The following is a 131,154-nucleotide window of genomic DNA, read 5'->3' on the forward strand; positions in this document are numbered from 1 at the left end:
TCTGTTGGGACAGACACTGAAACAATTTATCGTTCATATCTGTAATAACTTACCCTTTTCAAATGCTACCATTTTGAATCAAACAATGAACAATGAGTCGTCTTATGTCTACCTCAACCCCTCTGTTTACAGGGAACATTTTTAGGTCAGCCTTTGTAAACACTGTCAGGTTCTGTTGGTGATCTTACTGAACCGTTTTGCTACCATGTGAGGTCAATACTATAAACAAAACCAGAAATTGAATATCTCTACTATGTTGTAGAAAATTTGTCTGTTGACAGTACAACTTCCAACAGTCTGGTCCCCAGAAATTTTTTTTTTAACTTGGCATAGCTGCATCTACCTCCAACCCAGTTATGGGAAGCAAGGACCAACATTCTACTGTATCAACCACTACTAAAACACTACTATAACACTACTATAACAATAACGTAATGCTACTATAACACTACTATACCACTACCGTAATGCTATTATAACACTACTATATCCCTAATGTAATGCCACTATAACACTAACGTAATGCTACTATAACACTACCGTAATGCTACTATAACATTACCATAACACTACTATAACACTACCGTAACACTACTATAACACTACCGTAACGCTGTTTGACATTTAATCAGTGCAAAGTCTCATTTATTACCCAAGGTGCTTTTCATGAATTAATTTAAAATGCAATGTATAGTATATTATGACAATCAAATATTTGTCAATAGCTGAATAACAACTGTTGGCAGTGTAACATTGTAAGGAAGGAGGTATGTATGTAGATTATGCATATATTTGTAGAGATTAAACGAGTTCAGTATCTGTCCAGTTTTAGTTGAAATCACTAAATGATACAAAGCAGAATTAATCATAATAAGAATTATAAAATCAAACTTTTGTTGCTTGTAAATCAAAATCATACAAATTGTTTATGTTCTCTTTGCTTGATCATTATTTAACTCTTTATCCAACATTAATTTAACATTAAGTAAACCCTTCAATCAAACCTTTTGGAAAGAAAGAGTCAACTTGAAACAGTTCTTGTTTTTGCAGTTCTCGTTCATTACAATTTTCATTACATAATAAATATAATTATCGTCTATAATAATGTCAAATAAAGGTTTAAACTGAGCCTATTTTTCACCACAAATTACATTTTTATTTACCATCCAATCAAAAGTTATCAATTCAAAAATAATGGAGAGACCACCGAAAAGGCTTCAAATTGTAAGGTGATCCAAATTAATATGCTAACGAACGGATTTACTAGCCGAGAAAAGTGCGACAGCTCATTTATATTAATATATCTACTGATATTCTTTGTACAACATAATTTATTCATTCATTCCATCATTCCTGCTACAATTGATTATATGACGTTAGTCAAAGCAGGCATGTGAAGATCAAATCGTTTAATTGTAGTTTTAGTCAGTGAGTTGGTTGAGGGATGGGTTCCAATTACAAGATGTCTCTAGCTGTATCCGAAAGATACACACATACATACACGCACACATACATACATGTCACCCCATAAACAATTCACACAAGGTTCAAATGATTCCTCATTCACGAATCTGGGTACCTATATAATCAGCAACCATTGTGCACTTTACGCAAGGTTCCATGTTTTCTCATTCATGTTTTTCAAGGACATTGTTCGGTACCAATGCTCTGAAATATTCCTACTCACCCAAGTAGATACAATGAGTTGGTCGTACGACACTACTGGTAACTAGTCTTATCCAAGGCCTCTTAATAAATTACCCACGAGGGACGGCGAAAAACAATGGTTGGGACATAGTGCCGGTCAGAATCCAAATCTCACTTCGCCTTCCGTATTGGAGAGTATTGTGCGAAGGGTAGTCTATTAGGGTACTTAACTCTAAGATTGTAACCGCCCCTGGGCTGAACTAAAATCTTTCTCTGGGGGAGGTGGAGGGTTCTATTAAGAACCCCTGGTCTAATCTGTTGATGACAACTCTTAACTTCCATTAAAGTCTCACATACAAATCAGACTTGTGCTAACTACATCTGTTATAAGGGTGGTATGGAACATTCATCCATTGGACAAAATAAACTGTATTTCTTGAGGTGATAAATCTAGTGTTTGCATTGAAGAAACACACTGGTCTCAGAATGATGTGGCTTTATGTGGTAGGACAATATTAAGTTACAAACACAACTATGCCTTCTGCTAAATGGTTTCTTCCAATCAGTCATCAAAGGATGATGCAACAAGTAGTTTCTGAAGGATGGTCAAAGAAGAATGTTTCGAAAATATTAAAATTCTACAAAACAACAGTTAACAGAGCTGTGTCTTTATTTTAGACTTGCTCCAAGTCTTCTGTGCACACACACACACCAATGTAACCAACAAAGTACCAACAACCCCACATGAATTTGAGAAACCATACCATGAAGTAACAAAGCTTCTTTATATATATATATATGTGTGCCATACATGATTTGAGACTTTTAATGTTACTTTCCTTGTATAATAAAGAATACAAATGCTCTTTTCTCTTCCTTATCTTTTCTAGCAGTTAAACTTAATGAATAATTTACATCTTAAATAAAATCTCGAAAGAAAATTGCATAATTATATTTTCACACTCAATTTTCATTTACTTTTTTTGTTTTCATTCATTTTGAAAGTTTTACCATAACCCTCCAAAAATTAAAACAAAAAAGGAAAGCATTGCTTTGAAGCTTTGAATTTGTGTTTCAAACTAAGATTTTGGCAGTGGTAACAGCTTTTAGGTCATATGTTGTATACAAAATCTGCTGGAATAAAACCTGTAAGCCCCTTATAACCACTTCATATGTACATTTACAAATAATGAAAGACATACATGTCACACAAACGCAAACAATTCAGGGTATACCTCTAAGTTTGTGGGGGGGGGGTGGAGGCGGGTGAGGGGGTGGACAGTTGTTTTTTTTCTTTTACAATTATTTAAATTCTTATATTTTCATTTTCATTGTCATTTATTAACAATGATAAATAGAGAATTTTATGTATAATAATAACATGTAGAAAACATAAGTTAGTTCGGGTAATATAGCAAGGGCAAATTTTCTCCTCCTAGCTTTGACCTCTTTGTCCTCCAGGAAGTCATCCTCAGTGCCTCTCTCTTTCTCTTTCCTCTTTTCATTCTACATCGTTTAATACTATTGAGCATCCTATCCTTTACACAGGCATAATACAATCTAGCAATGTGGTAGGCTGTTCTAGGCAGGAAGGAAAACTGTAGACATTGTGTATTTTGGGTAAACTTTCACGCTGTATGTATACCACTCATATGTGTGTTTTTAAAAACAAAAAGATACCCTATCCAATCTAGCCAGTTTGTCAGATTCACACAGGAACCTTTTTATCATATTTCTTTGGTTTTCCATTTAGTTTGCACAGAATTACAAAGTTTAAACCTGATGACAAATCACAGTTTTGTTATCTTTGTAAAACTTTGAGCAGATGTGGTTCACCACAATCAATTTCTCCATGTGGCTAAAGAGATCACGGAGGTCACACAAATTATATTTACACTTTTCTTGTCTGATTTGCAATCATGAAACGCAAATTTTGAAGAAAAAACATATTATTAAGTTTCCCAACGAGATGTTTAACTGTTTATCATCTTCTCATAATGTTAACATCCAAAGTTTAGCAGAATTCAGTTGTATTAAATTTCAAATGACACTCAAAGCAACTGACTCAAATCAAGGAAAGGGGCATTCTACGATCTGAATACAATTTAATTTGCAGTAACCCTTACCTATGTCAATCACACTGCACCAAGTGATTATCTGTGATTATTTTTAACACTGTTAAAGGATTATGATGCATTTAGATTTGAAGTCTCCTATCTTATGATTATATGCTATGTAACACCTGGAGAGAGATAGAGAGGGGGAGCAAATCAACGACAAGGCAGTTGTGTAAATTTACATGTCGTACGATTGGAATCTTAGTGATTACATTTATGATTCACTCGGACTGAACAGTGGAAGTAGAAAAGTTTATTACTAAACCACTAAGATAAAGGTGACCATATGTTTTTTTCAGGGAGATCATATTGATGTTGACACCAGCGGGGTAGGGTTAAGGGGGAGTGCTGATGCTCAACAGTTAATTAAATCATAGATCCATTGAGGTCTTCTGAAGGTTACATTCTGATGGGAATAGAGCTTGAAGCAATTATTATGGCAAACCAAGGACACCTTAATTGGTTTAGATTCTTTCTACAATATTGGCAGTCATGGTCAATGACTTAAGAAGATGGATGATGTAAGAGGATGACGATGACGCTGAGAGCCAGACAGTATCACCATCATCTGTTGTCCTGTCTCCTTCCCACACAGACCAGGTGTTTCAGTCAAGATGATACAATCATACAGGAATCACAATAGCATTACTCATTTTAGTCTTTAAGATAAAGAGAACATCTCAAAATCATTGCAATACATTTATAAATTGTTGAACAAAACCTCTTGATAAGAGGATGACCAGGGAGTGGACGAAGAGGGGGGGAGGGGGAAGTGGGGGGGTTACAAGGGAATTCTTTATACATCCTCGTTGAAATCCAAGAGATTGAGAGGAGAAGAAGGAAGGGACGTTCTTTATGTAAATACTAGTTCCACAGCAAAATATATCCATCGTTCATAATAGAGAACTCTTTGGTTTGAGACCAGATATAGATTTCAAAAACAAATCCAGCAAGCTTCCAGACTCTTGAACTGAGTCTTCATTAATGATAATGAGCATCTGGAAACCTCCGGTATTTCATTTTGATCACCATCGATTCCTCAGTCATAAATAGCTGAATTCTTCCATCTTCTTTACAGAAGCGAATCATCATTCATCTTTCGTCAGTGTCTGCCGACTCCAATCTCAACCTTTGTCTGGTAACTTGAAAATCAAAGGTTGCTGCTTCTTGTGACTTTCGCCCGCCTCTTCTTTATGTCTTTCACCCTTCCTTCCATAGAATTTCGACTTCTGTACCCTAGCTTCAATGTAATCCTACCATCACATCCTTTATTTCATGTGAACATTAGCTCTGGCAGATGTAAAAAAATAAAAGAAGAAGAGAAAAGAAGAAGAAGATGAAATCATTTAGAGGTGTGTAATTGTTATGCAAAACAATAACAAACAGTATATACCAGGGGTCCTGACAATAGTATTTTGATATAAAAGATAGAAACACCATCTTGTATGTGTTTGTCTGATTTACAGATTGAGAGACAAGTAGCATTTGATTTTTTTACTTAACAAAACTTGTTGAATAGTTTGGACATGGTTGTGGCTTCACACGTTTGCTTTCTGCAGACAATTGAAAATATAATGAAGAACCTTAGGCTTTCCACTGACAGTTGCATCAAAGACTCTGCACAGTCACCATGGAATATTAATATTTCAGATCACATAACCACATGTCTGTTGCACACATACATGCATCCATAGCAATGATGGATTATTGATAAGCACATTCTGGACGTAATATTTATAACATTTACAGTTTACCAAACAGAATCATCTCTGCCAGAAGCCATTGAATAATCAATACAACTGACAGACTCATGTAATTTATATCTGGGGATCTGTAAATAAGTCCATTTTGACAGATGGAGCACTTTAAGCTAGAGTTGGATTAAGAATAACAGATAATGTCAAAACAAGGGATTACTGAGATGGATGTATTTATACCGAGATGGATGTTTAAGTGCTGGATTGAGTGACAATAACATATTAACCACACCTTACTGGGTGTCATCATCAAATGCTTAAAGAATACAGAGCAAATTCAGCACGATATTTTGATCTTATCGACACATTAAACGGGACATGTTCACTTTGATTGATGTACATTAATATCATTTTCAGAATGAAATATGCCAAGATTATTACGAAGTAGAACATATTACAGAACATATGACAATTAAAAAAAGAAAAAAAAACAGTATTCATTTGATTTACTTTAAGGTGAAGTTTGGTTTGGATTCCTGGAATGCATGGTACATATATGAGATTCATTCTTGGGGTACAAGGCTTTCCCTTATTAATCCAGCTCACCATAGTGGTTTGGGGTACAAGGGTACAACAAGGGTACAACAAGGGTACAACAAGTGTACAACAAGGGTACAACAAGGGTACAAGTGGTTTGGGGTACACTTTTTGGGGTACAAAGCTTTCCCTTAGTAATCCAGCTCACCATAGTGTTTTGGGGTACAAGGGTACAACAAGGGTCCCAACAAGGGTACAGGTGGTTTGGGGTACAATTCTTGGGGTACAAGGCTTTCCATTAGTAATCCAGCTCACCATAGTGGTTTGGAATTTTAGCATCAATTCTATGAAATCAGACCATTTTAGACAAGAATTTTCAAATTAATTCAGAGGAGGTTACATCCTAAAGGTTACTTACCAAATGTTTCTCCTTCAAAATTCAAAATCATTCTAGATACTTTACTTTGAAAGTCAAAATACTTTAAAGGAAAATTAATTCAATCGTTGCATTCTTGGCTCAGACTGTGGAAACTAGTTTTGAAAACTGTGGATTGAAGACAACCATCTGGTCCCAACAAGAATCTGCATAATGTTACTGTCACGTAAGTGAAGTTGTTGCTTGAGCACTGGCCATGTCCCCACCCCACCCCACCCCAAAGAAAATGAATTTTTGCATCCACTTCATCCAGGAACAATTGACAGGTTTCTTAGCAGAAATGATCTTTCAATGTGTTAACGACCACCAAAAGAGTAAAAATTATTGATTGTTTTACCACACAACAACACTTGTAAATCAGTTTATCTTTCAGGTCTTCTCTTGGGAGCAACATAGATTTCAGGTGTGTGTTTTAGATCATAATAGAAGAGCCCTCTTATACATGCTTGTTATACTACAATAAAAGGTAAATACAGAGTTTGAATTTATAGCTCTGTGGAACGGTTGATACTTTACATTGGCTTTGTGACTACAGACCTACCTGTGTATCCTGCAGAGGTACTAAAGTTGGAGTTGGACGAATATTCAGATTTTGGGAGAGATGTTCATCAGGTCTGTCCTGTAATATTGATACTTCTGGGGGGCAAAAAAACAAACAATTGACTTAAGTTGCAGTTGTTTCTAGAAATTATGACCTAACATTGTCTACAGTTTCATTGTTAAATGCTGATTGTTTTTAACGACAATAATACAAAATGACTTTTACTTAATGAATGCTTAACATCTTTCACACAAAATGACATCCATAACGAACAGAAATACATCTCAATGAATTGGATTAATCCTCAACATGTTTCTGATATCTTCGCATAAATTCCCAAACTATCTATGGGGGTCAGCAAATTAACTGAAAATAAGCATTGGACAATACAATTAATCTCAAATTGTTAATTGTATTGGGATTTGGTTACAATATCTATATTATTCCTGAAGGCCTAGAAGAACTAGTGGTTGTCACTGTTCAACAGCACCATACCTGCAGCATCGGTGGTTGGAAGACTGTCGTCTATTGCACTCGCCATCAGCTGTTGTCCCGCTAGATCCAAACCTTTGTTCAGATCAGCTCTGCCATCCAGTACGTGATTGGTGACGGCCAGGAGTTTGATATTTTCGTTGATCCTGATCCCAGGTGGGGACCCCCTGCTGGATGAATGTCCTCCGACGTTACCGTTGAGCCTGTCCTCTCCGGTCTCCTCCTGTTCCGATAAACCCTGAGATGATGATGAAGTTGGAGATATCACATTCTGCTCCGCCCTCAGAGGATCCTCCTCGGAGGCAGAGCTGCTGAGCCCGCTCTGGTGTTCTCTGAAAGTACTTGGGTTTTGTTTCAGTTCAGCCGATGCTGACAATACTTCTAGTGGGTCAGAGTTGCTCGGTGGACTAGCCACTTTGTCTAAATTGGAAGATGATGCGATAGTGTCCGTGGCGTCACTGCCACCGAGGAGGTCAGAACTAGCCGACAGAGGATCGATATCCGATGTCACAATAGGGCTGGTAACATCGCCACTCTCTACGCCGGCATCGTCCGTCCTAACATTATCAACGCTACCTGCACTCACTTCTGGCAACGACCGAGAATCACTCCCTGGCGGGATATCACTGAAAGAAGTATCGGGCAATGAGGAGCGCTCGGCGGTGACTGCCAGGGTATCGATACCGTCCCTGGTATCACCATTAGCTGCTGCCACCACCGGAGTACTGCTACTATCGATATGATTATTGCTGATGACGTCTCCCTCTGTCTCCACCCTCGTGGAATCTGGCAGTTCATCTGGCATTGACGATGAAGGATGATTCGTTCCACTATGGACAGGGCTTGCTGGACTTACGACAATATTGGATGATGTCTCCCCCGTCTTTTCAGGGGGTTGCTGAGTTTCCTCCAATGACTGGCGATTATCGTAGAGCGATCTGTCGATATCCTCCAGGAACTGTTGCTGTAGCTCTGCGTGACCATTTAACTGGTGGTTATCAAATTAAAAATATATCAGGGGTATTGGTAAATAGGCCAAAATATGATATGGTTTATGTAAAGTATCAGAATTGTTGGCTTTCAGGTGGGAATCAGTTTAGAGGAAGTGTAAATATCTTTCTGGCACATGTCAGAGACTTTCCAACAGCTTTCATATTTCCTCACATTTACAACTCAACTGTTCAAGAGCGCTGTCAAAATATCCTCATGAGCAAGTTATTATCCAGGAGAAATATGGGATAAACCGGTAGAAAGACAACCAAAACACCTATTAAGCGACAGAACTAGTTACAATGTTACCTACTTGTCACGTAGATACAATGTATCTCATTCCATTAGGGTAATAGGACTACACATACACTATAACCAACATTGCTTGCAATCTCCCTACATGAATGAAATGTTATCTACATAACCTTACATTATACCTACATGATCAGTGAAACAACTCTGCAATAAACTATCTCACATGAAAGATTCCTGAAAGAGCAAAAACAATTTTAAAACAAAAATATATATCTTAATAATTCTTAACATCCAAAACTAAATGGTATTGACAGGTTTCAATTGGCCTCGCTCTCGACAGAGTGAAGAATTACTCTGTGTCAATTCTCTTTATCGACATGCCACGCGACATTTTACTCACATTTTCTTTTTTGATATTTTTGTCCAAGTCCAGTCTGAGTAGGACCTTGTTGAGGTTCAGTGACCTAGAAAGAGCCATTAGGCCTCCAGTCCTGATCTCATTCTCTCGGAGATCCAGACGAATCAATCGGCAGTTATCGGCCAGGTACTCGGCGAGGGCGATGGCACCTGCGAAACGAGACGGACAGAAGAAACAAAACGAAAGGAAGACTTATTAACCGGTAGCAGGGGAAAAAATATATCGGTTTATGAAAGGGGAAAAGAAAGGAAGATTATCAACCGGAAGAAGGGGAAAAAATATATCGGTTTATGAAAGGGGAAAAGTATTAAACAGAACAGAGAACAATAAAACAAGACATTAATACCGATACCTAATTAAGAGCCTGCCAGAGAAGGGGTAATGTGGGTAGGGATTTATCTTTTTATGTTTCTACTAATTCAATACCAAATCCTTAACCCTATGTTCAATTCATCATTCTGTCATATTTATTGAGTGATGATATCGTATCATAAAACCAGTATTCTCGTTACTCACTCTTGTAATAGAACAAGATATCAGAACGAATGGGGGAGGTTCTCAGTTCTGTGTCGCATAATTCAAGTTCTATGTTCCAGTGTAAACAACAGATTAGTCAAAGTATTGTGAGTTTACATAAGAGGCAATGACAGATCAGGTATTACAAACAAACCATTTCAGGTTTTTATCATCTTTTCCTACAAACTCTCCTTTTTATTTTACTACATAAGAAGGAGTCTCATTTTTTTCCACTTAATTTTGGTAGATTAAGAAATCTAAAGTACACAAAAAAAGGGTCCATTTTACAAACATGTCAAATAGCGGTCTGTGGGTCTCAGTGAAAAAGCAGTACTAACTAAAATCAATAGTGTTATCTAACAAAGTTCATTTAAATCCAATGTACAGACATCCAAGGTTTGGGCTGTGCTGCTGATCATATTTCACCATGTGCCTCCTACTGTTGCATGTTTTCATAGACCCATTATAAACAAGTTGTAAGACATTCTCCTTCTATTCCCCCCGGCTGACCCCCTCCAGGGTAACTGCCATCTTCCTGCTCCCTCTGATTCCTTCCATAGCAGTGATGTACATCTAACAACGGTAGGCTGTATCTAAGGTCAAGTTAAATCGTGACTTTACGAAGAAGCAGAAGCTAATGCAATCCCAGTCATCGATCAAATAAATTGATTGCCACCATTATTCCCCATAGGAAGCCTTCTGTGAACTTGTTCACTGTCTCAAAGACAGTGTTCATATTGAATTATCACAATGACATCCAGGCATGTGGAAAATTAATATTTTTCCCTTTTCTCTTTTTCTACTAAGTAGCTGTTTGATTTTTGTGGATACTACAATATTTGGACGGAGAAGTCTGCAGAGGTATTACTTTCTTCATCTAGGCAGAGCTCAAATATAAAACTGATTCCTGCCATGTGATTATATAGATTTGTATGTGTATCTATGTCTGTGTTAGTATGTTTGTGTACAGGTGCATGTGTTTAAGGTCATACAGTAATGGAAGCTGCACAAAAATACAATTCAAATGGCAAGACCTTTCCTTTACAATGAAATTATCGCCTGGACAAAGACAAAACACTCTTAGAGTAAAGATTATGCAGCACTTTGCAGAATATCCAATGAAAAACACTGTTCATGACAAATAAAACATAATGAACAGTTTCTACTAGTTTCAGCATCTATGGAATTCATGAGGTGGATAGGGCAGGGGGGAGGGGGGGGGGAGAGGCATTCAAAACACATTACTATGTTTTCATAGAGATGGAGTTTTAGAGGCAGGACTGATTTGATTTAGTTTGAAGCAAACTGTCTCAACTTGTTGGTTGTGACCTAGTTTTTGGTAGTCGTAAAGACTGACGGTCTTAAAAGTGACCCTGCGATCAGAACGACTGATAAGCACATACATATCGACTCTCTTCTGTTCATGGCCGGAGCTCATTTAAATCACATGCAAAATGACTTTCCCTCTGATAGGTTCAATGACCATCACTCATGAAAAGGCTACATGTTGATTTTTGCGGAATAAAGCTGATGCGACATAAAACTAGCAAGATCTTAATCAGCGTTAGTCTTAAGCACACACTAAGTGCTTCACTTTCCAACATATTCCATGTTGAGTTAAGGTCCTATTCAGTCTGGCAGTGTCCGGCCTGCTTTGGTGGAGTGCGGTAACGTCACACATCCCCTAACTTTACATACTGTGTTAGACATATTATGTAGCTGCACGGATTGACACTAAAGTTACTGTGTTTGTGAGTCAAATTTTCAACCTCTTTTTTCCGACACAATTTTAATCAACACAGCACCAACGAAAGCAGCTAAAATTTGCAAAGTGAAAAGACATATCAGTTTTCTACTCCAGGAAGCTTTGGTAAAACTTCTTCATCCATTTTACCGGAATGATACCATGAAATTTGACAATTGTGCTCAGAGTCAAAAAAATATTTCCTTGCTTTGACTCAAGACCTACACACGGGGTATAAATCTCATTATGGGGGTATCTCGTCACAGTAACTGTGAAATCACATAGCTGAAGGATAAAGCTAAACAACAGGGCAAAACCGAAGAGGTCATCATTTCCTATGACGTTTCAAAACAGGTCTGTTTGCTTCGCATTGCAAAGTTACCGTATACCACTCTACTTGGATAATCTTTCTAGGTTGTCTGAATGACGAGGTTGGTCTTCCAGCTAGAGTTCAATGTTTGCGGTAATTTTAGGAGGTAGAATGAGAAGGAAGGTCCAGGTGCTCCGATGAGCGGAGATAAATGAGAAGTATCATAAACATCTGACGATGGCCTTAGAATAAACTGCTCAATCTATCAGGTTACCATGGAAATTAGGTCTAGTTGTCGAGGGAGGAACCTGAAAGAGGATATTAAACCAGACCTCAATTCTTGCAGACTTTATTACAAAATGCCCCTTTTTTTCTCTTGTATTAAATTACCTTCATCGTTTATTCGACATGAAAACATTCCCATTCTCTGTAAGAATTTATTCTTCATGAGACCTTCCTTTAGTTTCATGATACCGTCAATGCCAAGGTTATTCTGTCCGATATTCAAAGTTTCAAGAGTTGTAATCATCGGCTGCAGCAAAGAAAAAACAAAACAAACAAGAAGGAATCATGATCAAAACAGTTGATTAGAATAAGCACTTCTTTTAATATATTTAGTTATTTAGTTATACATTTAATTATTTATCTTCCTCTGATGTGTCCTCCTTTCCAATTCAAGCCTTTGAGGACTTGTCCAGAATTCAAATTGAGTATCTATCTTTTGTCAATCCAGTGAAACTTAGAGACATTCCAAAAACAAAACAAAAACAACATTTTGTGCAAGATTAGATATTTGTACTTTATGTCAGAAGTACGTAGATTTTAATTTGATACAGGTGTCTTCAGGGCAAACACTAACTGCAAACACAAGTGAGTACGTACTTCTATATTCAAGCATACTTCAAATACATCCGAGAAAACAGAGGGCATTGTACTTCAAGACACAGAAAGAGCTACAAAACAGCTAGAAAGGCAAAACCAAATCTGTGAACTTGAACGGAGGAAGTGGAAGGGAGGGAGGTGGGGGGGGGGATCTGATAGTGTCATATCATCATTGAACAGAAACAAACAACTGACTGGTTTTAGATATCCCATTTTTTGATCAATGCAGCATTCCACTGCCTAGATGTACAACATGTCTATTAAATGAGAGTCAAGTGGTATTTGTTGCTGTTCAAGACCAAGTTACAATCAGCCTAAGCTGAGGAGTGAGTACATTTAGTATCAAATATTAAGCACTCACCAGCGTTTTGCCGAGGTGGCCAGCACCAACGTGAGTGACGTGATTGTTCCAGAGGACCAGCGTGTTGAGTTGACCTCTCATCTGACCTGCCAGTCCATCGCTAATATGAGACACCCCTACATCCTGCAGACAAAAGTGAAGCAAAAATGGGGGTAAAGATTAATGTACTTTGTGGATACACTTTAAGCCCCACTCCCCCCCCCCCCCCCTCGAAAAAAATATATAGCAATGAGTAAATGATCTGGAGGAACCTTTACCTTATATGAGAAATAGCTGGTCCAAAGGACAGAAAGCAAGCTTGATGCAAAGACACACCATATGATAGTGAAGGGCTCCCCCACCCCCTCGATCAATTTGTATGTTTGTTTAAATTAAAAAAGATTAGCACGATTAAAGCTAAATAATTGTTTGGCAATATTTCATATTTTAGTTTAGTCATAACTTGTTTCTACATGATTGAAAGATGCTACATGGATGTGAGAGGTATTACTTTGGAGGTTGGGAGGTATGAAAGAGCAAAGGGGGAGTGGCAAGGAGAGGGGTGGGGAAGGAGGAAAAGTCTCGAGAGATGAGAGGAGTGTATGAAGAGGTTGAGATGTACTGTACCTGCATGTTGTTATTCCTTAGATCAAGTAATTTGAGTCCTGTGTTGTGTTTCAGCATGCCACCTATATGGAAAGCATCTGAGGGCATCAGTCTGTTATCGGCGAGGAACAGCTCTCGTATACCGTGGTTCATACGCAAGGCCGACACTGTCAATCAAGAAGGCAAAAATAACGGACACTTAAGAGAGTTGTTCACACACAATATCAAGACGACGATAGATTGTAATTGTCTCAAGATAATTAAATATGTTGACCAAACATCTGGAGAGCATTAAAAGAAATATTACAAGTGTCTGAGGTCCCAAATGTAGACCACTGTAATCCCTGATTTACGCATTTTGACGGACAAAGCGGGAATTATATTCCGCTCAATGAAATGTCATGACACTGCACACAAAACACATACTGTACATACATTTATGTTTTCCTGGCCTCTAGATAATAGTGCAACTATAATTTGGGAAGAGGAGGAAGGGAACCGCTTAAAGTTTGTCCCATTTCTAGAATGGGGGTGGGGGAGGGAGGATGTGTACTTTTGTGGACCTGCTAGAAGAGAGGGCAAAGAACTCTCCTTACAGTACTTGATAATTGTGAATAAAGCAAAATTGCAACATTTTGTCACATATTCAGCAGATTAATAACATAAATAAGATAAATAGTAAGACAAATAACATGATAAATAAGAAGATAAATAACAAGAATGGTAAGACTGCTATACTGTAGTCGATAATCAATTCACTCATTTGTTCATGGATATTCTGTCAAGAGACAAATATATCCACAAATATGTCCACAAATATATCCACCAAATGACCAAGGACATTACTCTTATGAATTGAAACATTAAAAACTTAGTAGATAAAAAGAAAGTTAAAGCACCCAAAGAAAAGGGGTTTCCTTTAAGTATCGTATTTCTGTTTAAATTACATTTTGATAGCCATAGGCACCTAAATGTAATATAAAATTCTCAATTCCTGCTTGTCATTAATTCTTTTCTTGACAATCTTTCAAAACAAATCCTGAAACAATAAAGCCATGAGCCTCCTATAGCTTTGCCATCCAGGAAGCTGATGAGTTGAAGCCTGCAAGGGTTACACAACCTTCACAGAACCAATTACTGTTTTGAAAAACAATACATATATAAATATAAAGCAATATGCTGACAGTCTTCCACTATTTGATGATCCAAGTTTTTTCTTTTCATTTCCTTCTTATACAGTAACAGCAGGAGGTAAAAAAAATTTTTGACGTAAAATTTCAACGTTATTCTTAAGTATGACATCCTAAGTCATATTTCTTTTCCTAATTAAGAATGACTACTAATTGGGGAACCAAGGAGAAATTCATTTTTAGATCTGTGAGACACAAAGTACAAAAGAATTTCACTGAAAAGTTGCAGCTTTCTCAGTTTGCTCTGCAAGTTTTGTTCCAAACGTACTGAGTATTAATAAGAGTAAGATTAAAATTGTTCAAACTTATAGACACTACGATTTTGAAGGTGAAAGTTCAAGAGTAGGATATTCAAGAAATTGATTCAATCTTGAACGTTTTTTTTTCTGTCCGGAACTGAACTTAGCCATAGTACAATATAGCATATAAACACAGATGAGGTCGTTAATTGGTGATTCTAGTTACAAAATATAACTATCTCAAAGAACATTACAAAGAACATCAAATTAATAAACTATTTAGCCCAGTGAATCACATTGTTTATATATATCACGCCATAATGTGTTTAACATATGAACATGGACTTAACTCTGAAAAGTTCAATTTTTTTTTTCTCGCAAACTTTAAGGTTTTATTTTTTTACTTTACAATTCATTTTCGAAATTTAATCAATGCCTTTACAATTTCAAGATTCAAGAATTTTTGAAGTTTGCATATTGAATTCAAGACTGGTGACGAAACTCTTGTCAAAGCAACAGTAAGAATGTGAACATCCCCTGCCCCCCCTTCCCCTGCCCTCCCCCCACCTCTGGATACATCCTACTCCATAACCATGCTGTTACAAGTCTAATTATGCTACCATTTACAGAGGGTCTCAATGCTGACACTTAGCAGACCTTCCCCCAGTCTGCAGGACCTGTCACATCCAGTTTATCAGACAACTGAGGCAACCTCAAGCTTCATAAAGAAAACACACAAGAAAATATACAAACCACTGTACATGGCTAACTGCACATTATTATCCATTTAATGTACTGTGCCACAAGAAAAAAAAAGAAAGACGAAAAAAAAAAAATCATTTCTCTGGGGATGAAAAGTTGTAATATTTATGTACAGATAAAAACTGACCGAGGAAAGGTTACATAGAGAAGTATATCAAACAGGCTACTATATACAGTATAATGAGATGGTGTACAATGTGCCTGGTACACAGAACCGCTAGACTCTAGCCTTCTTCAGCTTAGCCAATAGCGGAGAGGTATTTTCTTATACCTAGATCCAGTCTGTGATTTGCAACATTTTTAACAAGCAGACAAATGGGAGGGAAGGTCGGCGATTACTGAAACAGTAGTGGCAACGGCCTCTACGCGCATGAGACCTTAATCAATAACGAGGATTTGTGCATCCTCACGAACAATGCATTGATATAATTGGACACAATTGCCAACAGCTACTGAGGCAAGATAAAATGCAAAGCGGGGGGATTCGAGCAAATATCCAGCATAGAATACTCTTAGAAGACGATGAATGGAATTATGCAATTTCACATCAGATCCACGCAAGTATTTTTAAATAGGAAAATAACTGTCAAGGCAAGATCTGTGTGCAATGCACAGCGTCTTTATACACTAAAAAGTTCAGAATTGATGATGTCAAGCATGTCTTCTAGGTTGTATTTCTGTTCTAGTTCTGGAATTTCTCCAACAAACGTCTTTTTTTTACAGTAAGTAACCGTTATAGGTTACAATCATTCAGGCTATACTGTATACTACTTGGCCCAAATTTGTGACAAATTTTTCTAACATATTTCAAGTCTTGAGCCATTGTTTGTGAAATTTGAAATGTACAATTAATTATAAGGAAGACTCTGGGACACAATTAAAACTTGAAATTTAGAATTAAAATCTTTTAAAGGAAGAGATTCTATAAAGCACTAACTCCAATAAGTGCCAAAGAAACATTGATGGAAATCAACTTGATACTAACGCATTTCCAAAATTTAACTGCTATGAATATTTATGAGCAACACACTTCCCTGTGTCCTCACTATTATCACTGTTCATAGCTTTTGTACACATTGCTCTACTTTCTAATATTAACTCTGCATGGATCCTACCTAACCCACTTCAACCCACTTCAAGAGTCCAAAGTACTGAGTAAATAAAGAAAGCCATAGTTGCGAGAAATGATACGTAATATGTGTGTCCATTTTTTGAACTGTTATATAACGCAATTGGAAATATCCTTCCATAAAACACAATCATGTTTAAATTGAAAAAAAAAAAAAAATATCTAGAAGCAGACAACCCAGATAGCATTTTATAGTCCTTCAAGTTTGGCGCCATACCTACAAAATCATTAAGTGGCATTCAGGGGTTTGTTTCATCGACAGATCTGGCATTCAAGCTTTCTTCATTTCTCATATGATTTTAAAATGTAGAAGAGAGTTGGCTTCTTTGATTTCATGTCAAAGAGTGTTCTATTTGTTAACTTCTCCTCTGTTTAATAGCTACATCCATCCTTGGTACATCAAGGCAGTATTTACTCCTTTGATATGCTATCAGGTACATTATGTGACACATGGAGAGTAAACGAAACCATCAATTTGTCTGTAATTGAACGTTGGCGAGACATCCGAACCGAACGCCTCTTTAATAGATAATGACAGAAGAGTACTGTTGGTGACTGATTTTGAATCCAAGAAAGAGTCATTTCTTGATGAAGCAGCAGCTTGCATGTTCAGGGTCACTTCATCCTTTGAAATGTTTTGTGTTGGGTATTCCTTATTGCTGTCTTTTATGTTTCTTATATGATATTGTGATATTTACCTTTCCTTTATAACCCAATACTGTAACCATTTCAACGCATTGAATCCCTAAAGATTTGTTATTTCTCCCCAAATTGCAAGTGCATCGTAACGATCCAAATTAGCTGAAGGTTGATGATTACATCCCACAACAAGAAAACAAAGACAAAAGGTGCCATAGGGCAGGCTTCAAAGCAGTACTACTAATCACATTCAAGCCTGAGACAAGATTCCCTGAAGGACTGTATATGGAATATCAAACAAATGGATCTCTCATTCTGAATTATTCCGCATAGGAATGTTGACTGTAAGAATTAATGACATACCCTATGGAGATAACAGTGTTGAAAAACAGAAAAATGTACAAACGGGAGAAAAAAATAAAAAAGGAAGGAAGGAAGAAAAACAAACTAGAATTTTGAAATTAAGTTGTTTTACTGTAAGTCCGTCCAATATACCGGACAATAGGTTAAATAATTGGTTTGAAAGTATTTTCAGAGATAAGGAGAAACTTTGGTCCTTGTAAATTCCATTAAGATTTTTGGCAGTCACATCTTCATGGATTTTCCCATGCATCCTCAAAATCTTTGAAAAAATGATAATGCATTCAGCAATTTTAAAGATAATATGACCGTTTCAGGGATTTTGGATATTTCAGTATTGCACAAAATCAATAAAACAATATACCTTTGCTTAAAGACATCATATTTTGATATAGATCTAGATTTAAAATAGTCTGATGCAGAGATTTTTCAAGGTAGGACCGAAGTTGATCAAAGAAATGTTTCAGTAAAATAAGGAGAATTATACTGTGGATGTAGCAAGATGGAGGGTATACAGTATGCTGGGAAACATAAACCTTGATAGTGTTTTAATTAAGAATGTACTGTAGTCGACAATTGGTAGAAGGGAATAAGGGAGGGGATGAGGGAGGGGGAGGGGAAGGAGGGTCATAGAGACTAAATCTTGATATTTAATAATACATTGACGGAATCCCAAAACTTAATGGTTTGGGTATTTTTGAACTATGATAGTTGCTGCCTTCAGAAGCTTCACCAAACCTTTAAAATCAACGAGACTCCAATGGCGATACTGTAAATCTTTCTTTCAAAATTTGTAAACTTTTTTTTTTCTTTTCTTTTAGATTTCAAAATAGCTTTGGATACAAATGAGTGGAGATTTCTGCACTCAACACTGAGCTTTTTCAACTTTGGTATTTACTAAAAATTGGATACATCTTTTCTATAATAAATAGTACAGCTTCTGTTTGCAACAATGGTTACTCTTCAGGGCTTTCCAAATTCAAAAGAGGTGTCGGACATTGTTGTCCTTTAAAGCCCCTTTTTATTCATCCTTTTGCTGAAATTTTGTCTTTTTCTAATTCAAACAATGTCATAAACTCATAATGGGTTTAAAGTTGGGCATAATCAAGTTAAGATTTTACAATACCCGATGATACCTGTTGTGTTCCTTGACTAGAGTGAAATATTTTTACTGTACATGAAACTCTCAACTTACTCAATGGCTTCAGCTTGACATCTGGCCTTACTATTAACACATCTAAGTCGGATCTTTTTCCCCTGGGCCTTTTTGTTAACAAGTTGCCTTCTTTTTCCTTATAGTCAAAATATAGATATTACTTTGGTTCTATCCATTTTCTTGGGATTTTTTCTTAGGGAGTGATCTATTTAGAATCAATGATATTTAGAAGCTTTCGAGACTAACAAGCTGCCTCCGCTTAGGACCTCAGCTCATGGTCGAGTAGAGATCTTACTTCTATAGGCCATATTACTTTTGCTCTTTCGCAGCTGGTTTTCATTTTTTGGTTCTACTAAATCCTCCCGTTTCATTTATTAAAGAGTTGGAAAGTGTTTTCTTTTTATTTCACTTGGTACGGTAAGCCCGATAAAGTAAAGCGTCCTGTTTTGATAAATGACATTAACACAACCGGTTTAAAGGCCATCCATGTTAAGAGCTTTATAAATAGTTTCAAATGTACATGGATTTGGAGCTATTGTTATAATTCAAAAGGGTCGTGGAAGACATTCCTTGACTTTAATCTTGCCAAGTATGGTAAAGATGTTTTGTTTCATTGTAATTGCGCCGCCCTCGATATTCGTATAACTAACCTATTTGTTAGGCAAGTTGTTCGTTTATGGTGCGATGCAACATATAGTACACCTACAATAGCCCAGCTGATTTTAAGCGTCAATCGATTTGGAATAACTCTTGCATAAAGATTAATAAAGGAGATTGTTTTTTGATCAACATTCACACGGTGGAGGTATTTTATATGTTTATGATCATTTTGATCAGGAGTGTACCATATACATTTGACAGGTTCAAAGCCAATCACCCCTTCACTCGTTATTGGGGATTGGTTAACGCTATTCCGAGATCCTGTATGATACACGGTGGCCTTAGAGGAAACCGTGACACCTATTTAGACTTATTAGACAACTCGTATTTTAATAAAGCTCTGAAGCATATAGATTATTTTCTCAAGCTGTTTCTCGTCATTATCTGGAAAAAGTAGCCAAAACTCCCACGCTTATTAGAAAGTGGAATACTCTGTTTAACGACTTTAACCCCGATGATTGGGAGTAGATTTTTAAGATGCCATGGTTGTCAGTAAATGAAGTGAAGATCCGTTACTTTCAGTTTAGGTTTTTAACCAGGATTTTACCAACCAATAGACTTGTAAATTTGATGGGAAGAAAAATTAATCACCTCTCTGTTCATTCTGTAATACTGAAAATGAGACCTAGGAACACCTAATTTGGAATTGCACCTTCACTTCTACTTTTATTCTTGACGTTGAAATGAAATAACTTACCAAGCAGTTCTGTTATACAAAGCAAGGTATTTGTTTCGGGTATAAAAATTCACTTTGTCATCCTTATAATTTCCTTATCCTTATCCTTATCATTATTTCATTTTCTGCTGTTAACAGAAAAATGAAAAACCAGCCTTTAATGTCTTCTTTTACAAATTAAAATTTAATCTACAATTGTTAAATGGTATTTGTTTGAACCCAATACCAGCAAAAGAGACAAAGGTTGTTAATACCCTATTGATACGATTTACTTTACATTGGTTTGTGGAACTCATTTTACCTCAATCTGTTCTTTTCAAGGCATTATCGTCTTTGTATTGATATGCAGTGTTATTTCTTATCGAAGCTTTAGAAAAGGGAAAAAAAAGTTTTCAAATTCCTGTTCGTAGAATCATCCAAATAGTCTTCATGGAAAAAAATTGGCTTTTTTCCTTTGGATCGATAGTTATCTGTGAGTCCTCAACTAATGAGTACAAAGTGCCAACATAATGGAGCAAAATGGAGCGGAAAGGAAGAGAAATGTGTTTACGAACACAATATGTAAAAACATGAGTTGCTATAAACTACAACATGACTCATCGAATAAAAGCACATCCGTAGAAACCACCTGTCAGTCAAACTAACCACATACGCAAATAAATAGTCAGAATTCAGAACACGTTATGCACTCAACACCCCTTTCTTACCATTAAAAAATGATCTCAGATAATCAAATAGTAAATGTTGAAGTGATTATAACAAATAAAATCCATACTGCCAGTTAATATATGGTTTTGGTAATACTTCACAGATAACACTATACAGTACGCTATGTCTATTCCATAGTTCAAGTGCATACAGAGATACAGAACATGGAGCAGGTAAAGTGCAATACTTGACTACTTCAAGTACAAACACGATTCATGTTGCTGACTTCCTCCGCCCGCACCCCCCCCCCCCATGAATACATATTAACTGATCAATCTTTGCTTCCTTTCCCATTTCTTGTGAATATCATATGTCCCATGTAATCTCAATATTTTGAACAGCATAGGGAATAAACAGAAAACATGTCCCGAGGGCGAAATGTGGTAACAATTGGCATGAGATACGTTTCTAAATGCTACCCAGTGGAATAAATTAGAAGGAAACTTTTAACCTGCACGCGCGTCATACTCAAACATGCATTATATTCCTCTTTGATTAAGTTTTCCAAAAACGAGATGCTTCGATTGATAACTATCTGTATGAAGACTGGACAGCTCAAGAAAGGTCAGTTCTTCTCTCGCAAAACATCTACTTTAGAATTGAACTCGACGTCAACCCTCTCCACTAATTCAGTCATAAAAAAAATATGTATCACTTGCTCTAAACAAGAAGACTATCACCTATTTTATTGATGTCAACATTGTCCAATATATCTTTCGTTTCTTGGCTGAAAATATACAGTTAGTATGTCAAGTATTAATTCCAATAACCGGAAGACATTATTTACGATGAGACTTTTGAAGCGTTTCAATAGAGGGCGCCGTCATACCGGTCCTTGTATGCATCATCTCCCGATCGACGTGACGTATTAGCATGACAAGGCTCGCCGGCATGCGTACACGTTGTCGGGTGAACGTGCAAACATACAGACACGTGCCGCGTTTGACTAGTTTGAGGTTCAAATGGTACAGTTTCAAAAGAAAACATGCTGCTTGAGGTGAGCGTAAAATGGTTAGTTTGGTTTACAATACTTTGAATGTAAGTTTCAAAATATTTACAAACTAAGTTGTGGATGCTAATAGTGATCATTCTAAACCTCACGGCACAAGCTTCGAAGACAGAATAGGACCGATATGGCAGTCCCTCAGCAAATTTTAAGAGCAAAAACCACTAAGAGATTACAAAAGGTTTGTAAAGATTATGCAGAACATGTGCGCTGATGACATCACAATTAACTGGAGCTACTAACTTACAATGATTTTTATGTCAAAAATGTACAGTAAGTTAACCTATAAAAACGTAAAAAATAAACATAGATCTAGGTAGCAGGAAGCGCAAGTGACAAATCCTGACACTTATAAAAAAATATACAGAGACAGATTTTTTAAATAAATAACTGAAAGTAGAGAACCACAAACACAGGTTTAATAAGTACAGTATGACATATGATATTGAATGAAAGGGGGGAAGGGAGGGAAACACGGCTAAATTTGCACAACTAGTACCTTTATACAAAAACGTCTTTTACAATAGCGGGAAAACCCGGCCAGAAGATGCCCACAAAACTGGGAGGAAACTGATCATGAGGGTGAGGAGCGGGTCAGACTGGTAGAATCCCGAATCCCCAAATTACAGCAGGATGGTTATCAACTCCCAAAATACACAAATATCTAGTTAGATAGTTACAATCAGCCAGTTAGATACTTTGGATGGTAGAATGAGGAGGTAAGTAGAATGAAGGTGACAGGTCAACACAGGGTCACCAGGTCACTCTAGACATAGTGAAGTCAGAGTGTGTAAGTTGTAAGCAGACAGGTAAGTGAAGAAACAAAGTAAACTACACAAGATACGGAGATGAATTAACTCTATACCAACAAGCACGGATATTTGGTTTCTTTACACTGATAACTGTTTCCTTGCGGAGATCCGTAACTTATGTTCCATAATCACGAATATCAAGGGAAGTTTGAAGGGTCTGTCTCGATCATTTTACCGTGTGTCTGTTTTCATATTCACTCATGAATGTTAATTCACACATGCACACTAAATGATACAGGACCACTTCTCCTCTTGAGCAATCTAGAGCAAAAATTCAAAGTATGAAGAGAACAACAATTCCTTCATTACATCTGATATAAATCCTTTCATTCCATCCCCCCCCCTCCACCTCCCAACCCCATTCTTTGTAAGATAGAAAAGACTTGAAATTTAGGCTGTATAAAATGAGCTCTTTTTAATATTTTACAAGCAAAATGCTTAAATTGGAAGAAAAACTATACCTGACAGAAACTTCATTCTTCTACAGCATTTAGTGTTTTGATGGTTTGGTTGCAATATAACTATGATACAAAAGGTGCTATTACTGCTCAGCAAGTGTTTTGATGGTTTGGTTGCAATAGGTGCTGTTCATGCTCAACAAGTGTTTTGATGGTCTGGTTGCAGCAGGTGCTGTTCATGCTCAGTTAAGTGTTTTGATGGTTTGGTTGCAACAGGTGCCATTAATGCTCAGCAATTGTTTTGATGGTTTGGTTGCAGCAGGTGCTATTCATGCTCAGCAAGTGTTTTGATGGTTTGGTTGCAACAGGTGCCATTAATGCTCAGCAATTGTTTTGATGGTTTGGTTGCAGCAGGTGCTATTCATGCTCAGCAAGTGTTTTGATGGTTTGGTTACATGAGGTGTTATCAATGCTCAGCAAGTGTTTTGAGGGTTTGGTTACATGAGGTGTTATCAATGCTCAGCAAGTGTTTTGAGGGTTTGGTTACATGAGGTGTTATTAATGCTCAGCAAGTGTTTTGATGGTTTGGTTGCAACAGGTGCCATTAATGCTCAGCAATTGTTTTGATGGTTTTGGTTGCAGCAGGTACTATTAATGCTCAGTTAAGTGTTTTGATGGTTTTGTTACATCAGGTACTATTAATTCTCAGCTGATCAAGTCATGTTCCCTTTTTATTCATAAAGTGAAGTGTCAAGCACATGCATGCATAGTATCCAATATTAATTGCTACACATAGTTTATTTGAAATCCCTAAATGCTGTCTTTGATCATGCAAGGCAGTATTATAGCTGTCAAAATAGACTGCATGTACAGTACACCCTCAATCTCAACAATCTTGCCCTCCACCCAGTTATTCACTTGAATTTTGTTTAGGTTTGACCAAGAGTTGAATTTTGTTCAACTTTATCCAATAAATACAATAGCATTCTATATGTAAATGTCTCTGATTGGCTACTTGAAAGGTCAACAAACTCTCTGATCTACTTGCTTGGGTTCAACGTAGGCAGACTAGTTTAGGGATGGGGGGGGGGGTGGGGGAGGGGAGATGATAACAACAAATGTGCAGGGATTCCCTGTTATTTTACAGTAATTGCTAAGGCTGTAACCAGGCTAGCTAATCTCACCTCTTGTTGCAATCAGATAGTTATACTTTATAGAGTTCATGCATACCATCGTAATATAAATATGACAGAATATATTACTGCATATGAAGCTGGTGGAAAATTGGACCATGATTTACATGAAAAGCAACCCAGCCCTGGTTTGTCAATTTTTAACCGTCTTGGATTCCATTCCTTTCGACTCAGTGCCACTACAGTGGTGCCATACCAAGCTACATACAGTTAAAATATGTGCAACAGAGTTACATGTATAAACAACGCTACTGTAAATCGTTTCAGCATGCACTCATAGGCAATAAATTATATGTAATCTACACTATATCATGTCCAGATCCCAGAATATTTCATTACCTGATTAAACTTATCTATTTCATTAATCTGCTTTTGGGAGAGGGAAAATAGTGGTGCAGGGAAGAGGTTGAGGGGGGGGGGGATTGGCGGAGGAGTTTTGGTTGTTGCAAGAATAAAAAGATCAACTTCAAGTACAATATTTGTTTTTATGAACCTGTACTTTTTTGCCTCATGCCTCCCGCGGTGAAGTAGTTAGTTCTTAAATCTGTCAATCAATATCAAACTTTGAGATGTACGATACCTTATTCACGCCTCACTTCGTTTGAGTTTACCTACCATCAGGATGAGATGTTTATAAATTAAGAATGAAAAACCATCAACCATCCATCACAAATCTCTCTCTCTCTATCATTTTCCCTCTGCCAGTTTATGTTATAGTCTTCAGGTTTAATATATTACAAAGGTTCTACGAGGTGTGAGACTTCTCTAAAATAGTCAATCGAAAAATGTCAAAACGTGTAACGTGGAGTTAATGACTTACATTTGTAGACAAAAAGGATAAATTGAAAAGTAATTGCTTTTTGTATCTTTCTTGTCATTACTCTAAAAATGTCAGAAAGTTGTTATAGTATTACTAAAATAAAAGAAAATGTCAACGAAAAAAATAGGGTGAAGAAAAGGAGCATGAAGAGTGATATTTGAGAACAGGTCGTCCTATTTTTTTAAATAATCCTGGCAATATTTTGGTTTTCTACTTGACTTTTGGCACAAATGGGGGCATGCAGTTCACCAGCAAAAATGAAACTATCATAGGAATTGTTCATTGCTGTTTAGTATTTTATTACAAAAGGGTTGCCTAGTTTACATTCCCAAGGGAGATGATGTTAATGGCATAGTATTATTTCTGACTTAAATTTTACTCGAATTGTACAATTTGAATTTTTACAATATTCTTTAATTAATACCACTGAGGTATATATTGGCATTTGGTTACTAGCTTTCGTGTATCAACTTTACCCAAACTAACCAAGTATTGTCCACAAATATGGATTCAATTGATCAAACTAAGTATAAACATCATAGCTTATTTTCTCATTAAATTTAAACTGCCAGTTTTCGTAACATTATTAGTAAAATAATATCAAATGAAGATACCACTGGACCAATATGTCACTGATACCACAATCTGTCCTCCAGATGTGTAGCAAGTGGTATAACAGATAAATAGTAAATAAATAAAGATCAACACACCAGAAAAACTCCACTCACGACCAGTTTCTGTCTTTTCATGTGGATTCATCCGCGGCAGGTAGGAATCGAACCCCAGATCTTGTGTCACAGAACAAAGTCTGTACCACTCGCCCACAGTGATTCTACTGGTGTGTGAATGCGTATAAACTGGCATTGTATCACTGTCAATGAGCGTGTATTATAGGGCTGTGAGTTTTCGTTTAAAGACCTAAACGTTTAAACGGCCGATTTTTCGTTCGTTTAAACGTTTAAACGTTCGCGAATATCGCGAGAAAACGCCGAGTATAAAGGCGTGGGGTCCAGGGGACCGCCCTAGGGCCCTGGTGGGGCGAAGACCCCGGAAAAGGAAAAGAAATTTTTTGCGTGTCTGGCGATAAAAAAATTCGCCGTTGAGGATGCAAAATACTGACAACTTTTTGAATTTAAATTGTCACGAAGCAGATGAAAAATTTTAAATGACAAGTTAGAGTAGCTGTATTTTGTTAAAAAATGAAAAGAGATTTAATCTGTTTTACAATCTTTAAAAAGTTTAACTTACAGAACCTCCGATATTATGAAACAAAAAACGTTTGGCAAAGCCCCGTTCCTAGAATGCCTAACAATGAATAGCGCGCACTAAACGTACATCAGATTACAACTGCAGTACGGTTTAACCTAACTTAAATACTACGGTAGGATACTTTATATGTGCTCAGAATTTTCCCATATATCTTGCCAAACAACTGCGCGCTCATCCCGTCTAACACCTGTTTGTTAACATTTTTGGCACGTTTCCAAGAAACGTTTCATAGAGTATTCCCCATGATACATGAGGCACAGTTGATACACGCAGCCAAGATATCAAGCTATGGTCATCTTTATGAAAGTAAACCTTGTAATAAAATATGTTTTAGGCCACACGGCATGATTAACTAATGCTTAACATTATTTCCATGTTCTTGTAGAAAACGTCAAGTTCGCAAAATACAATTGGTTGTGTTTTTGTAGTTACGTGAGATCCGTAACAGACGAGGTGGTTAGGCTATTTGCTATACACTTAACTGTGGTAGGATATTATTTTTTCGTATTTTTGAAAATTCTAGAAAATACTTTCTCCCCCCCCCCCCGCTTAACACTAGATGTGGTATTACGGTTTATTCATAAATGGGTGTACTAGAGCCTTGTATACATGACATTAGTAGTATTTAGCACGATTTGCCAGTTTCGCGTGAATTTTTCGAAAGTGTTTTGCTGGATCTTTCGTAAAATTTGAAAGGTGTACCAACTTACTTTCGTACACAATTGGTAATTTTTCTACTGATTTTCAGAGTTTTTTTACGATCTCCAATCGATACATTTCCTTTGATCATGTATTTGAACAACTATTACAAAGTCGAGTATTCGACCCGGTATTGTCTGGTCGGAGAGTTCAAAGTGATGGACAGGGATTGTAATCATTTCGATTGAACATGCATTGACTGGATTATCTGCGCCGCCGCTGTCGGCTCGATATAAAGTACACTTGTGCCGCGAATCAGGAAGTTTTCACAAAAGGATAACAGCGTTCAAGTTTAAGCCATTCATATCGGGGGGGGGGACAAAAGTAGGATTACGTTCGCGGTTTATGATTCAACTGATCGTAAGTTGTTTTGTTATTTCGCGTAGTAGACAAAATAAACACGGGAATTGATACGCGATTTTTGCCAATAATTTAATTTTCAGTTGATATCATAGTTTCGTTTAAAAGTTCATAAGGTTTTATTAAACGTTTAAACGATGTTTCGTTCGTTTACACGTTTAAACGTGTAAACGGCACAGCACTAGTGTATTACCCAAGTGTTATGATTGTACAGAGTGCACCCCTGGTGCTTGAATCTGACAATTTGCAAAGAAAAATTCTTCAATATTGAACATTTCAAAAGTTTGTACGTTCACTGGTCACCGGCGGTGGTTTTTATATGACCCTAAACAGGTTATCACATTTCTAGAATTACCAGCCAACCACCAGGCTCCAATATATGTAATGACGAATTCAAGTTTTAGTTACGTTACTGAGCTCACATAAAATCAGACACAATACTGTACCGACAAATTTTCATGTTTATTTTCAGTTTCATTTCAACAGTTAAGAAAACGATTTGCATCGCTCTGGGATTGGGCATTCCACTCAAACTCTTCTTGCATTAAGGACTCCTGTGACAACTTTGGCAATGTAAACTCCGAAATGTGTTAATTTTGAAATTGACAGTGAAGATTAACTGTTCATGACAACCTGATGTAGTTGTTCGCTGATGTTTCTTGACAGATAAAACAAAGAAGTCACTTACTGAGTAAGACCAGAGGCCTGCCAGCCAAGTTGCACGCCTCCAGATGTAGCGCGAGCAGACAAGTATCGGCACGTATCGCTCGACATAAAATTGGAACGCTGTGTTCTGACCAAGATGTTCGAGATATATCTAAACTCTGAAGGCATGAACTCTGTGGGGAAGAGGAGAGGCACAATGTAACAATTATGAATTTGTTGTTTAATCTAGACCACACGATATCAAGATACATTGGTAATATCGGTAAGGGAGAGATGAAATGGTTATGTGAAGGTAGAGCTGGGATGGCAAGGAGACCATAAAAACCAATCAATCTTGGAAGAGAGAGTGATTGCTGTATTAAGTGAGGGGATGATCACCAGTGAAGCCAGCAGGCTTAGTGACTACTTGCCTTATGCTGTAAGTTTAGGAATCGCCTTGATTGATAGAGCAACTGAGAAAAATGTGTCCTAAAGTCAAAGTACTGTACCAGAATATCAGCAAAGAGTTCCAGATAACTTGACCATTGCAAAGGGTACTACTCTTCTGAAAATTTGATGATCGATAACAGTTATTAGAGTATGTGAAAAACCCTCTCAGCCACTTAAAAGAGGGAAGGTCAAATCCTGTGACAGTAGTAACATAGAAGAGCCATTCATCAAAGAAATGGTTTGAGTTTTAGGGATTTACATATGTTTTCAGCACTTTAACCTCTATTGACCTTCGACCTCCACAGAAAATATTAAGTTTCTGCTCAATAAGGGGCATCAAAATACTACTAATCATGAAGTTCATCCACCATATTGCTTTTGAGTTATAGAGTTTATTAGAAGGTTATCAGACTTTGACCTCTGTCGACCACAAATGACCTTTGATCTCCACAGTAAAAAATAAGGTTCTTCTATTCAATAAGGTGCGTCCTTGTAGTACATATGGACTTCATCCAACCTCTACATTGTGAGTTTAACATGCTCACAAGATTTTCGGACTTTGACCTCTGATGACCACAAATGACCTTCCACCTCAATAGAAAAATATGAGTTTCTTCTAGTCAATATGGATGCATCAATATACCAAATATACAGTTCATTCACGTTATGGTTGTGAGTCATCCTCTTTACAAGTTTTTTAGACTTAAACCTCAAATGACCTTTGAACTGGGCAGGAAACAATATGGTTCTTCTACGCTATAATGTGCATCCACAGACCAGATATGAAGTTAACTCACTAATTACTATTGAGTAATGGTGTTTACAAGCCAAGGTGTCACATACTGTACACACACGCCATCACCATCTCATAGATTCCTTTCGCCGCCCGCAAGGAATAAAAATGCTGCATTAATAGGACAAAATCATGATTTTCAGGACCCATGATACTTTAAGATGGATCCCAAATAGCCGCAAATTTGTTCTTCCCTTTCAAGCTTTCCGTCCTGATACTACTGCCAGCAACTTGAACGGGTCCGCAAGGTGGTGAGGTGGGAGGGGGGGTGGTGTGATACTGTACAATGTTACCAATGTGGAGTTGGGGGCACAGCAGGCAGTGTGAGACAATGTTACCAATGGTAACCCGAGGAGCGAATGGACGGGAGAACGGTAAGGAAAGAATCAAGTCAATTTTAAGTGAATATAGGTATTGTACAGACAATCAGTTCTTCTTTCCCTTTCAAGTATTTCCATCCTGATATCATCTGTTAAAATTCCAGAGATCCTGCTAAAGTTCTTAAATCTCCAGATTTCTTTGCCAGAAAACTATATACAACTGAAATCCAATCATGGCTTCAATTCTGAGAGATACAAATGAAAATAAATCAAAATTCCGCTTCCGTTCCTCCTGCTATCGTTTTTGTTTCTTTCTTTTCCTCCCCTCCATGGTAGGAAATACACAAGCTCATCTTACATCTAAAGTGGTAAGGGAACTGTCTTTGTAATCTAAGCGAGTCTACTCATCTTACAGCCGTTACCTTTCGTATCATCTTCGAGGCAGCCTGCCAGCCTCTCATCCCGATCCCTTTCACGGAAGACATACTGATTTTCACCGCAGTTTCATAAAACTCGATCATTTCGAACAATGCTACAGCAGCCTGTGGAAATCACGTGAAAGAAAGATAATTGCTGAGGGAAAAACTGGAAAGACGCATTAACAGCATACGTGTGTGTTTGTAGTGTTTGACTATCCAACCTGTGTCTTAATGTACAGTAAGATGCATTGTAACTTATCTTTTCCATTTCCAATATATAAATGTTATCCCAAGAGAGTTGAAAATAATTTCTAATTTGTTTTGGTTCATTTCAAAAATGTATAAACAATATTTGGGTTGATAAAATATATTTGATCAATTCTCATCTTACTTCTCTCTGAATCTTGGTGAAACTATGTAGGAATAAAATTTAAGACACTATAATCTATTTATTAAAAAACGAAAAAGGAAGGGTAGAACATTCCAAAGATGCAACTCCATGAGTTAAATCTGATGATTGGTATATCCCGAATCTTACTGTCCGCATTCTACCAATAACCACCGGTCAGCGATCAATGGCTTCATTAATCCTAAATCATTCATATCTGAATGAAACTTGCAGGTTTATGATTTCTTAAAGAAACTAGAACGATGCAGCAGTCAAAACAAGTCAAAAGATGTGGATCTATACCTCATCCTCCATATTACAGCCCTCGATATCCAGGGAAGAAAATTGTACTCTTCGAAATATCTCCTCTAGCGATTCCGCTGTCTTTGAATCTATCCTTTCACCTTTTAGAGAAAACACAGAGAAAAAGGGAAAAATACTATTATTCCCTACTACTGTACATGCAAGATATGATCACTGTGGCTGTGGAAAAGCTCACCACAGTATTCATTAGAATTGGCAACATAATCAGGCACGTGGCCAGGATTTCTAGGCACATGCCTCCATTCTTGTCAATTATGGCAGTCCCAAAATGGATGGGGTCTGGGAAGGAGGGTGGGGGTAGGGAGGGAGGGGGTTTGGAGGCATGCTCACCAGAATAAATTGTGATATTAGGAACAATTTTATGCATCTAAAGATAAATTCTCACCGCTTGGTCATCATGGCTTCAAAATATTTCCACGTTAGCTTTCTTTGAAGATTGCTTCCCAACATGATAGCAGGCTAAGTGCATGGATATGCACGCCTCCATGCATGCATGCTACCATAACAATTAGAAAGACTGTACAAGTTTGCAAGATTATGGATGTTTTAGTTACGTGTTGAAGGTCATCGATATATTGACGGCAAAGTTTAGCTAGAAATTTCAAAAGTACATTCCCGGAGGTTTTGATTCTTCTTTCCTTTATTACAGACATTCAGGAAGTGTTAAAATAGACCATTAACCATCTCAGTGCGGAAAGCTACATTTGTAACGGCAGTAAAATGTTTGTAGGAATTTGATAATGGGTGACCATTATCTGGATTTCTGGCATATTTTGGGAGTAATACTAGTGACCTCTGAAAGATCTTATCACCAATGGCATGAACACACAATCTCCTTCGGCCATTCTAACAGCAGAACTGACTATCGTTGTATGTCAATGGATACGGCAACTAACTGTTACTGTTAGGTTTCCCAACGATACTGTAACCAGAAATTAGCCAGCAGGTAGGGATTCCTTGCCTTATACCTTTGTACTGTACATGGAATCACCTGATTGATAGAACAACTGAAGAAAATGTGTCCTGAAGTAAAAGTACCAGAACATCATACCAGATATTACTTGGTCATTAACTTAGGTATTACCCTTCTGAATGTTGATGACCAATGATAACAGTCATTAGTAAAAGTGGAGATCCTGTTAGTCATTTCAAGAGGAAAGGTCAAATCCTATGATAGTTATAGTGACACAGAAATGCCATTCTTCATAGAAGTAATTGCACGCTTATAAGGTTCGCATACTTTGACCAAGTGCTGTTGAATTCAAATGACCTTCCACACATATTTGGGCACATATTTTGGTCAATATGTCACTAAATGTACTTGTTGTAATACCAAGCACTAAATAAGGGCAACTGTAACAGGTTAAGGCCAATGGTTTTGTGTACAATTAGAGTCTCAGTACTGCTTGCCAAATTTGAACTTCGACCTTTCCAGCTTACTGCACTGAAAGTTCAGTCAAAATGACATCGTTCTATGCAATTTTCAAATTCATTATTTTTATTGAGTTATCTGTCCTTAAATTTTTTAGCTGAATAAAATTCAAGTTTTGACACCTGGTGACCTTAAATGAACTCTGACCTACATCAAATTGTGTACTAACTATACAATACACAAGGCTATCATATTATGCATATATAAGCTCATTTCTTGATCTGGTTCTGGAGATATAGTGCTTTTGATAATATCACATTTTGCCCTCTGCTGACCCCAAATGACATTTGACCGCCAACAAAAAGAATAGGTTTCACTGAACTAATTACAGGAAATCCACAAGCCAAATATAAGAACTGCACAGGCAACCTTTCTTGAGATATCATGTTTACAACTTTTCACACTTTTTCCTCTGTTTCACAAATGACCTTTGAAATTCATGGAAAACACTACAGATCATTTACTGACCAAAGGCAAGCTACACACCACGTTTGAACTTCCGGCAACTTTTACTTCTTGAGATATTGTGTGAACAATGTTTTCAGACATTGACTTGTGCTGACCTCAAATGACCTTTGACCCATACCAACAACAACCCCAAACCAGTTCTACCAAGAGGGAACCTTCAAACCAAATATGAATGTACCCCAGATATACTTCTGAAGTAAAGAGCATTTACGAGCAAGTGTCACATACACACACACCATAACCATAGCATAGATTCCTTCTGCCTATATAGCAACGAATCAAAACCCAGCATAGATTATAACCTACTGTATGCTGACTACAGTATACTGTACTAGTCTAACAAGGCTTGCACATCAAATATAAGTTAATTCTTGTTTAAAAGGGTCTTATCACTATGCATCATATACTCCAAAATGCATTGATGCATAGTGTACAGCAAGGATGGCTGCATTACAACACAAAGGAATGCTAAATGTTAGGCAGAAAGTCAAGGGTTTGGGGACTATTTGCCATGTTGAAAGATGTTAATTAATGCAGCATTTCAAGATTTCCAACTTATGACCACGGGAGACATTCCGTGATCATCAAGGAACTTGCATCCATGAGTACCTCAAATGACCTTTGACCTCAAAAAAACAAAAAAACAGGCTTTTTATCAAATTTATCTGCATCCACATATTTAGGATTAATTAATGAAGTTGATCAAAAATTTACTATTCAACTTATTGTGCTAAAATTGTCAATTTTTGACCTCTGGTGACCTCAACTGCCCTTTAACCTGCAGAAAAGCACAGTAATTCTGGACTGGATCTACACACAACGTATGAAATTCAACTGCGGTGTACGTTTTGAGTTATGTTTACAATCCAATTTACTGTACAACATACACACATACAGTAGGCATATACACTTCATTGCCATGTACATCATAGATTCCTTGGCCTTTGGCAAGCAATAAAAGAAATTTATGTAACAACCTAAATGGCATTAATATTAATTTCTAACTATTTTCATTTCAGTGAAGAAATGGACAAGAAAGGCCTATATCTGTAATATCACCAGAATATAGGAAAAAGCAACCTACAGTATTATTTCAATGTCATCTGACGTGGCCACCAGACAAACAAACACACAGACCTTAAGAGAGGTGCTACTGTTTGACAACCTTACTTTTCATAGCTCTGACTGTTATCTCCGGATTTTAATTATGAGTTTGCACAAGATAGAACGCTAGGACGAGCTGATGAGGAAATTAGTTCAATTATTAGTAATGAGAGAGAGAAAGAGAGAGGTAGGAATCCTTGAGACTGATATAGCCACTGTCAAAACTGTACTTAATTATGACTGCAGTGAAGTGTACTTTGCACTGTACTATGTGTAGAGATCTGCCTATCCCTTGTACAAGTCCAATTATTGAGAGGAAATGAGTTAGTTAATGGGAGAAATTGAAGACAAAATTACCATCATAAAGGAGATAATTGTATACACATATTGTACAGTAGCATGAAGGTCTTACAGTATTATGTAAAATAGGTTGTGATAGATTGTGTGATAAATCATAATGAAATATTATTACCATATAATACCCGTCTGTACAAAGCAGTATCTCATTTAATACATCACAAGAAATGTATATACAGTAGGTCTGCAAGCTTGTGATTTTATGTCTAAAATCCTTACATACATAGTCATTGAATTGCTGTGTTCAATACAGGTCTGTGAGCTGGACTATTAACAGGGATACACTATACACTTTAGTGTTAACATTTTGTATAGCAGTTTTGAAGGTTCTGAATTTGGTCTCTTTATTATGAAGCACTATGGTCCCTGTGTGCAGGTGCTATATATATACTGTATCTTTACACTTATGTATTGTGCGATGTCGTTGATAATGAAATTCTAGGCATAGTAGAACGTGGTGCTAAGGTTGTGAGGAGACAGGTAAGCGAGGAGCACAGTAAATTCAACTGAACTTTTGTGCTAAACATGTAGGTCTACCAGTTAGATTATAAACTATATGTCAATATTAACTGAATGTCTTCGATCTGAAAATGGATTACATTCACTTAGTACACATTGGCTTATATGTACCTGGAATACTCTGCATGAATATTGCTATCAATCAATTTCCTATGTGTTCGGTAAATGGTAATCTAATGCGTCATGCATGCTACAGGGCGACTAATGTCCTAATGAAAGTTTCAAGAAGTAGAATGTTGTTTTATATATATAACCCATAGGCTGATATAATTAATAAATGGTGAGAGTCGATGACCATCAAGCAGATTGTTGAATGATGGATGACATATAACACAACTGATTTAAATGTATGACTAAAACATAAATTACCATTTCACAGAGATGTTTGTAGCTCATGTGAGGATGACTCAGAGGTAAATATATAGCATGCCTTTTGACCCAGACTGTTGGATGCCAATGTAGTATAACTGATCAATTTGTGGCCAACCTGCATATTAACAGCCATGAGCATGCACATACCCTCCTAACAATCTGGGAACTGCAGCACTTCACTAGTTTGTATGACCACTGGTAATATTAAACAAGCTCTAGATAATGTTGCTAAATGTCTCTTCTTCCCACAGTACAGTTGGTACAATATAGTATAACTGATCAATTTGAATCCAACCTGCATATTAACAGCCATGAGCATGCATATACCCTCCTAACAATATGGGAACTGCAGCAGTCACTGGTAATATTAAAGTAGCTCTAGATAATCATGCTGTATGTCTCATCTTCCCACAGTACATTTGGTACAATTTTCTTCTGTTCCATGCCCTGCTTCAAAGCACTGATACTGACAGGATGAGCAGTATTTAATAGCAATAGCAGGAATTGGTCGGTGCCTAGTAAGTGGGTATAACTGTTATGATGATGGGAAGGCAAGGGGGCGGTGGGAAGAAAATTTATTCAAATGTTTTCAGATTGGGACAGTGGGAATTTATGTGTGATATATTAACTGGCTTCCAATTGTGATGTCAAGTAGAGTATATTGAATAGAGAAAGTATAAGTATACTCTGGGAGGGATGGGATAGGATACTAGGTAACTGTTAGATAAGTAGATCATATACATTTACGTAGAGAAAGTATATATTAATACTGTAGGAGGGATGAACTGTAGGAGGGATAGGAGACGGTAGGTTACTGACAAACTAGATCATATGTTCTTTTTACATAGAGAAAGTATAAGTATATTGTAGGAGGATGTACAGTAGGAGGGATAGGATACTGTAGGTAACTGTTAGATAAGTATATCATATGTACATTACATAGAGAAAGTATCAGTATATTGTAGGAGGGATGTAGGAGGGATAGGATACTGTAGGTAACTGTTAGATAAGTATATCATATGTACATTACATAGAGAAAGTATCAGTATATTGTAGGAGGGATGGAGGAGGGATAGGATACTGTAGGTAACTGTTAGATAAGTATATCATATATGAACATTACATAGAGAAAGTATCAGTATATTGTAGGAGGGATGGAGGAGGGATAGGATACTGTAGGTAACTGTTAGATAAGTATATCATATGTACATTACATAGAGAAAGTATCAGATTGTAGGAGGGATGGAGGAGGGATAGGATACTGTAGGTAACTGCTAGATATTAAAGTAGATCATACATAAATTACATAGAGAAAGTATAAAAATGTTTTAGGCTAGGCTTTAGTGTTGTCTTTGAAAGGTTCTAAAAGGCTATATTTTCAAAAGCAGATTATGTGTAGTGCTAGCTTGAAGTCAAGTAATTGCAACTTAGTTTTTGAGCGTGATTAATCGAACTTCCAAACTGTAATCGCTACTATTGGCGATTAATCGATTACGACTATCAACACTAACATTTACATAGAGAAAGTACTGCATATATATTTACATAGGCGTAGGAGGCAGGGGGGGCTGGGGGGCTGCAGCCCCCCCCCAAGGAAATATTTTTACGAAAATTTGGGCAATATGAGGAGAATTTTTCGGGCACCTACTGAAAGAAAAATATTTTTATTATTTTAACGACATCCCAAAAACTTCTAACCAATATGGAACGGTAATAACACGGCATTTGATTGTATGTAATTGGCATGCGATGCAATCAACAATGCATGCCTATTTGATACGTATATTAAGATGTTGAATGCGTGCGGGCAAGTCGTTACAGCCCCCCCAAATCAAACTGGGCTCCTACACCTATGTATATTTATACTGTAGGAGGGATGGAGGAGGGATAGGATACTGTAGGTAACTGTTAGATAAGTATATCATTTGTACATTTACATATCTAGCTGCATTTACAGAACTTCCCATGAAAGAATGCAATCATAAGTAGGTCACATTTTTCTACTTTAATTTCATCAATGTTTAACAAAATACCTTGACATCACAGAAAGAAAAAAAAATCAAACACTAACCTTGAAAAGTAAAACTGTCAGCTCTCACTGTCAAATCTGTCATTTTCTGGAGAGAAAAACAAAGAACAATTAAAATACACATATATCAATAAAACTAATTACGGAGCACATCATGTCAAGTTCAATAAACGCTGTGAAGCACTGTGTAAAAATGTTAATGATTTTTTGTACCCCAGGTATATCGTACAACATTTGTTGCATGGAGAGCGATGAAAGACGGGTGAAGTAACAGATTACTTTGTACTATTAACATCCCAGATATTCACTCTCTACTGTTGAGTTTTCTTTCTTTCTTTCTTCTCTCCATCGCTTGTCTACTAATCCCCTTAAAGCCCAGTCACATCTCACCGGATTGCAATAACGGAGAGATAACGAAGACAAAAAATGGCACTCCGTTGATGTACGTTAGTATCCGTTTAGTATGCGGTTCTCCTCCGTCCATCTACGTTTCATTACCGGAAGGGTCCGGTTTGTCCGGTGTCGATTTTGAACATGCATAAAACTTGGAACGGACATCCACCGAAAAATGTCTCCGTTATTTATTCGTTACTAATCCGTTACGCTTCCGTTTTATCAGTTTCTCATGCGTTTTGTTCGTTCTGTATGCGTTTGGCATACTGTATTTCTCCGTTCGTCTCTGATTATTGCTATTGCTCACCGGATCATTAACGGACAAAGAACGGATGAAACGTAGAAGTGCAGTACATATACCGTATATTCGACGGATGCTAACGTAGAAATAACGGAAGTGCAAAGGAATAGAACTGACAATGAACAGATAGGTAACGGACGTTACACGGAAGAAACGTAAGAACTCAGGCCAGGAAAGTATAACAGACAGACATAGAACGGAGATGCAGCGTACCACCACCTTGTCCACTCCAAGCGTCCCACGCCTCATTCTGCTCCTATAACCTCTACCGTCAACACATACATCATGGACCCTTCAGAAAGATTCAAGCTTTAGACCACAGTGTCAGCTTTACAAGCACAGATGCTTATCAATGAAGCCAACATCAAGACCAATGAACAAGTCAAGAAGAGAAGGAAAAGACGTGCTCGGCTGAAATGCTGGTCTAGGGCCTTGCTAGGTTCACAGAGAAGACGGCAGTGTGGTCTTTATGACCAACTAGTGCAGGAGCTGCGAATGGAAGACCAAAATCTTTCATCAACTTCATGAGGATACCCCCTGATTTCAAGGCACTCCGGAGGCCCAGGTTTTAGGCCGTTTCTTCTCCGTTGCTAGTCCGGTATGTCCGTTACTTTTCCGGTACTCCTACGTTTTGTATGTTCTTTATCCGTTAATTTTCCGTTGTAAATTCGTTACTATCCGTTGGTGTTCGTTAGTTTGTTCGTTGTTATTCCGTTGTTCATTCGTTGTTCGTCCGTTGCTGTCCGTCCCTTGTACGTTTGTAATCCGTTTTCGCCGTTGAACGTCCGGTACGTTGCAACCCCCAGATGCATGCGCGACAACTTTTGCCAACGGAAATAACCGGATGACTGTTTTTCGCGCGTACTCTTGTCCGTTTGTGCAATCCGGTGAGATGTGACTGGACCTTTACATCCATCTCTTTGTGTTCACCATGCTCATTAACCTGTCTGTATTCTGTGCATATTTTTGTCCCTTCTGTTACTGTTACTTGTCATTTAGCCTTTGACGAAGATCTTGCTAGGATCGAAACGTCATACCAACTCACTTTTACACATTCTCTTACACAGGCTCTCTAGTGGATAAGCAGTTTGCTAACAGTTTTATTTTATTTTGAGTTTTGGTAGAGGAAGAATGTGTGCATGTGAGTTGGAAATATCTTGAATGTTTACAGGCCTAGAATTTCAAAATTTCAGCGCCCCTTTAAAGATATTTAAGTGCTTAAAAATTCTACTGCAGATGAGCTCAAATGAAGTTCACACTGGCAGTTATCTTTAAATACCGGATACATCAGTTACTGGACCGGCTTGTGGGAGCAGCTCAATAATATTTGATGATCAATGTTAAGCAGTAATTATATTGGACTTATGTAAATACTGTAGGTACAGAACTTATGCGATTTATTTTACCCATGATAGTTTAATATCCTACTTACATTAATATCTATACTGGCAGAAACATGCAAATGTCTGGGTTTTTTCCTTCTGTCAAACATTGAATTGCACTGGCATTTAGCCATTAAATAACCTTGAAGTTTGAGGCCATGAGGCATACTTTTCTCTAATGTTTAAAATTTATCCACACCATCTATTCTCCTTAAACTTTTCTGTTGTATAAAATAATCAAACAGCAAACAAAATTATTTATAAATTATGACTCAACCTGTGGACACATTGCTGGTACGCTCCAAGTACTGTATGTACATTTGGTATTTATAACAATGATGGAATACAAATTATGCTTAATAATGATTTCAGAGTAGTTAAACATACTGTACATGTGTAAAGGCATATATACCAACTTTACATTAATGTGTAAGCATACATGATGGGTGGTGATCTTTGTCAGCTGATTCTCACAGCACTGGAGCATTGGAATTGAACCAGTAAACGAAATACTTGCAGTTCTACCATTTCTAAGTTTTATCTGTTAGATGTTCTCTGCTTCAGAACGGTTGATATTCACATCTACTGTATACTGTAGATGATGTTAGAGAAGCCGTGATTGACTTAGAGGAAACTGAAACCTCTGTCTTCATGTAACAATATACGCAGGAAGTTTGTATGTTTACATCTAGACATCCTATTCTGATATCAGTAGCGACTTACATTTCAATTGGAGTTTATCATACTTGTAGCAAGGAGAAAACATTCACATTGTAGAAAAGTAAAAAAAATTTAAAAAAACCAAGAGGAAGAGGAAGAAAAAAAAAGTTAAAGATGATTAGAACTTGTACTTGAAAATGTCTGATTGATAAATATACGTTCCTCTCCTGTAAATTTGTACCACTTCAGTTTCAGTACCTGCCGAAGGTAGTGGTCCGACGTGTACTGAATGTCATTCGTCGTGAATATTGCAGAAACGTCGGAATCTCGACGCATTAAGTTGCCACGTTTTTAATACACCTCAACGGAGACTGAGCAATTTCGGGGCTCTCTAGATGATAAACAGATGATTAGCAAGTATGATTGAAATCAAAGAGGCCTATACACTTCAGCTCGTCGGTTGTCTTGTCGAGTCCTTAGGGCTGATTCGCACCGACGAGATCCTTTGTACATGTGTACGGTTGTAGTATCGTACAGTAGGTATAGTATATATACGAGTCAATTGTGAGCTCTAGCCGATGTTAACTCTGGAGATGAGTGAGTCAGTCAGTGATATAAAACTGAGCTAATGGGAGAAAGATCTAAGCCAGTGCAGTAGTGTGAGAGTCAATAGGAAAATGACAGCATCAACTAGAAGACATAGTAGTACAAAGTGATCTTGGAATCACCTGGGATATATGGGGTACAGTAGATGACAACAGTCTACGTGCTTTATGAATAATCAGATCAAAAACTTCAAAATAGCTTTTTCATTTAAAACCCAAGAGACTACTACATGTGACCCCTTTAAATAAATTAATGATAAAAAATTTAAAAAAAAATTAATGACAGAATATTTACGTAAGGTAAATTCATAATTTTAGGAAACACAGGATTAGCATTTCATCCATTAGTATAAAGATAGATTTAGGATTCAAACTTAGGGCAAGTGAAAAGGTGTGGGGGGGGGGTGGGGAGAGGAGGAGGGGAGGAACCTACATAGGAAGCTTGAACTATACCGGCCTTCAACATATTGTAGGTTGTTCATTTGGTAAAACTTAATGCTCTGAGTATTCACACACTGTTTTGAATTTCACTGCCCATGCTTGCTCTTCCTTTTGAATGTACCAGACTGAAGACTTGTTAAACCTAACAAGAAAACTCTCGGGAGACCTATGTCAGATGCTGACTAAAACCGTGGGGTATCGTCTGCATTACCGGAAGCCTATAATTACAGTGAACAAGCTACAATTAACAACACTGTTTTAAACTGGCCAACCTATAGGCAACGCAGTTGTTCACAAAAAAACTACAATTTGACCACTTAATATTAAATGAAAGAGAGGAAACTTCATGCAGAACAACTCGATAAAAGGTAGATCATTCAAAGTCTCGTTAAACCAAAATATTAAGGGCAGAGGAACATCTCTATTATAAAGCTTTGATACAGTATTTACAAGCTCAACAACAATTAGGTTTGTTTATGATCAACATATGAACTTTCCCATTTAACCCAACAACAATTTGGCTGTATTTTAGCACCGCACCTCTTTAAACAACTTTCAGAGCCACTTTGGAGTAAATTGCAGATTGCTGTATTTCTGTAACATTCCTCAACCGACTGAGATTATAAAACTTACTGGTTTATATATTTACGAGTGACCCGTTTACCTGTCTCCCCACAACCTTAGCACCGCATTCTACCGTGTCTAGTATGTCCTGGTAATCTTTTAACACTGTGCACCCTCAGTGACCGGTCAGACCGGTCAGTGACCTCCTTCTTATTCTACCACCCAAAGTGTCTCACATGTTTTTCGTATTGGGAAAAGGTTGTGGGGAGACAGGTAAGCGGGGAACGAAGTAAATATAGCCGGTCCAATGTTGGTGTATAATCACTAACAACCATTTTTTTTTGCAGGGATTCTTAGTGACTCTAAATTCCAGAAAATTGACATCATTGCCAAAACAGGATCTGTATGTATGCAAACAGGCACTGACAATTTGTAAGACCTACTATGTGCATATAGTATGGTGTATATACTTTGACATAGATTAAGATCATTGCATTTGAAGTGTGAATCCTTTACCCATATACACATTCACACTAGGGAAATAAACATGGCCAAATCTATCCATGTGACTGTGGGTGAGGCTAAAATGGGGAAATACCTCTTTAAGTGTATGATAAAGGAAGTTCAAATTGTGCTTCACATATATGAGGATCGAATCTGTTAGTACTGAAGCACAAGAAGGGGAGGGGATTGTGGGGGGGTCCTCTCAAGTATCCCTACCATAAAGCTAAAGACAATGGGTAGGTCACATGCTTCCATATAAACTATGCGCAATACCCTAACATCAATGATTTCATTTTGTGAAACCTGCACGTACCAGATAGTTTGAAGACTCATGAAGATTGGAACAACTAAAACGAAGCTTTAATTTTCAAACAAATTACTGTATATCCAGCCAGTGTTGAGAGTGTATTGTGATGTATTATATATATATATATCTGTGCTAGATCATCTGCTGACAGAGTTATGTCAGCCAATACAGCAGCCTGGCCGATATTTAGCCATAAAGGTCAGTCAGTCAGTGTGAGTCCTTATGGTTCTATGCGTAATGGGCAATTGTTTACATTCACGTCCCTTCAACTGACAACATATGGACGGGGTTTTTACCAATCGAGTGCTTTGAGCACTCTGACCATTAAAAAAATCTCTGTTCTAGCCTATCAACATCAACAAATATTTCCATCTCCTTGAAGACCAGAGCAAAGAGCTGCAATATTTTCTTATTAAGGAGAGACCCAATTCAGCTCATTCTTCTTTCAATTTACTGTGCGTGTACATAGTTGAAAGGTGTGCGGTATTTGTATCTGTACAGTGCTGCTACAACCTATACAGTCGCATAGATATTATTATATATTACTATATTATTATACAAATTTCATGTGTGTACAGTACCGTGTAAATTTTCAAGAGTTTAGAGTATTATAACAGATGTAAAATCAGCAAATTTAAAAAGATTTTTGGAAATTTTGAAATCAAACAAATTTGTCACATTAAAACTGTCCCATGTTTCTCTAATTTGTTGTACTACAGTTATGTTAGTGACTACAGTATGTTTCCCTATAAACCCATTTAATGAAACCAGAAAACGGTTGAATGTTCCTATCATAATGTGCAGCTACTGTATATACTGAACCGTAACATCATCACATAAACAGTCAAATTAACTCCAAATGAGGAAAACATTGTTTAACAAGTATATATGTACCAAAAGTTGACAAATTTTGTTATCTGCAAAAGAATACACAACTACAGTATTGACATGAAAGCACGACATTATATTAAACATGTTAATTTATGTACATGTTACTACAAACAGCCATCTATATTAGGTACAGTGCATAACTGTATACATATTAAAGCAATCAAGTACACTTTAATATATTAGACGTCTGCTGTTTTAACTTGGACTTCCATTACAGACCAGGTTAAGTGGATTCAATCTGGGTCAAGCCAAGGACTCGTCTAACTGAATGCAAAAGCAGCAGCAGCATCGTGCCCGACGGCTGGCTTTAAAAGCTAATTGATTCTGTTTAAAAGACTCTCACTGCGTGCACTGAATCGTTTAGTACCTCGATTCGAGGAACTCTCTTCTTCTAAAGACGACTAAATTATGAGAACGAATAGGAATGACATGAAGGAACATGGCCAATCCTGACACTACATCTGATGTACAGTAGTACAGTATGATGCAATGGACTAACGAGTGAGAATGGACAATGCAGAGGTCATACTAATTAACAACATATATAGGAATATGATACTTTCCAGGCTGGTGACGTTACAGTGCACTAAACAGGGTTATATTATACGTTGTATGCACATAATATTTATCAGCACTTGTAATTATTCATGTGATGGACTGTTCCATCTCACTTGTATACAAAGCCTGCTCATAAAATTCTATCATAACTTAAAAAAACTATACATCCATGTGAAACCGAAAGTGACCATAAATACAGTATCTGTCTCTGCAAATGATATGAAACCAATCTGATACAACAGTGATACAATGCTTATACATTTGGAATGTGAATTACATGTACAGAGAGGTAGGTCTGTTGAAGCGTCGATGTATTACAGTAAATGTTGCTATACGAACTGTCAAGGCTCCATTGTCCGTCAGTGTCCAGCGTCTTAATATTAATTTTGGGTATATTGTGTACATACAGTAGGCAAGGCACTATAGCCATGGCGTGGATGGAAATTTCTACAGTATTTTCAAAAACAGCAAATGAGTTGGCTTTCCTATGGATAGAGGCATCTAGGTATCCTATGGTCGTATTGGAATATGGTGCATCATGTACAGTATTGTATGTCACGTTCTCCTTCACAGAAACATCATGTGGGGAGACATGAATGTGCAAAACAATAATTGTTATAAACTGCAGTAGGTACTGTTGATGAAAGTGCATACATTATAAGAGACAGTCAAGCGATGAATGACCTAATTGCAAATTGTCCCATCATTCTACTTAACCTGTTTCTCTGTGTTGAGTGTAATCTGCAACTGAAGAGATCCTGCTACCAGGATCGAAACAAATACTCTCTACCTTTTTTAAGAGGAATTTATTTTTCTCACCTTGTTTTGCTCTCTCACTCTGTAATTTTAGTATTCGACCAGTTCCATAGCAGTCTCTTCAGTGTCCATTAAGTTTTTAAAGCTGTAATAATAGCATTGTGTCACTGCACACACACATCTACATACCCACACATTCTGATTACATGAGACAGCCTTGAAGATTTACACGGTTCATGTTCAATTATATATACTGAACTTGCCTTCATTTTCTTCTATTTAAAACCAAATCAGGAAGAATTTTGTCCCTGTCTATTCAGAATGTTGGTTTTATTGCACAAGAGTTTTGAATCTTGTGAATCTATTCCTTTTAGATGCACATGTTTTTCTTTTTTTGAGACTGTTTAAACTGCTTCATGCACCAGACAAGTATTTTGACGGCTTAAGTGGGGATGATTTCTGTCTTCCATATACAGTATTCTGACAGTCTATATGTATTCTAGCTGTAGTAATGGCACTCCATATATACAGTATTCTGACAGTCTCTATGTATTCTAGCTGTAGTAATGACACTCCATAGATACAGTATTCTGACAGTCTATATGTATTCTAGTTGTAGTAATGGCACTCCATAGATACAGTATTCTGACAGTCTATATGTATTCTAGCTGTAGTAATGGCACTCCATAGATACAGTATTCTGACAGTCTATATGTATTCTAGTTGTAGTAATGGCACTCCATAGATACAGTATTCTGACAGTCTATATGTATTCTAGCTGTAGTAATTGACACTTCATAGATACAGTATTCTGACAGTCTATATGTATTCTAGTTGTAGTAATGGCACTCCATAGATACAGTATTCTGACAGTCTATATGTATTCTAGCTGTAGTAATTGACACTTCATAGATACAGTATTCTGACAGTCTATATGTATTCTAGCTGTAGTAATTGACACTTCATAGATACAGTATTCTGACAGTCTATATGTATTCTAGCTGTAGTAATTGACACTTCATAGATACAGTATTCTGACAGTCTATATGTATTCTAGCTGTAGTAATTGACACTTCATAGATACAGTATTCTGACAGTCTATATGTATTCTAGCTGTAGTAATTGACACTTCATAGATACAGTATTCTGACAGTCTATATGTATTCTAGCTGTAGTAATTGACACTTCATAGATACAGTATTCTGACAGTCTATATGTATTCTAGCTGTAGTAATTGACACTTCATAGATACAGTATTCTGACAGTCTATATGTATTCTAGCTGTAGTACTGGCACTCCATAGATACAGTATTCTGACCGTCTATATAGCTGTAGTAATGGTATTCCATAGATACAGTATTCTGAGTCTATATGTATTCTAGCTATAGTACTGGCACTCCATAGTATTCTGACAGTACAGTACGGAAACTGCCCTCAATGCAGTTCATAATTTTATTACATCCAAGCTTGATGAAGACTGCTTTGTCCTTTAAGTTCTTTTAGACTTATCATCAGCTTTTGATACAGTTAATCATTCCATTTTGTTGGAAAGACTGCAGTCAAAGTATCGATTAGGTGGTACTGTTCTATCCTGGTTCAATTCTTATATTACTGAGTGTTATCAACAGGTGAAAATTGAAGATGTTCTCTCGTCTCCTCGTCCATTAGTTACTGGTGTTCCACAGGGCTCTGTACTTGGACCTGTTCTTTTTTCTTTATACTGTATCTTGCGGAGCTGAGTGATATTATTCGGCACCATGGTGTTCATTTCCATCATTATGCGGATGATACTCAATTACTTCTTGCTTTCGATAAGGATGATGTGCCAAATGCTTTTCATAAAATGGAAACCTGTATAAGTGCTGTAAACACTTGGCTTACAACTAATCAGTTGAAACTAAACTGTGATAAAACAGAGTTTATTGTTTTTCGATCGCGTTTCTCTGAAGTTACACCTAATTTTCCACCACTTACTGTTGGTAAAGACTCTATTAATATCTCCTCAACTGTTAGAAACCTTGGTGCATATTTTGACCAGACCATGTCACTTGAAAATCACGTTACTAATCTCTGTCGTTCTGCAAATTGGCAACTTAGGAAAATCAGTTTGATGAGGAATTACCTCGATAATAAGACTTGTGAGATACTGGTCCATGCGTTTGTGACATCAAAGCTTGATTTTCTTAATTCACTTTTATTTGGCCTTCCTGATTCGACCATCAAGAAACTCCAAAAGATCCAAAACACCGCTGCCCGTATTGTGAAAAGGAAAGGAAGAAAGTGTCGCACCACCCCACTTCTGAAGGAACTTCATTGGCTACCTATCAGCTACAGAATCCAGTATAAAATACTTCTTCTCACCTTCTGTGCTCATCATCTTGAACGGCCTGTGTACCTGTCACAACTTCTCTTGCCATATACTCCAACTCGCACACTTCGTTCCTCCAACAAACTGTTTTTAACTGTTCCAAAACCACGATTGAAGAACTATGGTTACAGAAGCTTCCAATACTCTGGGTCTTATCTCTGGAACAAGTTACCAGATCACATTCGAACATGCTATAAACTTTCTACTTTCAAAAGTCTACTTAAGACCCATTTTTTCACTTGTTCTTTTGTAAATTAATTTACTTTCTCTGTAAAGCGCTTTGAGCAGTAACTTTTGTTTACTGATTTGGCGCTACATAAGTCTCATTTATTATTATTATTATTATATTATATGTATTCTAGCTGTAGTAATGGCACTCCATAGATACAGTATTCTGAGTCTATATGTATTCTAGCTATAGTACTGGCACTCCATAGTATTCTGACAGTCTATATGTATTCTAGTTGTAGTAATGGCACTCCATAGATACAGTATTCTGACAGTCTATATGTATTCTAGTTGTAGTAATGGCACTCCATAGATACAGTATTCTGACAGTCTATATGTATTCTAGTTGTAGTAATGGCACTCCATAGATACAGTATTCTGACAGTCTATATGTATTCTAGCTGTAGTAATGGCACTCCATAGATACAGTATTCTGACAGTCTATATGTATTCTAGCTGTAGTACTACTGGCACTACTGCAGGACTTACTGTACCACCTGTCTTAGAATTAATGAAAACAATCTACCTCACAAAAGGGGCTATTAACATCCAAAGTGCTGACCATGTGTGGCAAAATAGAGTTACACTGCTACAGTACTACTGCAATCAATAGTGTAAGTATGTAGTATTTGAATACTTTAAAAGTTGGAATACCACATATGCTGTAGTTAAAACAAGCTTTTCAATGTCCTTGGGACGAGAGATACTGTACTGGGATACATTATGCAAGATTATTCAATTTGATTAAGTTCAATTTAATACTGTAAGTATCTGCAAATAAAGCATATATCCAAAGTTCTACAGTAACTTTAACTGATTGAATCTGTTTGCCAATAGGAATCCCAATAGGAATCAAATTGACTGTATCCATGGATAACAGCTATTAGACATCTATTAGACAGTTATTAGACAATTGACAATGCATCAAAGTGATCAATTAACATGTAATTAAAGATCGTTAACATGAAATATTTGCCAGCTAGCTGCAATTAAAATTGTTAACAGCAACTACTTAGCATTCTGTCTGTCAATTTCATGTTCCTTGTCCTATGAGTTAAAAAAGACGTGAAAGTAAAATAATGTGTGATTTTAATTTACTACTGTATAAACTTTTAGTTCCCTACATCCTTCAGGCATGTCTCAAGGGCTCTTTGGTTGTATTAAAGAAGTTGTCGTACTTTCTCCATATTGAGTGGTTAAAGAAAACCAGGAATAACACTATCACTGATACCTGCTTTTATACAATTTATACTATGCTAAGAATTTAGAGTAAATATATATAATGTAAAATCTTTGGCATTTTTTAGCCCAATCTTGATGGGTTGAATATTAGCTACTGTACGCTATATAGACACAGGCTTATGGCAAAGATCGTGAAGCAATATGATCCATTTCAAGGAGAAGCACCAAGCAATGCTGTGATCGGCAAGAAATACAAAATAAATAAAAATGTCATCAAGAAGCAGCATTTTGTGTTTATCCTGGTGCGGTATAAATAAATACTTCTTGTTGATACTGGAATCAACTTAATGTAACTTCAGCAAATTTCATTTCCAACTAAAAGTGTTCTCCCAAAACTAAATGGAAAGAGAAAATGTGGAATTGTTTAAATCAATATTTGTACAGACTAAGATGTCAACATTGACAAAACTTTAATACTGCAGGCAGCCAAACTTTGTCTCTTAGTAAAAATATTTTAAATTATAATCCTTCATTATTTTCTAATCATATTTCTGAGGGAGCTTGATATCCAATTAAATTGGTTAACTATACATTCATACTGTGAATGTCAAAATTGGGCTAGTATGTTCAAAAACATTACAAAAAATTAACAATCTTTTCAAACTTGGGTGAACATGAGCATATTAATTCCTACACATGCATGAAAGCACTGGTACTTAGTTAAAATCATCTATGAACATATTGCCTGAGGATACTCTCCACGACGGACACTTTCGTTATCATTCTGAATTACGTACAGGGTAGTGAAAGAATCTAACGTCTACGTCCTAATGGATCTCCAAGAAATAAAACACATTGTATGCCTTTGGTAATGCAAAACCAGGAGTCATTAGGCTGAAACACTGTGCAAGACACTGCCAGGAGATATATATTGTATCGCAGAAGTGACTTGCTGCTATATGAGTTACATGCAGTGTACGTGTGTGTCGATCTTATTGTTATCTGATATACATCGTCTGGGTTCTGACTGACAGATCTGTGCGATTTAACATCTTACAGTAATCGTAACATTTCTGTCACTGCGAGGGCGACACTCATTCCATTCGTGCAAAGAGAATACCTTTGGGACATTGATCTACAAATGTATACCGTTGTATGCATATACAGGTCTAGCATTTTGCTACAGACATCATGTTACTTTAAATAGATCAATTTATGCATACAGAAGTAAAAGGAGGTAAACTTAGCAATCTTAAAATTCTGTATAGAAATAACTCCATTCCTTTGGATAATGTAAGACTACATTTTGTCATGATCCATTTGCATTAGATGATCTTTAGTTTATTACACATTTAGTTTTCCTTGTTATGTTCTCATGCGCTAAGCCTAATACAGTAAAGTGCTAGTATCAGTACAGTATATGTATATTAGACTTCTACTACGTACCAGCTTTAATATGCATGAATATATACTATAGTACAGTAGCCTGAACTCAGGTACTTGACACCTTCTGGCTTGATGTGCATTTAAATTTTTACCAACAGGGCTTGTGGTTGCACAAAAGAACACAATATGCATTGTATTAAAGACATTTCATTGTGCAGTGACCTACTGTAATGTACAGTTTATATGCATGTAGTATGTACAGTAGTTGAGCTAGCACTGTAATATCATCAATATTAAAAAGCAGAAAGCTGTGAGAGGTTTAAACATGTAATAGTGCATATGCGGTAAAAACTACATATCCTTCTAGATTCGACGGGCACCTTTTCTAGAAGTAAACAATAACAACAACATGTCCATTTTTATCTTCTTTAGTGGTGCATTTTCACTTGCTCATCATTTGTGAAAGCGCCAACATTTTGAGGGGAATCCATATCATTATGAGGCGATGAATAGGCTTTTATATAAACCGGCAGTACCAGAACTGCATGAGATGAATAGGCCATAATAATGGTAATTTCATCTGTATCTTCAGTATATATGCATAAATAGTCTTTAATAATTTCAACCCTTTTAATTATGCGTTCTAAGTACATACTCATACAGGTTACTCCAAAACTACTTTACCCTGGTGAAATGGATGTATCTACAATCTATGAACTTTGACTTGTCTCCCTCACATCAATTGCTCTGTACAGTAGCTCTACCGTTTCTGCAGCGAACTGGCAAAGTTATCTATCGACCTTCCACATCAGCACACAGTCACAGCCAGCTAACCTACCTACTCATTCAACTATCAGCACCACCCAAAGTATCCAGTTCCGATTTCAAAAAGAGATCAGAATTAGAGAAGTCTACTGACATATATTTTTCATCCAATAAATAGTTAAATTTTTGTACTGCATGCTACCTGTCACAGGTTTCCAATGATTCAACTACTGTATCACTGTTACATAATTCCATTCCAAATCTTGAAATTATCTCCCATGTTTCCCAATTACTTTCCATATATTCCTTTAGGGACAACTTGAAGAATTCCAAGCTTCTGATGTTTGTTTGTTTGATTATACATCATGTATTATTTTTTCTTCTGTTTTGATTTACAAACTGTATAAAACCTGTGAATTTTTTATGGGACGTACTATAAAGGCACAGGTATGTTGCATCAAACTTGGCTGTGAATTTTCTGTGGTGTGATAACATGCCTTGCTTGACATAGCTTAGAATTACTGAGGCGTGACTTTTGAAATGTTATGTGATATTTTATGAATATAACTGAGTATATGTCTTGATTTAACTTCATCACGAACAAATCAGTTAAATCAATAAAATGGAATAATCTCTTTACAATAATGTGTTTTGATGCAGCATTGAAGTATTACAAACTTTCAGAACTAGCAAGCATGCCAAAGGTATCAAATTTCATGGGAAGAACAAAGAAAAGTCATTTCCATACTTTGCTATTTGCAAGAATATTCGCAATAGTGTGGACCGTCAGGGGGAGACGAGGCCGGGGGGAGAGGGTATTATGGTAGGAGTAAAACCCCCTGCTTCTAATTTCAACCATTGGGTGAAAGAACTATCAGGGTGGTAGACTGAATGTGGTCAGTCACTGGGCAGGAAATAGGTCTGGTTCACACTACAATAATATTACAATTTGACCATGAGTAAGGTAGAGAAAGAGTGCAATAGTAGGCAAAGACAGGTACTGTAAGTGAGGAGTGACAGAAATACTGCAGTAGTACTGTAAGTTCTATTAAAGTTTGTGTTGATCACCTACTGTACACTGACTCACTGAGTAGTCCTATATCCTGGGAAAAGTAAAGACAACGCCATGTACTGTATTGTCATAATTAACTGCCTTCTCAACAGTCTGCCGAACATGCTGCCAATGGAGATTTTCTGGCATGTTGTTGGCATTTCAATATAGCATTTAACAGCACTGCATACTTTGGTAACACTTTTTCTGACACTATTTTAATGCACTTGCATTATTAACGACTGACGTCACATATTTGAATTGGGGCGATTGGCGAGACGAGACAAACTTATCCAACTTTTGCAATTATACCCACTGTGGCATTTTGGTCTGACTCAAAAACAGACAGCGAACATCTCAATTGAAATTGATACACTAAGGACAAGAAACATGCTGCCCAAAGGAAAAGCAAACAACAACAAAAAAACGAAAAATAGAACCCAACAAACAAACAGTAATTTAGATTTTCTTTAAGGAAAAAAATAATATTTGATGACTTGTAACATCCATTCCATGAAACCCCTATTAAGCAATTTATCTCCCTCAAAGTGTAGGATAGTTGTGAATTTGAAGTCTAATTGAGCTGTAACTATGAGCAAAAAGCGACTGCACCACTGTAATGAATGCACTTGCCTTCAGGCTTGGGCACTAAAGAATACATCAAAGAAAATAACACATCCATCAAACCTTGTATGTATATAATCTAGATTATACAGAAAGTCCAAACTGTAAATGCCTTGGCCCCCTTGTTACAGATATTAAGTCTCAACGGGAGAAAAAAAAAGGTGTTTAACTGAATCATAGAGTCAGTTCATCGCTCAACCTTTTAGAAATTCCTTGAAAGTTGTGACAAAGACACAGACCTGCACTGTTAAAGTAAAATCAACCTTTTTCATTTTATGACTTAAACAATGAACAAAGTAATTCTGAAGAAAAAAAGGTCTCTTTTTTTTTTTGCAACTGGTAATTTTGGCGACCACAGCATTGACTTACTTTTTTGTCTTTTGAAGCTACAGTACAGTGAATGATCGTGGAAACTAAATAATTCGCCAATTTTTTGGGTTTATTCTTTTACTTTATGCACTTCCTACAAGGCATACACTACATGAGACATTGAGAAAGCATACCACTGAACTTTAGACTGTGGCAGATGTTATGATGACAACTGTTACTGAGTATTTGAAATACAAAATATCCTGAAATTATTTTTTTCTTTTTCTTTTTGGTTGGAGGGGGGGGATTTAATGAAAATTCAATAAACCTCTGATGCAATCTAAATCTTTCCAAATCAATCCCAAAGAATAAAGTTTAGGAGCAAAATATTTAATTGAAAACTAATTGATGGAAAGTATGAAGACACTACTGTATGTAAAGAAGCTATGTAAAGTACCACTGAACATTGTACAACAGGCACAACTACGTACAGTAGTATGGTAATATATTCAAACTCAGGAAGACATTCTTCTCAGTCCTTAAGTTCTTTCTTTTGCTTGCAAAATTCACCGACCTCAAAATCACTATGCAAGATATATTATTAGCTACATTCATAAATTTTAATGTACATGTACGTAACGCCTGGAAAGGGAGAACATCCATATAAAAAACATTAAAAACAGTCCCCAAAATCCCTCCCTTAACACGAAAAGGATACTTGAATGATTGTAAAGCTCTTTAGCAATCCAAGGAAGAAAACTTCCGAATTCTCAGGTACCGTTATGGACGAATTCCAAAGGAAGAAAATCCACTCGAAAATAACTTGTCAGACACTTTGAATGGTAGAATGAGAAGGAAGGGCAATGACCGGAGGAGCCGGTCATAGAGGGCGCACAGTGTTAAAAGGTTACCAGGACATTCTCGACACGGTAGAACGTGGTGCTAAGGTTGTGAGGTGACAGATGAGCGAGGAGCGTAATATAACCCCCTGGAAATGGGAAGCATTTACAAATCTCCCAGGAAGCGTAGACTTACCTGCAATTGCTGAATTATTGTTGGTGACGGTTTGACTTGATTCAATGCACAAGCTGCATGGTAGGCTGCGACCAATTCCTCTGTACTTACATCACCAACTGTGAAATAAGAAACACAGTATTGAAGGTACAATATTAACATACATATATATTCTGTATACCAACTTTAGTATTGAATACAAAGCTGTTTAGGGATGAAGAAAGAAGAACACACCATCTACTGTACAACTTGTTTAATTGGTTTTCATAATACAGAAGACGTGAGCACAGATTTTCATAATAGTTATATCATTTTAAGCAAAATAATCTAAGAAACTCAATGAAAAGGTTAAATTATTGAAACACAGAAAACCGAATGTTTTTTATTCAAAAACAAAAGGGATCTGAGGTTTTTCCCCATCCTGTCAATTGTATAGCTAATAGGCCTACTATACTGTACACCCATACCCATACACAAAGGGTACCTACACACCCACGTCTACCCTGTTTTTCTTTGTTTATCTAAAATATGTGTGAATGATATAAATATAACTGAATATGTCGAAAAACCTGTTGTTGTAGTTGCTTATCAAAGCATTCTTGGGATTTCAATATCAAAGGGTACCATGTCACTATACTGTACAGTAGGTCTACATGGTAGAGCGTTAGTGCAGATGTTGTGTGGAGACATGTATGTTAGAGAGTAAAGTAAATTAATATGATATCCAATAATCCAAAGAGGCAGAACAATTAAGACGGCATCCATATATGCTGTAGATAATTAGTGTATTATTCATTTAATTACATGGTAGAGTGATAGTGCAGATGTTTTGAGGAGACACGTATGTTAGAGAGTAATGTAAAATAATATGATATCCCTGAGACAGAACAACTAGTGTACCATTCTTTTAATTTGCTCTGTTAGTTTTATATTCATCAACAGTATACTCCTCTGAGTTACAATATTACCAAATTAACACTAAGTGTATATTTTATGCACATTTTGTATTTTACATAACAATCAATACTCTGAATTGTGAAAAGATTATTTATCATAATTTAGTACAATATGCAGCAGAGTTAAATTCATGAATATTAACCAAAAGTAATTTAATTAGTCTCTGCAAGACAAACTTTATTTTCTATTTGCATGTTGAGAAACTTTTGCTAATTACCACTACCGTAAATATCACGGGGCTACTATGAATTTATAATTTCGGTAAGTTACATCATCACCAATAAATAATACTGTAGTATTCAATTGAATTCAGGCAGCCTATTGTACTACAAAACACAAGCCACTTTTTGGCTATGCTTTAGGGCAACATTTATACAGTAGAATGATTTTAATTGTATCGATATATTCACACGGATGTAACATGTGCAATCGGTCTGTGGATAATTATTTACAGTACACTGCAACTGAATATGTACACGACTAACTTCATATATTTTGTCCGGAAATATTTTACCTTATTTAGTATTCGCACTGTAAAAAACTTGTTCCGGCAAACGTGCTATGTACACATATGTGAAGATGTTTACTGTTTAAATATAAATCTGTAAACAGATACATAGCATTATGTATGCAGAAATTTTACAATATCCTTTAAAAATTCAAAATTGACCAGGTACGGATAGTTATGAGTGATTAGTTTACCTGTCTCCTCACAACCTCAGCACTCTCGCTCTCACTGTGTCTAGAGTTAACTGGTAACCTTTTAACACTGTGCACCCTCTATGACAGAACCTCCAGTCAACGACCTCCCTTCTCATTCTACAATCCAAAATGTTAAGAACATTGGTTTTCGACTTAAATTTGTATCTGCTCCAATCTTACGGATCCCGATCGGAATCCCGATATGTATCCTTTTAATTTGTCATGCAAACCTTATAAGCACTTTAGAAATCATGCTCTACTTTTTTATTTATTTTTTAACTTCTAAGTCCAAAGCAGTCCTTACCACTTAAGCAGGTAGCGGTAGGGCAGTTGATGGAGACTTGTGCAGTTGTTAAATGCGGCTAATGGCTCTGACTAAAAATTAATGAAGGCCAAAAGTGCTGAATCATTTTTAATCATTGTTAATTTTTACCGTATAAATACAAACTCTGTTATCATGTAATCTCTTTGACCAGTACAGTGCATATGTTCAGAATCGAATCAAAAATATTTTATGTTGTAAAACACCCATGCTGCATTATGATATCCTATCATGATCCAACGTTGATCAAGTAGCCCATCCCATCAACTTCCTATTTCATTTCATGCATATCTTGATACCATCCAACAACCAATCCCACTAATGGGTATGGCCACGTGGTACCCATTACCCACAGTGTAACTGCAAGCACCCTTTCTTCTTACATTAGATGGACGATTCCAATATATGTACACCATGTCTCTCTATTATACGTGCATGATATGTATCTTGCACTCTCCAATGCTAGATACAGTACCTCCCTTCTGTAGATCTGGATTTTGTGACAAATTTAAATTTGGTTTTAGACATTTTCATTGAAATGTAGCTCGGGGCATCGTTGGGTTAAAACGGAATAAATTAGGTTAGTGGTCCACTCAACGGGCAGCTGGATTGCTGTCAGGTGTTTGGATTTATCTAGAGCATGCAAATCACTACCTAGCTAAAATCTGATCACTACCCAAACTCAATCACCTGAAAAACAAAACTGTCTGGAAACATTTTGATCAGCATATGATATCGTCCTTTCGATTCTCCCGGGAAATTTGGGATATATAGCATTCTGAGAAATATCACAAAATGGAAAAGACAAGAAAGCGCCTTAAAAACTATTGAACCTTCCTCCACGCATTGGGAGCCTGTTTCCGTCGGTCGGGTATCTATATGCGACTGAAGATGCACTTACATTCAGGATGGATTCATAGTTGAATGGGCTTGACATGACAGCTTGCCATGGATGTAAGAGACTGCAAATCGGAAGTACAGTATTATATATACTGTATGTACAGTCAAATCGGACACAGTGTTACAATGTAACCATGTAAGTAGGAACAGTATGTACACAAGGTTAATATGTGTGCAAGAGTAGGGGGAAGAAAACTTGATAAGAGCAAACTTTTTTGTATATTATGCACAGAAAACTTTTCAGAAATTTGTAGATTGCATTTCCCTCAACTTTCAGGTTAAGTTTGTCTGAACACATCAGCAAACTGAAACTGGTTGCGAACATTTTTGGTTTCTTAACAGTGTAACGAGATGCCTTTCAAAAATATTAAAACTGGTTATCCACCTTAAACTAAAGGTTTAATTTGTCTACCAACTAATTTCATATGATTAGTTTCTTGAGTATCTCCTAGAGTACAGTACTGTAGCTGTTGGGATAAATCTGATAAATCCTTCTACACTGAAAAACAAAATAACATTTATCAAACTGAGACACACCCTCCTACAGACATCCCCTGTGGTATAACCATGAGAAGGTTAATCTGTGAGTGTTAAAAATTTGACTCTATGAATTTAAGTTTACCCAACATTTCATGTCTGGACACTTTCATCTCACCGCATATTTAAACAGAATCAGAAAACTTTTTTTTTTGGCACTCAGGTTCAAACTTCAAGAAGCACTGCATTATTGTCAGCAGCATCAAAGAATTTGTGTTCACCAACAAATTGATGAAGTGATAAGATTTATAGTATGAAGACAGAAATTTGAGGCATACGATGCTGTGTATAGTGTACAGTGATGTACTGTACAATTCCACAGTTGCCTTTCAGTTTTGCCACATCATGAAACTGACACAGTAATGAAATCTGAGTATTAAATATAGCATCATGATTTGCAGATGCACCACTTAATATGTAATGAATAATTTGATTAATAAAGTGCAGACATATCCACCGATAACGGTGCTCGAGGCGCATCACAATATTACCATGGTCAATGATAACCTGTCAAACACAGACAATTCCTGCACATGGCAGCAGCTAAACATCGCCCAACAGTTGACTTTATTTCACAGTTCCCCATTAATACACCTGGGTGAAGAGAGGCAATGGACTTAGTACGCCTTGCCCAAGTCAGGAGAGTCAAGACATGTACTGTAAGCAAAATTAATTCATGATTTGTGGGTCATCAGAACTTATTTCTTAAAGTTGAGCAAACAGTTTTTGCTGAAGGCTGCATATCTAAAAGTACTATTGGTGAAGAAATGTATCTGACTAAACTAGATAAGTATTAAATTCTTTCATTAGTACAGATAGTGACAGGCTGACAGCTGCTCCAGTGGCTGATAGCTGCTCCAGTGGCTGACAGCTGCTCTAGTGGCTTAGAGCTGCTCCAAGGGCTGACAGCTGCTCCAGTGGCTGACAGCTGCTCCAGGGGCTGACAGCTGCTCCAGTGGACTCAGCATGAGTTACACATGTATGCAACAGCTAGAGCAACCACTGCTTTATATTGCAGAATAGAAAATCTACAAGATTTCACAGCTTAGTATTGTACAGTTCTGCTTAGACTGTTGAATGCAGATTACATACATGACTTAAATTGCATGTTGGGATGAACTGTGTGTCATTCTGACAAAGCCATCCATGGTTACATAACAATTTCACATGTCATGGTCCTTTGAACTCATTTTCTCAACCTACAATTTAAACCTAAATTAGTAAGAGATCCACAATAGATCATTACAACCACTTGATTAATCAATATTTAGAAACTTATTAACATTGTGTATATTCTTTGTGTATATATTGAAAGATTGCTTTGTTTAATAGGCAGACTACACTACAAACAAAATAAATTTTACATTCATACTCTAGGCTTACAATATAAAATATATACTTGACTAGTTGCATACCTTCTTCTTAAATATAATGATTCAGTAAAAAATGTTACCAGGCAAATTTGGCTTTGCTAAGTTTCCAATCTTCACAACACATCTGTATAAGGTTTAAAATATCCTCAAGGTCTCGGCTCCTCTGAATGTGAAACTCTTCTGGCACAGTAATTACAAGTTCTATGTACATTAAGTGTTGAGATAGCATTATAATACATATATGTGCGATAAACTGTACAACATTCTTGTGCAAGTGTGTGCATGAAAGACCACAATGTAAATATTTTGTATTTATAATTTTGGTTCAGATACTTGAAATCGGTTGAGTGCAGCAAGGTACAATATGGTTTGAAGACCATATTAAATTTTACTGAGATTATTCTAATCTGCTCCATGTGTGTACTTAAATACTGTGCCATAGTGCTGTATGCAGTTAGTGCCATATTGAGCAATAATTCAGCCACAGATACACACAAATTATACAGTACAGTTCTGTATGTACAGTACTGTACATACAGACTAAGACTATACACTGACTATACTATTGTCCACTGTAGTCATGAGCTTCAAATATTCAGAAAATTGTCAGATTTCTCACAGACTTTTTCAATGAAGTTAATTGTGATCATTTGTAACTATTTCACTGTAATAGTTTTAAGTACTGCATTCACGACCTACTTTACAATCAAAGCTGTTTACAGTATTCCAAGCTGAGCAAAGCCAAGTTGTTGACTCATCTAATCAGGTACAGTATGTACAGTACAGTACAGTGGAGTACCAATGATATGTGATGTGCGTGGTGAGCTTGGATTTCATGTTATTTCTAAACATCACATAAAGACCCAGGGCTCATCACATAAAGACCCAGGGATAAATCTTTAAGACAATAGTTCAGACTGTTTTTTGCATTTATCATAGATAACAAGAAAATATACAAAATGAAAAAAACATAACAGCTGGTACTGTATGTGCCTACTCACCATGCAATACAAAGACAAACATTAAGAGAATTTCAAATTTGAAATCATCCCGACCCGACATAATTTTAAACAGTATGACTGTGGTTGTGATTTCACACGCAGATACGGCAAACTCTGTGTGCTGCTTGACTTATTTACTAATATAAGCCTTAAAAAGGCCCCCAAAGCATCATTTGCTTGTTATTGCAAACTCCTTAGACTGATTAAAACTTGTTTTGTTTTGATCCATTCATTCTTGCTTTACAATTAAGTTGGTTTATTCATAGATCATGGAGTAAATCACTTGACGTATTCGTAAGGTGAGTGAGCCTCTCAATCATATGATGAATATTCATAGGCTTTTAGCACTGATGATTCTCTTCATTGTGTTCATTATAATCTGTCTCACATCTTTATTAGTGTGATTAACATTCATGTTGGTAAATGTAATGGTTGAGACAACTTTTTCCTTCTGTCCCCCCCCCCCAAACAGGACCCAGAAAAAGGGGCCTTCCCAATAATTTGGGCAGTGCAGAGTTTTATTGACTTCCCAGTGGTCTTGAGTTCTGTAACGTCGGTACTAACGTTATGTACAAGTACTGTACTGTTTCTTTTCAAACATCCAGAACTTCTCAACACTACATACATCCATTCAAATTTAAAACTTAACCCTTCATAAGTATTATAACTTAACCATTTTTTGGAGGACATTAGTTAGTAGTCAGCACCAGCCTCACATTGTCTTGTTTAATTTATTAGTCATGTGACACACAGTTTAAATCATGTGGCAAAACTTTGTACAGACCTATACCTTTAACTATTATAATTCTCTTCTCTCATACTCAGCTCTCATACTAAGAATGGTACTTAGAACGTACTGTATACATTATTGCAAGCGTAACACATGTGTACAGTATATGACAATCCAATGTACAGTACTGTGATTTATTCTGTCAGAATAAAAGCAGTTTCACGCAGTCTTGTCTTTACAGTAATGCTACACACTGCATAGCTCTATCATTGAAAACAACATTTTATTTCTGCTGTGAGGTATATATAACGATCTGGAACAGTTGATTTTCATTAGATACCTAAGACAAAGAACCAGAATTAATGCTCTTAGTACTACATATGAGAAAATTCTAATAAGAGACAACTAGTTTGACTGTGTGCCAAGAGAAATACACTTTTCACTTGCACAACTACACTAGACAAACTTACCTGTCTCCAAAAGGTATGGTATATTTTTTTTCTTCATTCAAAGCATATGTAATGCAGACAGTAAGTTTAAACATTCATACACAATTTCCAAACAAAGGTAAAAGAACACTTTCAGTATACATATTCAAGCCACATGAGGATCCAGGGTGTAAAAACAGAGGGGGGGGGGGGGGTTGTGGCCCTACGATCATTGAAGGTGACTCCCTTGGGGGAGTCTGGGGGTCAATTAAACAAAAAAGTAAAATTAAGACATGAATGGGTACATTCTGGTTATGAAGTAGGTCTTTAATGAGGTCTTCAGGAGAGGTTTTGCTGATAACTACTTTTACTTTTATTTTTTGTATGGTCAACAGAAGAAAGGGCCAGGCGAGGGGGGGGGGGGAGGGGGAGGTGGAAGCGGCAGATCAGCATCTGCAAGATATTCACAGTGCTCAGTGATTTCTTCTTACTCCCATTTCTTGTAAGCTCTACTTAGTACCTGACAGGTTTAATCATGAATGTTGCTTTTGACATTTTTCATTCGACAATGAAACTTGACAGCTGGTGCTATAAAAGTCACATTTAAATGTGAGCTGAAACTGTGAGCTAATTTCTCTAAAATTTCAGGATTTAATGGGTACAGCGTTATATTAAATGTCATTGTTGTAATCTGTAAAGGATTCAATGGGTACAGTGTAATATTAACTGTCATTGTTGTAATTTGTAAAGCTACGGTAGGACATCGGGTTTGATTTCATGTCAATATGTTCCCATACACCTGGATAAACTGTACATATAGCTACATTATGAACATCAGTACTGAATATTGTATGTATTGTATGTATGTATTTTAGATCCTCCTGCAAGCAGGAACTCGCAAAGAAGCTATCATTGGCTTATCAAAGCCGCAAGATGACCGAGGGCAGTCTCTTAGATTCATATTCAACGTCCATCATTATGTAATTGTCAATATTATCAACAACTCTGTAACTGGGCGACATACATAGATCTAGGAGTGTCTCGAACTTGGGATCTTATGATTGGAAGGCACCGGTGTTAACCACTGAGCTAACACTCCTTGGACTGATACTGTACAACAATACTTCCATTGTGCTGCATAGCATTTAAGCATTCCACGGTTTCATAAATTTGGGACATCCTGGAATGGTGAATCAATTTAATTATACCTGGCATGCGTCCAAAAACCAGGAGCAGAGATATTGCAGAAGAGAAGGGGGGATGAATTAATACTGTAAACTGTTGCTCTCATTTTCCGTGTACAGTACTGTAGATATACCAAATGGCAGTAGTACATGCATAAGTCTGTATCTATGTTTTTTATTCATTTATCTACAGTACGTCATGTTACATTTCAATCATGTTTTGTATTTCTTTGAATATATTTAAGTCTAATTTTATACTCCACAATTGGATGCATCCATAATGTGATTGTACCATAGGTATTGATGTTTATAATCTTCACATCCCCTTTTAGACAATCTAGTAACCCTATCCAATCCAAGGTCAAATCAATAGACTTAAAAATAAAGAAAAAACAAAACATTATTTGTCAATGTGCAACTATGACGTCACACCTGTTTGCATCAAGTTCACTTTTGTAGAATATCAGGTAACTTCAACTGTCAATATATATCTCAAAACAGTACATAGGAATTGAATGCAAAGTTCACCACAATGCTTAGATTATGTTCCTTTTTAACATATCAAAAAGAAATTTTGACCTGGACTTTTCGTTTAATATCTTATCAGCTTTAGTTTGGAAAACTCAACATGAACAGGTATATGCACTCTTTTCTGGATATGTAGCTTCTTTCTGGCTGGCTGTCAGAATCGGTAGCATAGTGTTTGTCAGTTCATAGCTAAAACTGCACAACTTGCACAAATGTTATTAACCAATCACATGAAATACGTTTGCACACACGTGAATTAAACAAGTACTGGTCGTTAACAGAACACAGCCATTCAGAGACCATACAGTACACACTCATCGGTACAGTAGTTCTTTGTGCCAGAGTCAGTTGACAAGTTATCAAAATTAGGGACCAACAATTATTGGGTTATTTTGTCTTTTTTCAGTTTTCTTCTGCTGGGCAATGTGCAGTCAGCTTATTAAAACTTGATCAATATTAACTGGTAAAGTCAAAAAATAATTTAAAAAAACATGTTTCTCTCGCATCCTCACAATTCCATATATCACGGTTCACTGTTTTTTTCCCCCTTTCTTTTCCTTTCTAAACACACACTTCCTAATAGAATGCAGTTAATGTTGTTTGTTTTGGCCATACCATGAAGAACTGTGTATATAATAAGTCATGCTGTCCTACACTTCCATCCATGGAAAACATTCTATAAGCATTGCGCTTCTTTTTTCTCCTTTTCCATGTATTTGTATAGCTTAAATAATTAAATTATCGTGATAAATTTATTTTTCTTTTTTTTTCTTTCTTCATAGGTATGTCTCTCTAGATTGTATTGTATATCAAAATATTTGTTTATACTTTGTTAAACATTCATGTACTGTACAAAATTGCTGGAAATAAATTGTTGTCATTATCATTTGTCAATTTCTTTGTGATCGTCACTACTCTGTAAAATGTGATGGATTAATAGTTGAACTAAGCTGTCAACTACCAGAATTTCTTGTTTACAAATCATATAAGCTTCATTAACTGTCATATCTCATCACATGACAGACAATGTCTTTGATACCAAGTGAAGTTGGTGAACAGCAAATATTTGGTTGTTTTGAAGAAGATAAAAATAAAATCTGGTTATTTTGAATGAAACTTAGCCTTGAGGTACAGAATTAGTTAATCACTGTCAATGTTTCCTTGCCATTCATTGCCATGTTACTCTTCCTTTGAACCTTCGTAACTTAATAATTGGAAAATTACAACTTCATACACAAAAGCAGGTTATTGAGTTTTTTTCTTTTCCCATTGTTAATACAGTAACTTTTTGCAAAACATATGGTAATTTTGTTTAAATACACTGGGTTAAAAATCTGACATGTTATCCCCAGCTTACAGAAATTGACATTTGACAATTTAATGAAAATAAAAATGCATTCAGCATCGCTGCACAGTACTGTACAATGGCCAGTGTTTTTTTTTTTGTGTGTGCTCTTGATGGAATAAAAAGAAAAGTTGCTTTGTTTTCAGTGAATTGTTTTTTTTTTCAAATGCTTAATGACATGTAACAGGCTTTTCTGTCTGATAAAAAAAAATCTTATGGAAGAAAGGATGTTGAGATAGAAACATGAATGAACAATAAAATGTCTTCAAAAAAAGCTACTCCACATAACTCTGTAAATAACATGTTTTTGCAATACTATTTTCCACCCATCATGCCCACTTCAAGGTACATAAAAAAGAAACAATTTCATTGAACTATATATCATAATAAATGATTCAAGAAAATTGTATCAAATATTGTATATTGTGTGAACATCAAAGATATGAACTTAATACTTCAACAGCAGAGTTCTTTCAAACTGCATACACAGAAAAGAAATCCATTTTCCCCTGGGAAATTTACCACAGGTTTAAATTTACCCTTTCAGTGGACCTTGTACACAGCGACTGTAATTACTGCAGCAATGCCCATTCAGTGTGTCTTGTGTCATGTTCACAGTTACCATTCAGGTATCTGCTCTATGAAAGAGTGTTGCCAGCACACGCAATATCTGTCCATTTTGGGTACTGAATCATACAACAGCAATAACAGGAAGGATTTATAGGCTTTGTGTTGTACCAAAACTAAATGTAAGTACACAGAATTTTGATGCATATCAACTTGGTATGGAATAAAAAGCGGTTGGCACTAGTGTTACAGAATACGTACATGTATATTTTTTCCTTCTAATTTACTAACAAGATTCCACAAATGAGAGTTAAAAAGTGGTTACTGTTTGTGCAATCGATAATAACTTACGACAGCCATATCATTTTCATACTCTATGTATGACTGCATGACTTATACTGTAGTGCGATTTGACCTTCATCATGGCTGTTTCAAGATCGGTATCAAGCGATATAGTATAGGGGTTGGAATATTGGCTATCAGCTTAAACGGATATCAGCACAACACTTGATCCCTAAGTAATGCATTTTCATGAAGTGTAAGTCCCTTGCAATATTCGCACAATGAATAAGATCAGTTATAGCAGTGCTCTGTTAAAGCCCCTTTAGGGGAGGTTCAACCAATTATTTAACAACCAGCAGTACTGTTTTGACACCACAAATATGCAAGGTATGTAAGGTGACCAGACTTCCCCAATTTCTGAAACAGTCCAGGATTTCATGTACCATCCCTAGATTAAAAATGTCCACAGAAATGTACCTGCATTTTACGTGCTGTCCTGGGGATATCCCCTAATTTATAAAACGTCCCTGAATAATTAAAATATTACTTGTTTGCCTCCGGTTGGTAAATAGACAGTGAGATCCTAGGCTGCAGTGATTGTACAACTACAAATGTAATGTTCATTTGTTGCTCATATGAAGATCATGGTGCAGATAAAGACAACCCAGTTCATTTTTGAATGTAGTTGTTTAATAAAGTAAGATCATACATTTGTACTCAGTAATGAATAATATAAACCTTCCAGTAAGCTTCATGTTTTTTTTGTACATTTTTTATCTCAGAAAAAATGAGGTGTCCCAAACATAGGCATTTAGCCAACATCCTTGAAACGATCACTCGGCACAAACACTGAAAGACCCCTAAAAGTGCCATCCCTCTCTTTAAAATGACAATAACTGTGGTACAAACCTTTGATATCAACATAAATGGAAAGTGAGGGGGAGGGGCCAGGGTCAACATCAATATCATGTCCCTGGATTTCCTGAAAAAATATGGTCATCTTAACTCACAGAGACATTTTACACTCTTGACTTGCTTAATAGCAGACCTATGCTTACTATTGAAAACATTTGACAACTTCACCATGTTAAAATGTGGGGTTAAATATCAGGCATATGCCTAACTGATGATTTCTGAAAGCACAGTAGGCCTAGGCCTATTCATCATGTGGAGCAGTTGAGCGAAAATGAAAACGACAGATCATAATGAAGAAGCACATACTATTTTTCCATGGATTTGGTGGTGGTATCCTCTCACTAATAATTTTGCCATCCTCTGGAAAGCGTACTCTTCTACGACCTTTCCTTTTAACTTTCACAATATGTGGGCTTGATCGTGGATCCTCAGTGTTACTGTTAATGACGTTAGTGCTGTCTTGTTTGACAGGGTTAGGCTGGTGTTCAATTGCGTCTTCTTCTTCTTCGGCCTTGCGGTTCTCACTAGTAATCACGGATTTACATTCCACATTTGGGTCATGCTGGGGGTCGTCCATGTTGAATACTTTGATAGAAAATTTCAAAAAATAGGCTTAATTATCTCTTACTAGTAAATCCAAACAAGAAAGTACTGTTATGAAGAAAGAGTTGACATTTTACTTACCACTGCAGTACAGGGACAATTCTTCACCTGACTTAGCAGTTGCGTTGAAATCATCAATGTATGGATGCCTTTATCATACAGTACAGAGTGCTGGTTAAGTTTGCATTTATCTTATTCTACACAGGGAAGACTCTAGATCATAGATGGCATGTTATTTGTTTGGTTGTGTCAACGTTTTAGTGTTAGTCTCAAGCTGTTGACCAAATACTTATGCATCCATATTAAATTTAATAAACATTGTTAAAATAGAAGCAAACACATGACATCACTGTTAAAATTAAAGAGGTTCTACAACATGGTACACTTAGTGAAAGTTATGATTAACCGGTTCAATTGCAACTCAAAAGTCGCACTTGAAATAGGAAACTGCTTGCTAAGAGGTTGTTCTTTTGACTATTTTTCCAAGATTCTTCATAAGATCACTATATATAATTGGATATGGAAGCTAATCGTCGCAAACTCATAAAAATCGCGATAATCTGACATGTACTTTGAAATCTTCTGTAGTTTATTTGTAGTGGCGCCCTTTCAAAATGAATGAAGAAAAGTTTTATATTATTGAAAACGCCTCCCGAAATACAAGCTCTATGTAACTGCATCGTTTTTGGTTTCGATGATGTTGGCAATTGGAAATTAGCTTATGGGTATCCTAAGAACCAAAGAACATCTCACGAACAAATTCCGTATTTAGTGGTTAGGCTTCAGCGTTTCTGGAACATAGATGCTCTTTCAACCTTAAATTTTCAGTGCGTGAAAGAACGCTTACATTTAGGCACTGTTATAGAGAATAGCGACATTTTCGCACACCAATATGCAGCTAAAATACAAGATAAATAGTTGGGGAAATGTACGAATCGCGCTAATCTAGTAGCGGTTCAAAGAAGCAGTGAGGGACTGTATAGGTCTAGGATGCGCGCACACCTAATAGTTTAAATTCCATACTGAACAGAAACATAATTTTCCAATGTGCAATTACGTAGCACCATGTATCTGCCAGAGTGCCTAACCTTTGTTCATAGAAAATATTGATGTTGTAGATCTGTACTATGTAGATTTGAACAGCAGTCATAGTGACGTGTGAGTTTTGCGTTTTGGCGAGTACATTTTAGTCACGGTCGCCAAATAGCAAGTTCTTTTAAAATGTTTCAGTATTGAGGCATGAAAACATTTGAAACATGATTTCTCATAGTAGAAATCAAGGATACTTTTCATAAATGGTATATGGAATTGCTATATTAAGTACAAGAATCCTGTTGCCTGTGAGGTTAAATCTAATTTGAGGTCACCAGTGGTTAAACTTAGAAAACCCTTTGACATGATATCTAACGTTGGGAATCGTGGATACTTCTCACACTATGGTGTGTGGATGCATCGCATTGAGTACAAGACCCCTATTGTTTATGGTGGAGGTGTGTATTGCCAGGTACAGTCGACTGACATGTGTTTACCATGCCATAGTGTAATTGTGCATCAAAATATTGTGACAGCTATTTCTGATTAACTTCAAGCAGAAGTCTAGTGCAATCAAGTCATCGAAACCGCAATGCATTTTGCATTCTGGTTTTAAGTTACTTTCTTGTTAGTGTTGCAAATGATTATTTGAAGTGATACCCAAAGGATTATTTTACTGTAATCGTCTGATAGTGCATGAATATTGCTGTCGTCTGCGCATGCACTTGTCGTCACTTCAAGTAATAGGTCAAGTAAAGAACTTAATGTCATAATTTTTAAAGTAACAGTAACAGTCTACGGTGTCGTTTAAATTATGTAAGGCATGTGAAAGTTCTTGCCAGTCCCTCCAGAACTCATTGCCACAAGATATTAAACATTATAGCACTGAAGTTTCATATTTGATATTTGAGAAATTACTGACTATTACCACAGTTCCTTACTCTTTTGCCTTTCTGTTGCTATTATTTTTTTTGCTTTGTTTTGTTATGGTTTGTTTTTGTTCTTAGTTTATATATATATGAAAATCGGAACGTCCCCATATGAATACGTATGTGTATTGTATATCGTATCATCGGCGCGGCGGAATCGGTGGCATATGTCTCATTTTGCGTTCCATTGTGTCATTCTCTAAGTCCACGCAGTACACTTACACTCCAACATGCTTCTATGGCTAACTTCGTAATTAACGGTCGACTGTGTGTTTCAGTTCCAACTTGAATATCCGAGTCGGGTCGTTGGATTCTCAAAGAGCGTCACTCTATTATTTTCTTACTTTGTACTTTTATTTGTATAGTAGTGTTTTCAAGGTGACCCGGGGCGTAACCATACTTCGTGGAGTGGGGGGGGGGGGCTTTATCACCCTCGGAAAAATCAATGGGGGGAAGACCCAAATGAAAGAAATCACTAGTGTACAGTTTATAGATATATACGGTACAACCTAACCTAAAAATTCAAAACTCTTTCAAATCTTGCACACTTTAGCACCGTTGTGCCACAAATTTCAAAAAGGGAAGGGGGTCACCCCTTCCTTACCTTCCCATGGACGACTTAGCATCTCATGCCCTCAGTACAAACTAGGTGGTTGCCCCCCTGACGGTGACTAAATATTATTTTTATCCGCTGTCGTGATGGGCATATATAAAGGGTACTGTATAGGCAAACATTTATTCTTGTGTGTGTGTTTGCGATTAAGATCATTATAAAGATTGTTAGGATCGCTTATTAACATTATTAATTTCTAGTAGAGTCAATTCGATTATTTCATCATTGTAGATGCTACTATTAACTTTTCATTTCTATTCTTAAGTTTTTCTTTCTTTTTTCTTTTTGGGGAGTCTCCTACTTTGTTAAGCCTTACAGGCTTTATAGGAGACTTCCCGTCACACTGTAAATTGTGATGAAACAAATAAATATACAAATATACAAACAGAGAACTATTGGTTGCATTATATATCCTTGTGGATCGATGAAATATCAGAACACATTTTCTGCTAATTTGAGTCATCGTGTAACAGTTATAAACAGAAATGGGACGTATAGTCTAATCACTAGTATTGATAGTTTGATTGGAATATTTTTCAATAGGGTAGAGCCCAAGTCTTAAAAGTTCTTAACATTGACTCCACTCCTCTGAGTGCTGAAAACTAATGAACTTAGTTTTCGAACTTTTTCCTGAATGTTTAGACCCTCAATCCAAATTGTTTCCTGAGACATCGACGAGTGTTAAATTGTTAACATAAAAAATGCCTCGATGAGGGAAACGAGCTTTGAGGATTGCCATTGAAAGAACGCTTCTCAAATTTGAGTGCGAGTGACCATTATTAGACTCACTAGCAGATTGGGGGACAATGCAGATGATGTTGTTTACCATAGGCTGAGAATAAGTTTAACGAACATGCAGGACATCGGTGTTAGCAAGCGTATACCCGTAAGACGGGCCAGTAAAGCCATCAGGAAATTGTATAGGCCTACTGATAAAATAACGAGGAACGTATAGTGAATACAGAAAAAGAAAAGCAAAGACATGATAAGGTAGAAACAATTAAATCAAGAAACAGCTTACAGTCAACACGTTTTCCTGCTGAATTGTTATTGTTAAAGGTTTAGTGTATACGCCTCAGTTTCATTGTTTGATTACGTTGGTCAAGGGACCCCACCCACCCGCTTATTGAGCGCTCATCGGCTCAGAGTGAGTGTTTGCTGGTATAGGTATAATGTAGTAAACTTATTGTAATGTCCGATAGACATTTACCCTTACATATCTGTATTACACATGTGGAACAATTAAAATTCAAAATGTCCGTATGTTAGACTGTTCCTGATTACATTCTTTAGTCAAGGAGGCTACCTTAAATGTACTATTTCTCGACAATTGTACTTCACAATAAGATTACAATGACACCTTCTTATGTGTTCGATACCGAACTAATTTTAAGTATAGTAAGTTCAAACTTTACAATATTGAAAATAAATCTTTATTTGCACATCATAAATTATGTTCGCCTATTATTGATAAAAATGAGCAAGGTTCAGTATGGCCTATATACGGTATACAAAGCAAATTTTGAAGGAAAATGTAGAGAGATCTTTTAGAAACAAATCATCTTTTTTGATGATTAATTTGAAAGTGTCTAAATGGTTTGTATCATATGACTAATTATTTCAGTTTTGAATATAATATTTCCGCGTAGACGTGTGTATTCCAGAAAGAAAAAGAAAGAAGTAGGTATTCAAATATTATTAAAAGTTATCGCGTCCTCATATATACTTGTAACATATATGCAAAGCAGTGATAAAGCCATATGACGAGAAAAAAATATCAATATGGAAACTTTATAAGAAAATTCTAAGAATAGATATATTTACATCAAAGTATATTTACAATGCTTGTGGTGATAATAATAATATTAATAAAAAAATTGTAATAATCTAAAGAGACAGCAGAAAACCTCCCCGTTTATACCGTATTGTGTTGAGTTTATATATTGCCTGTTGAATTACTTGAATATATATGAACATTTCTGTCTCAATAGATACATCTTACTGAGAGTACAAAGGCCGCACACATGAGTTTGAAATAGATTAAGACTGGCCAGTAAAGCCATCAGGAAATTGTATAGGCCTACTGATAAAATAACGAGGAACGTATAGTGAATACAGAAAAAGAAAAGCAAAGACATGATAAGATAGAAACAATTAAATCAAGAAACAGCTTACAGTTAACACGTTTTCCTGCTGAATTGTTATTGTTAAAGGTTTAGTGTATACGCCTCAGTTTCATTGTTTGATTACGTTGGTCAAGGGACCCCACCCACCCGCTTATTTAGCGCCCATCGGCTCAGCTTGAGTGTTTGCTGGTATATGTATAATGTAGTAACTTATTGCAATGACCGATACACATTTACCCTTAACTATCTGTATGACACATGTGGAACAATTAAAATTCAAAATGTGCGTACGTTAGATGTGTGTGTTAGATACCGAACTAATTTTAAGTGTAGTAAGTTAAAAATTTAGTTAGTGATCCATTCGAGAAACGAAAAGTGAGAAAAAAGAAAGAAAGAAAAGAGATCGCCTCCCACACACTAAGTTCATATTATTATATATCACATGAAAAATGTAAAATCAGAAATTGTTTCAAACTTTTGACTGACATGAAACTTCATCTAGCCTATATACTGAATATACTGTCGCAGGAATGCAGTGACGATAAATCGATCAAAATAATAACAAAATCGATGAATTAAAGAAGCACATTTTAACTTTAAAAAGACCGCTAAGCATGCATATAAGCATAATGTATCTGTGTGCACCCAGTTGGGACAATTTTTTCTATACTGTAGTGTCATGTCCCGTTTCAGAGCACTCGTATTGTCAGTAGTCGCGAGTTCCTGCTTGCAGGAGGATCTAATATACATACATACATACATACATACAGTATATACAAGCAGAATGAACCATGTTTCTATCAGATCAAGGTTAGAGACTGTTTGTACTGTCAATACCAGTGCTTTGAAGCATGATATTGGAGGACAGTTTAGAGAGGTATTAGCATTAGGGAATTGTCCCAACTGGCTGGTGGATGCCTTGCCACAGGGTTTGAATATCTTCCGTACATGTGTACACCTGTATAGTAACAGATGATTCGAGGGCCAGGTCGGCATCGGAGACAATAGTCAACGGGCCCTCAGTCTTTTTGCACACAATGCTCCGCATAATATTATGAAAATGTACTAGCACTAATCACATATTTAACATATGTCCTATTATATTTTTTATATAGGGCTTTACTTGTACACATCCCCAGTATAACTCCCTTATTCTTGTGCGAGGTACTATTAGGCTTCGTAGGGTTCATAGCACCATGCATAAGAGCAATGGTATAGCGTAATTTTTGGTTCCTGGATTATTGATTAGGCAAAGAATATACTGCACTCGAAAGTGATTGATCCAGGCTTTCAAGGGTGACTTAGTGGTGAGTTTTATTGATTCTGTCGCACATGAGAGTGAGACAATAGGAGAGAGAATCCATGAGAGGGGAGGAGGGCGGTCTATACGGGCAGATTCCAGTTGTGCAAGAAAGATAGTTCTATATTTGGGTATATGAGTATAGGCCTTATAGTAATCTGCAATTGATACAATTGGTACCGAGTAAATTTGACACTGATTTTGATGTAGTAAAGGACATATATAGGGGTAAACTTGCCGCATGTTGGAAGTTTTTCAAAGTATCGCAACACTTTTTGTTTCGCCGAATGCTGGTATAGGCCAATACAATACCCTCTGTGTTTACTCTCTTTATTGTGTGGACTACCAGATATCGATCGGTGATGGGAAGCAAGCCAGTGCTACAGTTAAGCCAAGATTATATAATAGGTCTAGGCATCTTGAATAAATATCAGTCGTTGGTTTGAGAGGTATAACAGGGAGCATAACTTGAGACCAATCGTGTAATTCAATGTACAGGTTACATATTGTATATATAGTGGATACGTGCAAGCTACCGTACAGATGCTTGAATAGTTAGCCTACATTTGAGAGGTCTTCGTTCCTCTGGGATAAGTACACCATATGCGTATGGGTTTGATTGTATATATTTAGATCATGACTTTGTGAAGTGTTTAAGACTCGGGGCGGTGCATTCACAACAAACATTGGTAGACTATCGCCAGCAATAGTAAACCTAGTTGAATGGAGAAAAAATACCACATTCTAAGCTCCTGATATGATTCTATGCATCCAAGTATTGTCACATATGTGTATGGGCAGCTAAACCGGTTGGATCTTATATTTTCACTTATATTTTATCTTATAATCTGGATCTTATATTTTGGGCCTATATACTTTCAATTACTACTCTTGAGTCCGGCTTTTCAGTGACAGGAGGTAAGTCGCAGCGATTGGAATGGAAACATGAATGTATCCTACTTACACACACATACTTAACGTTAAACTGCACAAATGTGCCTAAATATTGTATACACCAGTGATACTTAACTATAAAGAAAACCTTCGCTTCAGAACGCACAATAACGCGAGCAGATGCTATACGAAAGAGTCTATAGGCCTAAGAATGCTCAAAGTAACATGAATACTGCATGGCATGCTTCTAGGTATAGTATAGCGTTAACATCACACTTACTGCATTTTTGTTTCCCAATGTATTATTGGTTCGTGTATTGATGAATCATCGATTACGTTAAGGTTGATCATAGTTTTGGAATAATGAGACCCACGGGCCTATAAAGTTTGCACACAAAATGAGGGAAGTGCCCTACAAAGTTTCCAGATTGTAAGAAATTTTCCGCATATCTTACAAGGATATCTGCAAATTAATTCGCGATATATACAATTCATTTTTCGGTGATATTTATGTGACGTAACGACCTACCGAAGCTTCTCGTAAGAATACATGCGACGTATAGAGTTCTATGATCTTCGTTTGTAAACATCAACATAAAAAATTCTTAATTTGTTACAAGACAAATGTTTGAAGTTACTCATTTTATTATTCTTCATTAAGCTATCTGCTTTTTTTCTTCAGATTTGGCGTGGATGCTTTCAGACTTCACTAGTGTCACCAGTCAATGTAGAGGTAGAGGAAATATCAACATAAAGTAAAGAAAACAGAACGAAAGCTGAATAATGCAAAAGGCCTAAATACGAATTCCAGAAAACACAGTACGATATTTTACAAGACACTACAAGTATTGACAACAGGCATTAAAATTGACTGAAATAGAAAAATTGAGAAAAAAAATAGCAGTTACTATGACTACAATTTCAGGGAGGGAAAACACTGATTATGTCCTTACTAATCATTGACAATGGTTCCCAAACTGATAACCAACAACAATGTGATGTCCTAGGCACAACCCGTAAAGGTTATCACAATGTTGTCGATGATGAGCCATTCAAATGTTAACGATATTGAGGATGATTCGGAGAGCAAGATTGACCAACTTAATGGAAACTCAATTGATAAATTGAAGCATAATTCATTATCCACGGAGAACGTCACAGGCGCTGCGGTTATGGATGAACTGTCGAGAGACTATGGGAAACCCAGTGACGAGCGTTCTAGCGGTATCAACCATACTAATGACGATGATGGTATTGACGAAGATTTAGAGAGGATGATAGAGCAACTAAATGGTCAGCCAATTGGTAAAAAGACGAAAAATTCATCATCTACGGAGAAGTTCAAAGACAATGTCGTAAACAATGTCGGTATCGAGGTGACGGTATCGAGAGACTATCGGAAACCCAAGCACGAGTATTCTTTAAAGGGTATCGACCAAACAAACGATGATGCTATTGAAGAGGATCTGAAACCCAAGCACGAGTATTCCAAGGTTATCGACCATACAAACGATGATGCCATTGAAGAGGATCTGAAGAACATGATAGAGCAACTAAATGGTTATCCAGAGGTTGATAAAGAGAAGGATAATTTATCATCATCAACCACCGAGATGATAACAGCCGATGACGTGAACGATACCGATATCGATCGGATCTTTAGAGACTATCGAAAACTCTTGATTAATCAAGAAAATTCTGAAGAAACAATTGACTTTTCGGACGCTGATTTCTCAACAGGTGGTCACAAGAAACCCACTAGCCACAAGTTGGAGAAAATTGATGATGAAAAAATGGAAGACTATGTAAGGAGACTCACAAAAAAGAAACCACCAGGTCCAAAGGATTGTTTATGTCCAATATGTGGGAAGCTTTTTGGCCGAATTCACTACAAAAAACACATGAGGTTTGCACACTGTACATCCTTAAAGCCTGACGTAAAGTGCAAAGAGTGCGGTAAGGGCTTCACTCACAAATATAAACTCCAACAGCACTCTAAAATTCATGCGGAAGCATGTTTAAAATGTTCCTACCCAAACTGCGAGAAAGTTTTTCGAGTTCGACGTAACCGGAGGAAACACGAGCAACAGATTCATGAGGGTCATAAGAAATTTATGTCGACATGTGGAGTTTGTAGCAAGAAGTTTGAAACAAGAGACGAGATGCTGGCTCATAAAAGTTGGCACAAACCGGAAGATTTCCCTAAATGTAGAATATGCTTCGAAAGACTTAGCAGTCGCGCCCTTAGAGAACTTCACGAGAGACGACATCGAAATGAAACGTTCACTTGTAATTTTTGTGATAAAAAATTCGAACATCAAGCTGCTTTAACAGTCCATCGTAGAATTCACACAGGTGAGCTCCCATATAAATGTCCAAAGTGCAGCCTGGCTTTTTCTCAACAATATTCAAGGATTCGTCATATAAAGACCCACAGGGATGGAGAAAAACTTCTTAACTGTGATCAATGTGACAATCTTTACAGAAGTAAAAGGGACCTCAATAGACATCAAAGATTGCATACAAAGTCCGGCAAAGAAGCTAAAGAAGTTTTGATAAAATGTCCAACATGCACGCTTGAATATCGAACTATCAGAGGCCTCCGAGCTCATCATCTAGAGAGTCATGAAGCCCCATTGTGTGAGGAGGGTTTAGTTTATCAGCCAGTGGTTAATAATACTCGTCCAAGCTCTGCTCCTTCAGTGACATTAGGCTCTAAAAAAGACTCATGTGACGGAAGTACGCCGACAAAAGCTGACGGTGGATATTTGGATTGTGAAACCGAGAGCCCCACAGGAGACCCTACAAAAGACCAAGGAAGTAACTTGGAGAGGTCAATACCTTTAAGTTTTCAGAAAAAGGTCCAGTGTCGTGACTCTGGGCGAAGTTGCGTAGAGGGAAAGGGACAACCAAACCTGTCTACAAACCGTAAGCAAAAGGAAGTTTCTTTTTCAGATTCCAATATTGCACGAATGGAGGAACAAACAGATGGTGGTAGATTCACATATGATGAGAGTTGTCGTTTCATGCAATTCGCTACAGAGGCCGGTGCAATGGGAATGCCTAAGCGTCGGTCTACTCGCAATAAAGTCATTCCAACGTACTTCCCTAGGGAAGAGACTTCAGAAGATGAATCACTTTCGTCTTTCAGTGACGATGAATCTATCTATGAACCTTCGGACGGGGAAGATGAAGAGAAAGAAGATGAAATGAATGTGGTAGATGAAGAGCTGGAGAAGGAAGTTCGACAGGAAGAGGAAGAGGATAAGGAAGAGAAAGGGAAAGAGGTAGGAGAAGACGAACAAAATGAAGAAGAGAATGCGAACATGTTGGACACCGACGATAAAGAAATAATCACCGCTGATATCGCAAGCGAATGGGATATCTCGAACATTAAAATTTCACCGCAATACCCATCAAATGTGAATTCAGTTTCATGTTCTAATAGTGGCGCAGATTTGGAGACGACGGTTGATCGTCATCCAGATGAAGAGTTTGCAGATGAAAACCAATCTCAAACAACCAGTGATCAGAGTACCTTCGAGTTTACAGAAAAAGCACCGGCTTCCCTTTCACCTTCATGCTTGGAAAGACAAAGAGAGGACAGGACTATCGGTACCTTAGCAAACCGTAAATATTTTCGGCAGCGAAACAGACGTGCCACATGGCGTGTTAGAGGTCGTTGTCGTACTGCCAAGCTGCTTCTCCGACGAATTAAGTTAGCAGAATGTGTTAGCGGGGTTATCGTGGTCAAAACAGAGGGTGGCGGTTCCATGGACCAAATCATACCAAGGCCAAGTACAAAGTTTCATTCTCTTAAATGTGAGGCAATGAAGGCTTCTGATAATTAAGGCATTTCAATAACAAACGGAATCATGATTGTAGGTTGCTATATTGTCATTACTATAAGAAAACGATTTTTATTTCATTTCAAAGTTTACTGACAAAGACTTCCATTCCATTAGATGGTACGTTCAATCAAAAGTTTTGAATCTACATATATATCATAATTTTTCTAAGACGAACGACATAGTCGAAATATTAAAGCAAACTGTGAGTGCAAGCAATTATTACTATTTTCGGTAATGTGTGTCATTATCTTATTTCTCAACGAGGCCCTTCGTCCGAGAAGCTTAGTATTCGGTGCTAAGTTTATTGTAATCTAAAATAAGATTGCTTAACGCTCGGTAGCTATGATGCAATTACCGGCGGAACGTAAAAAGCTGTTTAAGCACTTCCGAACAATACTCTCCATACCATTCAATTTACATATACATGTATCTGGGCTTTATAGATGCATTTATTGTTCTCCTGATATTTCCCTGAAGTGGGTGTGACTTTGTAAAACAGGAAACCTCAGGGGCTACCCTGACTATGCAAATTATTAGTAAAAATGTTAACAGATACGCAATTGAATGAATGAATAAACGACTGAACGAAGGGTTTTTGCACAAACACTATCCTGCGGGCAGCACAAGACGTACACGTTGGTGTTTTAATTAAAGAAGTACTCATCGCAATAATTAAAGAGAAAATGTTTCGTCTTTTAAAAGAACAAACTGTAGGACGGACGCGGAGTTCTAGTGGTGGTGGGGGGGGGGGGGGCGTTTCATTATTTAGGGCCACATTTGGCAAATAAAAGATCACCGAACTTAGTATAAGTTTTCGGTTCGAGAACAATGGCTGTGGAGAAAGTGGAATTAACGATATAATTGCTTAATTAAATAGAAACATTTATAAACCATTATCATGTTATTAAATGAAATTCTCTCAGGGACAGGTAACCGACGCACATCAAGAAAAGGGTGTGAAACGTGACCTCTTTTCCTCTTGAACCATATTTACATAACAAACAAGCACTACCTAAACTACCTAGAACTTGTACGTACATGATCAAGGAAATGAAAACAACAAAGCTAATTCATATATATTTTAATTATATTCATAACTTACTATTACTCAAGGGTTATATTTATCACTTATGAGAAATTTCCATGACGACATGATCTTCATTAGCCTTTAAGGTTTGCATTAAATCCGTAAACTTTTTTTTAAACCTCGTTGTTTTACCAAGTGCTATATTTTGGCATACGTATGCAATTGCGATCACACGCTTACACCCCCATGCACCGTCGTATTGAAAACTCTGGTTATAGCCCTGAAGCCGACCGGGGCTTATAGCATAGCAGGAAATGTAACCAGTAAACACGTGTATCAAGGTGCCTGATGTGGATACCAATAAATGAAGCTGGATGTCTGCCGTGATTCCATTTGATGGTGTGATAATGGGGGACCTAGGATGATCCCCCTCCCACCCCCCCCCAAATGAGCTATAGATTATCCAAAAATGTCACCTCTTGAAACCACTCTATACTTTAAGACCACCATCTTTAAGTCTTTGGAATAGGGATGTCATATATGTTCAATGGTAGGAGGATTCTTTAAGATATACGACTCAATTTTCAGCATATACTCCCCAAGTGTCATACATTGTCCTTACCAGAAAGAAAAAGGTTGTGGTGGAGTACCCCTATCAGGAGTCCATAACTGCCGTATAGCACCAGGTGATAGTCTAGGCCTAAAGCTATAGTAACAATCCTAACACATATTACACTCAGCCTATACGCGTAGCTATATATATATAGTAGCATGTGTGTAGTTTCTTTAACATAACCGAACTAGCGCAATGAAGTTCGCTTCCCACATCTGCTTGATGATGTTGAATCTGTCACTTTTGAACGCAATGTGCCCTGTGTAGCGTTTGTTTGTAGGCATGATCTCTTGATGGTCCGGTGGTCCCATCCCCTTTCAATCCCCTCTGTCAGTAAGTGAAGTTGTGGGCTACGGTACCTGTCTTCGTGCATCCAGACGTTAGGTATTACGTGCTGGTAATAACCCCACCAGGGAGGAGCCTGTTGGGGAGGGCTTCGGGAAGGGCTTCGGGGGAGGGCTTCGGGGGAGGGCTTCTCTGACATTATTTTTGAAATAGCTGACGACAACAATTATGCCCAAGACAAGGTACATAACGGATACAAATTAGCTTGCTTTGCTCGCAGGCATTCCTTAATTTTAACTATGTTCTTCTTATGCACTAATATTTCGATATTAACCTCCGTGTTCATCGAGACTTGTCTGCCGCTCCACCCCCTCCCCCACCCTACCTACAAGAAATCCTGGATACGTCGCTGCCGGCGTACATTAGGTGCAACTTAGTATTTGGTATTAGTTACAATGAGTGAACTAATCGCGGTGTCTTGTAATCAACGGGAGAGATACCAAACTTTTAGAGAGAGAACTAAAATCACCACGGTACTGTCATGACAAATGACAGGATGGTACAATTTATAGTTTAACGAATAACTACTCCAGTTAAAAAATTTAAAAGAAGCATGAACACTGTTGAAATACCATAGAAATGTCAGTCTCGGATCAATACAAATGGTCGCCCTATCAAATTTGTATCGAAAATGATTTTATCAATTTATCAAAAGTCGAACAGTTTTCAAACAGTCTCCTAGATTTCTTTTGATGACGCACCAATTGAACATAAGTGTACCTCTAAACCAGCAATAAACACATCTTTACAACTGCAAGATGTTCTTCGCCTCACTTTTCTGTGATAGAATGAACCACCCGCAAAAAAACCCACATCAACAACCTTCTAAGAAGAAGTGATCAATACTCACTTTTAAAATGTTAAATATATCCGATTTTTTATAAAAATAGTTTTTAATCACCAATCCTTGAATAATCTCTTAGCGGTATGTCTGTATGAAGAATTCATCAGCAGATATATGACCGGATTCCACCAGCTATTACTGTAGCCTGCTAAATACCCACAAAACTCAAAGACGGGGTCCGTGACGTAATTATCGTCGAAAACGTTTAGCAACAGTCTCACGAAGTAAGGTGCAGTCGCGATATAAAGCGCGATAGTGACTATACAGACTGTTCTTAGTCCCTTCAGGTCTAACGGTTTGCGTTGTGGCCTTTGGTTCGATGTGTTGACGATGTCCATTGCGACGGGCTGCTCGTTACCCTCATGGTCTGTTCTCCCTGCAGCTGTGGTATCCGAATACCCTGTCACAGTAGTGGTAGGGGCGACGGTACTCGATCTCATTTTAGCCCCCTGACGACAGGCGATGTACAGTAGGTGAATGTTGGCGTATGTGATAAACAGTACCTCGCATAAAATAAAGACCGCTACGATGGAGATGATAACATCATTAGTAGCGTTGGGATCGTCAGCAGTCGACCGCAATCTACAATAACGATGCCGTACCGAAAATTCGGTAGTGGTAACATTCACTGCTATGTAGGTCGGTAAAATGGAGGCCAATGCCAAAGTCGCTACTACACGACACTTCGTGACCATGATAAAATATTTTAAAGGTCGAGTTACTAGTATGATCCTGTCAAGGTTGAGAATACCTAGCAGCGACAATGAATAAAAAACGAAGAACCCCTTCAATGGATAGGCAACTGAACAAAATAAAGGAAAATTGACAGGAATGTCCGTCAAATTCTCGATATTATCAACAATTAGCACCGAAAATCCTGCGCTAATGTCAACGATGGCCATGAACATTAAAATAAGAGAAGTAGTGTCTCCAAATGACTGGGGTGCTCTTCGAAGAATAATCAAGTTCATCGTATTAAAGATGATACTCAAAAGTCCTGTTATTGTTACACTGGTAGTCCTCAAAATTTGAGGTATTCCTATCCAATGCGATACCTGTCCGGTTGTCAAGGATGGCGTAACCATGGTTGCAGTATTAAATGAATATGAAATCGACATGATGACTTCTATGTACAAAATAACACGTATATGCTGTCGATGATTTCGGCTGAAAGTATATGGCAGTTGCTTCAGCGATTTGATCAATATAATCGCCCGTATATAGGCCTACTATGATCCTTATACTAAATGTTCAAATCATAACACAAAACTGCAAGAACTAATAAAGTCAACTGAGTTAACGATGGTTTTTCATGATTAGATTCAGATCTTTTAGCTATCCCGTTTGGCAGCTTTGATGCAAAGAAAAAATTAGGTTAGACACTCGCATACACACACACACATGAAATAAACGAATTAATCCATAAAAAAGGCACATTACACAATTACGCGTTTGTGTGTGCGGGTCTGTTTTTCTTTGAAATATTTCATGAATTATATTCTGGAATGAAAATAATAGCAAAATATGCAACTTCCACCAGCCATTCCTATTTAATTAAATAAGTGACGTCTCCGTGATTTCGAATAACATGTTCCCAATTAAGTATTCAATTCATATCCAGAGTGGACGCAATTGTGTTTAATCTAACAATAAAGTGAAAAATTACAATATATAACTTGTCCATAGATAAACCTGCTATATATGTATAAGGAGAAAACGCTTCGCGATTTGCGAAAACACTTCAATTGAAATGTGTTACCAAATGGTGTACTTCATAAAGAAATGGACAAACGATTTGCATTTGCATTTAGTTATTATATACGTTTGCAAAAAAAAAAAAGTACAGGGCGCATTGAACAGAAATAATGCTGAACGAATGTCAACAACGACTAAGATGATTGAAAGATAACGTCTGAGTCGTGGAAAAAGTACGTTAAACTAAACGAGACAAGAAAATAATGATTATCGTTAAATTGCCTGGAAAATCCAATGCTAATGTAGAGAAACTCAACTGGAACCACTTAAACGCGGCATCGAATGTCTTTAGTAATGATCATTATTGAAATTTATAGTTATGAATGCAAACATATAATATCGGTACTTTGTTCAACTGTGCGTGCCTTTATAGGCTAAGTAGTCTATACCCTCTAACTTCATATAACGTCATTTTAATTGATGTGTAAAACGTTTTAAACGAAATTTGTGAATTCAATCAGCCTGGTTTTCTCAGTCTAAACTAGTATCAACATATTTTCCGCTCTGTCCACTGGACATAGAGCACTCTGTGCCAAGATAGACGCCAACCAACCAACTCTATATATATATATATATATATATATATATATATAACAAGGAAGGGTCAGGACTGCAAGAAGAGTGCTCTATGCTATAAAAGCAGAGCCTAAACATATAAGTAAATGCCTTGGTAAGTACAGCTGTTACTCGGAGTTTCACGCCCTTAGGGTGGCGATCGTCAGACAACTGAACAAATACTCTCTGCGCGGATATATTCTATGGGGAACACGAACCCTATTTCTTACGTGCACGGTTCATTGGTTTGAGCCTATTGTGGCGACACTTGGAGATGAATTCAGATCTCTTATTGAGTAAATGCGGGTTTTTGGACAGGAGGATACAAAGCTTTTCATCAATACAGAGGTTACATTGACCGGATCTACGCATGCTGGTATTGGAATGCTTAAGTACGCTCCACTCAATAACGAAGGGGGCACCTTTACGCTTCAGGTCCCATATATGTTTGGAAAGCTCTGTTTCTTTCTCGTAACGCTCATGTCGGAATGACTTACTGTGGTTACTGTACCTTTGCTTAAAGGGGCCACTCGATAGCCCTATGTATGATTTGGTGTCATCACCAGTAGTAACATCGGCCCTATATATTACACTGCTCACCAAGCAATTCCCGTTGAGGGGGCAATTAAGTTTTACTCTACAATTGCATATGCGTTGAGCCAGCTGCGGTCTAAGCTCATTTTGTGATAGAAGCCGGTTATTATGGCTGTTGATGATTGATCGCATATTGCCCATACAACTGTAACTCAATTTCACGTTGTTTTTGTTGAAAATTTTGTGGAGCTTGTTTCCTTTCGGGAAGTGCTTGGCGAGTAGTCTGAAAAACAATTTCCCCACATTAGATTTGACATTACGGCTATAAGGTGGGTTAAACCATATTATGTTCCTGGTACGGGGTTTTTTCTGGGTTGCTTCTTGCTGCTCTCCGTACTGTTGTTGTATACTAGGTGGTCGGTGTAGCCGCTATCTCGGAGCGCATCGTTGTATATGGGGGCAGCGTTGTCAAAGATCTCTTCGTTAGATGAAAGAGTGTTACTACTGGTGATGACACCAAATCATACATAGGGCTATCGAGTGGCCCCTTTAAGCAAAGGTACAGTAACCACAGTAAGTCATTCCGACATGAGCGTTACGAGAAAGAAACAGAGCTTTCCAAACATATATGGGACCTGAAGCGTAAAGGTGCCCCCTTCGTTATTGAGTGGAGCGTACTTAAGCATTCCAATACCAGCATGCGTAGATCCGGTCAATGTAACCTCTGTATTGATGAAAAGCTTTGTATCCTCCTGTCCAAAAACCCGCATTTACTCAATAAGAGATCTGAATTCATCTCCAAGTGTCGCCACAATAGGCTCAAACCAATGAACCGTGCACGTAAGAAATAGGGTTCGTGTTCCCCATAGAATATATCCGCGCAGAGAGTATTTGTTCAGTTGTCTGACGATCGCCACCCTAAGGGCGTGAAACTCCGAGTAACAGCTGTACTTACCAAGGCATTTACTTATATATATATATATATATATATATATATATATATATATATATATATATATATATATATATATATATATATATATATATATATATATAATATATATATATATATATATATATATACTGCGGTACACTTTTTTACCATAAACTGTCGACCTAAGGTACATATCATGAGTATATATATATATATATATATATATATATATATATATATATATATACTGCGGTATGTACTTTTTCAGGTGTTCAGCTAGACTGCCAGAAGAAAAAAAGACGTTTAGTCAAAGCATGAAGCTTTCTGATTTCGCACGACAATATTTAGGCATATAGAACATGTTCTCCACATTACATACAGATGTTGAATGCAATATTTATTGTGATGTACTCATCAAAGGTGTTCTGTTATTGTGTGTTCTTCCAATATTGTGGCAGAAGATACTAATTATTATGTAACTTTGGGAACTGTACAATGCAAATAATTTATGCTATAATATATTATAAATCCTAGATATCAAAGTATAAATGAAAGATGAAAGTGTCAAATTGGACAATCCTCCGTGCAGCATCGTCTTATGTATAGCCTATTCTCCATACTCGTATAGGTTTACCGTACATACCACATGCAAACATTATAGGTAGATCTTTTAAGAACTATTTTCAAGTATAATATATATATTAATTAAAATATACAAATGTTGACAAAGATCCACGAAAGTTAACAGCTGTGAGTGTTACAAAATATTAATATTATTTATGACTGCTAGTGAGGAAAATAACTGAACATGATTAAATTTAAATTTGAAAAAGAGACACTATAGCGTTAAATACTATACGTTAATTAGCTTAACCATGCGAGTTTAAAGCAAACAACTATCTTAGTGTTTAACTGACTCAGACATAGTCTATACTTGGTATGTTCCTTTGAATTTCTCAAGTCAAATGACCTAAAAAATATTTGATTGTAATTAACGAAAATTTATAAATTTCATAACTTTATAAAGAATTCATGGATTTTATTGTTTTTAGGTACGTGATTATCATTTCAACGGCATAGAGATAATTTAAAATAAAATGAAAATAAAAATCACTAAGAAATCGAATTCAATAATCAATTCAAAGTGTTAAACAAAATGAATTTGTTTTGTCTTTATTATACATCCTGTTTTCTATTAAACTTCCCAAACAATTAAACTAATTTATTGACTGACTGAGATATATAGAGGAGAAATTTGAATATGTCTTAGAAATTTTGTGTCTTGTTTTTTCTATATTGATAAACAACTGAGTTAGGAACAAGGTTTAATTAGTGGACATTGTACAGAAGAAAAATATAAGAAATCAATTTGATACCATTTAAACAAGGGAATAGAGACATAATTAACATTAGTGGCAGAATTTGGAAATTTTAGAATATATCTTTGCATGAAATTTGTGTTTCGGCTGCAAGGGTGCTCTGTCTTTTCTGAACCTTATTTTTACATCATCATGATTTTCACAAGATTAATTCATATCGACATATAAACAACATTGAGTTATATTTACAGAAAAGTAAGACCAAAGTTTGTTGTGAAAACGACGTCACCTAAAAATCACTATGAGCTTCATACATTTAGCACTTCCCAAGAAAGAAGTATTAAAACATAATTGCAACAACCCCTTCTCCTGACCACCCACTCCCCTCACCACCGCCCGTCCGCATCTAAAAGAACTGGAACAAAACAGTAACATTCCAACAAAAATGTCACCACTATTCGGCCTTATCACTGAGTAACTTTTAAAATGCCACTTCATTTTCGAATTAAGGAAGATGGCTTTACACTTCATATCGGAAGCATGTTTTCAAGTTTACATTATTTTAATCAACTGTACATTAATGTTATTGTTCACACAACCTGTGACGCAGACCTGGATGAAAGCAAATGTAAACAACTGTGACGATGGTTTGCTGATGGATGTGCTTAAAACTTCAATGGCGCCGTCAAAAAAGCGACACGGATTTTTTTCTTCAAATATATGTCACCTTAAGTTTAAAAAAAATTATAATAATTCTCATATTGACATACAAAAATCTAAATATATCAGATGAATTAATTGAATTGAACTGACAGCAAATTTCTTCGTTATACAATAGATATCAATATCGTACTATAAAATGCGTCTTGGCGACGCATGTATGTTGGACATTCTCATTCACAGATTGTTGCAGTTAGAAAAAACCTTGGTCACACCCCTGAAGTTAGACACATGCGCGTTGGACCATCGTATTCATAGCTTGTCGAAAAATAGAAGGAACCACGTCCCTGAAGCTATAGACACATGCACTTTGGAAAACTTGTTCAAAGCTTGTAGCAATTAGAAAGAACTATATACTGGTCACACACCCTTTAAGTTTGATCATTCGGTTTCCCTCGAGCCCACTAAATTCATGTAACCCAACTCGCTACGATTTCAATTATATATATATATATATATATATATATATATATATATATATATATATATATATATATATATATATATATATATATATATATATATATATATATATATATATATATATATATATATATATATATATATATATATATATATATATATATATATATATATATATATATATATATATATATATATATATATGGTAGCGTTGAGATATATCACCAGTAAGGTAGAGATGACCTATATCATAGTAATAGCTATTTGCGTGAACTATATTTCTTCACTTCCTAGCCAGGATTCTGCTTCGTTTCCCAAACACGTCGATGATGATGGAATGTTTGGTACATTGAACATTTCTTACAAGACAACACCTGTCAAAACAGTGTTTGACTAAATTGGAATCAAATCAGCAACTCATTCAAGCAGAAAGAGCATTACACATGCATGTTAATTCCTTTCATACATACGAAAAGAATAAATGGGGTTGGGGAGGGGTGGGGTGGGTTGTACTGACTCTCATACGGCATTGTTCATCTGTTCTATTCTCTTATAAAAACAGACACAGCTTAAGTAAACTAACCTTGGTTTTATCAAGCAATTTTTACGCTTGCTCAACAACATTACGTCAACATTTGTTTTCCGTTTGGCAGGTATTTGTATTAGGTCAGACAGTAGCTTACATTTTGATTCTCACCCGTGTATCCTTGCAGGAGGAGCGTATGAAAGAAGAGTGGGGGGGGGGGGGGTTGTTTGGAGGTGAGAGGACAGTGATAGTAGTGGGTGCTAACGGGTGAAACGGAGGCATATGATGCAATGATGGTGTGGTAGGGGGAAATGTAACTTATTGTAGGACAGTGTGGCGGTGACATGAGATGGTGATGAGAACTCTGATTAAAAGTAGCCATGCTTTTAAGGACCTATACTATGAAACGTTTATCTAATGCACACATTGGATGATACTAAATGTGTTATATGAGTGGGGACGTTTGTGACTCAAATTTGATTTATCGCAGAAATATCGGACACCATTACAATCCTGACAGAGAGCGTCGCTGTCCCAGTTGCGGAACTTCAATTTATTATGTAGTGTATTTCTTAGCCTTCTTCTAATTTTGAATGAGGGACTGCGTTATTATGCGATAGCTATGCAGACGGTCTACAGGAGAGCCATGTATACGGTCTTTTTAACATTCAATATGAAGAGTGTACATAAACAAAAATTAGGTATACCTTTGGGGTAAGACGTAACGGCCGCTCTTCTCATCAAGTGACCATATATTCACGCTCCATTAGAGTGTTGTGTGTTGCTTCGGCTTTATACTGATGCATTGTGCTGGTTTTAATCTCCAGTGATATTACAGCGCCCTGGCGAGAGATACTAGACTTCTTATATACTTGCAGTGACGCCTTACTGTAAATTACTATATTTTTGATATATTTGAGCTGCATAAGTTCCATCATAATTGGGAATAAACTAGAATATCCGGGTCTGATTGCCCAGCAATTCTTTAATACACCTACACCTCCTCCTTTCAGAGACACCGATTCCTAGTAGGCAATATCTCTTAAATTGCTTAATCTTTGTTTTGTTTTATCCAAGTGTTACACTGTTCCTTATCCTTCTCTGTATTATACCATAAAACATTTGTTAAGGTCGCCACCTACCTCACGACCGAAAATGGTTTCACGCGCTTTAAGGGATAACGTCTTCTCATGCGCGCACGTGTACTGGTTTCACTCTTTTTTTTTCATCTGCGTGTAAATAGTATCGGGTCATGAATCTAGCGCATTCGGCGCTATACCTTCGCACAGAGCCGTATAGAGATATACGGCTCTGCCTTCGCATGCTCTCAACTATACAATGCGCGCAATGCGAACAACGTATCTAAATCGCGATAACGATCACACCGAATAATATGATTGTGATAAATGTTCGATCTGTGACATCACAAAGCATAGCTGATTCCACAGCGTCACAAGTCAGAGTTGTAGTCACTTCAATGCGTGTTAGCGAAGCTTTATATAAACTACACGAGATTTCTCGATCGGACGATAATGGTTAAAACGCTTTAGTCTGTGGTTATATTTAGTGGTTCATTTTGGTTATCATATCTTACAGACAGAAAAAAAGAGAGACATAACCTAAAGAAATTTTCCATTTGGAAATCAATAAAATCAGAAGTGATATTGAGAGCGCAATCATGGATATGTCATCAAGAGCAGTTTTCTTTCTGACGAGGAGGTTACGAACATCTCTCACACAGTGTAATAATCGAAGAATCCACGGGCAAGAATCTCCAGTAAGTAAAGAAACAAATGGTAAATTAACAGATTTTTAAGCTGAATCACAAATGGTTAACTGAACGCCATCTCTAGGCCCTTGAATGCCCTTCAGAAACTGCATTTTTGAAATATTTGTTCTTCTACCCTGACAGAATTTTTATGCATTGTATTTTTTGATAATTAATTAAGCCTAAGGACTGTGAAAAAAAGTGTTAATTTGGTGAGGGATTTGGATAAAGGTTTGAGTTTCTTCGTTTCTTTCTTACTCGTTTTGCGTTTTAAACACTTATAAAGAAATGGCATCTATTGCCCTTGTAAGTCATTAGCAAAGCTCCTTTTGATGTTATCATCACATTCATGTAATTAGTAAGTTGAGTCTCGTCTATCCGACATGCTCAGTGATTAACCTCCGCCACGTATCACGATCTTGCGCAAGGTTTATTGCTTCTTCGAAATTGTTAATATTAATGTCCTTGAATTGCGAGCAATGTAGTCACGGGCCTTCCAACTGGTTTAGCAGTAAATGATACTTTAAATCATTTAAATGATACTTAAATGATAAATGTATCATGTAAATGATACTTTATGTAATTGATACTTTAAATTCAAGTTTAGCTAGGTATTGCGGAGTGTTAGTTAGTACAAAGTGGCTATTCTTACGACTAGTTGTAACAATAATTCCCTTTTGCGCATGCGCAGTTGCTATAACGTGACTATTTTTACGACTAGGAGTACTATTTTTACGACCAGGGTTAACAATAATTTCCGGTTAGGGTTAGGAATGGATTGAGGGTTAGAGTTAGGGTTAGGGTTACCCCTACTACATGCGCAGTTGCTTTATTTACTTTGAATACGCATGAATTCGCCGATGTTGTAAGAATAGTTTATAAATAATTGTTACAACTAGTCATAAGAATAGCCACGGCCTAGTTAGTATACCGCCACACCGTAGCTACCGTACACTACCGTTACCTTGCCATTATTTTTAGTTACGTACACAACCATACATCCTTCCTAACTATATAGTTGTTGCGTATGCTATAGGTCGAATCTTTGAGATAAAGTAGAGTTCCTTTATTCTAAAGAGCGTCCTCTAAAGTTTGGTCGCACGTCATATACGTCATAGGATGGTAAAACGGGAACTTCGCACTGCTAAGTGCATATTATGTTCTACGGTAAATGACAGTTGTATATTCACGATCTCTATGACTTTGCTGTTTGAATTAGTTCTGTAATGCGTATATACGTGATATTATCGATCGTTTTTCTCATTCCATCAGAATGCGATAGATTTATACAAGTTTGTAGAATTCTTGCAGTCAAAGTGCTCGACGCCCGCATTGATTTTTTTTACAATATAATTCCGGTAAATGGATGAAATAAATTCATAAAAGTAAATAAACAAGAATATAAAAAAATATATAAAAAATTGGTGTTTTTTTGCTCCTCGTAGCAAGTTTTAACCGTTTTTGTCAAGGCTCTGTGGATTAAAATTTATTTCGAAAAAGTGGTTACAATTTGACTTATGTACAAGTCAACTACAGTGTCGATCAGTGCAGCTATACGTAATATGTTTCACGCAGTATAGGCCTACACGAAATCAGGGGATCCATGCAGAAAGTTACCGTACACCTATACCATACAACATCCCCACTGGCTTGCACATTGAATCGCATGCATTGAACCAACGTCTATACGATTTGCAGAGAGTTTGTACAGGTAAATGTTACCCAGCATCGGATAGTTGGCACGTTAGCCCTTCCATACATCTTCAACACTCCGTATGTTTAGCAAGTAGGTTGTTATCAACGAGAGCATACATTGTTTGTCAACGGAATCTAAGCCGCCTTACTCACCTGTGAGCAAGTGGTCTTCAAGGTATCTAGTCATCGGAAATAGCCTTTTCCTCAACGCTCGCACACATATATGTGCGTTCATCGATGCAATTTCGTTCATTCATACAAATATACTACATTGGTTTCTACAGCGGCCTAGCTTGGCCGACACGAGCTCCTGGACAAGGGACCCACTCGTGGGGGGGGGGGGGTGAGAGGAATAATGAAAGAAAAGTCACCACGTCCGCTTAAGCAGGCCTTCCAAAGTCCGAGAATGCCATCTCCGGGTTTTTAAAGGGGGTGCCAAATATAAATAATTTGCTCACACAAACATTTATATTGGTATATGGTCGAGGCCCTGTTGGTCCTTGCTACTGCACTGGTTTAAACTACAGGGTTGATGTTACCTTTTGAAAGTTAACAGATTTGTGTAAGGTGCCATTTGTGCACCACACTAGCAATGTACAGTTTTGACGGCGAGAGACACACATTAGAACACAACTGACATGTTTACGATATTACCTAACAGGAGAAGTTTACGCAATGGATATTCAAAGATTCATTTAGTTTGTTACATATGGCCAAGTTTTTTTTTAATTGGTTTTATAACAAACAATTCGTTATACAACAAAAATTCACCATTTAACCTTATACAGCTGGGTAAAAATCGAATTTTCAGACCAAAAATGCTTCAGTTGATGAACAAAACCAGATGCATAAACGTCAAATTGATCACAAGAGGACGTTACAGAAATCATTCACTTGGCAAAATGGAATTTGTTTCGCCGTTTAAGTATCGATATGAATAATACATTTTGTTTCTTTCAAGTGGACGTTTCTTGATGTAACAAAGATCCATCTTCATACAATAGTTCCAGTCACTTGGAATTGCCAAATCAAATTGAACATTTTGGGCGTCTTTTTTCTATACTTGATTAAATGTGATTTGATGCATTTGTTCCCAAACTTAATGAATTATTCATATCTCATTTATTTTTTTTGCATGCAGTGGTAAATTAACGTCGACAATTTCATAACGTTTAGCTTGTTATATATTGTAACAAAGGGAGTCAGTGCTGTAGGTTTCATAAACAGTACTTTAGAAGAACGTATTTTCCCTAACGACAATATAGAATTCAAAAAAAAAATACAATGTGTCGTTACCGATGGATTCATCACAATTATATTACTGAGCACTTTTGAATTTATTCTCCTGCTTTGAGTGTCTCTGGTAATTCGACTAACGTTCTAAGCTTGCCCGACTAATCTGACATTGATATTTTGTGGAGTTTTGACACAGTTCGCACTCCATGCTTTCATTCTCTGTCCAAGACTATATTATGATATGTATCACTGTTGGCATTCCCCTAAAACGAAATTCAAAGGTGATGGGGATCTCACTAGAACGCACTTCCATAGTAGTTATATTTTTCGGGAAATGTTTTACAGCCCCCCCCCCAATTAAATTGGGTTCAAACGCCCATGATAGTCATGCGTTAAACCAACAGTCAATGCCATATACTGCAGTGGCATAGGCGTATGTATAGGGTTCACACAATACGATACACGTTTAAAGTTTCTGTTTACAGAAGAATATAGTGTATGAAATTTGTCAGAACAACGTCATTTATGCTGATTTTCTTGATATGACTCTCTGTAAATGTGTATCTGTACGAACCCCAAAAGCCCATCAAATTATGAAGATGTTTCGAAGTTAATCCTGCAGTATGTTATACCTGATACCTTCAGTGAACATGTCATTATAACAGATATTTCCATTTAGCATCGGCAACATTACAAAGTTCGCACTACTATCATATCAGTGTATAAATATATATACACACATCTTTTGACACTAGGACATATCACTCACATCATATTCATAGGCGTAGGAGCCTCATTTGATTTGGGGGGGGGGGGGGGGCTGTAACGACTTGCCCGGAAAAATATAACCAAAATTTTTCGCGCGTTCCACATGTTAATGTGCATATCATATAGGCATTCATCGGTTATTACATCACATGCAAATAACATAAAATCATTTTCCGTGTTATTACCCTTCCATATTGGTTATAATTATTGGGGAAGTCGTTACAACAACAATGATAATAATAATAATATAAGTTTAACCATTTCAAAACACATTGCAAATTATTCTTCTTTCAATAGGTGGCGGAGCTAGGGGAATTGGTCAGGGGGAGAGAATGGTCTGTAGGGGCGCTTTCGACACTGTCTAAGCGGAGCGCCACCACAGGTTGGCGCGGAGCGTTCAGACATTTTTTGAGTAAAGATACTCCCTAGATCGCCGGAAATGACCCTTTCCAGGCCTAGCTAATTTGCAGATAAACAAAGAATAAATAGGTACTGTCATCGCAATTTGTCAGAAAATTGCACCAACAAAACGTGACAAATGTCAATAGGTATTTGAGAGCGCAATAAAAAAGTCAATAATCGCGAATAAGTAAAAAGTGGTAACTAGCTGAAAAGGGCACCAGCAGTCCATTTGAGTCCGTCAGGGGGGCATCCACCGCCTCTGACTGTATGGACGCTCCGCCACTGAAAAATGCCTGAAAATTTTCCAGCATATTGCCTAAACTTTCGCCCAAAAAATTCGAAAAACACATTGCAAATTATTCTTCTTTCAGTAGGTGCCCGAAAAATTTTCAGCATATTGCCCGAATTTTCACCAAAAAATTGAAAAACACATTGCAAATTATTATTCTTTCAGTAGATGCCCGAAAAATTCTCAGCATATTGCCGAATTTTCACCCCAAGAAAAATGAAAAACACACTGCAAATTATTCTTCTTCCAGTAGGTGCCCGAAAAATTCTCAGCATATTGCCCGAATTTTCACCAAAAAAGCTGCAGCCCCCCCCCCGCCTCCTACGCCTATGATCATATTTATTTTCTGACCTTTTACTTGTTTCCTTGTTCCCATAGAGATGGATGTCAATTGAAATATCTAACATAATGCATGCATGCATGAATGATCCAATGTTATGCATCTTCATCTGGTCCCTAACATGTGTGTTTGATTTCGATCATGTTATTCTTATAGTTAAAAAAGGTCTTAATCAATTAATCACGACCTTACATTTTAACTGCCTGCATGATGAGCTATGATGTTATAATCGTTTGACTTAACATTAGTGGATCCAATTGGAATCACTAATTTCTATCGCACATGGATTCAATAGAGGCTAGGAAATAGTTGGTTATTCAGGCGCATATAGTGGTAACCCTGAAGATAATTTGTTTACAAGTGCAAGAAAAATATAATTAGAAATGAGAGAGTGAGAGAGAGGTAGGTGGAGAGAGAAAGAGAAAGAGGAAGATAGTTTGAAATGGATAAGATTAGATGTCTAAATTTCTTCTTGGATAAACATTTTGACGTCCCATTTCCCGCCTCTTGACCCAAATGTCAAAGTTGCATGTAATGCGTTAGGATTTTATAATCTTATATTCAACTTAAATGTAAGCTTCATTTAACGTGCATACGTCACATGCAAATTTAGCGTTGACTATACCATAGGTTGATGTTGTCATGGTAATCAACGTTCCTTCAAAAAATATAAATGACAATTGTAAAAAGGAAACTATGCTGATTCCGTTGATGATGTAGTTCCTGTTGCTTTAGCGTATGAGGTCGAATAGTTTACCACCTTAATTTTTGCTGATATATCTTGAATCCCCAACCCCGCCCCCCACCCCAACCCCGGAACCTTCATCACTCTTATCTCAATAGTTTTTTTTTCATATTGATAGCTTAACATATCACAGTAATTCCTGAAAGATTTCAACTACACTATACACGGGTGGACTCTGGTTGTTAGGAAGTTGGGGATGTGATCCTGCGGTCGTGGAAGCCGATTCTAATGTAGGGGTGTGGGGGGGGGGGGAGTTAAGGTTAAGGTTAAGGTAGTAACACTTGGTAAAGCGCACATTACTGTAAAAAACACTCAATGGCGCTGAACAAACAAAACAATTATAAAAACAATTTCTTAAATAAATGAGTCTTTAAAGCAGCTTTAAAAGTTCTGAGTTCTTCTGAGTTCTGAGTTCTTCCATAGAATAAAATAGTTGCACTTTAGACTTCAAATTGGGCATTCGTATTCAAATCAATACTATAAATTACATCAATAATTATAAGTCTCAAAGCAAGGTTCTGCTACCATAGCTACTTTGGGATTTTTGTTTGAGTTTGCCAGGGCGGGGGGGGGGGGAAGGGTGGTACACACCACGTATCCATGGGTACATAAATACACCCCTCCCTGTAAACGTCACAACTTGACTGCCTCTATTGGTAAAGTATGTCATGTCTGACCGTGTACAATCAGATACTAAGAATCTGTCAATGTTTTCTTCACAGGAATGACTATTATTTGCCTCCTTTGTTGTTGTCTGTGATACAGATATGTCAGAAATGTCTTAGAAATAAAAAATCTAGAAAATCCCTGGGACAATCAATTGTAGAATCTTATTTCGTATATATTGCAACATGGTTAGACTTTTTTAAACTGGCAGAGAGAGGGCGAGAGAGATTGAGAGATGACCAAACGCAAACAGTTCCTTTGAAGGCGCAAAGTTTATTTTTGATATTTTGTTGACCGGTATAAAACATTGCTATAGAGTCCAATTCAATTTTTGAGAAATGATCATTTAAACACCTGACGGCCATCAATTGAAGTGGCTGGACTACCTATTCTAACACACATATGTCATTAGGTCAGTTCCCTTAGATGTAACCATAGTTATTAACTATGATGTAACTCAATACGTGTGATTTTTACGGCTTTACTAAATAATACGTGTCAAGGCGGAATGGTGTTGGGTGGGGGATTGGCCAGGAGTGCCCTGTTGTTTATAATTAAGTGAAAAGAATGTGGTTTGATTGAGTAATTAGAATGTGTAAAACAATGGATAAGGGTGCACTGAAGGGCCGACATCATCATGAACTTATAGCATCGAAGGAGCATGCTAGAATTGCAGCATATTTCATAGTTATAGAAATAGCCAGCACCCAAATGTTTCTTGATTCTCTGACTACAACGTATCATATCACTAAAATTCGGCATAAAAGTCATGATCCTTTAACCGACCGTCACGGGTTCGGTCTTGATTATTGAAATAAAGCGAATGAATTTAATGGTTAGTCTTTTCTATGTCTCAAACACAGGCTCGATACCCACTTCAGCTTTGGGAATCAGTGATTGGATTTGGTTCGATAGCCTCGGGAGTCCTCGTACCGGCATACAGCATGTTCATCTACTTCGCTCATCTCGCAAAATGCAAGAAAGATGAAGAGTAGGGGCAACAGAAATCATCTCTTCGTTTTATAGTCAACAACAACAACAAAGAATCATATTGTTTTCAAGTAATTAACATCTGCAGTGTATTTTGCTGTCCACGATCATGTTATGCCCCAATATTATATATTATGTTCAAATTCAAAAAACGACTGAATTACAGTCAGTACTGTATAATGTATGATGACTTCCAAATATGTTCTTGTGCGTGACTTTGTCGTCGTTATATAAAATTGAAATGAATCAATAAACAATAATACACAACATATTTGTATGTTTAAAATAAATAACCGTTGTTTTTTTTTTTTTGCTCGTCTTTACATATTGTCCTAGACAGTTTCACTCAAGCTTCCGTAGATAAATGGTTCTCTTTTTTTTTTATAAACTTCGTTTATTTTCTTAAGTTTAGTATCAATCATGTTCTAGCTTACTTAGAGAAATAAGCAAAATACAATATACAAGGGCAAGATTGTACCAAGTATAATCTATACATATTGTTATTTTATTTCCGTTACAAAATCTTCTTCAATAACTGAAGAACCCAAATTCGATACTTCCAATTATCGATTCGAATTTAAACAACAAGAACAAGCGCGGAAGTTCAATCAACTCGGTATATAGTTACGGTTAGCTGTTTTTCAATGCATGCATCAAATTATCGGGCACATCAATTATTCAATTATGTGACATAGTTGTAATTTTTATTTTGTCATGTCTGGCCTGGGCAGGAACTGGAGAAAATATATAGATATGATCGACTTCAATTCAAACAATATCCGTTCCTTTATGAATAGGCAGAAGTGACACTCCCCTCCCCCAAATTTGTTTTGGTGCAAACCCTTAATAACATTTTGTTTTCCTCACTGATATATTAATCCACATTTCTTTGTCTTTGCTTCGTGCTTCTTCTTGCTTTCTTTCCTTTTATCAATTCTTTTTGCCCGTTTTTTTCCCATCCTGTCTTGTCTAGGATGAAACTTACTTAACAATAATATATATATATATATATATATATATATATATATATATATATATATATATATATATATATTTATATCATTGTTAAGTAAGTTTCATCCTAAGTTTTCATATCTATGTGCATTATTATACGTCGTATTTGTTTTTTTACAATTTTTAATGTTTTGAGCTCTTGTTATCAACCAATTTCCATTGTATTTTTACATGAATGGCTGAATAAATATCTATCTATCTATCTGTCTGTCTGTCTGTCTGTCCGTCTGTCCGTCTGTCCGTCTGTCCGTCTGTCCGTCCGTCCGTCCGTCCGTCCGTCCGTCCGTCCGTCCGTCCGTCCGTCCGTCCGTCCGTCCGTCCGTCCGTCCGTCCGTCCGTCCGTCCGTCCGTCCGTCCGTCCGTCCGTCCGTCCGTCCGTCCGTCCGTCCGTCCGTCCGTCCGTCCGTCCGTCCGTCCGTCCGTCCGTCCGTCCGTCCGTCCGTCCGTCCGTCCGTCCGTCCGTCCGTCCGTCCGTCCGTCCGTCCGTCCGTCCGTCCGTCCGTCCGTCCGTCCGTCTGTCTGTCTGTCTGTCTGTCTGTCTGTCTGTCTGTCTGTCTATCTATATATATATAGTTGTCTGACGATCGCTATAACGCGTGAAACTCCGAGTTACAACTACTAGTGTTCCACTAGTCTCAACTAGTATCAACATATATATATATATATATATATATATATATGCAATGGAGGTAAACGACAAAGGCAAATGAATATATATAAATGAAAATCGTAATGAGTTGGAAAATCAAGAACAGTGAAAAAACTTTCAGCCTCCACCGGGATTCGAACCACGGGCCTCCCGCTCTGTACGCGGACACCCTAACCACTAGGCTATGGACGCTGATTGTATGTCCAGAGGTTCGAAACCGGTAAGGAAGATCGTAATTCCACTGTAGGCGTTTGTCACCTATATCGAACAATACTAGTTCTGTTTTTGGTGACATATTTTGCCCTACTCTAGAGATCAAACAAGATGCTATCCAACTCGAAAATCATTTGTGATTCCTAAAGCCGGATCTCGAAAGAGATACTTTGAACATATATATATATATATATGTATAAATATGTGTATATATATTTATTTGCCTTGTTCGTTCATTTCCACCGGGTTTGGAACCCGGGCCACCCGTTTTACATGCGGACACCCTAACCAAGTAGGTTATGGACACTGATGGTATATTTCCAGAGGTTCGAAACCAGAAAGGACTATAAAAGTAGTAATGTGCTTGTCGTATATGTATCCGTACATGTTATAGCAGCTGACGCAATGACATATGAATGTCAAGGCGATTTAGGTTCAATAGGCAAACTAAATTACATACCGACCTTACAATAATAATAAAAATCTATTTCTTGCCAAATTCCAATATTCTCTTATCGATTGCCTGTTTACGTTATCACTGACTGACATACATAAATATGATTCGAATAACAAAATCTGGAGCAATAAGCTAGGACTCACACTTTATCACGTCATCTGAGGTAAACTACACACTTAATATAAGAACAGAAGTTTCCTCTGTAAATATTGTTGTTATTATTCTACAGTTGATAAGTTTTGATACTCAGTTGCAGATTTTCAGTAAAGGTGTTTCCGAAGAATTTTGAAGTTTTACCTTTTCGGTATATATGTGCATATTGGAAGCTTGGAGAAGATTTTTTAATTTAAACTGCGTTCAGTTAAAATAACCACGTGATTTGTTTCAAAGTGGGATTGGATTTTATTTCTCTCATCAAGAACCCTCCAACTACTTCAGTTTTACTAAATTACGTGGAAATTTACTCGTCATTCTCAATTCTTCTCTATACGCATTCTTGGAACTACTGTGGTGAAATGGTTTACGCTTTTATTTCTTAAGTATGATGTATCGACTCTATCAATATTATTGGTTCATCGGAGTTAAAAAACAAAACAAGAAAAAGGTCTCTCGTGATTGAACATATTTCCAAGAACATTCAATATTTTTCTGCTGAGAACATGAAAATGTAAATTATTTGATATGTTTTATCGAACATTTCGTAACTTAGGGTAAGGAAAAATTCGATAATGCAAAGAAGACAACAAACTTGACACCATCAAGGATATCATAAAAGTCAACCCCGTATGACTACAACTATATCACTGCCGTGTACTCAGGCCCATTGCTAATTATTTGCATCGTTAACAGACAAAAAAAAACCCTTCTGCAACATTTCTGTTTCTCATATGTTTCTTCTATGGCCGCCATTTTATTTCAAGTCTCGTGTATATAATTATGTGGACATGTAGGTACTTTCGTTTTTTGTAAATGGAGCAATTGAGGTAAATACAAATTTCAATCGGTAAACCCAAAACTCCCGACGTCATCGATATTTTTGGAATCGAAACAAAAACGAAAGTGATGCATAATTATCGTTCAAGAGACACCGAAGGAGTATAACCTTTTACTATTGCCAGAAGTTTACGGCCCGCCAATTGTGAAGCTGCTTCTCACAAGGAGTTATTATACACTGTAAAAATTGCTCAATTCGAGCCATCGAAAAGACGGCCATGCTTAAAGTATGTAAGATGTTTCAGAACATGATTTGCAACAGCAAAATGGTGACACAATAACGAAACTGAGATCGTCTTGGACAGTAATTGGAAGACTGATTTGTTTTGTCGGTTTATTTATAGTTTAGGGCGTAAACAACATTTATATAGATCATGGCGTCTCCTTTGGTTGGGCTGATTACGGATGGCGTAGATGATAATCCGCGTGATCATGAAAGCTGGTCGGAACCTTTACTAGTTTTACGCCTGATTCTCATGCACGCAATTGGTCTGTTAGCAATCGGGATGAATGTACTAAACATAGCGGTACTTTATAAAGTGCAATGTTTTCACGACGCCACTAAACTGTTCCTACGGGTTTTAGCAGTCGTAGATTTATCGTCAGGTTTCTTAACGCTCATATCGGAGAATATTCAATATTGGGGAAACTTAAAGCATGGAGTATCATATTTTTGTGAAATTACTTACTTAGGGGCCATCTTTCTTATCATTTCGTCTCTTTTCTTATTGAGCTGTTTGAGCCTCGACCGGATCATAGCCGTTACAAAGCCACTCCGATACCCAACTCTTATGGACAAGAAAAGGGCTGCACTAGTAGCGACTGCAGCTTTAAGTCTCGCTTGTCTCCTAGCCATTGGTTTACTGTCGAGGAAATCCCCGTTGGATAATGTTTACTACGACGCTAAATACAGATTTTGCAGTATTTCTGGATTTGATTCAGATATTCAATTTGCTTTAGCCTTGGGAGGGTCCATATCACTAATAGTAATCATCTGTACAACGGCCATCAACATCAAACTACTTTTCGTAGCTCTGAAACAGAGTAAACGGAATCGAACTATAATGATAAAACCCCCATCGGATACTTCTCATATAGTGAATAACGTAGGCGATCGTGACAAACTGCCTGCAGTCATGAATATTCAGATATCAAGATGGCAAGAGATGAAAGCTTTGCGCACGGTCCTTACTATGACCGTAGCGATATATTTAGCATATCTACCATTGACTATGCATGCCACGCGTTTTGCTATTGGTTTAACCCCTCATGGCATGTTTTATGAATTTTTTGCATATGTTATGATTTATTGTAATGCTTGGTTTAATCCAGTTATCTACCTGTTTTCAAACAAGGGCTACAGAAAAGCGGCGGTTAAAGTTTTGAAACAGAATTGGATGGTAAAGTATGCCATGAATTTATAGGATTTGTTTGTATGATCTTACGTGCAAAGTATTTGGTATGGAGAAGAATCTTTGTAGTATTTTAGTATATTTGTGATCCTTAAGCAATATGCGAACATTCTAACATTACTCTGTATGTCTTCCTTTATATATATATATATATATATATATATATATATATATATATATTTATATATATATATATATATATATATACATATATATATATATATATATACATATATATATATATATATATATAGTGTGTGTATGTGTCTGTGTGTGTTTATTTGTGCTGGCCAAAAGACAAACAAACGAAAAGACACGTCCATTAAGGGGTAACCCACGTCTTTCTCCTTTAAGTAAAATTCTCTACACAACAATCCCATTCTTCATTTTGACAATGGTACGGTCATGTTAGGAGCATATATTTCTTCATCAATATGGACCAGAAATTCATGATAATATAATTCTGTATCGAAGCACCACGCTTCCCATTCTAAATGGAAAAATTATTCTGTATTATTGATCACGATGACTTTGTTTTTCTAATCGTGCATTTAGTATTTTAACGATTTTGACGATTTAACCATTTTATCTGACTCGAATACAGAACAATGGGTACAGAATTTCATTCGTATTGATTGGAATATTGACTTTATCACACAATAATTGCTGACATTCATATATTGTAGCAGCCTATTGAGTCGGTTCTTCTAATTTTTTTTTTTATATCTTACTGTTTAATTGTCACCATTTAAAGGATCGAAATAAAATATAGCTTTTTGAATCTGTTTAAATTCTAATATGTAAAATCTCTTGGTGACGAAATATTGAGGGTCGAATGAATGGATTTATTAATTGCTCTAACTTTTAAGTTGGTTAAATCATCTTATTTCAATTAATTGCAATAGTACTTTGAGTAACATTCGCATGTAACTTTGAGTAAAAGTTGCTGACAAACCGGCTGTCTATATAAGTTATATACAGCCCGCTGATTAAATCACAGTGTGTTTCATAGTTGAAATATAGTTGAAAATTTCAGCAAAATGTGACCAGTTATGACGCATGCGCAGATAGTTAGAATTGTCACGATCCCTGTTGAAGAGAATGAGTTGCTCTGTCAAACTCCAAGTTCAATTGAAAATATAGTATTACGATTTTTAAATATTAAATGATATAATATCACTCCAGCTTTCGTCGCTTTTGTTTTATGGAGAGGAGGGGGAAGGAGGCTTGAAATATTTTTGTCTTCAAAATATCACCGAGTAATCTTTTTAAACAGCTAATAAATAATGCATACTTTTAAAAAAACCTTCTGACATACACGGTAAAAGGTTCCCCACCCCCAAACTATATTTACAGATCATATTAGAATGTCGCCCGATTTATATTCACGACCAATTTAATCGCTTCGGATTGGGATAAGTAAATAATTGATGACACATTCAGTCCTACCAGCTTGTATAGTTAACATTGCATCAGACCTGATTCTGACAATTTGGCTTTTGATTGACGTCAATCAATATCCCTCTATATTTCTTTATTTTTAGTTGTAGTCACGAATCTTCAGTGAGAGCTCTTGTAATGTAGGTCAAACTATATGCTTTCCTCTTAGATGCAAGTCAAAGTTCAGGAAAACTTCAACCTAGGCTGTACCTGCAGCTGAGTCAGAACGGACCCAATCTTGAGTAAATAGTTTCCTGTTTTTCCGACACAGATTTGATTAAATTGTCAGAATATAGGATTTTTTTTTTTTTCGTAATTTTTGTTGTTGGAATTCCTGTTTTCACGAAACTTGTCAAATTGCGTGGTTTAAAGTTTATTTCCACGTCCATCAGGCGTTATGGTTTAAGAGACGCGTGAGACACACATTATCGCAAAACATTCGTTAATCTGACATTTGACCCGGTTGACCACGTGACCTTCGACGCTGTACGTTAATGAATACTACATTAACTTCGAGAGTCTTTTATCTTTCATGAACAATAGGATGTCGGCCATTTTGTCACTTGTACAATGGGAACATAACAATAAAAAAAGTTTCGGTGTTCATGACCTTTGAATTCTGACAGCCTGGCTCCAAGCTTGATGTCCGCATCGGCCCCACGAGGCCATCGCGGCATACTGGACTCTTTATTCACAGTCATACACATTATGTTTTGACCACACTCGAAAGAGGTAAGTCCACCTCGTGCCATTTTGCTACTCTATGCCCCCCCCCCACTTTAGCAACCTACCCCACCCAAGATTCAGTTCAATGCCGGTAGGTGTGTTATATGACAATTTTCGTAAGCTAACAGTTTTTGCACTATTTTCTTGTTTTTCAGTGCAGTTCAATCAATCATACCCAGAACATATTACATTATATAGAAATGAGGTTAAGTAACTTCCATACAATTTGCTTTTTCCACTGTCATTTTCTTTATATAGCTATAACATTTTAAATGTAAGTATATGCTCTATTGTGAAAAAAGTGACAAGAATGGATACATTAATTTTCTTGAGTGATATCTATCGGCGAGCAGTTCCTTTACCAGTTTTACTCTTCAATATTTGTTTTTATCAAGTCATTGAACGGAGAGGAAAAGCGAACATAATTACGGTAAATTGCTATAAATGATCACATGCATGCTAAATGTGTGCTTTAGTTTACCCTTCTCTTCTCTTAACTTATATATAGATATCTATAGAATTCATTTGCGTATCCTTTCAACTGAAATTGTTTAGAAAGTGAGATAGAAAACTTAAGAACGCGTGTAAGAAAAAATTCATCAATTAAGAGGGAATAAAGGGGGGGGGGGGGGAGAAAGAAAAGAAGAATTTGGCGCGTGTTCTTCACGCCAAATGTCTCTTTTTGTAATAAACTGTTTGTCTTTCGAATGTTAAAAGTAGACTATATAATAAATGTGGGCCATTAAGAAATTTATCCGTAGATGTTACTGGGGAGGGAGAGGGGGGGGGGGTTGGCATGTACCTGAACATAGCTCTGGAAATTGTAGATAATTTTACTTACGGCGTTTGAGAAACATTCCTCGGTCAACCAACAATTTCCGCGACCAACCATTACGCGCATGGCGCCACATAGTTTGCGGATCGTCTGGTTAAGCGATTGTCGTTAACCGCGTAAAGACTGTCATATGAAATACTGCGACTAGCAATAAACGTTTTTTTTTAAACCTAATTCCATCCTGAATAATAAATAGGCCTTATACAGTGAAAACAACTACAAATCTTCCAATGCGACATGTGACACACTATACCAACAGTGCATATTCATTATAATTCTCGTTATATGTTAGCAATTTTACACGTCAACTCCGTTATATACCTCTGCCCCAGGACATTTTGATTAAGCCGTGCATGACAATAAGTCCGTTGGATTATTCATTGTATCCCCTTCCTCGGCTTACATCCCGTAGACGTGTATGCTTCCGGTATGTACACTAGCAACCTCCATCATCTGCACCATCTTGCAACAACATCATGGTGTATAACCTGTCTTTATATACGTGTTTGGTCAGCTATACGACATAATAAGCATAACACTTGATATATAGATAAATGTTATCGATTTAACGGCAGGAAATAATTGTGCAGTTTATGTCACTAATTCGATATTGTTTGTTTTGTTTTGTTTAAAACTGTGTATAATTTGATAATTATCGAGCGATTTACTTCTTCACAAGGTCAGTAAAACATCGCCCACCCCCCCCCCCTTATCTCTCTTTGTCTTTTGTTTGTGGCATAAAATGGAGGACATTACGTCATGTTTGCTATCTTCAAGGAAGAAGCAAACGCGCATATATATATATATATATATATATATATATATATATATATATATATATATATATATATATATATATATATATATATATATATATATATATATATATATATATATATATATATATATATATATATATATATATATATATATATATATTATATATATATATATGATAGGTAGGTTTCAAGGAAACTTTGGTTGAGTGAGTGTCGCTTAAGTCATGCAGGAAGTACTATTCAAGTGTGTTGTCAATGGATTTCACTATTTAAAAGAAATCATACAACGAATGCAATCTTTACGCAAAGGACATGGTTGCTATAGTTACAGGTATTCGATATTAAAAGTCACTGTAGTGTAGTCTAACTTGGAACTTCCGGGTTTAGACGAAATTTCTCGAAGTGTTTGCATTTTATGTGTGGGGTAACAGTCATACTGATAATCAAGTCTATGCGTTGGTATGGCATGAACACGAGGGAGGTGTGTATCTTGAGATTGAAGAAGGGAAAGGGAAAGAGGTGGTAACAGTTATTGCTGAGAAAATGCTAACTTAATTACATAGATGTAACACAAGGGGGGGGGGTGGATGTGGAGGGAGGGGCTGGAGGGAGGAAGGGGTGATTGTGTCGTTAAAATGTCGTTCTTAAGTCGTGCTAACCCTGCCTAGCGATGTTACACTTTCTTGAGCTTTGTTTAGCTGTGGTCCTGTCGAAACACGAGAAACCCTCACAACTGAATGTGTCTACACGGCTTTCTTGACATTTTGCATACATAGCGTGTGAAACCGTATTGTCTTCTGCCTTTTAGTTAAACATTGAAAACTTACAATTCGTCCGAGCATTCTCAAACGTAAATAATATTTTTTAATTTTAACAAAAATGTTGTATCAACGCATTATTGATTCACACGTTTAGAAGTTCATATCATATTTTTTATTTCTTTCTTAATATATACTTTTACGAAATAATTTCTGAGTTTGCTTAAGATGAGCGATGCTTTCCTCAAAGAGCATAGCTCGATTTAAGTATCCCGTTTTGTTGCTGTCATCGATGAAATATTAAAGGAATTTTCTGGTTGATACATTGTCCTCATATTTATTATTTTCTCCTTCTAACCATGTGAAAATTGTACCCATTCGACGTTTTTTGGTGTTCAAATGCACCAGTTTCTCACCAAATGCACTGCCGTTTGTTCGAACGCATCAATTTGGTGAATTACGTAATGCGAGCAAAATAGGGAAACGAGCGACTTGAAATTAGCAGTCCCATTTCCGCAACAAATACACTCTCGCATGTGCACGCACAGGTGATTGCCTATTATATATTACCTACACATCATCGCGAAAGTACGTAAACATCATATACCATGTTGGTACGTACTATATCATTGCACATGGTATACTCTCACACTCAAACCACAGTTCATAAACCGATCTTCGGAATCCTTAATATTTCTTGAAAAGTATTCGGAACATCGAAAGGTGAAACATTGCGGAAATCGATGTCAGAGCAGAATGTTTAGTACCGGGAAGTTAAGGCTTGTAGAACTGTGCGATTGTAAACTTGACAGTAGCCTACATGCGAACATTCTTCGCATTGGAGCTGGAGAGCGCAAATATAAACAACGAAGAGTCTGCTGTTCAAACTTATCTTGTGTTATATAAAAACCACGGAATCACCGATGCACTTCATATATGACGGCTTAACGAACTTTTTTAAAACATATCTAGTCTATAAGAAATTTCATCGAAAACTATGGAAGAAATTAATCTGTATTCAAACGCGGGTTTAGTTGTAGTCACTGTAGGAACTGTATGCAGCGTGGGTTATGTTGCAATCTGTATTGCCCAGATGACGTCACGTTTGCTACTGTTCGAATAGGCTATATTTGAAATATCCATCCTAAACGATTAAAAACCCGTTTCTCTGTCAAACGCAATATTAGCGTTCTCATACTTGAAATCCTGTTTGGAAAATTGTTTATCGTTTTTCAAGTTAACTTCAAAGGGCTCCCAGATAATTCTTTTTAATACAGGTAGTTTCACTTCCAGCGTTCTTTTCCCGGTAAAGAAATTTATATTTGCTCACATTAAACAGCTGTTTTAACATTAACAAAATATCGACAATCAATGGAACGTACGTAAACAGATGTACACAGAAGTAAATACAAACCAAAGCTGCTTTTGACATGCGCTAACTGATTAAGCTGTAGAAATGGAATGAAATTAATTTTTATCTGCGCCATCTTTCAGCTACCAAGAATAGAAGTTTGAAAGTATAAAAAAAATCCATCACCAGCCACAGCACCCAACACACACACAATATACTAAGGGTCACATCACTTGCACTACCACTAACGTCATCTTTCTGATATCTTGTAGAGTTTGCGGCATCCAGTATGTTGGTGAAACCAAAACCACCCTCAAGAAGCGGTTATGGTCACAGATCCACAGTCAACACCATGAAGACTGAGACCCCTCTGTCACCCCTCTTCTCGTAGCTTTCTTCCGCCTTTTTTTTCGCCACACTTTTCTGTCTTTTCCTTCTCTAGTTTACTCCCTACCCTCTTCCAGCTTAACCCTCTCTTTGTCCCTCTACATGCAGTTTATATCCTACCTCTCCTCTTCCCCCTGTTGGTTTCTTTCTTTCTTCTCTCCATCCCTTGTCTACTAATCCTCTAACATTTTTCTCTTTTGTGTTCACCCTGCTCATTAACCTGTCTGTATTCTGTGCCTGTTTTTGTCCCCTCTGTTACTATAACTTGTCATTTCAGCCTCTGAAGAAGATCCTGCTAGGATCGAAACGTCAGGCCTTCTTACCTTTACACATATTAAGACAATGATGAGACCGTAGTTTATGCACTGTATACTTAAGAAGCAATCATGACAAGCATATCGTGTTTCCTGATTTTATTTACTCTTCATTCGTTCTGAAAACTTTCACGTAAAATTTCTCCCGTAGGATCCTGCATAAAGAGAGATAATTAATCTCCTGTGAAAGTATTTCCAATGAAAACTTTCTTCTGCGTTCTGAATTGTCATCGATAATTAAAGCTTTCAGATGTAAACCATCACGAGAACATCGATACGTAAATCGCACCGCTTTCAGTTGTTGACTTTTAACGTAATATGTTAATGGTATCTTGATATCGAGACTAGCCTAATTTGCATACAGCAATCGGGGAATGGATATTAACCACATGGCATGGTTAGGCTGTCCGTCCTGATGTCCGTTAGGAAATATCGGCTCCAAAGCGTTCGTATACGAAATTTGGTAGTCTTCTATTAACTTAGTTCCCGGTATAAGCGTGGAATACAAAACTGATTTAATTTGATAATGGAACAGAAAATATCTGCTTTGCTTCAACTCAATTGTCGCTTGAAGATTAATAAAGCTTCTCTTCTAAACGATGTATTCATTAAAAGATAAACAACTGGATTAAACCAACTGCAGTTGTAACCAGCGAAGAACCCGAAGAACTCGAATATTCTACTTGATTTCTGTAAAGTGACAAAATTATGAACTACTCTCACGAAGAATGGGAACCATCCTATATACAAGGCCATTGTTATTATCAGCACTGTTCTCAGCGCCTTGAGATCCCCGGGCTGTCCCTTAACCTTGTCTACTCTCTTAGAATGTCCAACTGATGTCGAAAAATGAACCGAAATTGATGGAATGTTACCTTTACTTACTTCTGGGGCGGGCGCTATTTGCTTCTTCATCCTCGAAGCGATGAGAAAAAGTTTAGCATTGACATAGGTAGTTATCAAAATCGCTATTAGAAAGAGGATGGAGACTAGGAACATCAACGGGTACTCACTGGCGATGAGGTACATACGGCAGTAACGTGTCTTGGTGAAGAAATAAGAACCTCGAACGGCGTAAGCAACGATACTGGGTGGAATAAGACACAGGAGAAGGACCAACTTCAATTTGGTCTTCGTGACGATGAGGGGATATCTCAACGGTCTGGTGATAATAATCAGTCGATCAATCGATAACGTAACAACGAACATGGTGGAGCTCAGCTGTATAAATGCCATTGATGGGTACGCTAACTTGCAATAACCGCTCCAAACATCGGGCAGACGTGACCATGTCGACAAATTTTCCATCAATATAATCTGCACCCCTGTGCTAAGATCCATGATAGACATGGCGATAATGATCAGTTTCGTGGTCTCACCAAAACAGGTCGGCGATCGGCGTAATACCAATAAGCTCAGTGTATTCAGAGCTATTGATAATATGGCGACCATGTTGGTAGCCAATGAACGGAAAAACTTCCCGGATCCTTCCCAACTATCAATGTCATCGCCGTCCAACGAAGTTGATGCATCCAGAGTCGATGTAGTCATTTTGCCAGCCAATTTTCTGATATAGTTTTTCACAAAAATTTATACAATTCACTGTTTTCTTCGGTACATTTTAACGAGACGAATCCTACATTTTGATACCACAAAACTGACGAAAATTGTTTTGTTTATCATGATACATATATATTCGTTGTCTGGTAAAGCCTTTCCATTAAACCAAAGTGTCGCTATAAGGAATCAAATTCTTTATGCTTTAAATCAGTAAAATATCGTTTTATGTACGGTCTAATTGTACATCCACACAAAATAGACTATTTCAATAAAGTTGCAACAGTACATTGGTTGAGAGGCACTTTCTACTATTAGATTTTTATCGAATGCTGTAAGATTTCACCAACGTTATCCAACAAACCAGACACTCCAAATAGATACTCTTCGCACGAACTTCGACGTCTTCGACGATTTAATCAAAAGTATTTTGATCTCTGGTTCTAGAATCAAAGGGAATTATTTCGCAATGTGGCTGTGTGTTACCTTTGCTTCAGTGTTTCGGTGTCGTCGGACATGCGCAATGATTAAATTTAAAAATTATTGCAAGAGTAAAGAGAATCTCTCCAAGGCTCCCTGAAACAGATCTCGATCGTGCAGAAGGCAAAAGTGAAAATGCCAACAAATATACGAGTGTCGCTCGATTCTTTCAATATTTGATAAGCAAACAGTGTATGCATCACCATATCCGTAGAAAACAAGGCGGGCATGATATGTAGAGGTTGGTATATTGTGAAAGTTATATGCATCCGATTTCGTGACTATTTATAGGACAAGATTGAGATTTGATTTCCGTCAATAAGTTGGAAGGAAAAATCTGGTCTAGTTGCAATAATGTCAGTGATTCATATTCAGAAAATACCACAAATTGGGAAATTTTAATAAAACTCCAATTTGAGAAAACTGTTGTAGAAAGTTTTATGGCACTCGTTTACTGATTTAAGTATTCTGTAACGAAGACATAAACCATTTCATAGTCATATGAATGGTAATCGGAAAAATAGTATATTCTTTCAGATAAATCTTATATACAAATATATATATAAATATATATATATATATATATATATATATATATAGATATATATAAATATAATATATATAAATATATATATACAAATGATTTCGAGTTGGTTAGCATCATGTTTGATCTCTAGAGTAAGGCGAAATATGTCACCAAAACAGAACTAGTATTGTTCGATACAGGTGACAAACGCCTACAGTGGAATTACGACCTTCCTTACCGGTTTCGAACCTCTGGACATACAATCAGCACCCATAGCCTAGTGGTTAGGGTGTCCGCGTACAGAGCGGAAGGCCCGGTTTCGAATCCCGGTGGGAGGCTGGAAGTTTTTTCACTGTTCTTGATTTTCCAACTCATTACGATTTTCATATATATATATATATATATATATATATAGGCCTATATATATATATATATATATATATATACTCGGCAACCAGTTACATTATGTTCATTGTGCACATAACAACAGCAGTGTACGGCACGGGAAGAATCTATTTGCTGTTTAACGCGCTCAGTACACCCAATGCGCGACTTTATATATATGTACGAATATACTATTTTTCCGATTACCATAACTTTTATTGATTAAGTTTTAACTTTCATTGATTTTTTCCACTTATGACACGGAACTACCAGCACCTAGCGTGATATAATTACTCCATTATTGCTTTACTTTTTTATTGCGAGAAGCTTTTATAATCTTCCACCCCTCCTCTCCCCCTCCCTCGTTGCAGCCAAGAGGGGGGGGGGGCTGCACGCCATGATTCAGTTAGTTGTGACACTCCTTTTATAAGGATTTGAAGGTCCTTTTTTAGATCTGCATGATAAAATTATATTTTTACTCTCTCTTTATATCTTATTTAGATATTTGTTATTGTGTATTATTTTTCCCCATCAAGGTTTGTAAGGCTTACCCTTCAGTTGACAATAGAACAAATTAGGGAGAAAGACTTCTATACGCTATATCATTTGCGAAGATATTATCTAAGTGAATCATTCAACAAACGGCCTTCACGTGACAGAAAAAAATGATCTGGAGAAAAGTGTAGTTTCAGTTGGCTTTATGATTGCAAAGTGGTCTACTGATATTTTGTTTTTAATTTACGAAAGGTTAATCGTCGGAGAAGAATTGAGGTAAAAGCACCTAATGTAATGCTTGTTTAAGCATATTATTATAGTTACCATCATTGTTTGTTCTGCCTTTATATGGAAGAGCATAATTTAAAGTACAGATGTTGCGAAAATAGGGAGGATCGAAGGTGATATAAACCATTTTAGAAAATGTTTGGTTAAATGTTGATATTACTCCGAGCGTGCAGAAAGGGTGGGGTTTCAGTATGCTAAATTTCCTCCTCTTCTAGCTCAAAATCTAAACGGTCATGATATAGAAATTTGCAAGTGACATGATAGGCCAAGATTTCAGCTATCATGTGGTGGGTAGGATATACCAGTTGAAAACTGTTATCTATGCTTCGGCAGGTCTTGAAAGGGACGAGTTTAGTGTATAAGTCAATTTAACAATAATTAATTGTGGTGCGAGACCTATATGGTAGGAGTCATTGACTTCCAGACGTCCAATGGATAACATGCATGAAAAACTGACGGTCACTTAGAGAATCCACACAGCCCGATCTAACGATTGGTTACTGTTTATGAAGAGCTCTGCTGATTAGCTCCCGATGACGTCATTTCAAGATTTCAATGAACTTATCTGAAGATACACATTATTTTCAAACTTGAAACCATTCAGTTAGATTGGTTCAAGAGAAATAGAGAGTGGTATCGTTGCTACAGGCAATGGAGAGATGGAGATTAGGGATTTTAGGAAACGATTGCTCACATTTTATATTGATTCTCATTTAGGCTATACACGTCGAAACAACTGCTTGCGTGAAATGATAAGAACATGACATGACCAACAACTAACTTTACGACGACGTAGGCGGTGTTTGCAAAAGGGATAAACAGTGAGCCCTAATAAAAGACGAAAAAACATTGTAATAGCAAAAACAGCGTACAACACAGATCACATAAACAAAAATATAAAAAACAAAAAAATTTGAACCAATTAAATCCTATGAAAACTAACGGTAACGGTGGTTTAGACCGCGGTTCATCGTGATTATTCCTGTTCGGGGGTACCGTTGTTTCCACTGTATGTTCGTGTTGGAAATTCTCTAACGCGGTAGACATGGTGTTTTCTGGAGGGGCAATAGCCCTATCTCTCATACCGGCTCGACAAGCGATTACAAGAAGATGACAGTTTGAGTGAGTAATAAACACAACTACAAGCAGCAGCAACTAAAATAATGACAGGTGCTTCATCGCCGGTGTCTCCAGTGCTACAAAACCGCGATGTGCTTTGAAAGTAGGCGAGAAATCCAACCGCTACTGCAAACACCGATGACAGTAAAACTGCAAAGGTTACAGCAATGCTCATAGCTTATCAAGATTTAAAATCGCGAGTATGATGAAAGAGAAAAAGATTAAAAAGCTCTTCACTGGGAAAATGATTTGACAATACAAAGGTACCTCATCTGGAATTCGAGTAAAAAGTCATAAAGCTTTCACTGACTACGATCAAAATTCCAACCGTCATATCGGAAACCGCCATAATCGACAATAAAGATCCGGTAATTTCTCTAAAACAATCTGACTGCTTCTTGCAAAATCACGAGATTGAAAGCGTTGAGAATAATGCAAAGAGATGCAATACAGCAAGCAAGCAATAACCGCCAAATTGCCCTCATGCCTTTCCACGGTGTCCCCGATACATTGTCAGCAACGGTTGTGGTAAGAAATGTTATCGTTTCCACGAAATGATGAGTCTTATCCTTGTCACATAATGTCTTGTTTTTGGTAATAAATATGTAAACTTCCGTAACTTACATTACATATATAGATACTGGTATTCGTCACCAATCCGTCTGAACTTTCAACAGTAGTTTAATAAAGAAATCAATTTCACGGCAACCGCGGCGGAGAGTTCTTAGATTTATAATACGGAATATGTTAACGCTATATATGACGTCATGAACACGCAAACTGAAATTCGTTCATATCCTGAAATTTTTTCCCCCTCTTGCAATCTCCATTATCTCCCTCGTATATCAGTTTGTGTAAAGTGATTATCAATCTATTAGCATCATCCCACGAATGTCGTATGTGTCCGAGTGGTGAATGTAATTTTCCTGAATAATATCAAAACCAATGTCAGACAGAATACATGCAAAATTCACTCACTGTTATCATATTTCTTCATCAAACACGAACTTTACATCACAGCCTCGTATATGTAGTATTTGAACAAATCTTAAGCCATAAACATATATAATATAATATATATAACGCTTAAAAATAGGCTAACAGAGCAACGCATATATGAAAAAATGTCAGTTGTCCTGGATCTTGGATTATCGAACTGAAAAATCGAGCTGCCACTCGGACTCAAAAAGAAATGGTAGTGGTTTATTAAATTATATTAGCCGCTAAGTTAAAATGGTAGTCAACATTTATGGCCACTCACTTGAATACAATTTGTAGAAGTTATTAAATCACACTGTTCGACGTTTGTTGGCCTGTAGTTTGCTGAGGCCGGTGGTATATAGGCCATTGGTGTATAGAAGTGGAAGAAATGTGCATAATTATCATAATCATAATATTGAGAGCGGTTGATTGCAAGAAGAATTTAAACTCCATTGAAGGATGATCTTAAGCACAAAATAACTTTGATATGTTTTGAGGCTTTAAAAAACCCCACTGCTAACGGTTTAGGTAATATAATGCATAACACATTGAATTTGTGAGAAATGTCTCTTTATACAGCTGGTGTTCATGAATTAAAGTGACTGAATGATATAGTCTAGTATATATATATATATAAGACCATTGTCAGATTCCCGAGGTGCACTACAATAAAACTCACAGGAGAAACTTAACACTTTTAATGACACCAAATGACATATTTACAACGTAGTAGAACAATTGCAACAACAAGCGATGTTCTAAGTCATCAAAGGGTGCTCTGTAGGTAAAATGAAGTTCAAAGAACATGTTTTGATTGAGTTTGATTGAGGAATTTATAAAAGAATAACCCAAATTAGTTCTATAACGAGGAGGCTAAGTCATCATCAATTTACCCTTTATGGGGCATTTTAGAGAATTAGCATATTTTAACGGATTTCTTGAAAACCAGAATATCTGAAGAAACACTACGAGCCCTCAAATTGTTCTTTTCTTGTTTTATTTGGGTCATCACATATCAAGTTTAAAATTCTGTCAATTAGAGGCTTGAAGGCTCTTTGTGTTTTCCTTGTTCGCAATTCAGCAACCGTTTCAAATGATTACAATATAAAAGGTGTATACGCCTATGGTGCGCCTACTGTGTTATAAGTCCTGTTTAAATTTGACATATGTCGATTTCTTCAAATCAGAACGCTAGAAAACAAAATGTGACACCGGTCATCCAATTAGAAAACTTACAAATGTCGATTTCAGGATTTATGACACACTAGCGCACCATATACGCTCAGCATATGCCATTTGTTACAAAAAGGCAATAATACATGGTTATCTTGACACATTATAAAGCTAAGGGCCTATTAACATCAGTTCTGGATCAAACAAGGACCTCAAAAATAAAAACAATAGTACAGATGGAATTATAAATCTTTAAATAATGTAGATTGAAAATTTCAATTTTGCCTTCGATTGATACGTTACACGTCTATTTGTTTCTGGCGTCACAACAGATCACGTCTACATGTTATTGACTAGGCGAGAATCTAAATCAAATGAAAAATAATTATAATAAAATTTCCATTTTGACTTAGATTGAATATTTAGCATGTCATGTTCTATAACGTAACAAGTGATAAGGCCATGGGTACTTATTCAAACCTGCGACAGGTAGTTTGATATAACGTCACATATATGTTTATAAACAATAATACAAAGACTATGATACATGACTCTATATTTAGTATGATAGAATTATCAATCAATCACTGATATGCTTGCGACCTATTTAGAGTATTATCTCAATCTTAACGTTGAAAAGGTAGATTAATTAGCTAATCTAAAATAACATCGAATCTTCGATAGTAAGACCTCTGCTCTTTTAAACCAGAATATGTCCCCCCCCCACCCCCACAAAGGAACCAGAAAAAGAAAACTAGAAAAAAAAGGCAAGATGAGAAATATTTATTACGATAGTATTGTTTTACAATAACCACTCTGTTATTATCATACATGCTAGTGACAATTTTTAGGATTATTTATACTTATTATACAGAAGCTGTTTGAGTAGAATTTGTCTTACTATGATCCCTCTAAACATTCTGTCGATGAACACACATTTTGAAAATAAAAACATTACACATTCAATCTGTGGACACATTAACCTCTGATATCAGAATAAAAAAGTAAATAAATCTTTAATTATGAGCAGCCAACTGAATAGTTGACATCACATAGATCTCCTTTTCCTTATTGACATATACCACAGCCTATACATAATTTGCATACACCTATACACATACGTAACTTGCACATATATACACACATAATCATAATTTGATTCAGTAATATATGAGTATGTGTAAATATTACATGGTTTGGTCAGGGTGTCAATAAGAAGCTAAACGAAAAACATAATAAATGATAATTGTCTACTGTTAAGAGTATAAAGTCTTAGTTAAAACTTAACAGCACTTTCTCATTCTTGGCAAGACACTGGATGCCCCTATATAGGTCTGTGACGTAAATCCCTCTCCCCCATCCCTGTACACGTAAATCGACCGCTCTGACGTATTTATCAAGATACACAATCAGAACATTAGAAGTGGGCCCTATTCAATTTGGGCCAAGCGTTAGCAACCCCAAATGGAGCATAAAAGACACGTGATAAGTGTGGGAACAAAGCCAGGGAGGGTCGAATCGATTCTTAGCCTCAAACTGTTAGTAACGCCATAGCCTGTACATATACATGTGTATAAACATTGTGGAAGTAACTGTCATGTTATTTGTTGTATATTCAATCCATGAGTCTTGCTGTACGTTCATCAAACAGGACTGTTATTTCATGAGTGTGGAAGTGGAAAGTTTATGTGTTTATATAACTGAAAGGTAAATATGGCTCTAATATGGTTTAATTCTCAATTTATTTTTGAGAAATGTATATACCGTATGTGGTATATGTGTCTAAAAGCAGGTGTTGGAACAGTGCTAAAAACTCAATAGTTATAAAGGCTTAGCGTTCTAGATTACCGTGGTAAATGTATAGAACATACGGTATACCTTACTAAATAAAAATAAATAGAATGTTAGCTATTTATACATATATTGAATATTTTCGATATCTTGTATTATTTTGGAAACTTAGTTTTATGTATATTCGTTATTGAGAAATGTTTAGTGGTGTATATTGTTATAACTAAATAGTTCATGAATACACGGTTATAGGGTTATATATACTTCTATAGGGTTTCATTTTCTCAGTTACAGACTACTTTCTATCAAATTAGTTAATCCATAAAAATGGACGGATAAAAACAATCAATAAAAAAAGGAGGGCCAATACATTAATGAATTCCATTAAATAAAGTCGTTATAAAAAACAAAACATTGCGGAACGTTTTGCATCATTCATTTCTCGTAGTAACGATGCGGTATCACTTTCTATCTAACAAAGTAGATTATAGACATAGGTTCCCACACGTGATAACCCTTCCCCCTCCCTCGCCCTCCCCGCCCTCCCCCTCCCTGGCATTTACATTTGTTCAAGATGTCGTCATATTTGTATCACGTTGAACTCTCGGTAGTGCCTTTGTACATAACCATTATCTTAATTTAAACCTGCAAATGTTTTGCCCTCTTCTTCACATAGATGGCTTATATACCAATATGGCTATACCCATGAAGACTTCCGCCGAGCCACCATTTGTTTTCATATAACAAAGATGTCTCATTGTCACCCACACCAAACGAACCAATAGGAAGACATCAGACGTTCATGGTAAACTTGATGAATTGTTAACTACTGTATATAGGCCTATATATATAACATTACCAGTTATCACGTGGCTGACTCATTCCATTATGGTTCGTGGATCATTCCAGTTGGATCTTAAGCGGGACGATCCCAGAACTCTTATGATCAAAATTGATCGTCGGTCCACTTTTGGGGGCCGAGAGAGACAACATGCCTACCGACTGGAGGCAGAGAGGGAGATCCGTCATATCAACTATGCCAAACAATTGAGCGTGGCTGCATTTAACAGGAGCCACAGGGAGATGTCAAAGAGGAATGAATTCTTGAAAGGATTAGTGGAGTCCAACCAAGAGAGGAGAAGACTGTTAGAAGCAGATTTGATTCAAAGAGGAGAACTAATACCAAAACGAAGAAGATCTAGGAAGAAGAATAGGAATCTTCCCGAATTACCAAGGAAGAAGCTTAAACCGGAGTTACACAATGCATCCGTAGTAGGGTCAGTACGTAGAGATACAATGGAGTACGTTGGAAGCAGGAAACAGAGCGATTTCTTGCTTAGATCTCTAAACGAGATGAATGCATCGGAAAAGAAACACTTAGCTAATCAGAAACAGATGATGGATTTCGAAGAAGCGAAACAGGACATAATGAATGGAAAAATTGTCGACAATGTTACCGCAATGGAACCAATTGTCACCGACAGTGCTGGCAAAAGTGGTAAAGATTTTGTTGCTGGTAAAGCCACTGTAGCAACGAGGACTTTATCCCTGCCACAACTATCTGACTTAGAAAGACGTAAAGCTCCTGTACCGGTAAAGCCAGGCCTTCAGAAAAGAATGTCCCTCAGTAATATGATTTCAAGCGGAGGAATATCTGAGCTACAGGGACAATCTACTTCAAAAAGCTTTGGTGGGGAAAAACCTGGTTTAGCGAGAAGTTTTTATTTAAACACAAGTAGGCCTCAGTTGAAACCAACTTTACCTAAATTCAAGCTCCCACCATTGCCTAAACCGAAAGTCGCTGAACCACCAGAGGAATCTACAAAGGTGAATCAATCAAGATTTGCTGTCAATCTGCCGCCTCAGCTACTTCCTGTGGAGTTCTCTAAAGAACAAGTTACCGAAAATCCATTTATGAATGCTGACTTCAAACCGGAGATCTTAAGGACAAGAGAACTACTCGAAAACTCGAAAAGTGACGAAATGTACGTTTGGTTGGGATTTGATTCCGCAGAGGAATTTCAAGAATTATTAGAAGAAGCGAAGAAACAAAGACCAAAGAAGAAAAACAGGAAAAAGAAAAAGACAACTTCGAATGATGGCGGTGTTTTTACAGATAGCGCCTCCAACTTGGAAGGATCAACAAATAAAGAGGGCGCTAATCAAAGTGAGAACGATAGCAGCGATTCTGAAGATTCTCTGCTAGCTGAGAGACTTCAAGAAATTCTTGCCATTGATAAATCAGACGAAATTGAAAATCCAGGATCGACGGAGAAGACTGTTGCCTCCATGAGCAGGAGAAACTCAAAATTTGCCCTAATGGCGCCACTATCAGCTTTAGGTGAGGGCGCCGATAGAAAATTATCCCTGAAAAAATTCGTGTCGGCTGCTCGTAAAGTGCTCGCTGTTAATGCTTTTAAGGAACAAGTTGATAAAGATAATACTGCAGAAAATACCGAAGTAGATGCTGCTCAAAGCTGATTCGATATTTTGTTTTATGTTTATAAATATATATATGATTTCTGATATATCTGATCTGCAAGTTCGTCCTGCCTCATCAGGAATTTGTCAGTTTTTCATAACATGCGCATCGTATAGTCTGTAACTTTTTAAAAAAACAACACTATTTATTTCCCTGAAAATTCAAAATGGTTAGAACTGGAAGAATGATGGGCTCTATTATTTCAAACGGTAAAGCTGAAAAAAATAAACATATTGGCAATTTTGGATTAAACTCATCCGTTATATGGTCAGTGAAATAGAGTAAATCATGATTTATATATATATATATATATATATATATATATATATAAATATATATATATATATATATATATATATATATCATACAATAGTGTTATGGGGAGGGGGGTGCTCTTAATGATGGCAGTGGACAGGGCATTGAAATTTGGACATACGTGGCCATTTTTAGCTTTGTAGTTTAATTCGGCAACATTGATGACCCTTGCAAAACCGTCTCATTTTCATTAATTTAAATGCTGAAGTTTTGACCCATTTTAGTTTATACTTGGTTCTGATAGAGGCAGGCGGTTAAGTTAACGCAACTGTGACCTTAAATCATGCACATTGAAAGATTGCTAGACAGCTGTATTCACTGGCTAAAAAATAGTCAATAAGTTGTTCTGCGAAACCTCTTGTTAGTTACTCTCTCTGGTCAATAATAAATCGATCGCAGCCTGCAAACATCGATACAGAAACTATTTGTGTGTTTCCTTCATGATTTATAGGGTGGTAAAACATAACACCTATAGGGAGACGTACACTGTTTTATCGATTATAATAAAATCAATGTTTTATAAATTGAATGTTAATATTGTGTTTATTTGACCAACGTGCTCGTTTACATGCGAAGTTTACTGTTATAAAACTGCAAATATTGTGAGACATTCTTTGCTTTTTATTTTGTTTACATTTTACATTTTACAGATATTGATATTGGATACAGCCCAGCCCTTATAACTATAAAACTTATTTCGTATCATGAATTAATGGCAAATATATAAACACGATAGGCTCAGTTTTCAATGGCTACAAAAACACTACAATATTGTAACTAGAATAATAATATTTGAAATACACAGAACTGTGTAAAAAGTAGGACAGGTAGTCCGCGATCATTTATTGAAGGATTAATATTTGTTGAAGGGGACCAGTGACATGGACCAATTCTTAGAAATATTTGATTTCATTGCTCTTCTGGGAGTGGCTCACAAGTGAGGGAAGTGATCAAATACTTTGCAAAGTGCTCACATATACTCCCTCCCCGTGCTTAAGTATCCACCGTTGCAAACTCACTGTCGTATGTGATGGTGGGGAGGGGTACCCATTAATTTTTTTAAGCGCGCCAAAATAGAGAAAGTTGACAATTATCAGATAGTGTATGCATTAAGAGGCTTATGCAGGAAAACATCAGTTTGACCAGCCACACATATAACAGCTTGAAAAAAACATTTACACTTCTATTTATATACTGTCATTATTATTATTCTTTGTCATGAAAAACATTCGAATAAATTTCGGTTACTTATCCTGAAATCAGCTTTAAAGTATTAACCAAAATTTGCTTTTGCACGTGATGTAATACACTTGATAAATATATATGTTACAGTATAGCGTCTGCATCTGTTCAATATCTCAGTGTATATTAATTCTGTTTCTTCTTGATAAATTGAAAATATCTCGCAGTTTAAAAAAAAAATGAATCTGCAGAGAAATAGTCCCTTTTCTTCAAACGTGACACGGATAGTCTTGTGTATAAACAAGATCTAAAGCCTCTGCCAGTGAAAACGACCACTCTCAGAACCCGGAAGGAATTAAGTGCTCAATTAATTTTCAATAACGTCCATCTGCGACTTCTTTTTGTTGATATAAATATAATCAAAAAAACAAATAAAAAGGGATCCCTATATAATTATTAATCAAGCCAAATAACTTAAATGATTTCAATTTTTTTCTTAACTTTTCATGTACAAATACAACCATGATGTGTCAGTTAATGTTTAGATGAAGTTTGTCTAAAAATGTTACATAACTGAATGAGAAGACCTATTCAACTCATATCACAAAACATTATATACCCTTTAATGTTCTTTAAGTTGCTACAGATTTAAAAACAAACAAATCGCGGCTAAAGCAAAGAGAGTAAGATTGATAGCAGGTCGGATCCCTGCTGGCGATCCAGACGGTAACTCCACCTGGAAACCAGGATCACTGTTAACGTTCGTGTATAAGAATGGAAACGTCTGTAAAGTAAAGACAAACGAAAAGATGAAATAATGTAAAAGTAATACAAGTTTTCAAAAAAAAATGAAAACATTACTGAACCAAGACGTAAAGTGATATATAGAAATTTTTAACCTTGATTGGATGTCATAGATAACGATAGCAAATGTTACGTCTTGATGTAAGTGTTCTAAACGGGCGTTTGCTATTACTAAAATTATTTAAAAACCATTGTGCATTTTTTGTGTGGATAAGCCCTTAATTGTCTTCATCACAAGAAACTTTTCCTTTTGTTTCTTCCTCCAATCGATTTGAAATACTTTCCACTCGTCTAATGTGATGCACGCGGCTGTTAATTAAACGACTGTCACTTGATTACAAAAGCAAATAAACAACAACAAAAACAACTGAGTATATAAATAAACAAAACTTATAGCCATACCACATTATCATTCTTGTGTTGTATATAAAGCGATATATCAATTTAGTATATTTGTTTAGAGTAAGACATCTGAATCATTACAATTCTGTTGACAATAATATAACGTATGGCCTTTTAGCAATATTCCTGTTGTACATTCACACGACCGGAAATGGAAAATATTGCATTCACACACAATTGATTTTGAGTTATAGAAAATGGTTGTTTGCTTTTTGTGAGCCCGTGGCAAAACGTCTTCCGTTTTATTAATGAGACAAACAGCAGAAGATTCTTGTACGATCCAATCGCTTGTTAAACATCTCTTCAAAAGTCAGTGTCTTGTGGTAATTTTTTATTACAAATTCATAATACTCTAAGGTCTTCACCGACAGTTAAAACAATGAAACACACAGCAAGAATAAAAGAATAATTTAAAACAAAACTTCTCTCGGGTTATGAAAAGTCTGTTGTAAGGGAAAATTAACAAAGTGTTGCATTGACATTGTAAACACCCGTAATCAAACCATCTTATTTTGGGGGGAGGGGGGGGGGCAGCCTATTCTGTGTTGAGGTTCAGTGCAATTGCCTATTTCTATCTTCGTTCGTTCCCTATATTTCTCTTTTGTGGGAGAAGAATATTTTGATTCTTTCAAACATATTTTCTGGCTTAACTTACATCTGAAGGACATTTGAGATTTTCAACTTCCAGGAAATCTTCGGACCTCTCTCCAACTCTTTCCATCTGTAAATAAAAAAAAAAATAAATAAATAAATAAATAAATAAATAAATAAATAAATAAATAAATAAATAAATAAATAAATAAATAAATAAATAAATAAATAAATAAATAAATAAATAAATAAATAAATAAATAAATAAATAAATAAAAAAATAAATAAATAAATAAATAAATAAATAAATAAATAAATAAATAAATAAATAAATAAAAAAATAAATAAATAAATAAATAAATAAATAAATAAATAAATAAATAAATAAATAAATAAATAAATAAATAAATAAATAAATAAATAAATAAATAAATAAATAAATAAATAAATAAATAAATAAATAAATAAATAAATAAATAAATAAATAAATAAATAAATAAATAAATAAATAAATAAATAAATAAATAAATAAATAAATAAATAAATAAATAAATAAATAAATAAATAAATAAATAAATAAATAAATAAATAAATAAATAAATAAATAAATAAATAAATAAATAAATAAATAAATAAATAAATAAATAAATAAATAAATAAATAAATAAATAAATAAATAAATAAATAAATAAATAAATAAATAAATAAATAAATAAATAAATAAATAAATAAATAAATAAATAAATAAATAAATAAATAAATAAATAAATAAATAAATAAATAAATAAATAAATAAATAAATAAATAAATAAATAAATAAATAAATAAATAAATAAATAAATAAATAAATAAATAAATATTCCACGGTAAATTTTTCCCATTTTTGTCTTATGTGAATCACATTTCAAATATGCATGAGCGATTACAAGTCATATTACCATGTTGTTCCAGAGAATAGCACCAAACCCGGAGTGAGCTTTATGGCTGAAGTGGAAACAATCTGGGGCAAAATATGAATAGTCTGGACTGCCATCCTGTAAAACAAAGAGATGAATAAATACATATTAATATCCATTAGTTAACAAAACAGCTTTGATAGAAAAATATTTAGATTTGATGTGCCGCATTGGTGGGCATTGGAAATATATTAGAATAAAACAAGTTATTATAGAACGCATGTATAACTCACCTCAAGCAACGGCATATGAGATTCGTGTAGGCATGGCAACAGACTTGCTGTAAAGTCGTCTTTGTCATCCCACATGCGACTTTCGATCGCTGTTTGTAGGGTCTCCTGTGAGTATTGAGTAAGAAGAAAGTTGTTTAATTACATCAGTGCTAGAATATAAACAGGAGAATCAAACCAAATCAAATTAACAGTTAGCTGATACAATCATATATCGTGTGAAAATTGATGTATGTTTCGTCTGTTCAAGATATGCTTCAAGTTCCTGTCTTTCCCGCCCTGCAAGAAAAACATCTATAAACGGACGACACCAAAGTTCAGGGTATGATTCAATAACACGGCATTTACTGTTATTGTTGTGTTGTTGTTATTGTTGGTATTGAATGGCTTTGTTATTTCGACAGTTTTAATAAAGTAAAATTAACAACATTGGAATCTTTCATTTTTACTCCGTGATGATATTTAATGCAGACTGGAGTTTGGTATATTATTGTCTGTCGATCATATACACTTATTTATGATATAATTCACATATTTCCCATTCACAATTTGAAAAACGAACCAACCTCATGTGACAAACAGATTTATTACTGAAACTAAATGAATCTTATAGCTTCCTATAGAGTTACATATATAAATCAAATATACCTGATAATCTCTGGTAATGTTCCAAAAGTCATTTCTGATGGAACGATCCAATGCGCAACTGCAGTACTGACTATTTTCAAATAAAATGATATTCATGAAAAGAAACATATCAAAGGTTTATTACTGATGAAATGCTTAGTTTTTATTTCGTGGGATTATATTCTGTGTTATAAAGTCACACATATCAATAACGGTACCAAAGAAGAAGACCCCATAGGCCTAGGCGGGGTAGAAATATTTAATACAGTCTTGTCAACTAGTAGTACTTCATTAGGTCGTTTTTTTTTTTAAGATCTCTATTTCACTACATATTTCGTATTCAATTGGCTACATCGTACGCCAAAAAGGAAGATCTAACCATAGCCTAGACTTACTATTATGAACGTTTTTATTTTGTTAACACCTGATACGTCGAAAAGTGTCCCTATACCTACAGCTACTATCAAGAAAACTACCCTAAATTTCTTGAAACTTTTTCATCTATGCAAGAGGGATAATACTAAAACTTTTGAAGTTTTCAAGTATCTCACCTATATGCTAACCTATTACAGGTAAAATCCATTTTCCAGGAAAGTGTTTTTTTTAGTCTTAAGAAAGGAAAATATACGATATTTATAGTACATTTGTTAAACGTTACACTTACTTATGCATGAATCTGCAGAGAGGTTTATCCATGATGTCGACTTCTGGAATAAGAAGGATTCCTATCACAGCTACATAGGTACGAGGGAGCTGGATAATAAAATAAAACGAAAATTATAAATACGAAATTCTATCTGAATGTTGCATGCAGTCAAATGTAATCCCGTAGTGCATGTAATAAACACATATGTGGTGGCCTAATATGGTCGGGAAGGGGTGATTAAGGGGTTTTGAGGTGGGACTCAAAACAAAGACCGAGCGGCCGTGTCAGATAGGATCTCTTAAAAGGGGGGTCCCGGATTCCTTGAATTTTCGCCTGTACATTATTGGCAATGTCTACAAGAGATCTTTTTTGTTAACAAAATATCAATTTGAAGCGTAATGTCTCCCCAACAGTTTCTGTTTCTTTCCCAACTGAAAAACACTGGTAGACGCTCTATAAAATGACTTATGTTACCCCCATCCCCTCCCCTACCCCTCCCACATGTACCCACCACCTGAGAGGTACATCAGTGTTGTATAGTTTACCCCATCGTGTAGTATCTTTATTGCTTCGTTTATCCAATACGTGTACATCTCTGCGCTCCTCTTCTCCTTGTTTTTCCCACCCCCTCCCCGCCCCTCCCACATGTACCCCCCATCTGAGAGGTATATCAGTGTTGTATAGTTTACCCCATCATGTAGTATCTTTATTGCTTCGTTTATCCAATACGTGTACATCTCCGCGCTCCTCTTCTCCTTGTTTCGACACCAGCCGCAGAGGTCGTTCCCTCCAATGAAGAGTGTGATTAGTTTCCAGTCGTTTTCAAAGTCGATATTGGGATCATCCTTCATAGCATTAATTAGTGCACGAGCTTGTCTCGGTAAATCACTGTATAGTAAAAAGTACAACATTTTTTAGCCATCACATGTAATTGCTGAACTTAAATGATAGCCCCAAATCGTGCGATCAGCTGGCATTTTAGCCGAATGCATTTTTAAGCAAGCTATTCGCGGTATACACGATAGGACAAGCAAAATTCTTCGGTGGTAATTTGGTATCCGTATTGGTCTCCCTGGCCTTCTCTTGCGAGAAATTGTGAATCTCTACTACTTTGCAGTAAGTGGATAGTGATTTGACGGTAAGTGGATAGTGATTTGACGGTAAGTGGATAGTGATTTGACGGTAAGTGGATAGTGATATGACGATACATTATACACCGTATATCCACTTTAAACAAAATGACGAGGGAGGGGGGGGGGGGGATGCCATCACCTTACTTACTCGGCGACTGCTCCAGGTATTCCGACGTTCATACCAGCCTGCGGTGACGTCCACCAGTTGGTTTCTAAGCTATATCCCTTCAAGTCGGGATTGAATTTCCGCAGTATATCTGAAGAAATATCATAGAGTTAACGAGACAACAGCTAAGCATTGTATTTGTTGTAAAGAAGTATTAATATTGCATATTTTTATTGATCGTTAAAAAAAGCAAATAAATACAAACAATTAATTTAAGAGATAAAAGCATCTAATATGTGCTTTTCCTCGCCTTTTACGTATGTATCATTCAGTGACCACAACCAAAGAGGATCCGTGGGTCGTATTAGCACGGCTGGTAACCAAATTTGGCACAATCCGTACCAAACACAAAAAAAAAAATCATAAAAACACAGCGATGTATTTTATGGTGTGTAACATAGCAAATTCAAGTTGGTGTCTAATATAAATTGACCAGTGATAATGCAAGAGCAGCAGAATCTAGTCTCTTGTTTACAGAAGATCTTTAAATCACTTACTTGCTATGGTAGGGTTGGTCTCGAAGCTACCGTCCCCACCAGTGCTGAAGATGTAAAGGAACAAAGTATCGATTAATTTATTTATTTATTTGAGGGCGCGGGATGGGGAGGGGGGGGGGCGGGTGAGCCAGCGGTTGCAGCTTCGATGGAAAGCTATATATTTAAAGCAAAAATCAATTAAAGAAAGATAGGAGAATCGCGATGATGAGCAATATGTTAAACATGCATTGGCTGTAGGAAGGAGAGGTTGGTTGGGGCAGGGGAGGGGAGGGGTCTCTAAGGAACTTTGCATACAAGTTCCTGGTACTGCTCCGTGGTACTCACCCCCTCTCCTCTATAATGACATAAACTGTAGCCAATCACAATTGCAGGGTGTCATTGTATTCAGTGAGAAACTAATGTAGAGAAGATTGATATACGCTGGTGTTCGTTCTTTTTACACCACATCCCGTACCCTCGCCCCTCTCAAGCTCATTAAAATATCTGATTTTTTATTTTATAATTATGTAACTGGAAGATGATTATGATGGAGTATTGTTGATAGTTTGTCCATATCTAGTTTAACCAACTTGTGGTGCTAAGTCGTCGATTACGAATACCTGCTTAATAATAATCAGCTTATAAATTATTCATAATTTGCAAATATTTTGGAACAAACTCACTAAATTGGTCTTTTATACAACAATTATGTGAACGAAGGATGGGTCAACACTGGTATTAATTACTTTTATTTCTTCATTTATTTATTCATACCAGTATAAATATAAAATTTATAAAGAGAAGTCATAAAATACGCTAAGAGGAAGAATAACTAAAATAAGAGAGAACATAATATAAGATGATAGGATATCATATAAAATACATATACACATACAAAAGTTAATACACAAAACGATATCAAACAGACTACAACAAACATTCTAACATTCAACCCCAACAAAACATCCACGTGAATTTAAATGGTAGGGAAATCCCCGAGAAGCTTGTGGATAGTCTTAGTTAAAATGAAAATTAAAATCAGCGTTAAGTAATATTTTATTAAATATCTCACCTAAAACACTGTCCTCTATACATGTAGAGCACTTCAGGCAGGAAACAAGCTCCAGCACCATTAGCGGACTATAATGAGAGATAATATATCATTAATCAGATAGCAAACTTGTATTGATTGGAACAAAATTAATCACCTGATTTATTGATTTAAAGATGTAAATTTGCATGTCTCGTAAGCAAGTTCGCAACCACTTTCTTTAAAGTTGGAGGGGGCCGGTGGGGGGGGGGGGCTAGGATGCTATGTCTTGGATGGAGGGAGTGGGGAGTATAAGAAAGTTAGACCCTTCCCCATTGTTAAATTTAGCAGGGGAAATTTAGGGTGCATAGGCCTACAGCTGCAAAATGCTGCTAAATGTTGTAACTTTTGAAACAGCGTTGAAGAAGTTTCGACTGCTAAAGTTGCATAGGGCCTACTACATAAATGTTAGAAAGTTACATGTACTGGAAATTAGGATTGTTTGTAATATTCTGTCTTGCATTTATGTGGAAGGGCTGACGCCCCACCATTTCATTCTTTAGAGTGGCTAAGGCGCTCCCCTTCCCATTAAATCACTATGCAACTTACCGATAGCGAATCTCCCAAGGCACCAATGACATTTATGTCTGCCGGTCGTAACCTATGTACTGTGTGTAAAGTAAATTCATTTGATTCCAGATTACTAAAACAATAAAATTATAATAATAATAATCAAATATGCCAGCAGTCAGGGAGGGATACATCATTTCTCTTCTATAAGGTCTGATAACTTTGCTGCTTCGGAATAAGTGTTTGAAATTCTCAGGCTTGTAGTTGAGATACAGAAGGGAACATTGTTATTGGTTACAGAATATTCATTATTTTCTTCTGAGGCGTAAAGCAAGGGAGGGGTCATGCAGAGGTATCAACCCCAATTTTTTTAAATTTGATGAAAAAGAAAAGAAAAGAAATAGAATGAAGAAAGAGGAAAGATATTCCAAAGAAATTTCAGGGTATAATTTCTCTTTCTGATATGAAGTTTTGTGCTAGACAAAAATTGCTACGAGAGGACAAGAGAAATTTGGAAAGGCGGAGGCTTCCAGAAATCTGATCAGGGCTCCCCCGCCCCAACCCCATCTCCTTGACGGTCCTTTGCCAAAACACGAATACCCCTAATCAGAAATTACACAACTCATTTTATCATACCTGACGTTGGTCGAGTTGCAGACGCTTGCATTATTGGACATTCAAATGGAAATGTTTGATCGCCCTAAAAATGAAACAGAGAGTCCATTAATAGATTGACACTAAATATATAATGTTACGTATCAGCAACCCAGACCTGATAATGTGAGACAGACGTAACTTGCCTTGAAATTTCGTTTTCTCTCTAACTTATCATGGAAGGCGAACGTTTAAATTTTAATTCACCCCAACTTCCATTTTCCACTTCAGTTTGCACTTTCATCTGTAGCGAATCGTACCCTTACTAGAATGTCGTACTCTACTGACTTACTGTCTCACATGTATAAACACACCGCATACAAACACACTCACATGTAAACACACAACATATAAACACACTCACATATAAACATACAAAAATGTAAACACACCACATGTAAACACACTCACAATGTAAACACACTCACATATAAACATACTCACATGTAAACACACCACATGTAAACACACTCACATGTAAACACACCACACATAAACATACTCACATGTAAACAAACCACATGTAAACACACTCACATGTAAACACACCACGTATATACATACTCACATATAAACATACTCAAATGTAAACACACCACATGTAAACACACTCACATGTAAACACACCACATATAAACATACTCACATGTAAACAAACCACATGTAAACACACTCACATGTAAACACACCACATACAAACACACTCACCTGTAAACACACCACATATAAACATACTGACATGTAAACAAACCACATGTAAACAAACCACATGTAAACACACTCACATGTAAACAAACCACATGTAAACACACTCACATGTAAACACACCACATATATACATACTCACATATAAACATACTCAAATGTAAACACACAACATATAAACACACTCACATGTAAACACACCACATCTAAACATACTCACATGTAAACAAGCCACATGTAAGCACACTCACATGTAAACACACTACATATAACATACTCACATGTAAACAAGCCACATGTAAACACACTCACATGTAAACACACCACATATAAAATACTCACATGTAAACAAACCGCATGTAAACACACCACATATATACATACTCACATATAAACATACTCACATGTAAACAAACCACATGTAAACACACCACATATATACATACTCACATATAAACATACTCACATGTAAACAAACCACATGTAAACACACTCACATGTAAACACACTCACATATAAACACACTCACATATGAACATGTACCTTAACGCCCTCACATGTGAACACCCCCATCCACTTACTTCAATAGTATACCTTAATACTATATTTGCTAAATTTCGTAATCATGGGTCGCACTCAAAAAGAGACAAACTTTACCGGCCATCTTGCTTCTTGAGAGCATTCGTAACCCGGAAGTCTTTGGAACCATTCAGGCGGCCCAGTTTCATTTTCTAGGTTTTCAAACCAGTCAGGAAAATCCGGATATACGATCTCTAGAAACAAAAGAATATTTAAGCAATCAACGAAATAAATACTTAGAAAAACAATTAATTAAAGTTTTCCAGTTCGTTGTGAGAGAATAAAAATCAATGCCTTATCAACTAATAACTAGATCTAGCTCAACTTTAAATTCCTGTTCTTGGATTGAAACAGCCTTAAATTTGGCTGTCATACAATGTTCAACAATGTTTATATTAATAAAATGAAGAAAAACAACAATATAACACCGATACTTTGTAGACTAAAAGACTAAAAGATGTCCCCACTTTGTGGCTCTATATATGACATCACAAAATGACAGCTCTTAAAAATGACTGTCATATGTCTTTGCCATCTCACAATGGGAAAAACGTTCTTAGATAAGTGGGGTATTTAATTCATCAATCTTATATGGTAAAGATGCTACCAATATTTATGTATCCTTTAGAGGAAAGTTAGGTTCGCGAGTAGTTAATTAATAACGATAGAAATATGTGATTTTCCTGATTTTACAATAAGCACACAGAGCCATGTCTATATAATGATAATTGAATTTTGAAACAACTGCTGGTCAAAGGTATAACACCCTTCGGAGGAGTGAGATGAGGAGAGGGTGGGGGAGGGGAACGGTTATAAGTTTAGCTATTGGGATTCGATGAGTATTGTTTTTTTCTATTACAATAATGTTCATTAATTGTTTCAAAATTGGAAATAAACATTTAAATATGAGAGCTTAAACAAGTCTACTAATATAAACAGTAAATAAATAAATAGTTTCATTTCAAATCTTACCTTCAGTTTCTCCTTTTACAACACCGTAGGCCAAGACAAGAAGAAGAAGCAGCAAGTGGGATAATGACGTCATCTTCATTCTCGAGTTGGTCATTAGTCACACAGTTGAGTATTTTTTCTTTCACCAACGTTTTTCCCTTTATTTGTGTCAACTTTTTCGAAACAACTATTTAGCAATTGTTTTTGTGATGAAGTATGCCACTGGGTACTATGCAATTACCGACCAATGACAAGGTCAATGTTCAATTACTTGAATCTAAAACGATAAAAAATCAAGTTGAACTCGTTACACGATAACCTTTGCCTTTGATAATCACCTGTTTCTCAAATTATAAATAACTGTGTATGAGATAACAATGGAAAGGAATAAGATTAAACGCCTATCTCTTTGTACCTATTAATTGCTTCAAATGGAGCAATGAACAACGCATAGGTTGTATAAAGGTGTCACAGTAATACGTAAAGACATCGATCCCTCTATTACACCTCTTCTCCTTACATTATATATGTGTATGTATATATGTATGTATATATGTATGCATTATATATATATATATATATATATATATATATTTAACCCTACCTATAACCCTACATATAACCCTATCAATAACCCTACCTATAACACTACCTATAACCCTACCTATAACCCTATCAATAACCCTACCTATAACACTACCTATTACCCTACCTATTACCCTACCTATAACCCTACCTATTATCCTTCCTATAAAACTAACTATAACCCTACTTATGACCTTATCTATTAACCTACCTTTAACCCTACCTTTAACACTACCCATTACACTACTTATTACCATATCTATAACGCTACATGTAACACTACCTTTAGCACTTCCTTTAACACTATCTTTAACACTACCTATTAACCTACCTATTAACCCACCTATAGCACTACCTATAAAGCTACTTATAACGCTACCTAAATCGCTTCTTATAACATTACCTATAACACTACCTATAACACTACTTATAACCCTACCTAACACTATCTTTAACACTACCTATTAACCTACCTATTAACCCACCTATAACACTACCTATAAGTTACGCTACTTATAACGCTACCTAAATCGCTTCTTATAACATTACCTATAACACTACCTATAACACTACCTATAACCCTACCTAACACTATCTTTAACACTACCTATTAACCTACCTATTAACCCACCTATAACACTACCTATAAGTTACGCTACTTATAACGCTACCTAAATCGCTTCTTATAACATTACCTATAACACTACCTATAACACTACCTATAACGCTATCTATAAAACTACCTATAACACTACCTATAACGCTAACTTTAACGCTATCTATAAAACTACCTATAACGTTACCTTTGGCAGTGATTTTTTT

At 36.5% G+C, this 131,154-nt stretch overlaps 6 protein-coding genes across 6 annotated transcripts; 3 read left to right on the top strand and 3 right to left on the bottom strand.

The window, feature by feature from the left end:
- Positions 1-4,066: 4,066 nt before the first annotated feature.
- On the bottom strand, positions 4,067-65,991 carry LOC139971375 (uncharacterized). Its single transcript, XM_071977747.1, has 13 exons — positions 65,591-65,991; positions 53,535-53,632; positions 37,267-37,312; positions 30,923-31,023; positions 30,235-30,354; positions 28,293-28,443; positions 13,550-13,695; positions 12,944-13,066; positions 12,091-12,232; positions 9,113-9,279; positions 7,471-8,455; positions 6,976-7,070; positions 4,067-5,054 (listed from the first exon to the last, which is right to left on the bottom strand). Exons 1-13 carry the CDS (start codon positions 65,859-65,861, stop codon positions 5,049-5,051), a joined length of 2,451 nt encoding a protein of 816 aa, XP_071833848.1. The 5' UTR covers positions 65,862-65,991; the 3' UTR covers positions 4,067-5,048.
- Positions 65,992-72,285: 6,294 nt separating this feature from the next.
- LOC139971792 (uncharacterized) lies at positions 72,286-76,848 on the top strand. The gene is made up of 2 exons (XM_071978527.1): positions 72,286-72,805; positions 73,464-76,848. The coding sequence occupies exon 2, from the start codon at positions 73,813-73,815 to the stop codon at positions 76,630-76,632; it is 2,820 nt and encodes a 939-aa protein (XP_071834628.1). The 5' UTR covers positions 72,286-72,805; positions 73,464-73,812; the 3' UTR covers positions 76,633-76,848.
- Positions 76,849-98,645: 21,797 nt separating this feature from the next.
- On the top strand, positions 98,646-99,974 carry LOC139972163 (beta-1 adrenergic receptor-like). Its single transcript, XM_071979149.1, has one exon. It carries the CDS (start codon positions 98,827-98,829, stop codon positions 99,874-99,876), a length of 1,050 nt encoding a protein of 349 aa, XP_071835250.1. The 5' UTR covers positions 98,646-98,826; the 3' UTR covers positions 99,877-99,974.
- A 4,417-nt stretch (positions 99,975-104,391) lies between these two features.
- On the bottom strand, positions 104,392-108,584 carry LOC139971316 (G-protein coupled receptor 52-like). The gene has a single exon (XM_071977665.1). It carries the CDS (start codon positions 108,003-108,005, stop codon positions 107,007-107,009), a length of 999 nt encoding a protein of 332 aa, XP_071833766.1. The 5' UTR covers positions 108,006-108,584; the 3' UTR covers positions 104,392-107,006.
- A 6,426-nt stretch (positions 108,585-115,010) lies between these two features.
- Positions 115,011-118,026, top strand: LOC139971609 (uncharacterized). The gene is made up of 2 exons (XM_071978235.1): positions 115,011-115,164; positions 115,925-118,026. Exon 2 carries the CDS (start codon positions 116,137-116,139, stop codon positions 117,727-117,729), a length of 1,593 nt encoding a protein of 530 aa, XP_071834336.1. The 5' UTR covers positions 115,011-115,164; positions 115,925-116,136; the 3' UTR covers positions 117,730-118,026.
- A 76-nt stretch (positions 118,027-118,102) lies between these two features.
- On the bottom strand, positions 118,103-130,000 carry LOC139971610 (phospholipase B1, membrane-associated-like). The gene is made up of 14 exons (XM_071978236.1): positions 129,769-130,000; positions 128,875-128,990; positions 127,495-127,558; positions 126,898-126,956; positions 126,331-126,398; positions 125,280-125,323; positions 124,765-124,873; positions 124,173-124,371; positions 123,502-123,590; positions 122,859-122,928; positions 122,214-122,318; positions 121,963-122,058; positions 121,089-121,154; positions 118,103-120,011 (listed from the first exon to the last, which is right to left on the bottom strand). Exons 1-14 carry the CDS (start codon positions 129,860-129,862, stop codon positions 119,868-119,870), a joined length of 1,323 nt encoding a protein of 440 aa, XP_071834337.1. The 5' UTR covers positions 129,863-130,000; the 3' UTR covers positions 118,103-119,867.
- Positions 130,001-131,154: the final 1,154 nt, after the last annotated feature.

This window comes from Apostichopus japonicus, chromosome 8 (genome assembly GCF_037975245.1).
Source record: "Apostichopus japonicus isolate 1M-3 chromosome 8, ASM3797524v1, whole genome shotgun sequence".
NCBI lineage: Eukaryota > Metazoa > Echinodermata > Holothuroidea > Aspidochirotida > Stichopodidae > Apostichopus > Apostichopus japonicus.

Excerpts from the sequence above, each read along its gene's own strand:
- LOC139971375 (XM_071977747.1), bottom strand. The coding sequence starts at position 65,861 with ATGGACGACCCCCAGCATGACCCAAATGTGGAATGTAAATCCGTGATT. Across the intron at positions 31,024-37,266 it reads TGACAGTTTTACTTTTCAAG|GTGAAAGGATAGATTCAAAG; the intron begins GTTAGTGTTTGA and ends TTTCTCTAAAAG. Across the intron at positions 30,355-30,922 it reads GCTGTAATATGGAGGATGAG|GCTGCTGTAGCATTGTTCGA; the intron begins GTATAGATCCAC and ends TGATTTCCACAG.
- LOC139971792 (XM_071978527.1), top strand. The coding sequence starts at position 73,813 with ATGTTGTCGATGATGAGCCATTCAAATGTTAACGATATTGAGGATGAT.
- LOC139972163 (XM_071979149.1), top strand. The coding sequence starts at position 98,827 with ATGGCGTCTCCTTTGGTTGGGCTGATTACGGATGGCGTAGATGATAAT.
- LOC139971316 (XM_071977665.1), bottom strand. The coding sequence starts at position 108,005 with ATGACTACATCGACTCTGGATGCATCAACTTCGTTGGACGGCGATGAC.
- LOC139971609 (XM_071978235.1), top strand. The coding sequence starts at position 116,137 with ATGGTTCGTGGATCATTCCAGTTGGATCTTAAGCGGGACGATCCCAGA.
- LOC139971610 (XM_071978236.1), bottom strand. The coding sequence starts at position 129,862 with ATGACCAACTCGAGAATGAAGATGACGTCATTATCCCACTTGCTGCTT. Across the intron at positions 128,991-129,768 it reads TGTAAAAGGAGAAACTGAAG|AGATCGTATATCCGGATTTT; the intron begins GTAAGATTTGAA and ends TTTTGTTTCTAG. Across the intron at positions 121,155-121,962 it reads CTATTCTCTGGAACAACATG|ATGGAAAGAGTTGGAGAGAG; the intron begins GTAATATGACTT and ends TTTTATTTACAG.